The sequence below is a fragment of the Copadichromis virginalis genome, linkage group LG11 (genome assembly GCF_057382275.1).
Source record: "Copadichromis virginalis isolate Kocher_CV1m ecotype Utaka linkage group LG11, C_Virginalis_male_GT1.1, whole genome shotgun sequence".
Classification (NCBI taxonomy): Eukaryota; Metazoa; Chordata; class Actinopteri; order Cichliformes; family Cichlidae; genus Copadichromis; species Copadichromis virginalis.
In genome coordinates, this window is record NC_140628.1 from 29,280,667 (window position 1) to 29,423,238 (window position 142,572).

The window sequence follows — 142,572 nt, forward strand, 5'->3', positions numbered from 1 at the left end:
GTGAGCCAAACATTTTTATCATGTGTTTTACTTCTGCGAAAGATGATCAGGTTTTTTTGTACCTTTGTGAGAACAAAGACGAAACCCGTTGCATCACGCTCACAGCGCATCATTAATTCTCGGAAAAAACGTGGTTATAAAGTTCTTCTTAACAGCGGTTTTTTTAGCACAATTGAAAACTCAAACGCAGGTGTTAGTTGTTGTTTTTTTCTTTTCATTCAGTATCTAAGAAGAATGACAGTTTCAGTCTCTTTTTCACTAACACTGCCATCGATGTGACTAAGTGTGGCTGATCTTTGGCCCTGTGTGGTGTGAAACAGAAACATGTCCCTTTGTGTCCCTTTTTCCCCCCGTTTACATGAATCCTTTTACTGTGAGAGCGCTGACAACTCAGGGTCACTGTGGTACCGAGCGGTCACTGGTTTCACCTCCCCCTCTTTTTCTCTACACACTCTTTGCTCTCCAGGGTCCCAACAGCTGTTCTCACGTATCATGCAAATAAACTTTCTTGGAACCTTTTTCACACATTCCTACACTTAAAAAAGCATCTGCGTGTTCACATAAATGCAGGTACAAACAGAATTTGATAGTAAAGCAAAATCAAATTCACAGAGAGAGAGAGAGAGGATGGCTGAAAAATGACTGTCTCAATAACATTAAGTAAACTGACAGAAACCTGATGGAGGGAATTTAGTATTTTCAAACAAAACTCTGTCATTATTATGGAGAATAATAACTTTTATAGAGAAAATAATGTGACAAACCACATTTTAGTTCCAGATGTAATTTCAAATCTGGGAAAGTAGCTCAGTAATATATCAGTCACATGAAAATTCCCAGTGGAAAAAAACTAGTCGGTGTGGCTTCCTCTGATTCCTCCTGTGGCTGTGATGTTCCAGTGTCACAGCAACCAAACACAACACATTAGCAGGGTGAGGATATACTTCACAGTGACATTAGACACTGCAGGTGGTCTATCATGAAGAAGTCATCTATAAGGGTCCTACCTTAGTGAGCCAACACTAACACAGGCCAACAGCAGATCAGTTTTCTGCCTTAAACATATTTACATCCCTATGTTGTGCCTCATGAGCCACCGTATTAGCCTCTTTTTTTTTCTTTTTTCCAAAATGGAATGAAAAGAAAAGTGCCAAAGGCACATGCTCTGGCTGGTAGGGATTAACTCCCATTTATCAAATGAACTGAAAATAACCAACACTGCAAGCTAGCAGAACTGAAGCTCTGCGCGATGATTAGCAGGGAATGCTGTAAAACTATCAGCTTGAAAATGAAGAGATAACAGATCTTTGAAATCAAACCTGTGTGCCGTCTAAATGTGAAATCTCTGGGGTGTAATTTGTTACTGCCTTGTTCTAGCCTCTCACCACAGTAGTTGCCGAGCCCTGTAGGCTGACACTCTGTAGAGACATTTGTGGCCTCAAGAGGATGACGTTTGCTGGTAATGCTGGTAATCCCCTAAAGTTTCCCATAGTGTCACTGTGAGTTTTGCATTTTTGTGCCGGTTAGTGCAATGTTAAAAAAGTACACCTCATAATCCAGGAGCATGTAGAACCAGAATCGTAGAACCACTTTTAGCAGCAATAGCTTGTGTTCTGTGTGACTTTAAAAGTCTGTTGCATTGTTGTGGAGGAATTTTGATCAGCTCTTCTATAGAGCGTTGCTTCAGTTCATTGCACAGTTCTCTTAAGGTCCGGCAAAGCATTTTAATGAGGTTAAGTTCTGAACTTTCATTGCGCCATTGTAGTACCCTGAGTCATTTCCTTTTTAGCCATTCTGTTATAGATTGCTGCTTTTCTTGGGACCATTATCCTGTTGTATGACCAAATGTCAGCCAAGCTTTAGTTTTCTGATAGATCGTCTCACATTTGACTCTAGAATACTTTGGCCGACTCGGTGACAGCAATGTGCAAAACAAGCCCAAATAATCCCTCCTCGCCATCATTGCTTGACACTTAATATGAGGGGTGTTTGTGCTGATATGTTGTGTTTGCTTTTTGCCAAACATGGCTCTTCATTATGGCCAAACATCTCCATTATGGTATTGTCTGTCATTTGAGGACATTGGCCCTCATTTGTTAACAGTGCATATGCACAAACCTCTGTGTGAATAATCAGAAGTGTCTCTGACTATGTATATTAAGAAATGAAGACCTGGCTAATTAGATTTTATTTGCATAGCACATTTATGACGAAAGTGCAAAAGCTTGAAGGAAGCTTGTATTTTAAGCTTAGATTAGACCAGAGTTCTGGTGCAAGGACACATAAGGCTTTGACTGAAACATTATCAGCAGTAATTGAGAAGCAGGCGTTAATGATCTTGAGGGAGTATATGGGTGCAGCATATCTGCCACATATGCAGATGTGAGACGTAGATGTTGCAGATGTAGACTGCAACTACTACAAGTAGTAATAAAAAGATAAATATATTTTTTCCTTCTTTTTTTTTTGCCTTTCTTCAGTTGAACTTTCTCCTCATTTCTTGCCTTAGGGGTATTTTTAAATCTACACCGCATGTATGAGATCAAAACAAACTCCTCTGAACTCCTATGACGTAACCTACGCTATATTCATCACTTTCTCCGTTTCACCTGCAGGTAAACGAGTAAACGTGGCAGGTAGGATGCAGACTGCACAAGCCTGCTGGTTCAGAATGATTACAGTGTGGTAAGATCAAAATAGGCCGGTGCGTATGTTTCATAAATCCGAGTGTCATGTTGTGTACGCACTTGTGGGGGACAGGTTAAAAGCTTTCCACGCACATTATGGTAAATAAGTGCTTGTGGTTTGCTCACATGCATCTTTGCGAGCTTTAGTCGTGCTGCCATGTTGTTTTATGAGAGAAGAGGCTTTCTCTATGTAGCCCTTCCAGCCACTTCTTCAGTCTTTTTCTAATTGTACTATTGTGAGTTTTAATATTTAACATGCTAACCGCTTCCTGTAAAATCTGAAACGTAGCTCTTGGGGTTTGTATTTTTTAAGTTTCTCTGAGGTTTGACCTTTGGGGTGAATTTGCTGGGACATCCACTCCTAGGTCGTCTGTGGAGCACACAGCTGAATGCTCCAGAGCAGCAATCTTCCTTAACCTCTGCGTTTATAGAGGTGCTTACACTTGTTGATGATCAGTTAATCAAGTGTATTTGATTGGCAGCACCTGGCTGCTAGTCGTGACCTCATTTATATTGGAAGTAGTGTAGTTTTTCTTAGGACTGCATAAAGTCCTGTGGAAACTTCCCCTTTCACATAAATTCAAATAGTTAGCATCATCATATGTTCTCCCCTGGGCAATCATCTCAGAAGAAGCAAGCAGTTAGCTTGGCGGCTATTCGTTTTTCAGTTTTTATGTGGAAACTGGATATTCTCTCTGGTCAGTCTGAGAGGGCACGTAGTTGTACGTATACTAGGAGGAATGGAAGGAGTAAGCAACCTCATATTTTTACTGGTCGTAACACGGCAGCGTTTATTTTAAGTATTTGAAGTGCATCTTCACAATATGGGACCTTCATCAAGTCTGCAATTAGCAGAGTTTGCTACTTACAGTCTGCACAGTTTATTGTTAAGCATTTGTTCTGGCACAAATTCTTGACATTAAAAGCCAATAAAAGCCTTCTGTTAGCAAGTCAGTTATTCAAACCTTCATTTTGTTATTAGCTGTTAACAAAAGATTCTCAGTACAAGTTGACCACAAAGCAGATGCTTTATTAAAGTTAATGCCTACTTGTCCAGTAAATCTGTTCCCACTTTATCGGAGCATGCTTTTATTCAGGGGAAACATTGCATGCCCTCAGCTCAAAATAACACAAATGCAGAGTGCAACACAGAGGCCAGACTCTTTAAATACTTGAGGTTTGATGAAACGTCAGAATCTCATCAAAGAGCTTCCATCCGACAGTTTGTGACAATGATCCAACAGCTGTCCATGTAGGCTCAGCTGCTACTTGTCCTCAAAGTCTACCTCTGATGCGATCCAAGTCCCTGGGTCCTTTCTGCAACCTCAGAAAGTTCCATGTTATCAGTTCTCTAGGGGTGGGGGGAGTAGAAGGTCTAGAGCCTGGTTACCCTTAAAACTTGCCATCTCTAATCAGAATAGCTAAGAGGTTGCTCTGCTCCCACAGTTCTGCCAGGGATTGAGAAGCACGCTTACTGTGAGTGCTGGCCATTCTGTGGCCTTTCATTAATACTGCCTGCCATCTGAGAGCAGCTCAGAGAGAGCTTGTTGCTGAGCAGATAAAGATAGGGGTGAGTATAAACACTAAACAGAGGTTAGGCACATGAGCTTTGATGGTTGCGATTGGTGGTCTTATCTGGAGTGGGACGCCATCGTGTGATCCCCTCCCACCCCCCATATCTTATGCGAAATAGAGGTTGAGCAGGCACACTTGCCATTCAGAAACATTTGCAAGATTCCATACAGTCCTCAAGTGCAGAGATTTATGACAGGAAAACAGTCAATGTATGTCCAGTGTTTGGCTGGCTGCATTCTCTACATGGAGCACCTTTCATTAAACGTTTGACACCATGCTTATAAAGTCCTCAGGCGACTGAAGCTGGTTGTTTCCTTTTTGCCGTTGCTGTTAATATGAGCTTTAACAAGGCGTTATTCACGCAAGAGAGTAAAAATATCGTCAGAATTGTGACACCTCCACCTCCTGAGCACACTTGCAGAGGAGATAATACACCCATCATTCAAACAGGTTTGAACACCATATGTTGGTGGTGGATTTAACACGTGGCCTGGCTATTCCAGGACAATCTGACTACCTCAACTGGCACAAAGTTGCTTTATTCATTTACCACTCTTGGCTTTTGGATGACCCTTCCCATCCACACATTCAACTCCTTCAGTTCCTTTTTTTTTTTTTTTTTTTCACCCCTCATTCTGTGAGAATTTATTTTGAAACTTGGCACTAATCAACCTGTAACTGTCCACTGCTTTGCAACACCTCCCTAAAAATAGTCCCCACTAATCCTCAGGTCCCCTCTGAGAAGTACGGCACATTACCAGGGATTGACTGACAGATCAGCTGCACAAAATGGCAGAAATCTTATCATTATTATTAATGGAAAAAATATAGAGATTTTTAAAATGGGGACATTTCAGTTTGTGTCCTCTTTTGACACACTGCAGTAATAAAGTTTAAAGCCTGAAAACAGAGAAGTCAAATGTGCAGTCCATGCTGCGGTGCTGCACCCTCTTGTGGGGTCGATGAATACAGCTTTTAGCAGCAGACTCATTTGGACAACTTTAGGAACAACAAAGTGAACTAATGAGGAGATGTGGTTGAAGTTAACATCCTGCTCATGCAAGTCAACTGTCTTGCAGATTAAAGCTGTGTCATATACGAGCTAAAGATGTGTGTTATTTAACACGTTTAAAAAAAAGTTTGAAGCAGTGACGCAGCTGTAACTGCAAAAACTGTTGCTTTAAGAAAGTTTGCGAGCATTAGCTTGACTTAAGAGGCAATTTGTAGCAATAATGAAACCGTAAGAAAAGCAGTTCCCAAAAAAACGTCGGTGTTTTATCAAACAGTTTGAAAAAAAATAGATATTTTTTTACTTGCATTAAATCTTGATCAGCTACTCCTTAATCATGAATCAGAGAGTTTTCCGTCTTTGGCTTTCGGTTTCATTTTGGTGACAGTTTGGCTGTATTTACCATAGTGATTTCATCTTATGTAGCCCACTGGGGGTCTCTGTTACAGTTTCAAGTTGAAAATCTAATCCCTCATTCTACCAAGGTTAGAACATAGTCACATAATTTATATGATCAGCGTGGCATGTTTTCACGTGTGGTAGAAGGAGGCATAAATTGTGTTTGTGTGCACTTCAGCTGCCTACAGGGCTGCAAACACAGCGTGCCAGATCTCCCACAGGCCTGCAGAATATAGTGAAAGAGGGCCAGCAGATAGAGTGGCATGTACCCCCTGTTGAGATTTTGTAAAAGGAGACCCAAAGAGAAATGGACAGCTGAACCAACTTGCATGCCTAGCACATTAGCTGCACAGACTGTAAGGCTTGTGGTCCCGCTTAGATGTCGGTTTTCCTTTGCTTAGCATGTGCTCTCTTTTTACTTTCAGTAACAGTGGGCCACTGTTGAGCGTCTGAAGTAAACAAAGCAAATGAAAGTAGAAAACTATTCAACTGATAACAAATGAACTATTTCTTAAGTGTACTAATCTGAATCAGGCTAAGAATAATCTCACAATGCATCAAATCCTTAAACGGTTGGGACATAAGGACGATTAGAACAGAGACTGGACCACTTGTCTTTAATAAGACTTGAGATATTCCCACTGGCCTTACATCGCACATCAAAATATATCTATAGCATATACACGCGCCAGAATTTCAAATGAGAAAAAAAAAAGTCATGCTTGCACATGTGGGGGAGGGAAACGGCTTCAATTGTTAAATAGTGGAGGAGATCTCCGTTTACAGACATTTGACCTTTGATGACTTACAGTTTCTTAATTGTAAAGGTTGCAGATTTATTATTACATCCAGTTATGCATACAATCAATCATAGCTGAGGTTTAGACATGAACCAACAGTATGTTTACACAAAGTAACAAGCCATTCTTTGTGACGTTTAATTTCAGATCTTCTGATTTCTCAGTCTACCTTTTTCAAAAACCGGTACAGGTAGTTTTGTACAAACCAGGATGTACAGTATCTGGGTTTTATTCATATCTACTCATGATAGAGTAGCATGAAATGACTCCCTTTCAAACAGCTTTAATCCACTGATCCAACCTTCCTTTTCCCGATACGTAAAGTTCATTTACATTATACACAAAGTTGTACCCAGTCTTAATTTTTTTCTTTTAGTTAAATAACTAAAGAGCAAAGAAAACAGTTCTTTTTCCGTATACTGTAATCATTACTCAGCTGTACTATAATGTACAAAGGATGATACTGTTGAGTAGCAAGGTGCATGGAATCGGTGCTGCAAAGAGTTTGATGAACGATAGCAACGGTGCCGTATGCGGCAACACCTTTCATCCTGTTCTGTCAGTTGTTTTGTCGTCATCTTCTTCTGTGACCCACTTTATCTTCGGAGGGAAGTATGCTTGCTTTTTTTTGATTGGCACAGGTCACAGGGCTCGCAATGCGAGCTTTGGCAGGACTAGGAAAGGTCAGTGGCCTAAGGCAACAAGCACTTCAGCGCTGGAATATGTCACAGGACCTCTGTGAATGAGGCAGAGAGAAAAGTGTTAAAGGCCAGATGGAGCAGCAGTCATACAAGCTTAATGAACATGCTAACAGACAAATTAAACTATATATTCAACCTTGTTGAAGTGCGTAATGGCAAGGTCTGCAAACCTCCAACCTGGTGACAATGATAAATGCAAAAGGATGCAAAACATGTTGCAATTGGAAGGCCCATAAACCTTTATTGTCGTCTTTACATGCAGCAAACAGAAAGCTCGCATGACTCAAAGAAATGAGATGGGAATGTTACTGTTAACAGCGGCTACCATATAAAAACTCGATCTGACTGACAATGCCACATGTGGGACCGATGAGGGCCATATCCTCAACAAGTATGAACATTCAAATAAACCCTGGAAGCATGCCTCAAAATAAACCGGTCTCCTGAGAAACTGCTGTGTAAAATTAAATCAGTCTGACATACTAAAAGTCATCTCACATATCCAGATTTACAAGAGTGCATATAAGAAGTGAGAATGTTCCCTTTTTAATTACACACTTACCAGAAGTATGCAGTAGTTAAAAAAAAGGTAGTGAAATATTCATTAAAGTAGGGGCAAACAGAGGTAATCGTTCTTTTTGGTTTACATAGTATTTCTGATCGCTGGCTTGCTTTCAGGATAACAGGTGAAAGTTAGGATCTAGCAGCAATGGGGAGGACAGGGTGCTGCTGACGTTGCTGCTGGGAAGAGGATGAATGAGGAGTCATATGAAGCTTAATTACTCCAGAGTCCAGTTTCTAACCCCTGGCAGTGAAGCACTTGTGGATAGGGTCTCATCACCTCTGTCATTCTTGGAATTCCTCACTGGGTCCCGGTCCAAGTCAGTGAGACACTTTGAATAAAAGCTGTCAACAGTATAAAGATACCCTCCTTCTCAGCACCCTTCCCAACACTATTTCTTTTATATCCCGTCTCCACCCCCTTGTGAGTGTAGGTATTCTCTCCATGCCACACCTTCCTCTCCTCAGGGGGGACTCGCTTTCACCGGGGTGATGACTTGCACCTTATATTAAGTACACATTCAGGTTCTCTTGCTCCGTGCCAAGGACAATAACCCCATTTATGGTACCTTGTACAGCAGTTTTCAAATTGGGTGATGGGAACTAGGTCGATGCAGATGAATCATGCCTGAATCTGCATAATTTTCATTGGAGATATATTTAGATTTAGTTTTTACCTGTGTCAATAAAACCTCATCTTTTATTTTACAATCCTGAACTCTAGCCTGAACGAGGACTTAAAAAGTTAACTAGAAGGAGAGAAGTGGACTCTCATTACAAAGCACAGCCAGACCTTTTCAGCATGGGTCAGCCAGTTGTGGAAAACACTCCATCAATATCTCATTTCAACAGTGGTGGAACGATTGCTATTGTAGCTTTTTCCCCTGCATCATTTCATCTATTCTATTTATATTTTCATGAATCATTTCAGATTGTGTTAAGTAAATTGTCTTTTCCATGTTTGTGTTACAAATGTTTGCGCTGTTGTCACTTGTGTATATTAAAGCAGTTTGTAATTCTGTACCCGCAGCATGCTGAGGCTTCATTGGGCCTGCCTTTTTCATGAATGACTCCTCGCTTTCAAAAGAAAGGATGGGCTCTGTGGGCATGCTGGTCTCAGACTTGTCCAAGGCTCCGTTAGTGGAGTTGCCGTGATTTGTGAGATGGATGATGTCTTCCAAGTGGACAGTGTCTTCTTTTGTCGAAAGACCATTTTCAAGCTTCGTAGCCTGGACCCCATTAACTGCTTGGATTGAGAGGCTGTTGGAGAGGAAGACATAAATCATGGTATGGTTCTAGTCAGGATGGGTCCGAATGACTCATAAAACAAATGAGTCATCCCACCACAATAGGAGGATTCTTTTTTTTTTTTTAAATGGTCCCAAGAAGCATGATCAAATGCAAAGAGTAAACATTTTTAAATACCAAATCATTCTCCCACTGTTATAACTGTTTACTGTTGGCCAGAATCATGGGGCTTCTTGTGTTTTCTCTTGAGGTTTACAGCAACGTGAACCTCCTGCTGATTTGATTCGTTGTCAACTCCCAGCTTGGTCTCCTGGCACAAGTTTTGTGCTGTTCATGGTGGTCTTGCATCAATGTGCACACAAAGAAGAAACGAAAGAAGCTTTAGTTTTACCTTTCCTTGACATCGGCCTGTCCGTTTTCTGTTTTGTTGTTGGGAATGCCGACCTCAGGCGTTGGCTGGTAGTCAGCAGATGCTAGAGAGAACAAAGCAATACAGTCATTAAGTGTGACCACAGAGATAAAACATCCCACCCCACACCGTGTGTTAACCCTGAGATGTGTCAGGCTAACCTCAACACACACACGTGTGCATCCTCTTTTTACTCTCTTAAGGAGAATCAGCACTTTTGGTGCTTTTCAACTGTTGGTGATAGTACCCACATTTTTTCTGCGTCGCAGTAACAGGAGACTAGTGTATCTGTTAGTAGTTATTTTTTATCGTCTTATTAGCTCCTATTACTGAGCTGGTACTTTCCTGGTATAGGAGGATATTTGATTAACGTAGGTGTACTGCATTTGATTAAACACATGCATGCTGCAGCTGCAACCACCATTAAAATAAATAAACATTAGCACTGTCAAACTAACTGTTAGAACCAAACACAGAAAAAAGAACTAACATTGAAGACCAGGCTTTATCTAGCCTACATGACTCTCTACAGAATAATATATTTGCAAGCAATCCTGATCTTGCTGCTAAATATCCAAAACACTGTAAAGCAACATAGAGAAAATGATCAGGCTGGACCATAATGCTAAGTAAATAAAAGACATTTTTATTTTCTTTTGACATTGCACACTAGCTGCTAACTTCAGAGTCTTAATAGCTGTGGAGAAACACCTCCCGAGTGGGTACTCAACCCCCAAATCTGCATCCTTTTCAAAACGTTCACAATAAAATGCCAAACTCTAGTCATCATTTTCAAATGGTCATTTAAACATTTGGGTTCGAACATTGAGGTGCAGACGTCCAGTTTTCTGACCTCATGTATATCATAAAACGAAGACATTCACACTCACACATGACGAACTAAAAGGCATTTCTGCCAGGTCTCAATCCACTTAATGGCTCGCTAGTGTCTCCTTGCAATGTGAAATTTGTGAAATTTGACACAAACTGCATTTCCATCTTACTCATTTATAACGTGTGATGTTAAAATTTCGCTAGTATGGATATTGTTAAGTAGGGAGAGAGTAGTTTATGTCTGAAAACTTTGCAGCAACACATGTATCACTGTTTTATTCAAAGTCTCTCTAATGAATGTAGACTGCTGCAGGCTGTTGCCATAAGCTGACTCTTCCACTCAATTCTCCTCAGTCCGAGGGATTGGACAACAAACTAAGGCCACATGGGTCCTATTCTGCAAAGAGCAACTCCAGCTGTACAGGATATGAGGGGAAATGTATAATAGGCCTTTTAAAAGTGCATCCCTCTCTGAATCTTACTCACAGGGGAACTGATAACAAGCATATGACATATCTGTGCTTTGTTTTGTGCAAGCTATGGAAGAGGTAAAAGAGGTAGACTGATATTTATGTGTACATCAGTGGAAAGTATTTTATAGACGCCAGTAGAATCTACCAAAATTGAGTTCTTTTGAGTTTAATCGAAGCAGTAAAAGTCTAAGAGTATTCTGAACACCAGCTGGCCAGAAGACGTCCACTTTGTTTTAAATCCCTTCCTAGATAACACATTAATGGGAGATGAGTTAAGACAATTATCCTTTGTAATTCAAGCAGATTAAAGGCTAGTAGTGGGTAATGATTTCACTCAGGGATGTTTTGTAAAAGGCTGAGGGGAAGTCCAGACTGATGCTTGGCTTACCTTTGCTACTCTCTGCCTGTTTGTCATTGACATGTTCGACTGGGGAGGACTTTGTCTCTTTCTGTGAAAGTGGGAGAGAATTTCAGTCACTTTTACAGCAAAACTAAGTTTTATTTTTTCAATTTGTAAAAGAAGTTTTGGTTTTTTTAAATGTACCTTGTCACTTCCATCTGTCTTCCGTGTCCTCTTCATGATCTCCTCCAGTCGCTACAAAAGGAAGACAAAATGAATAAATAAAGGAATAAAACAGATAATACCCCACAAGGAACCAGATGCTAATAAGCAGACGTACATTTTCTGTGCACTGGTGGACAACAACGCAATGATACTGGCACTTGTGTTATATCATATTACCAGTAAAACATAGGCTTCATGCAACATCTATAAAAAATATTTGGTTTGACTTGATGAAAATTTGGCTACGCTTATTCGGCTGGACTAGACCACACACCTTGCCGAATTGTTTAGATAGAAGCTAAGGGTTCAACTTTCCCTTTTCATTAGTTCTTTAAAGCAGTCAGGTTATTATGCTCAAAATAAACTGAAGCACATCGGGTGGTGGGTTAGACTAATGAGGGTAAAAACGCTGTTGGTGTACTGAGCTGAAACAATAGTGAATACTGAACAACAGGAAACACAGAAAGGGTAAGCGTGTGCTACACTGTGATATAGAGAACGCTGCATGGGTAATTTGTATGCACAGAGGTTTGAACAACATGAAAATTTTATTTGAGGACACAGCTAGCCTGGGACAGCTAGATCATAACTGCAGCTGCCACTCATAAAAGTGAGACATTTTTAAGATCCAAGATCATATATGGAGCGCTCACACGCTCACAGCTTTGGTATCTAGTTTGGCATCAAAATGTCTGTTTCAGGAGTTGTTGTGCTGCTCGAGGTACCTATAAACACCTGTGCTGAGGTAATAAGACTGAGTCACTTAGGTTTGGTAGAGGACTGTAAAAGGAGTTTTGTGTAGTGCGACTGCGGTGCAAGTCTTTGGGGCAGAGGACATGCTGTTCTTGTGGGCTAATTCCTGCCAACAGCAAAACTTCAGCTGGCGGAGCTAGGCCTGACACGCCTAGATAACAGCCTTTCACACATGGAGAGAAGATTAGGAGAGGGAAAGAAAGGCTTAGATAGCCTGCAGAGGCACGATCTTATGTGTGTGATATACTTGAATATATGTTCACCAAAGGCCCAGGTATCAGTACACATGAGAAAGGATCCACACACAGATGACTGACACAGCTAGCTCGCTGTTATTAGTTTTATATATAGCTTAATGCTCATTCACATTGTAAGCCCTATTAAATCATGGCATGCAGACAGCTGATCCAGGATAAGCCAAAAAACATCATTCATCTTGTTTCAGGGATTCAACTTTCTGCGTTTGTCATGTAAAAAGGGCCGACCTCAGGATGAATGTATCTTGGAATATACCACCACCGGGGGAGGAGAGCTTTTGTAAACCGACTACAAAATTGATTTTGGCATTACTCTGTATCGTGCAAGAGAACATTTTCCTCTTTTAAATCAGCCACTGTTTGGAGATGCTGTATTTCGAAAGGAAAAGTTCAACTCCAAATCGAATGTACTTGCATGTAATGCTACTGATGCATTCAGATTGTTATGTCTTGTCATCAATATAAAGGAAAACGATGGCACATGCCTTGAGGTTTTCAAAGTGCCAACAAATGCGTTTTAAAAACTCAGTAGCAATGTCTCCTTCCAGAAATAATGACTTTTAAACATTGTTGTGAGCAATTTCAACTTCTTTTCATCGTCTGCATTTGGAAGGAAACCAAACATGCAGCACAGCTGAGTATGGACACCGTTAATGTTTTCATCTGGTCTTGCTGCCACTAGCATGAGACTGTTATCATAGGCACATGGACACTTTCTTCTGCAGAATGATATCTCAGTGGAGCTACGTGAAACTACTCACAAGTTGATTTATTTATTTATTAGCCACTTTGTCATGATTGCTGTAAAGAGACAATCACTTCTGAGTTTCTCACATGTACTACATATATTGAGCACCAAGCACGAGTGTTATTTAGTTCAGTTATATTCAAAAGAAGACAGACATTTTTACAATCTACTACACAATCCAGCTCCCACCAAAAATAGATAAACGGCACTACAGGACAGTTAGACAAAAAAACAACTTTGGACTTAAAAAAAAAAAATTATTCCAAAAAAATCCAAGCTGGGATATTTTTGCATTTATGATCCTTTACAACCCATAAATATCCATTTCCTTTTTGGAATTCAGTTACTTGGCTGAAAGAAACAACATTGGCAGGACAGATGTATAGCCCTACCTTTTTCCTCTCCAGCCTCTCCTGCTCCTCCTTCTGGAAGTGTTTCTCCCTCTCCAGGCGCTGCTTCTCCGCCTCCTCCCGAGCTCTAGCCTCAGCCTCCTCTTTCTGAAACACACACAAGCAAAAATCCAACCACAACTTTAATGGCAGCAGAAGAGGGAAAAAACATCAGCCAAAATAACATGCCTTTTACGTAACAAGGGTGTGGTTGCTCCCTGCAATTATTGTCTACGACCACAAAAGGGATATTTTTCTGTACCTTTGAGCCAAAAGGATCTATTTTCAACATTTACAGCTTCATGGGGGCGATTCAAAGTGAAAGACAACACTTAAGTCTTTGCATAATTCTACTGAAACGTGTTTGACCACAAATGCCACTTCTATGACAAACCACAAGGGGGAGACAAAGCGCCCTGATCTGATAGCAACTTACATACTGCAGTGACACAATTAATCACGACCCCAGAATAATCGATCACTCTGATGAATGGCCACATTCTGTTTTCTGCTTATCAAGCTTCATTGTCATCTGGTTCTCAACAACCACTTCCGCAAACACAAGAAGAATCAATACTGTTCGGGCGGATTATCTGGCAGACTGAAAGGTTAAAGGGGCCACATTCAGTGTCGCTCCATGTTCACCAGATCAGATTAATATTTACCTTTAAAAGACAACAACATCCCAAAATAGGTGACTGGGTTTGTAGGATGAACATGATATCAGACAAGGTCAATGTGAGCAGCACCTGAAAGGGTCTCATTGTTTTCCGTGTACGTTTTGGCATGGTGGGAAGAGTGGAATGATGTGGCAATACAGTGAGTTATCAGCTAGTTATGACTGTTGTCCTGTTTTATGCTCGTCTAACTAACCAGACCTGATGAGTGACTACAAGACTCCTTTAAATACACTTGATACTCTTCTGGAAACCAGGGGCAGGTTGACAGCATACCTGTTTCTGCAGCCGTAAATTCTCCTCCTGCTCAGCTTTGGCCCTTTCCTGAGCCTCCTTCTCCTCTTGCAGCCTCTTCGCTTCATCCCTCTTCCTCTGCTCCTCAGCCATGGCCCGTGCCTCCTCCTCCCTGCGTTGTCTCTCCTCTGCTTCCCTCGCTAAGCGTTCCTCTCTCAGGATCCTGAAGTGTTTGAATACAAGGTTGAGATAAGATTTTTTTTTTAGTTAACCATAAAGTCTCTTGAGATTAAAATCTCTTTTTCAAAGACATTTTATCTACAAAGTCGTCTGCCAAATGCTCCGAATGTCATAAACAATTTAAATTGATTTACTCGTAGTGTAAGCAGTGTGAACGAGAAAGGAAACAATTGGAATTAAGAGTGCCGAAAAAAGATCAAATCAGTTTCCAGGGAGTAAATAGTTACTTGCTGTGGTCAAAATCAAAAATGGTTACACATCTGGAGATAATGCAGAGTCATTCATCTTGAATATGCTTGGATAGTCCATCCAGCCCTTCATGATTTGCCTTACATGTAACCATTTACACAGAATTTGCCCAGAAAATAGCTAAATGTCCAGAGTGGGTTTATTCTGCTGCATAAACAACTACTACTCTATATCTACAGCTTCTTCCTCACAATGATATGCAAAATGTTGTTTTTGCCCAAGTATTTTTTAATATTTATTCCCACTTATAACCTTTTGTACAGGTTTTGGCATAGCTGACAAGAAAAGGAGAATATTACATAGTTCAAAAACTTCCCACAGCTTACAGGAGTTGCATAGTCACCGTTTTGTCTTTGCATGCATTTTAAAAACCAGCTGACCTCTCTTTCTCTTCCTGTTCGCGGCGTTCCTGCTCTTCCCTCTCCCTCTGCTCTCGGGCCTGTCGGCGTTTCTCTGCCAGAATACGAGCCGCCTCTTCTGGGTCATTCGTGCCTGCCATGGGCTTAGCGGATGGAGAGGGTGCAGGTGACACTGCACGCACAGAGGGAGAGGAATTGGCTGGCTCGGGCAAGGAGGAAATGGCGCTGGCTGTGACTGGTGTGCCTGATGCATTGGCAGTAGCTGAGGATACAACAATGGCAGGAGCCACAGGGGAACCTAAAAGAAATAACAGTATTGTAAGCGGAGAGTCACAGAAATGTATTTGCTTTCATAAAGAGATGCCTGTTAATTATTATTAAACTGTAAACAACCACAGCCATTCACCCTACAAATGCAGTAATTATATATTTAAGACTGATTAGCACAGCCTCTTAGCTTTGTGCGAGAGAAGACCCCGACCACGATCTCTGTGTGGCTCATTCAGTGTGCGCCCTTTATTTCCATGACTAATTATGCTTGACGGTAATCTTTGACCACTGTTTCAATTTCACTGCATGTGTTTTTCTGTTCAGTCACAGGCAGAGGGAATCTCTTTGGGAAGACAATAAAAATAGAGAGAAGCTGTTCATAATTGAACTATGTCACCAGTCTGCCACAGGGCTAACACAGAGAGACAGAGTCTACCATCCAAACTCACTTTGGACAAATCATTTCACTAACTGCTTGAATTGATTTGAAATTAATTATAGTCCTGTCTGAAGGACATGATTATCACTCCTTTTTGTACTCACTCTTTTTTTCTTCTGGGGTGGCTGGCCTATGGGGCTGTCTCACTCTCTCAAGAGGGGCAGGTGAAGAGGTCCGGTGGTCTATCCTGGCAGGGGTCCTGGCTCTTTTGGGCCGGGCCTTCGGGGTTGACGGGCTTCCGCGTGCTGACGGAGGCTTGGGGGAGGCAGCAGGGCTGGGAGAGGCAGTTCTGCCCTTGGGTGTGGCAGGGGACGCTGGCCGTTGTCTTGATAAAGGACTAGGACTGGAAAAAAGTAAAAACAAAAGCTGAAGGATGGAAAATTGTGTCAACAGTTCTCAGCGTTGTTCTCTCGTACCACATTATTTATTTAGACCTGGCCTGAAATGCTTAAAATGGCACATGTCCTTAAGAAACTCTGACATCGGCACAGGATCTCAGCAGTCAAAGCACTCAAACATTGCATCATGCCTTATAGTGCATTATCAGTTAGCATCCCAGCAATGCAGCACTTGGAGGAACAACATCCATTATGCTGAAGATTTTTTCCCCCCTTGAGCCTCTGGCGCTGACTGCTCTGCCAAGCTCTTTGCTGCCTTTTTGTTGAGTCAAAAGAAATTGATTTTTTTTTCTTCTTTTCTATCCCTTCTGCCATGGATGTCATTTATTCTGGGACCAGGGGATTAGAGGGTAAATTCTTGGGTATTCACTCAATGCATATGCTCAAGCAATGCATGAAATGTGAAGTCTTTGCAGCACAGACCCAAACCAACCCAGTCATTGACCAGAAACAGGCTGCAGGTCAGGTGCATCCAAGGCTAATCTGGTTTACAATGCAGTTTTTGTTTCTGCGTATTTAAAAGAGTAAAAAGGGTGCGTTATTATAACTTAGATTTCTTAACTGGTTCTAAGGTTATGGAATAATGTAAACTTTAAACTGAGATGGTAGCTTTGACATTTTGACTTTACATGGGGGTTGGAGCTTTTTGCCAGGTTTCCCAGAGGCCAGACATTTATTGAAAATGTTTAGCATTGAACTCAGGTTTCTGTGATTTATTTTTGTGTATATGTGCCAAATGTGGATGCTTCCACGCATGCACTACATGGTCCAGGGCCTGGATTAACTGGTTAGCAACATCTGAACTTTAGTAGTATATATGGTGAATATTTTAATCCACCGATAAAATAAATAAGAATAAGAATATATGAAATTGGCCACCAAATATGCTTAACTCGAGACTGTTGCTGATATGCTGACTATCCAAGAAAACTCTACTGTAAATAAGTTGCATGCTAGCATGCTATCCCCTCACTGATTTCTATATAGGTATGCTATACAGTCTGTTGAGTCTTTATTGTTAGCTTCATTTTGTCTTTCGTTTTTGTAATTTCACTGGATTATTCTTCATCATAAGTTATTGATAGAACCAGTTAGATGATTAGATGATTTACTAACAGAAGATTGATCTGTGAGCTGATATCTGACTAAAATGTGAAAAGCTTAAATTTCTCTGTTCGACTCAAAACTTGTTGATATTCTTTTGACATTTTGTAACTAAATGGAATAAAAATGTTGCACTGCAGCCATAAAATATATATAACTCACAGTACTGATAGTGGTGAAATATTCAAGCCAATATTAAATCTGTTAAGTGTTTTACCTTGGATCAGGTCTATGTCTCATACTAGGTAGAGACTGTCTCTTCTTCAGCACTTTTTCTTTAGTGATGGCACTTTTTTCCATTTCATTCTCCCTTTCTTTGTCTTTCTTTTCCTTCTTGTTTTTATCCATCTGTATAAAGATGGAAAATATCAACATGCAAAGCAAAAAGAAGCAGATTTGAAACGGCATATAGATTATATAATAATGTCATATAGGTAATTATGCAGACTTACAGGTGTGGAGCTCCGCCTGCGTTGACGCTGGGTGATATCTGGTGAGCTGGACGTCACCCTCCAGCGGTCAGAGCAGCGGTGGTGCGGCTGATGGCCACACAGGGTCAACGGACTTGCTGAGGCTGAACGAGGGCAGAGAGGAGAGTCTAAAGAACAGAGCAACAAATAATTAAGCCTTGCCAACATTTATATACTAATAGTATTCACTAAATTCACACTGACGGCAACAACTCATTTGAGGCTTTTAAAAAAAGAAGAAAACTTACGACCGTCTTTTCCATTTGTGAGGACACTAGCAGCACTGCGGCTCCGGGCGAGGAAAGAAAGAGTTGGTGTCATCAGCCGGTCGACTATGCTGCTCTCCCACGGACTCAACGCAAGGCTGCGCGCTGCAAGAAGGAAAAATAAAATAATTCAATTATCTCCAAAGATACATGATAATGGGATGCCGTGAACCAGAGGAAGCTTTGTTATATCTCAGCTCACATTCGTGGTTAAACGGGAAATGTTACTCCTCACCCAACACCAAATGTAAAGTGTAGAAGTGTAGTGTAGAACTGCATCTGCAATCCAGAAGAACCATACAATAAACCAATAAAACACCAGTACCACTTAAAGAAGAAAAATAGGCCAGTATATGTGTCCACTGTAACCTTGACCTGCATGGGTATGACCGAGGAGAAGAGGGGTTATTGGTAATTCTTTTGTAGACAGCCTTGTGCACAAACGGAGAAGAAGCAGAATCCTGCGTCTCATTTGGGTGGAAGATGTAGAATGAGTAAGGTTTGGGAGTTTTAACTGTGACGGGAAAAAAGACAAGTGAGGAAGTTACCCGTCGATTTTTTTTCTACCAGTACAGAGGAACAGTACCTGCTCCGAGGAGAATACATTAAGAAAATGCTGACTCACTGACTAACTTTCTTCTCTGACTGTGTAGAAGTATGCAGTGGCCTTGTTAACTGTAGAGCTATAAAAAGCTATACTCATCTTAAGCTTGGAGACACAAACTCGATTTAAAGAAATCAACAAAAACCAATTAAATCAATAAAAACATTTAAGACAAAAAGACGGCTGTGATTCAGTACGTTATGGTGACAAATGGACACAAAAGGACTGGGCACATCAGGAATGAAAAGGCCATCACCACACAATTAACCAACCAAAGGACAGTAAAACGCCACTAGGAATACTCCCATATCAAAATATGAGCATGCAGAGCATGTCAAACAAAACCACAACCCAAAGTTTGGAATGAAAAAAAAAAAACTTGTGATTTTTGGAAGATGGAAATGGGTCAAATATCAACCATCAAGCAAGAAGAGGATTGAAATCAAAGGGGAAGAAGTAACTGAAAAAAGACAATGATGGACGGGTTCGGTAGTGCTGGCAGTGTCAGAATGATGGACATTTAAAACAGGAGCGGGGCATTCCAGATGTAGCCTTACTTCTGTTGGGCGAGTTCCAGAGCGTGGCGGAGGACTTGGAGAGTCGCTTGTTTATAACAGAGTCCACGTGTTTGGGCAGGTTGACCGTTGAAACAGAGCATCTGCCTAAGAAGCCAAGAGAGCGCCACACAGATGTTCACACAGGTCACATGGTTTGAGAAGAAGATGTGGAGCTTGTGTGACGTCATGGGCTATGCTGAGGTGATGCCTTTACAAATTTATACCCACTCACTGTAAAGGCAACGACACCAAGTGTAATCCAACCCAATCCAGGGCTATTCTTGTGTGCTGACCGCACAATACCATCCATTGATTGTAAACATGCACACGGGAAGAGATCTGTTCACCTCTGCAAGCCTTCAAGTGTACAGACAGACCACCCGTGGCACAAAACATGCATTTAAAGAATGATATTTCTTTGTGGATACTCCTAACAAAGTGTCACATAACCAAACTCTAACTGTACTGTAGCACAGTATTATTACTCTTACAATCAGATATTGTTTCTGCGAGCTCAATGAAGTGGAAGTGAAAGAAATATTATTTTTGTTTTGCTTCTTCTTGTTTCTTTTCCAAATAACTCTGTACCACTTCCTCTGCACAGTTTCTATCAGCACAATTTTGTTGGTGAGCAAGTAACTCCAGTAAAACTACCACCAGTGATGTTTGTGGATTCTTCAACGTAACCTGGACATGACTTCAATTTAAAAAGTTATGTTAATTTTTAGGTGTTAAGAACACATACACTAAATTTGATACAACTTATAAGAACTCAGCCTCAATTTATATAATCTAGTGCAAACAACTCTCATAGCTACATTAACTAACTAAGGAAATATCTGCATTTATCTACTATTGCAAGTCAAATATAGAAGGAACCTTTAAAAGCCGCCTCTTCAGGCCACTAAAACAAACCCAGTGAAAAGAATGGCACATTAAATACAACCCTGACAAGGAAACATGTGATGGGAAGTGGCTACAGGGAAATGTAAACTAATTTCAAAGCTGCTGACGTAAACTGGCGCTTCAAAAGAGCAACCATCCATGTGCAATACTTGTATCTGTCCCAATTTCATATCCCTTAAACACAGTCCAATCGATGGATAACCTTCTCTTTCTCCAAATGACTTGGACAATTTAGTGGTCACGGAGGTGCAGCATTAAAGTCGGCTGAGCATGACTGTGGGTTTAAACACACAAATCCAGCACATGATGCAGTATGCTCTTTGATTGAGGCTAAGATGTATACATCTGAGCATTTCCAAAGGACAAAAACAAACATCTAGAGCTCTCAAATGTTCCACTGGCGCCTATTTACACTTGTTTACTCCCATCATCTGACCGACAGCAGGCTGGTGAGTGAGGGAGGAAAAGGAGATTGGTTTGAGTGTCCATAATTCCCCTGGCATATGGCTGAAGCGATTACATGGCATAAAATGGAACATGGGACACTTCATGTTCACAGGAGCTCACGGTACAGAAGCATTCATCAAAGCGTACCACCAAGGCTCTGATCTAATTGGCTGTTGGACTGTCAAGACACTTATTAGCCCCAAATTAAGCAACTGCATACAACAAATTGAATCTTGTTGCTAGTCAGCGGTGCCGTGCTACTTACTGCAACACACATACACTTTGTGCAATCAATACAGTCTGGTCACGATCAGTGGCTAAGAGCCGTGTAACAGTGTGTTCAAGAGACAAAACAGTGTGTACTGACAGAAATGCGTTCAAGGAGGAAAAGCGTGACTGATGTAGTAAAGACATATCCAGTTTAAAATATAACAGAGTACTGCTGGCATCATCTGCCTGTCATAACACTGCAAATGTCTAAGCTATTGATTACTGCTGGGAATAAGAAGCAGGCAATAAAATTTGTTTTGGTGTATCATCTGAACAAGGTGATAATGCACCAATTTCATACTGCAGCACATCTAAATGCTTTGGCGGTGTTACCGATATGGTTTCATACTATCAAATATTTGTTTGGTGTTAAATCCATCAAACAAATATTGATGTCTGCTCCATCAAGAGAATGTATGCCAATGTAAAATTGACCACCACACGAATTGGAAAACTATAACAGCTGTAATATTTTACAGGCCAAATGACCAACTTTAGCAGAAAAAAAGAGAAAGCGAAGGAGAATTTGATGTGCAATTATTTTAAACTGCATCATTAAAGCAGGTCTGTTATCTGTTTCTTTATTTTGTCATCTACATAATGTTGGCCAAAGTTTGAAATGGGATCAGCCAACAGCCCAGACTTCAGGCTGCTTTAAACTCTTAATTTCATACAGCTTTTCTGCTACTCTTTGCTATGAATGATGTCATTGACCACAGATATCTTTAATAAGGCCATCTCAGACACACGGTTCTGAGTGTGAGCGTAGATGACAAACACAGCTGCTTTTCCCATCTTCTGTCTATAAGAGGCAGCCAATCAGAACAAAGCTGACTAAAAAGGAAGAGAAAAAGACTTCAAATAGTTTGTTTCAAACAGCAAATGAAACAAACAAAGGTTAATAGGGACCATTTTGAACAATGATCATGCAAAGTTGCTATAGCTGAAACATGAAAGTCCCATTTTTAATGGGACTTTCATGTTTTTTTTAAAAACAGATCCAAGTATAACTGATATAAGTAATACTGAGGCAAAATAATTTTCTCCTCAGAAAAACTACATTATCTAGGAGGCACCAGTATACTCACCCTCTTTCTGGCTTGAGTTCTGGCTTAGTGCACCAGCCCACGACCATCTCTGCTGTCGGATTTCTGCCCACGTCTTCTTTGTTGACCTGTTGATGGCCGCCTGATACCGTTCCTGAAACAGATACCAGAACAGATATCAGTCTTTAGCATGTGAATTCATTTTAAGTCTATATGGAGGGATGGCATGTATGTCTGTGAACTGAGCAGCCTGAATCCTGTGTAGCTGATGAGTCCCTGACGAAAATCCTAAATCCCTAAATTGAAACTAGCAGCTGACCTAGTTCAGGTGCTCTCCCACAGACAGAGTGCATTGAAATTTCACCTTAAAATCTAGCAGTCATCACTTTCAAAGGTGCTGAAGCATCACATTACATGTATTGCTTTTCCAAACATACTTTGTTTTTCTCTAGTTTCTGTTTTTGTCTCTCCTCCAAGGCCGTTCGCCGCTTTTCCGCCTTGATCCGCTGCTCCTCGAGCTTCCTGCGTCGTTCCTCCAGCTGTTGCTCCCTGAGCTGCCGCGCCTTTTCCTCCTTCTCCAGCCACTGGGTCTTTTTGGCCGCTAAGAGAAGGCAGATAATATAGTCAGGAGAGAAGATATTTTCCAGTTGAGTGCTGAAAAAGTAAAGTCCTGTCTCCCTCCACTGTTCGATCAGAATAATATATAACACCCCAATTCTACTCTCTTTGAGAGTCACTACTTGGCATGTTGGGAGAAAAAAAAACAATAATCCCAACATTGAAGCAATCCCAAAATCAAGCAACTCTGATGTTTTAAATTACATAAAGCAGTTTTTGAAAAACAAATTTGGTCTTCGCATCAGACCTCTTTTTGAGTTTGGAAAAAATAAATTCAATACTGCATAAAACCAAATTAGATGGATGCAGGACTTCTGAACTGACATTTTTATGTCATCGTAATCGCATACAGCTTACACTTCAGCTTCAGTAAACCACACACTTTGATATGGAAATCTCCTCTTTGTCACAGAGCCATTCAAAAACAGCGTGAAGGAGGCTTTTGCAGCTGCCTCTGTGTACACAACTCTTCGTACTTCTTTAAACTACAAACCTCCACAAACAATCGGCTTTTCAAAGAAGTAAAGCTTTGCGCCCTGAAGCACTTGATGCACCAAAATCAACTGATAGTGGATTTCAGACTAGAGTGATGGATAATTGCAGAGGCACTGGAGGCTAGGGGATCTGAAATTTATAAAAGTTATACTGAGGCCCTGCATGTCAGCATCTTGCAGAAAACACTTCTAACTGCTGCAGTGCATATATCAGAGTTCGATGGCCCCGATTTGAGACGTACCTTAACTCTACCTTCCACGGACTTAAAGCTTTAGGGAACTTTAAGTAGAGCACAGTGGAAACTGTTTTATAATTCACCTATTGTGCAGTGATGAGACGAGTAGGGGGAGGAAATAGATCCCAGCGCCTACAAATGCAGTTTTCCACATCCAGTTTTTCCTCCCTTCTCAGAAGGGAAACCTTTAGGTCACACAAGTGTTTCCACTCTTTCCATGCAAGTCAGGTCTGTGACATTTGATGGTTACGTTTTTAAATTTGATTCTCTCACAGTTGCAATGGTTCTTCAGAATATAGGTGTGGGTTGCAGGAGGAAATGAGCTGGATACTGGCTGGGGTCTTGACGGTTACAGTGTACCAGAGTGACACTGACATTCCTCAACTCTCTCCTGACAGTGATCAGCGCTGACAAGCAGCATCTAGACCTGCTACAGTATGGCCATTAAATAGTCATTGCCAAAGGGCTGCGCTAACCCTGGTACATTAAGTATTTATACCTCCTCACCAAAGATGGACAGGGTATGAGAGTAGCATCTATCTATGCAACTATAACAGAACAAATCCAATAGCAGATGAGCTCGTATATGTAGATTTTTTTTCTACTTATACCTCTGCTACTAGAAATGGTTCTGGCGATATAAGATCCCTTAAGCTGATATTGTAAACACAAGCTTTAGCAGGATCGCATCTTTTATCCCAAGCTGGCTGAGAGTATTAGATCAGACCCCTACCATCTGGCGTACCACGGTGATCACCCAATTAGACTGATCCACAGTATGAAGTCTGCTGACCTCATCTTACTGCAATCCAACACAAATTTGGATTAGACAGCAAAGCTTTACAGAAAGTACGAGTGTGACAACAACTAGCTTTAAAAAAAGAACTGCGTTGTGTGACTTTCACGCAAGTATCGCGGTGCGTACAGGCTGGGTGATATACAACTCGGCTCAGTATCTGAACACTAATTTACATATTTTCCCTTTTAAGAACATTTTGAACTTTTTTTGTCCTGTTTGGCAACAAAGTTGTTTATATATAATTTCACAGCCAAGATAAATTCGGCAGCAAACCATCAATTCATCCAGTAAGATGATTATCATGGTGGTTTTGTGGCTTGGTGTTTGTACTTTTTTTTTTTTTTTTAATCCAAAGAGTTTTGTGGTGACTGCTGTTAGAACGTGGATAAACAACAGTCAGTGTAAGGGCGGGCTTCTCGTCACCCACAACTTCCTGTTAAGTAACAGGGTTTTCACACATAAATGATGATTTAGTGAGTACATGATTTTTGTTTAAGTCATATTTATGATGTTCAGAGAAAGGGAGGATGAAATTTTAAATTTTTGTCACAGGAAAAGAGGAGGATTAAAACAAGAAACATGGGGATTAAATAAATGAAAAGGCTCTAGGGCTGGGTTTTATTACCAAAAGTCAATATGCAAGTTTTGTCTTTGCAGCACTTAACTTGATTTTTTTTTTTTTTTAAGTGTAATTATGCTTTAAAATTTACAAAAAAGCTTTATTTTTGTTACACTATTACTGAAACAGTAGTCATTATTCTACATGCTGCTTCTCTTTATAGGCAGGATAATTGAGCTTTTGGTGCATTCCCCAGCTCTAGCTTTTACTACTGAACTTTATTAAGCTGAAACTGAATGATCAAAAGGGGTATTCATTGGCACCACCACCACCACCACCACCACCACCACCACAAAAACACAGGTGAGTGGCTTACCTTGCAACTTGCTGAGCTCTTCTGCAGGAGTAAAGGGTGAGAGAAAAGATAGAGGCAGCTGTCAATCATGCAAAGCAGTGCATGGCAAGTAGGCAAGTGATAATGTGAGAGCCACGTGTTAAACAAAAAGAGAGACAACTCATAGGTGCTGAGAGAGCTGTGACATTTCTTGAAAATGCATCAGTGTAAGTTGGGGCACTTTCTCGGCTTTCACAACTCGTCATAAGTTATAAAAGTTATAAAATATTCAGCCCCATCAACGTGTACGTTTTTGTCATTCGTGCAGCATTTTTGAACAATGTAATGTGTATCAGTTGAGCTAAAGCAATGATTTTGTTCATACAAAAACAATAAATAAGCGTCTTGATAGTGCTCAAGACTGTTTCAGCATGCATGCAGAAAACAGATGCTCACTTGTCTCTGGTAAAATGGTGGCTTGGCTTTTACTGATTTTGGCCCATTTTCTGTAGAAGTCCAAACTACCTTTTTATCCTCTCCAAGTGTCTGTGTGTATAATGTTGAGCATGCCTTTTGCAGCCTAAAGCCAACCCAGTAGCCAATCAACTGCTAACAACCTCCTCCACCCTAACACCAGGTGGAGCTCTCTATCCATTTAAAAGAAATGGCCTCCCACCCCTGGTTTTTACTTACCTAGATATTTCGCTTTCTCCTCTCGCCGCTCTTTTGCAAGCTTCTGCCTGTCTTCTGACTTCATGGCATCTAAGATTAGAATGAAGGCAGAAGAAAAGAGGATTAATGATAGGTATCACCTTGCATCATCCAAACTGATTAAATCATCTCCAGACACTTTATATATTGGAAATTGTGGTTATTATATAGCGTTTTTCTACTCTACTTGGGGACTCAAAATGCTTTATCCAGCATGTCTTATTCACCCATTCTCTCTCTCTCCCTCACACACACACACACACACACACACACACACACACACACACACACACACACACACACACACACACACACACACACACTGAATCATTCAGTATCTGCAGATTTCTAGCATTGCATCTCCCAGTACTTAAAATGATACCTATTTGAAACACACCTACTAAGATATCAGTTAAAGCCGACTAGTCAAGGGCACCTTTTGAAGATATAGAGAATACATCATTTAATCATAAGTTCTACAATCTTCTAAAAGCCCCACAGAAAACCACTCCATGTCAAACCATCCTCAGCTGCAAACTGACTTGAGGCATCAATGATGCATCTGACCTCATATAAATAGAAATGCAGTAAATGCCTTCTTCACTGCTATAAAGTCATTGCAGCGATGGCTTTTTAATCTCTAAATGGCTCCACAAGAAAATCCATGGCATAATGCATTGACAGGAAACTTACTGACTGACTGACTAATATCACAATTTCAACACTAATGCACAACCTAGGGCTACAGATAATGTGTATTCTATTATCTAGATTAAGATACAACAGGAAAAAATTAAGAAAATTCTGCCAGCAAGCCAATCCCATCAAAATAGAAGCAGTAGCATGTGGCAAATACCAGAAATCTCGTAGTGTGGGTGACTTGAATATGTTATAACTAAATTATATAAACATAGCTTTCTGACACAGTAATTTAAATTTTGGGCATGTCTAGTGAAAAATGCTCAAACAAGCCAAAGGCACACTTTGTCTTGGTATGTGAGCCTAAGAATATATCAATAAAGATCATTTACAACTAACAAAAACAGTCAGTGGAACAGTGTGTTGAGATGTGGTTGGTAACCCATATTAAATTAACACTTATAGTTGATGTTAAAACAGATTTTAATTGGGGAAAGGTTAATTATTTTTTTCTGTAATTGCATGTTTTTTTCTCAACAGTATGTATGCAACTCATTTCTGCAGACTTACTCCAAATGAATTACTGTGAAATACCATTTCTACCACAGCCAACATACCCTAGTACCACCCACTGAGAACAGTGACACGGAAGGCATTCTTGAGCCTTTAGTCTACATCATCCTCCTCGATCTTTACGGTCCAGATGTTCAGCATCAATCACAGCAACATCGAATAGGGGGAGGTGTGAATCATGAAGACGAAAACAATCTGCCATGCAGCCTCCCCTAAGAACAACTCCTGACCTACATTGATATTTATAGTATGTTGGAAATGCCATGTGCGTGCCCTTGGTAAGTGTTACTTGCTGATGTTCGCAACTCACCACCATGTTAATCATAAAGTCAAATGTACAAGGTGTCCAAGAGGAAAACAGACTGGCCTAGAAAATACTACGAGGTGCGGCATCTGAGTTTCAGACTGTTCACGCTTGCTCTTAAAATGTCAGTTCTGTTATTTCTTTGGCTCCGATCTTTACAAATGGAGCAGCACAGGATATACGGATTACTGGGGTAGTAGTCAGGATGCAAGAAAATGAGCATGCTTAAGAGACTTTCACTAAGATAACAATTTGGCCTTTGCCACCATTAACATCTGGCATAATCACAACACTGAAACAAACATTGCAAGAAGCGACGCAACCAGAATCTTTTGGACAGAAGTCAGACTGAACCGTCTAGCAAAACTGTTTAAACAGCAAAGGCAGTTTCCTTAAAGAGTCATTTGCATGATAGCTGTGTGTAAGGTGCACACCTTACATAAAGTTGGGAGACCCAGGACAGGGCAAACTTTGGCAAATAAACCAAGAACTCTCAATGAGGTATCCAGCTGTGCAGTATTTTCTAAGATTGGGAGACACCTGGAACTTGTGGGGGTGTAGTCCTGTCACTTTACTCTAAGAGAATAAAGATCATGACCACAGTAAAATGTTATTAGCTGAAAAATAAAAAGAAATAAGGTTGGGGTTTTTTTTTTTTTAAGAGAAAGGCACTTCTTGTACAGAGTCCTAGTGGAACAACTACAGTGCAAACGGCACGTAAACCTCAATGCCTTCTTGGAAAAACTCTTTGAAATGGAAATTTCAATATAGGTTCCATCTGCAGACCGTTCATTGGAGATTAGTGCATAGCAGTGATCACCAATAGCTATCCACTTACCAAAAGCTAATTTGTTCATATTCTGCAGGCTAAGCTGTTCTCACATAACATAACATCCTGTGCAGCGACTGTTCCAACACATAAAGATAACCTGCAGCAGCACTATTGGATTTTGCTTTGTGTCTGAAAGCCTGTGGTCACTGTGACTCCAATACTGGCCAAAGAGAGTTGAGTTCACTCCAACTTAATGCAAAAGTGTAATTATACCATTACCAGTCAGCCAAATTCAGCCTCCATTAATTTTAAGCAGCTAAATGCTATCTAAGGAACACCTCAAAAGATAAAATCTTTCATTTTTGCTCACCTCGTTTTGACTTGAGGGCTGGTGATGCTGGTGACGCAGGTGATCGAGAGATAATGTCAGATTTTGAAGGGGTCGTCCGTCTTCGGTCTGTATCTTTCTTAGCTGGAGAATCCATCCTCTCGGTGTTGTCCGTCTTCAAAGGACTGCTTTCCCCCTCTGGATCAGGTCTCACAGGGTTTGTGTTTAGAACTGGGCAGGGAGCTGGTGGAACAGAAAAATACAAAATAAATTTAAGTTAGTAAATGAAGAGCCAAAAGGTAACAGGAATCCGTAACTCAACCTGTTTATCTTCATTCCATGTACTACTGAGCCTACGAAGTAGTTCAGTGTGCATGATGTAAATTTCTTGAAGTGTGAGGTGGAGCCGACTGATGGGAGAGGATCTTTAAGAACAACATTCTCACCACCGAAAGAAAATAATCCAACTGAACACTGCAAAAGTAATGAGTGAGATGTCTCTGTTTCTGTACAAAATTCTTCCAAAGACTGAAAAATATTATCAATTGCAGAGATTGCACCATTTGTCAAGAAGCACGAGATGATAAGTCCAAAGCCTCCTTTTCTGTCTCTACACATAATAGCATTTCTACTGTGCTACCGATTTATTGACAGACTGGCCTGTACAAATAGCCTGAGTCTCTGGCAGAGCAAAACACTGTAATTGCTTTTTGGCATCCTGACGATTCTATTGAGTCACTGGAAAACAAAATCAGAGTAATCATCTATCCAAAAATGGTTAAACTTCCTGTTTTTAATGAAAACGACTCAGGAGCACACAGTTTAGGTTCAGCAGTCATCTGTAGATTTTTTTTTTTGGGGAAGGGGGCTGGGGTGGCCTTTTAGGGCGGCAGCTTCACTAATAGCACTATGACTCACATTTGGCAGGCTGCTGAACTTGAATCTCTAACTCAAACATTAGTTTGCCCAGGCTTTGACGGTCAAACAAAGATCCTCATGGCAGGGACACTTGGCTTTGTCCACTCAGCACTGTATCCCTGCACTCCCCGTGGAACCATGTTGGGGAACAGTGTTTTCTGTATAGTGTCTGAAGGTACACACTGGGGCAACATGCTGTAAATTATTCAGACTTATCCAAAAACAGCACAGACAGTTGGGGGCTGTCACACAAAGACAGTGAGTGCGCTGAAGATTTACTATAGAAATGCTGTGCTGTTCAACAGTTTGCACAGAAAAGGAACAATCAGCAGCGAGGCCAATTCTGTGCAGCTTCAAAGGGAATTGATCAATTTTTGTGTAAACTGTACAGTGTGCCTCTTAAGCCTTAAACGGACTGTGGAACTCAATGCGCGCACACACACACGTCTGTACGTCTGCTGCCTTGTCCATAAAAACCTGAAAACAGTCTGTATGGATGAGTGTCATCCAAGAGCGTTGGTCAACCTTCAACTACTGCAACTGCAGACACTTGGTAGAATTCAAAAAGTAATAAAGACATGGGGCAGAGGTTGTCTGAACTCTGCTTGGCACATAGGCTATGTAAGCAATCTGGGAAATGAAGCCTGTTGCTGATGAACCTGAACTGCACAAAGGCTGACAGGCAGTAAGAGTCTATGAAAGAGTTCAGCTGGGAGACAAGACAATGCAATTTCATTGTCAGAGCATGCCACTATTAAATAAGCATTCCTCGGGCAGTGATGTGCTGTGACAGAGAGGGGCCATTGTTGTGGTCTCTGCATAGCAACGGGACAGCAGCCAAAACACTGCAATGACAGTGAGAGCGGAAAGGAAGAGGGGGATGGTGGTGAGATAGGCGGAACGTAGACGATGAGCACTAAAATCTGTTCGGTGCAAGCCTGCGTAAAAAAGGAAATTACGCAATGTAATACAACAAGAAGGGATATTTTTACTGGATTTGGTCAGGTTAAATCATTCAGATTATGTCTTTGCACAGAAAACTATTCTTGTGATTTAGTAATCAAACCCTGCTACATTTTTTTGCTACACAGAACCTCAGGTGTTGCACCACTGTGAAGTCTCAGGTGATGACGTGAAGTCTCAGGTGATGACTCACACAAACCTTATCTTGGAATTTATCATCTGGCCCTTTTTTCTCACACATCCCAGAGGGCAGATATGACAGCTAGACTACCAAACGTGGCAGGAGCTGGTACAGCTCTAACATTATACTCTGTGAGCACTTTTCCATACACCTGGGAACTGGAACCACAAAGAACTAACTTGTAGGACTGTGTTTAGCTGGTGACAAGGTTACTGTACTGTACATTGGCAATGCTGAAGAGAGTGAGAACATAGAATACTCTGTTGTGTAGGTGGTAGTGACAACGAATAGGAATGAAACCTGAGGTAGAAAAACTGGATGGGAGTTGAGGGAGAGGACTGCTGCTGTGTATCAAGAGACTGAAACAAGGGTTGATTGATACAGCGCTCCTTCTGTACATAGTTTTTGTAGCCCTGCCATTTCTTCTTTGAACCCCATTTGTTCAGTTTTCTCAAATTTAAGGATACTGCACTCTCTGTCAAGATATGTGAAATTTGTGGCTAATAGCTCTTGGGAATCATCTTAATAGTGCAAAAATGCTATTTTATCCCCATCACACCATTTTTTGTACATTCAAATAAAGAAATGGAAACAAATTATGTGTTTTTGTCAAAGGGTGGTAGTTGTAATTGGTGTACACCCAACACTGCTTCATCCCTTGAGTTGGGTGCCTTTTTATGCTTGAATGATTGAGTCAGTAAAGCTAACTCACAAAGTAAAGCTGCATATTTGATTTGGTAGATTTTTATGCTGCATGTCCTCCCTTATGCAACCCCCAAGATATTCATCTCTCCGTCTGGGATCGAACCATGGGGTTTTTTGGGGTTTTTTTTGCAAGGACTGGCCTGAAAATTAGTAAAAATAAAAAAATAAAAAATAAAAAGCAGCCTATGTCCAAAGAAAACTTTAAAGGTTTTTCAGAAAGCTTGAGTAAGTATTGCTCAAGGGCACTGAACAGATAACAAGAAACCTTGGCTTCTTGGAAATAAAATATATAGAAATGAGGGTTAACAGAGTTTTGCACCGTACTGTATATGTCGATGGTTCTGCACTAATTCACTCTGTCAAAACTGCATATAAACACAGGGGACACAAAGCCAGGAACCAAGGATGCACACAATGAATTGTGAAGCGGTGCACAGAGTGTCGGCACAAGTTTGTTCACAAGTATCCTCCACTTATCACCTTCAACATAAAAATGTCAAAGACGTCTGCTAAGTTAGTAGTTACGTATTTGCTCTAATTTACGGACTATTGCATGTCTTTAGCTGACAGTAATGGGTGCCGGTGCATTTGGAAAGCTGTCCATGCAGTGACCCCTAAAAGCAAACACGACGGGGACACACTAATGTGGTGCTTTGAACAGGATGCTTGAGTAATATTTGCACAGATGAGCTAAATGCAATGACGAAACGCATGGCACTAATCTAATTCTGCGGTTTACGAATTCGGTGTTGTAAATGTTCTGAAACTGGCTTGAGCGAAGCTAATGAAATTATCTAGCTCTTGCACAATGAAATGTTCTCATTTGGAGCATTTATATGTGAAATCATTGCCAAAAGACAATTATCCACTTAATTCTATTACATTATGACTCACGTCATGGTGTCTTCAGAACTGTTATTTCGAAGAGGCGACATAGGTAAATGTGCCTTTTTTTTTTTTACTTTTCAACGGCAAATGTTGAGATAAGGATGTCTTAAAAAGAAAAATAAATAAAATACAAAGTTGTGTTTAATGGCCAAATCATTGCATTAGGGCTGCTCGATTATGGCAAAAATGATAATCACGATTATTTTCACTGAAATTGAGATCGCGATTATTTGACGATATTTATTTAACCCTTTAAGACCTACTATAGAACCAAGTCCGCCAGAGCTTATATTATTTTTTTTACATGTTGTAGTGCCATTTGTGGGAGCATTTCAAGTTGCTAAATAACTGTTATAGCCCATATTTTAATAATATGTATGCATTAAGTCCATAGTAACTACATTAATTGCAAAAAAGTGCAATAAACTACAAAAAAATTTATATCGTTTTTGTTTTTTGTTTTTTACATATATTTCTACTTGGAGAAATTTAAGAGGTTTATCCCTCAAAACTTTAAATACAAAAAAGTTGCAAAAAATAGTTTACAACAACAGGAAATTTATTTTGAGTGTCTTCATAGTTTTATTTTGGAGATACACCAATTTTTATATACTGCAGGAAAAACAAAAAAAACAATCCTATGATGCAAATTTGCAAAGAAAACAGCAGGTGCATCAAAATAAACTATTTCCAGCAGTGCAATTTGAGTTCTAAGCATCCCAGAAACTATTCAGAAAAGTCAAACATGACCAGTATAGGCTTTTAAGGCCTACAAGTAAAAAACTACATTTCCGCGAAAATGACGTCACTTCCGGTTTCGGCCAGGAAATGGCGGACATGCGACAGTTCGTGCTGACGTCTGTTTCACTGTGGGAAGTGTTACGAACAGCTGATCGGATCGGCAAAGCGTGTTTCTGGAGCAGAGGCGGAGCCAGACATTTGAAACACCCGGGGCTTAGCCCAAAGAGTAGTATGCATGTGGGATTTTTTTTTTTTTTTTTGGGGGGGGGGGGAGGGGGGGGGTGTAGAAATGACTAAAAGATTAATAGGCTCTGTTCAAAAAAGAATGACTTCATATAGGGAAAAATATATATCACATGTGCAGGACACCTTAAACTAGTTTTTTAATTAAGCAGCAAGGCAGAACAAGGTCAGGGCTGTATCAAGACACGAGGACTAAACCCCAATTCAACCAGACCCAGAACTGATCCAGAATTAAAACAGGACTACAACAGTTCAAAATCAGGACTACTGAGGACTTAACCAAGACAGAACCAGAATCAGAACTAGATGATAGCACTAAAAATCATCATAGACCTGCACTACACTTATTTTTTAATTCTACCAAAGTCCACTATTTAGATTGAGAAAAGTTTATATAATTATTTAGCCTTGTTGTGCAAACAAGCCTGCAGAACTTAATAAATACAGAATTTGAAAAATAACAAACCTAAAAAGAAACACTAGGTACGAGATACATGAGGACCTATGATACGGTGATACTTTTGGTAAACAACCATTTGACTAACATGTGTGTCTCACCTGCTCTTGTTCATCTGTTCTGTCCTCGTTCTCCTCTCTCTCCCTCTTTGTGCTGACAATCATCAAACATACAGTTGAAACCAGATATTTACTCTTCAGATAAAAACACTTTTTTAATTGTAACATCAAATCAGACTAAATGTTTATTTTTTTAGATTGATAAATATAAAAACATATTTGTTAACTTTAAGAGTAAAGAGAGAAACTATCTGTATTTCTTAATTGCAAATGGCACCAAATTGTATTCAAACTTGAGCCACATTTATGGAGCTCCACAGTTCTTTTCCTGGTGTTTTGGTTGATATCTCTTGATTTTCCCATGTCAAAGAAACAGGCTCTGTGTTTTGCCTTATATGCATCCACAGCTGTGCCACCAATTTACTCACATGGACTCTACTAACCTATCAGAAGCTTCTTCAGCTCAGAATGGAATCGTCTGGAGTTTTCTTATTAATTAACAATAAATTTAGTGTACATGTACTCCTAAATTTGATGAAAGTGATAAAAAGAGCTCTGTCTCTCTTTATTCTGAAATTTAACTAATTCAAAATATATTTCAATATTTATCTAAAACAAAAATTTACTCTAAATTGATGTTGTACAGTAAAAATGTTTTATGTTTTCTCCCTAAAGTGTATGTAAATATCTGGTTACAAATGTGAATATCCTGCTGTGTACTGAAATCCCTCTTGTTTTGCATAGAAATATACTGAACAACATACAAAGCATAATATATAAAATAACATTTACCTGAGTTTTTTCTTTGAAAGAACCCTCGAATGTCCATTCTTATGTTTCAGTACATAACTGAAACCGATTTAGTCGGGGAGGGTAAGAACTGAAAATATGAAATAAACACACGTAAGCTAAGACTCTCTAAAAAAAAATAGCATTTGTTCGGCTTTTCATTTTGCCATTTGTTGATTCACTTGAAGAGCAAGTAACGTAATATTGGTCAAGTGATCAGTTTCATATCAATCTTTCGTGATGCACCGTCATATTTACATTATTTGTACGGTACGAATGATTTGCTTTGGTACCTGGTCAAACTTAAGCTCTCCTTAGTATGGCTGGCTCCGTCTCTCCAACAGCGCACTCACGGGCAGCAGCTGCCCCGCCCCCTCGCTCAGTCGCTTAGTGCCTGAGCTTGGATCATACCAATATCAGGGGGGGATTCACGCACAGTCGTAAATTCCCACAGTGTGCACTATGTGCTTCGAATATTGTGTGTACTTTTTGTTTTATACAGTTGTCAGCCAGGCATCTAACTATGAAAAAATTACACTCCAAAATACCCCGGGCTTCTGACAAAACAACCCGGGCTTAAGCCCCGTAAGCCACCCCCACGCTCCGCCCCTGTTCTGGAGTATTATGTTTTTGTTCCTGCAAGCGCTTTTTATGCAATTTTTGCAAAGCTTTATGTGGAAGGAAACCGTGACCGAGGACAAGCTGATGGCATAAGATGTAAGTACAACTCCTCCGGTTTCATATGCAAAACAAATTATTGCGCTAGCTTACGCGGTTCAGGTTCTACAGGGATTTAAAAATAGTTACACAAAACGGAGCATGCTGCTCTGACCGGATTTAAAGGGTTAACAATGACTTTAGAAAATAATATAAAATAGTGTGCAACACCACTGAAGTTTTTTTTTTTTTTTACCTCTCTTTTCAACCAACAGCAGTCACTCTCCTCTCCAAATAACTTCTGCTTAGCTTTCCGAGCTTCCCTCGGGTCCTCTTAATCAGCGGTCTCCAACCTTTTTTGCGCCACGGACCGGTTTATGCCCGACAATATTTTCACGGACCGGCCTTTAAGGTGTCGCGGATAAATGAGGGAGGGGCTAATAATCGGCTCTGTCATTTTTAATGATCGTTGAAAGCCCATATCGTAATCGTGATTAAAATTCGATTAATTGAGCAGCCCTACATTGCATTTCATATTTACTTCCATTTTAAACATCTTCCCAACTTTTTGGGGGACAATAACAGAGAGACTCTACCACCTAAGGTTGTTCTTAATTAACCTATAACTACACCCTCTCTGTATTTACGTGGCAGTTTCCAACAACCGAAAGCCATTAGACCACCTACTTGTCACTTACATTATTCATAAATCAATGCACATCAGCTTCCTCTGAGAGGCTGGAGTCTCCACCAAGAACAAACATGGAAAAACACTTTGGTCCATCTTATTATTGGAAGCGCAGAGAAAAAAAATACACAATGCTTGGGTCATTATTTCACAAGCCTGATAAAATCTCACACAGGATGCTGACTGCGGTGTGTACCTCTAGCATCTGTCAATGATTCAGCTTTGTAGTATGAGCATTCAACCCCACATAATATTTATCTTTATTTGTCTGATAATCCAAAATCTCTCATTGATTTTATCTGACAAATCTGGGGCTACAAAGAAAATCATGTTTAAGAGCAACAAAAAGACATAATGTCCTGGTGTGGATGCTTTGTTTTGTTCCCCTGCATATTATATGGGCATGAGAAAACCAAGAGACTAAAGTAAAGTGGGTCAGAGGCCGTTCGGGAATCTGTAGCACGCCATGTATGATTCGGTTGAACATACAGCTCAACCACATCTCTGTTACCCCCATCAGGTCTCCTCTGTGGCCTCTCTAGCTGCAGGTGTTGAAAAAAGCCTACTGCACCAAGCTGAAGCACATTTACATTTAAAAGTGACAGAATGGCACAAAGTATCTATAAGAATTGGCAAAAATGGTAAAGAAATCCCTGCAGAAGTGCGTGTATGCACGGATGCATAAGCACAGTGTGGGAGCAAAATGACAGGTTGAGAATCAGCAGGTAATTAGCAGAAACTCAGTCCCATTTTTCAGTTGGAACCACAGCATGAAACTTCAAATGTTGAGTTGGGAAAGCACAGAGCACAGCATCTAATGACGTCCATTGTACATTCACCCCCAAAGCACAATTACAAAGGAATTTAGCGCTTTACAGTCTGACTGAAGATATTGTGGGTAAAGGGCCAAGTTAAAACTGGGGCAACTGGTTCTACTGCCACACCAAATGTGATTAAGCATAAATCCAATTTCACAGCATATTACTTTGTTAGAGCAGGTGTATAAATACCCACGCCACAGAGCCCTTTTTCCACCTCCTAAACAGCCACATCATAAACTGCAATGCAGAAAAATCCTTCCAGGTTAATTATTTCAGTAACAACAGACTAGAAATAATTTCTTTGTTCAAACAATAAAAAATAACTATTGAGAAATGAAGCAGAGGTGAGAAAGGCTTGTCCTTGGAACAGCCCTTTGTATTTCAATGAAAATTCTTTTTTCTTAGCACAAATATAAAAACCACAGATTCTGACAGGCAGACATGTGTGTACTCTCAAATAATATACCACACAGCTGTTTATTTCTACCTGTTCTAACCTCACAGGGGAACTATGATCCAGGATAACAAAAAATTCTATGTAGCAAAGCAAAACACATGACTCACTATATGACAGAGTCAGCAAACTGCACAAACAACAGCACATTCTTATGGCAGCGACTGCTCAAGGAGGAATACTTTCGGCCAGGAAGAGCTGTAAAACATATAAATATGAAACTCTGGCAGGCACTCCTTTGTGAGAAATGCATCAAAGTAGTGGAAAGCTTTAAACATTTTCTTGTCATCCCAGAGCTCTGCCAAAGTTTTTGGCAAGACACAAATCAGAGTAAGAATATAATGGAAAATTTATGAAGCCAAGAGCTTTAATCCTATGTACATCCCTATTGTGCCAAACAGATAAGAAGAAAAAATGGCCAGTGTTAACACCACCTATAAAATGGACTAAAATACAAATAAATAAAACAACCATAGATAAAGAGAGTGGAAATGCAGCACATTCCCAGGAAAATGTAAATGTAAATGGGCCTACCAAGAGCCTTGGAGTATAAAATCAAAAGACTGGAAAGGGAAAGGGGCGGTAACAAAGGGGGGAGGGAGGGTATGGAAACAAGGAGAATGGATCTGCATCTCATTTAGGATGGGCCTGGGGAGTAATGAACTACCTCATTGCTTACTGCCTAACCCATCACCCCTTCACCCCGTTGTGTCCCTCCTGCACCGAATAGGATGATGTAAGAGGGCAAGGGGCCCAGACACACAGGAAGCCTAGTGTAAACAACAAGCACAGGCTCAAAGCCAGACCAGGCCCTGTGTGTGTGAGAACAAAGGTTTAAGTAGATGCGACTGCACCTTAGACTTTACTTATTTATAACTGAGGAAAGGCTCATTAATTAGGGGAAATTCCTTAAACAGCTATAGGCAGAAATCTAGAAAAGTAAAAATATAAATGGGGAAAAAAAATAAAGACAGTAGTCAGCCTTCCCTCAACTCACCATTCAAAGCCTCTGCAACCAGTCGAGCATGTGCATATGTAGGTATTTTACATGCACTAAAAACAGGTCCCTGTTCTTCTAGATGTAGGTCCTTTGCTAAGTATAAGTTTCTATATGGACTCTTTCATTTCCAACATGAATTATGAATTTTGTGATTTTTAACAAGCCCAATGCGTGACTCAGCAACAAAGTGCTGGCAGAAGATAGTTTGGTACATTTTTACTGGCTGATAAAACATGTGAATTTGATGTAATGGACAGACGATATGTCAATCTCTATTTATAAATGTGTGATAATGTGTTTCCATAACAACAGAAGAAAGGAAATGAATGAGGGGGGTGTAAGAATCAACTGTTGTTCTCAAGTTATTAATTGGTTGGTGTATACAGTGTTTTAAAAGTCTGTCGCATTTGAGCTAAAATCTTCAAACATATTTTTGTTTGCCCTACAGTGTAAAATACAAAGACTTTCAATCACATGATAGAAAACATAATATAGTGACATAAGCTGCACACTGACTCATCAGGATTTAGCTAATGTCTGCCTTATAAAAACAAAAAGTGGCCGTGCACACCAAGCAACAAGGCTCAAGACCGTTCAGATCACAGCATTCCTTCCCTGCATAGTAACTGGCCAGTGAATACTAATGTCTCCATCAATGACTGCAGCAGCGTTCATCCCATCACCTGGACTGGACCAACAACAATGCCCGGCATTTAGTTGCTGCTCTCCCCTGCACCAGTGTATGTGCCAAAACTACCGCGCTGATGAAAGGCTCCGCTTATCTGAACCAGCAGCGGATCCCTAGGGATCCCGCATCTGCTGCTGCCACCAACATGCTCCAACATACACACAGGACTAACAAAAACGGTCCAACCAGAGGTGGGACAAAGTGTCAAGCATCTCTACACTAAACTAAACTGCTCTGAAGGACAGCAGAGGACACGGAGGTTGTGCAAAACGCTTTAATAACTGGAAGCAGTAAAGAATGCCAGTCAGGAGTGCCTGACTGGCATTCTTTACCAGCTTTACATCCCATTTGGGAGTTAGGAAATGGTTTCAATGACTGCGTTTTTCCTTGTTCCCTATCACACTCCAGGACCAGGTTTAGTCAGAAGAGGTTAGGAACAATTTGTCACAGTTTTAGCTTGATCTTTGGGGAATTTAATTATTCCTTGACCCCAATTACTCTAATATTATTATGCCAAAGCCTATTAACAAGAAGAACAATGCTTCACTGTGCCTTCAAGGGCAACAGAGTCAAAATTTATAATGGATTCTTATGACTGACTACATGTCGTTGGCATTTTTACTAGATAGAAACATACAGTAGATTTCAATAGCCTGTGGTTAGCCAGGTAGGATGTCATAAAGTTTATTTGACTCCTCAATGCCACCATGGAAGCTTCTGTAATATGCATTTCTCTAATTTTCTATTTCTGTCACAACCTAATTTCAGTTTCTTTGTACAAGACTCCAGAATTAACACTAATTTGGAAATATAATAAAGACCAAACTGGTTCTAGCTGTTTGAAGAAGTACTGGTGCTTTAGAAACATCCCTAGGAACAATAAATAGGTACAGACAATATAATTGGTGACAGCAGTGCTGTGGACATTTCATAATAGCCTTGACTATGTGTCCTTTAAAATGTAGCTCACAGAGCAGTTTGTCATTTTGTTGCAATATGCCTATTTTTGTAAACATTACCTAAAGTAAAAATCATCCCAAGCAGTAATCTTATGACCATCCAACACACAATTACATCCAAAAGTTGTCATTAACTGGATTTTTGTCTCCCCACATAAGACCCGCAACTTCTTTGCTGGCTACAAGGTCCACTCTTGGGTTTCATAATCACAGGTAACTTCTTAAGAAGAGGCAAACATCATTACAATACTTTCATCCCCAGAGGCCTGCATTGATCTTACAGTATTTTAAAATGTTGCATTTATTTAGAAAGTAAGCACTTTTCTTTTAATACAAATACAAAAAAAGTTCTGATTACATGAAATACGGTGAAAATCAGGAAACTGTAGGGAGACCAAGATGTGTTTACACTATACGAGGTATGCCCTTTAGCTGAAGAGAGACTGATCTAATATTAGCAGATAGGTCTGGTGACTGGACGAATAAAGGGCATGGAGCAGTCTTGTCTGGGATATTTTCAGAGCAGTAGAGTGGTATGAACAAGCAATACAATCCAAATCAAGACTTCCCTCTACTCGTCCTTCCTCTAGTGTACCAGAGAGAAGGGTGGTACAGCTCACTAATAATAAATTTAGGCTCCAGCACTGCCGCATCAGCTTCCTTCTAGAATCTTACAGTCAAGGCTAAAAGACAGGAGGTGGTTTGGGAATGCAGATGCATTCCAAGTAGCACTTTTTTGTGTTCCATTTTGTTTCTTAATGCATTGCATGAAGGTGCATTCAGTTTGTTGAATGTGCCTCGTCATTCTTAGGTCCAGTAATTTAAACAGCTTTTGCACATTTTATTTTTAAAAAATATATATATATTGACTATTAACAGTGATGCAGGTAAATCCCTCTAATCAAACTGGAAATGGGGCATCCTACCAACAGATCTAAAAATCTCACCAATATGCTTAACAAAATCCGTTGGACCTGGCTGGGAGAAAGGTTAAGTACAGTTGTCTTCATTTTTGTTCAACATACCTCGTAATCCCCAAATAATAATGAGCTCTGAGACTAGCTTTAACTCCAGCAGCTCAAAGTCATCACAGATGGTCCTGGACAAGTTGTATCTGTCTGGATAATCAGACGTATTACATATCAAAGGGTAGTGTTATATGGAAAAGACCAAAGGACCCAATGAGATAAATACAGGTTTTAGTAAAGCTAGTCTTCAAATTTATTTTCCAGAAGCAAATGGTGTTGGTGTCACAAGCATTTCATTTTAGAGGGAAGGGTATTAAAACTACAGCCTCAGGTCATTTTTATGTGTGACTAACAGCACATGTAATTGGACTGTGGAAATTAATAATAATAATAATAATGGATTGGATTTATATAGCGCTTTTCAAGGCACCCAAAGCGCTTTACAATGCCACTATTCATTCACTCTCGCATTCACACACTGGTGGAGGCAAGCTACGGTTGTAGCCACAGCTGCCCTGGGACAGACTGACAGAAGCGAGGCTGCCATATCGCGCCATCGGCCCCTCTGGCCATTGAGTGAATTGAGTGAATTAGTAGGGAATCAGGAATCAGCAGAGATATTTAAGTGACATTAATCAAAATGTAGGAACTACTATTTGCACACAAACCCTGGCGTTTGACATGCCATGCAATTTAATTTGTTATAGATGGTTCAAAGATAGACTGGTTTAACTCTAATCCTACCTTAATCCATATTTTCATGTTAAAGATACTATTTGTCTGTTTTTATAATTCAACTGTGAATTTCTGAAGCTCCGTCTATAGTTCTGAAGCTCCGTGTATCATGCAGGGTTGTGACACCGTTGACTCAGAAACATTTCCCAAAGTATTCAAAGCCACCTTTGTAGTTGTTGCTGCAACAGTTGGTATCTGCAGAACCACATTTTGCTGTGATGACACATGCAAACACACACAGGGACTCACAACGACAAAATAATCCTAGCTACACTTTGATGGCTGGCCATCACTGTATATATTTAGACAGCATGAAGATGATGATTATGATATATGGGAAGTTACAAATAAAAATAAACAAAAACACAAAAATATTGAACACCACACCCAACTTCTAACTCTTCCAACTCATTTTGATCATGGCTGTACACGTGTAAACTCACCTGACTGCATCTTTCAGGGTTTTAGTGTCATCACATTGACAAGTCTACCCACAGACAGACATAAAAATGCTGGCCCACGTGTCTCCAGAAACACACAGACAAACACACAGTTTCACAAGGTAATAACAACAAGCCAAATTGTTGCAGCTGGTAAATAATGGTGTCTGTATGCACTTACTGATCATTGCTATATCCTGGAAGACTACAACAAAAGTTTAATTCTTACATCTGTGCAGAATCTACGAAGAACCCACACAACCAATATAAGTGGCTGATGCTGTTGACCCTATACCTGTGCATGGTAAACCCCTGCTGGTCTGCAATTTCTCTCTTTAAGTCAATTTGAAAAATAGCAACAGAAGTAGTAGTAGCTGGAAGTGCACAGGAAGAAACACTAGGACCAAATGGCCTAGTTAAAGTCATTGCAAGCTGTGTCGACATGTAGTTACATTACAGATTACCACCCAAGTTACAGCACAGGGTTTGAGATCATTGTGTACCTATGGCATAGATTTAACGCACAAGCATAAATCCATGCAATGCTTGTTAATGGGGAGGGTTTTCCAGAGACTTCTCCCTTATAAGTTTTTTTTAATATAGATAAACATGTATATACAAAAACTTTTAAACATTAGATAAACCAATAAGGGCTTTTATTCCTAAAATAATTATCTTACTTTGATTGTTAGAAGGGTAAATTATTACAGATTATTCTGTGCACATCTTGAGTATTTGGAGAATTTGTCTCTGGATAAAATATTTGACTTGAAATTAAAGGTTAGCATAAAATGTTCTTTAACTTCTAAAATGAACTTGAGGATATTCGCACAGAGAAATAGCATACGAAATATTTATTGCTCTTGCTGCTTTATGTAAAAGCTATGACACTGATAATACTCAAATCATCTTGGTTTCTACAGTGTCAAACACCCTCAGAGCTGAGGCCCTTGTCACTGTCTCATTGCCAGTCCAGTGAGATTTTTGGCTCTTCTGTACTCAACTACAAATGCATCACTGTCAAAAGACTGCACTGTAGCTTTAAAAGCAGACCTCAGTGCCACAGTGTTGGCATGACTTCAGTCGGTTCTGTGTGACTCAGATGTTTCTGTTTTTCCCCTTTTCTCTCCCAACTTAAAACATGGCACGAGTCCCATTATAAAGTTCACTCAGTGTAGAGTTTGAAAATATCTGAACATGGCCACCCACAGTAGCCTTAGAAGAATAATCAATTAATCTTGATACCAAAAGAAAAGCATCATCTTCTCAAAGTGTGTGGTAAAGTGTTACAGTTCACTCCGTTTGCCAGTTTAATCCTTTCAAGCATGCATGAAGTTTGGCATTTCTTGTTAAAAAGCCAGATTAAAATGCCTGGAAAAATCCATTAAATAGACAATGTAATCAGTGATTGCAGCCACATATTCTGAATTAATTGGATTATGTAATATGGAGCCAGCTCACTGATTGGTCCTTTTGTACGCGCACCAAGTAATACAAAAATGAGATGGAAAAAAACAGTATAAAAAACTGCAGAATATCAGAATCAGGTTTTTAATGACACTACATGAACTGCAGAACATCTTGAGACAGATCACCATTCATTGCTCCCACCAACACCTATCACAGAGAACATTACACACTGATAAAACTGATGAAAATGCGTCATTAATGGAGTTAGAAATGCAAAAAAATGGAAATGACTGCACGACGTGGGCATAAAACGGGAATTCAGAGTCAGCAATCGAATGAATAAATCTGCTACAGCAGTGGAAATATTCTATTCAACTACTGAACATGCCAACATTTTTCACAGTAAATATATTTCTCTATTGATAGAGTGTTTTGGTCTCATCTGATCAGACTATATACTCTCAATAGTTCATTGGCTTGTCCAGATATTATGCATCAGAAGTTTAGATATACGTCTGTAACTGATGCTATCGGTATATTTTGCAACAATAAGCTTGCAACAGTTTTCAAAGAACTGTTTGCTTTTACTCATCATGAGATGTTTCTTGTGTGACACCTTGGAATTGAAACCATCGATTAGGACTGAACTACCTGATATTAATTTGATCGTAACAGAAATAGATTTCAACTTGTTCATTGGCTTCCCATCACTTTTTGCACCTCTGTGTTCAAAACGTATTCCCTGTGTCACTCCACTTTATAAAACGTACATATTTGTTTTATATGTGTGAATTACTTTGACTGTTACCGATATCAAGTGACTAGCGGCTAGTCACTTGATATCGGTAACAGTGACTAGCCCCATCAGAAATATATTTACAGAAAAACATGTTGAGTTGTTCAATACTTATTTGGCCTACTTTATTTGTTCATGGTCAAGACATGTACTAGTTCTGTTTCAGGCAATTTTTCAAATTTTTTTTTTGATTGTTTCCTTACACCAATTTAGTAATCTGTCTCCTTGAGAATCCAATAAGTAAATACTTAATTTGAAAAGTGCAAATGCTGAATGGCACCATAAGGTGATGTCTTCTTCTTTTTTATTTTACTAAGATAGTATTGGGAGTTCTGCCCATACACTAATGAATACTTCCATCACATGTGACTAGCAAATGTAGTGTCATGAGCACTGGTTACTGCTAAGTTAATAATAAGTACTGGTGAAGGAAGCACCAGTGTGAAAGTTTCCAATCCCGTGTCCCCCAAATTCCAGAGCTAACTAGGTACACTGGAGCCCATAGAGGGTAGGATATAAAGATATGTCTTGGTGGCTCTTGGTACAGGTTGCGCACTCGGAGTATTTAATAGCATCCTGTATCTTTGTATCTTTAGAGACTACAAGCCATTCTCCATCTAATTACTTTACTTAGATCATTTAGATTGTTAATTAGCTCCAGTTCACACTGATAGTTTCACTGGAAAATTTTAACATTGTCCAGCCCTAACAGGAAAATCAATGGGCCACTTGGCCCTTCTACTTCCAGCATCCTTCACTCCTTTCTCACCTGCATTTTTATTCCACCTATGTACGTGTAATGTTTTGTCGCTGAATGACGCAAAGTTGCAACATTAGCACAGACAGACATAGAAACACAGTCAAAGTACTCTAAACCGGCTTTGTGGTAGTTTCTGTACAGTCTGGGACCACATTCCTGATGACATGCACACAGAGTCAACCTGCTAAAACTGATAATGGCAAGTTGTTTTTTAAGTATACTGCCAATAAGCCACTGCTCAACATACAAAGTAAAATCCATATCTTTTTTGATGTATATTCACAAATGTTCTATCACAATCTTTGTTTTTTAACATGGTAACAGATATGAATCTTAATATACTCCCAGTTGGCCACGTTAAACATTAGTGCTTTCACATTTACTCCACATATCCTCAGAGACCCATGAAAACATCACCTTAAGACATCATGACATTGCAAACAACGACTCCCCTCTGATGTTAAAAGAACCCACATTAGTCAGTTAATTTAAAGGGGCGCATGTGACTCTGCCCTCTGTTAATTTGCAAACAAACCTAACAACCTAACAACCCCCCCAAATAAAAAAGTGCGGCACAGTTGATTGCATGTATTCCTTTGATTACATAATCACCCGTGCAAATGTGTAGCTGACAGATCTTGTTCACTACACGCTTGACAGGCAAAGCTGGTGGATTCTCCCTTATTACACAATTGACAACACTATGAGCCGTCTTCTATTGACTCCGCTTACGCTTTCAGTTGTCACTAGTTATAGTCTGCTGTCTGTGTGTTAGTTCAAACCCTCTGAGATGCCAGTAAATGTTCTAGAAATTGCAGGTAGACGTAGAACATAGAGCTTGTTTTTTATCTTAACTGGTCACAACCTTGTTGTTCAAGTTAAGAGGACAACAAAGCCCATCTGTTAAACTGTGAGGGAATGAAGAACTCAAGAAGATGAAAGCCTGAAAATAAAAGGGCCCAGACATCTGACAGCCTATTTTACTGTAATCCATGCTTTCGCTGCCTTCAGTTGTTGTGTCAATTATTTGCTGAGGAGCCAAGAATACGTGTTTTTTGGAGGACATGATGAAGCAAGACATTTTTAGCAACTAGTGTACCCTTTCTTCACTTTCATAACTGAGCTCATAAAGAGGTCAAATGTTTATTAAAGCAACATACTGGATTTAATGTAATATCATGCTTGAGTCGAATGTAGCAATGCACGATTGCGTTGCTCACAAGGAGCATTGGATCTCTGGTCATCAATGCATCAAAGAAACCTGGGGAAAGAACCTTTGATCATTTTTAATAAGCGTGGGAGCATAATAGTCTGGCTGACTTCATTACATGAAACATTAGAGTGGCCTGAAATCAGTCTTCTTCTTGTGAGAGTGTGCTAGCCTTCAATGCAAGCTTTATTCAGAACATTTTGAAGGCACCTACAATCAGAGTAAAGCATCTGTCCCCTCCTGCTTGAGACAGAGTCAAATCACACTGACCTCCCCCCACAGAGGAAAAGGAAGGAAGTTTTTTGTTATCAGACACATTGTATGTCCCCTTCTATTTCCAGAAACGGGCAACATGTCAATAATATACAGTAGTTTAACGTGGAAACCAAAATATTAGACCAGACTTGGTCGATCTGTCTTACATGAGAGATTTCACATTGGCAGACTTCCAGCATGGATATTCCATCTTGTCTCAGGCTCAGACATTTGTTACGACCGAATGGGAAAACTGTCTTTGAACTGTATGATTGTGGGATCACACCGTTTGTAACTGCACATATAAATCTGTAACTACGGCAAAGCTGGCCAGAGTGTGTTGCGGACTCTTCATCCTGCACTTTGGTCGGCAGCTGATCTCATTAAAATGTTCTAGATTTTAGGAGTTTGTTGATGCATCGCGGCACCAGCAGGGAGCATGACTGCACCTGTGCATAAACTATTCACTGAATTTGGAAAACATGCTCTGCTGGAGGAGAAGAGACGCAAAGAGGAGACCGCAAATGATACAAGACCGCCTGTGACTCCATCGTGTTAGTAGAGAGCTAAACATAACGTGAGGCGGGGGATGGGATGGGGTGAGACTAGTGAGATTACCTCATCTAGTGCAAATTGTGTTGTTATTATAACCCTTATAACCTGAGCTCTGTGCAAAAAAAATGGCAACAGACATTCTTTTCTTTTTTTTTAAGAGACAACAACGGTCAGCTGATCGCACCGGTGTTTGACTTTTTCTCTACATTAAGATCTGCAAATTGATAAATCACCTCACAACACAGATTCAAATCTGCTCTGGGACTGAGGTGTTAAACTAGGCTGCGTTATCTTTACGCTTTATGAACGGTCTGTCTCCCTCTCTGCTCCCATAATAGATCAACATTAATAATTGATCCCACATTCATTATTCTCCATCACACTGTCGAGCCCGCAAACATTAATGTTTCCTAACCTCTAAATCTGACTCGACAACTATGTTGCGTCTTAAAACATTTCGTTGCAGACTGACAAAGGACGTGGATGACAAAGCACTTGTGCATGCTTTTGAATTCCCAAATTCCTGTCTATACTATGACTTACATGTTGCTGCAGGCAGAATATTTCCCTCCATTCCGGGAGCGATAGCCTCGCTTTCTGTTCTTTTGTTCATTCAAACATGCGAGTTTCGGCTCTTCCTCTCCAGCAGTCCTCTCATTCCTCAGGCAGGGATTCGGAGGTGGGGTGGGGTGAGGGGGGAGTTGGTCGAGTCACTCCAGTTGCATGAACTGGAAAAGGAAATCCTCCGGAGAGCGTCCAGATAGGTCAGAAATAAAAAATAAATAAACAAACGAAACCCTCGCCTGTACAGCCAGCTGCTGTTCACCGGTCACTGCGTCTCTGAAAAGTTAGATGACAAGGTGTCCGAGGGAATATGAGAAGAAAGAGAGGCAACAAGGAGGAGGGAGAGAAGTTTCTCACTCCACGACACGCCACAGCTGATGCTCTGCTGGTGCGAACGATCCCTCACTGGCCTCCGGATCGGACTGTACCACTATCAACAAGGGGGACACTCTGGTATTATTTGTTAAGTTATCCTTAACGATACAGAAGACACGAATAATTACTGATACATTCGAATGTGCTTAGCGCAAGATTAGCACAGATTTCACTGACATCCCTGTATCTGTTTTCATGTTAAAAATATTTTTTCCCTAACCTCCCCCCGACGTTCTGATTGGTTCTCTCACCCACAAAAACTACAAGACTCGCAGCCGGTTCACAGTTCACATTCAAATAAACCTTTGACTTGTAAAGCGTACCTGTGTGCCTGGATGATATAGTTTAGTCTCTAGCTTGTCTAATTCATGAGTTGGTTAAAGCATTTTCCCCACATAAAAATGTACCTACATACTGAAACCCCACATAGGCGTGATCAGTACAACAGGTTTTCACGTGCTGCTGGGTAAATGCTAGTATATCATTTTTAACCTGCAGAATTCAAATGCCTTTCCGGGATTATAATCCAGCATGCGGCTTTACAGGTTTATCTAGGAATCAGAATAAAAGGAAAGGTGGCTTTTGTGTACTTTTAACCCCAGTTAAGTGCAGAAGGAAAACACCCCAAAGAAAAAAAAGCTGAGTAGTCCACGTGATGATTATTGCAGCCTCCCAAATACTTCTTCTCTTCCTATAATCTTTAGAGACACGTTAAAGAAGATTCATCTGAGATTTCAGAGTCTAAACGAAACCAGACATTCCCAAGCACACACTACAGCAGTGAAACAATAGTAGAAGATGAATTTCCATAAGACAGCTCAGTCAAAATACATACATAAGGTTTTATTTTGGAATCTACTTCAGCCTACTGCATTGAGATAATAAAATTGTGCAGACTTTGTGTGCAGCTTGTGTTTTTTAATTGTGGCAAAAACAAGTCCCTAAAAATGGATCTTGATTACACAGCATTTCTAAGAACTCCACTGTGTCTTCTCATCTACCACCTGTGGATCTCCTACAGCATCTGCCAAGGTGGGGGCTGGGCCAGGCGCCCATCGGCACGCTTGAGAGGGGACACCCTGTCAAAAGGACCCCATTGGGATTCTTTTGTGCAGCTGTTGAGTTGTATTCACCCAAACCCCCAAGAGCCACCTGTCACTGCAACTTGAAAGTGGGGGGTGCTCAAGAAAGTGGGGGTTGGGTATGCTGCTGGAGTGTGTTGGTTTTGCCAAATTGAAGCCAAAAAAGTGTGACCACGTGTGTCTTAAAGTCTCCATGTACTTGTAATCATATTATTCTTAATCATCCTTGATAAATTAATCATGACTTAAATAAGTGGATTTCTCCCAGTAACCCTAATGTCATTGAATTATGTTGATTCAAGAGCTATCTATAATTAAATCACAGATTAGCGTCTTTTTTTAATTTTAAGATAAAAGGAGCAGTTAAGAGTTCAGTTCTTATTTCCTTCAAGTCAAGAACACATGGAAAGCAAGCAGAAAACATATTTCTTTGCTTTTAATTAAAGATCAATGGCTCCATTAGTCAGCCAAAAGCTCAAGAATGCTCAAAAATGTCATGTTTGTTTACGGAAGATAGAAGCCATAAGTGTGTACCAGGAACCTTAGAAATGTGTAAGCCCTTATTAAACTCTTTCATGTCATAGGACAAGGAAGAATTCCCGTACTTAGTGTAAACATTAACATCCTTTAACTAAACATATATCTGAAGTCATGAACAATCTCTGATACTGATGTGCTCTCCACATTTTGTTTTGACTATGACATATTGACGCAAGGAGACTTAAAAAATGTAGATTTCCTGGGGAATAAAATATCTTAATCACTCATTTCATGCGAATGTCATTGAGGTCATTACCTGTTTTTGCAGGAAAGACATAAGAAATAAGAGTGTAATAATGTATTTTATATACAATCTATGCAATAAACAAAAATACTGAATGATATTTTTTTTACTTTTATACCGCAACAAAAACAAGGTACAGTAGAGCTAAACCCTACACACAACACACTGCACAAAAGACCTAGTATTGAAGGCAAGCAGTCTGATAGGGAAATTAAAGCATACCTCAGTATCAGGAGCCATGTGTCCATTTATCAAGCATTCTAAGTAATGAGCCATTCAAAGTGACATGGATGCAAATCAGAAACTAAAAAACATCACATTTGGCCACCGTTAAATTTGTATTACATGTGCTGAAATGTTGCACAAATTCAGGAGGTTCAGCAATTAATGGCTCTTAGATCCTTTATTCCGTTTCTGTTGTGAATTCGTACCACTGTTTCAGTAACCCGTGAAGCTGTATATAAGCTAAATGCATATCTCATTAAAACTAACCCTGATCACTGTAAGCAGTTTGTGCACTGAAAATAGGCAGAAGAGTGAGAATATGAGATTAAAGGGCATAATTGCATTAGTAAACACACTCCAGAAAAGCAGAAGAACAAAAGCTCAAAGTAATTTAAAGATATGGTTGAGAGCCTTAACATTCAAGGAACAACAGATAGTGCTGGAGAAAACAGGGCTGCTGAGGGGTTTCTGTGGAAACAGTAGTCTGCACTTAGATGTGCAGAATAACCCTAACCCTTTGTACCAGTTTGAATTTGGGTTGTTTGAACATGACCCAACAGGACCCCTGCTCTTGAAAGGGACAAGGTTGTTCAAAAAAATGATCAAAAGACTAATGTAAACCCAAACTGTTCAGGCATGACCGCAACATCCTGGTGAAGCTGATCTCTAATGCTTGCTTTTTTTGTTCCTTTGTATAATGGCTATATCCCTCTCAGGCACGCTATACATGTGTGTGTGTATATATATATATATATATATGTATATATATTTATATATATGCAAAGGTCTAGTAGTTCTTTGTAAAATAAGCATCCTAGCATTTTTATATTGAGATTGCTACACGTAGTTGACCAATAAATAGTAACCGTTTCTTACATAGAGTAAAAAGCAAGTAAAATGTGAAAGTGAAAGAGATGCATGAGAACTGAATCATCTAAACAGCTGTCCATCAATCACCTTTGCAAATGGAAGAACTCCAATCTCATATTTTTGATTCTAAGAAATGGGGACTGACGCAAAGTCTAGAGGTCAGCTGCTATGAATGGCAAGGGCAACCCTCATCCTAGTAATGAAATAACAATAGCAGGAATGTTCAGAATGTCCCCAGAGAGCACTGACCCATCTCTATTTTAAGAAAAGGATGCATTTTAAGCAGCAAGGGCAGGTAGAATAAGGAAAGGGTAGATATGATTTATTACTGGAAAATGTTTGTTTGCAAGAACATATACTGTTTTTGCACAACACTGTAGCGATGTCACTAAAGCTGGAGTAGCTGTTTCAGATTGCTTTCAGGTTTCAGAAAGCAACACTGTTGCTTTACTGCACCATTGTCTAGACTCAACAGGGTGAAAGGGCGAAGGCACCTGCAGGGAGCCTGTAGGTTCAAATAATTTACGACTATGTTGTCTTTTGTTTCATGTAGTGTGATTTAATCATGTCCTACATTACATGTCACATTGAAAATGTGTGTGTGAGCCCTTGCAGAGTTACAGGGCGAGACAGAGTGTGGGAGAGTTGCTTCTGTCTTTGTGTGTGTCTCTGGGGCGCTGGAAGAAAGATCACTGTTTGGTCTGAATCATCTGAATGTAGTCTGCCTCTTATTGTGGGCTGGAGTTTTAATTGCCTTGGGAGATCTTGATATATTATTAAGTTACATATCCAAGAATCTTGGAATATGTATGTTTAAGATACAGTGTGTGCAGACATCTATATTAAAATAAGATTAAAATAAACCTAATTTCAGGGTTTAAAACAAAAAAAAATGTCCCAGTTGATAACATATAAACATTGTCCTTGGTTTGAGTCTAGGTTGCTAGTCAGGTGGAGGGCTAACACAGAGAAACAGACAACCAGACAACATGTAAGGAGAATAGTTAGTAAGTATTTAGACTAAAATTTGTAGACTGAAGGAAATTCCCAGGAATTCCCCGGGTCTAAGGAATTCATTGTTTCTAAGATCAGCCAATAAATGACAGAGTCAGTCTTTAGATCTTTTTACACGAGTCTGTTGTTCAGTCACATTACTTTCATCTGTTATATGACATATGAGAAAATCAGCAATGCTCACTACTCTTTGAACAGTATCTTCCTACTATCCCAACAACAGGTGGCATTACCAAGAGTTCATTTTGCCATCTTCCATGAGGAATGAGATTCCGCAGCAGTGTGTCTCAAACAGCAGAGCCTCGCAGACCATGACGTAATGGCCTAAAACGTGCAATCAGTTAGAAAAAGGGCCAAAACACGTGGAGTTGGCTCGTCTCTCCGCTCACCCCCGGGGCCCCTCTCTATTCTCCTTTTCCTCGCCTCTCTCTCCCTCACCCCACCGCCCTTCTGCTCCAGCGCACTCTCTGTTTATGAGTGCATGAATCGCTTCATTTCACTATACCCAACTCCCTGCCCACTACCAAACCCACAACTGCTTCAATAATAGAAGCCCCCCCACCCCCCACCCCCACCCCAGCTTTCATTTCCATGACAACCCACCGAAGACAGGGAGAGAGAGGAAAATAACAGAGGCAGGAAAAAGAAAAACTTGAATTATAGGGGTGGGAGTGCCTTTCCTTGACCTCTAGTTCCATTTAAAGGGAGGGAGACCATCACTACAACAGCCTGAGTTTCAGTGAGGTTAAACTGACCAGCCAAGAGAACACCAGCAACATCACCGCAAAGTAATCAGGAAGTAAAGGAAATAAAGGAAGGGAAAGGAAAGCTAATTAACCTTTTTTTAATAACAGAATAAACAAAAGGGGAGAAAAGGTCAACAAAAGTATAGAACATTCTAAAATTATGCTGCACTGGCCAAAGCACATAATTAAAATCATTTTTATATTCATCACAGAATTATGTAGTAATTTTGAAGATACCTCTGATATATACTCATCAGCCACCACATTAGGCATGCCTGTTAACTTAAACTGAACACTGAAAGTTTCATTCTTTCCCACTGCATATTATACCCAATGATCACAATAATAAATGATATTAAGAGTCACATGAATGATTTGCCTTCACACTGACCCCCTCCCCAAACAACAGACACAAACAAAGAGTGATATGCTCTTCAGGTCAAGCTCCAACTGAGCTCTGTGACAAATACATTTACACACATGTTCTTACTCATGCTGATGCTCACAGGATTAGTTTTTTTAATGCAAGTCTCTAGATTAGACAGGATTAATCTATATTGATGAGAGAACATTTCTGTCCAGCTGTAACTATCACAGCTGTCTGTCTTTTGTGTCCATGTTATGTCTTTTCTGTAAATACTATAATAGCTTTAAATGCCTTACAGGCTGGCCCCTGAAGCAACAACACTTTGTCTTCCAGTAAAATTGCTTCTAATATTATTTCCTCTTCCTGAGGTTCAAGAAAAAAAAATCCAGAGAAATACAAATACTAATCAACAGTTGCAAGTTTACATGAAAAATATATATCTATGAATCACATTTACTCTATATAAACAAATTAATTATCGACAATTATCAAACCTCCCTAGGATAATATGAAGTAAATCATGCTATTTTTGTGCAGGTAAAAAATACACAGTAAAGTGTCATCATGAGTGTAACAGAAATGCAAAGAATGTGCTCATAACCTGTCCATGTGATCACATTGCACACATCTACTGCTCTTTGAAGGGAACGTGTGTTGAGGAGACGTGATCCTTTCATGCATCTAGTACTGTATACATAAGTGTGCGCGCACCTGCAGGCATGTAAGCAGTTGAGTGCGCACTTTAAACAGACTTCAGGGAAAATAACAGTAGTCAGCTTGTTAGCGAGCTCTGTTGTTAATATGTCATAAAAAAAAGTGATGAATTTTTAACTAACCTCCGCTTGAAGTGGTGCTACATTTAGAAACATTATTTATTCTTCAGTGCAAGCGCAAAATGTCTGACTCATGCTGCATTTTTAATCATATCTCACAAGAAATGGTCAAATTTAGCTCTTTACCACGCATGCATGCTGCTGTTCAGGACGGGGGGTGTGTGTGTGAGTGTGTGTGTGTGTGTGTGTGTGTGTGTGTGTGGGGGGGGGGGGGGGGGGGGGTGTTACCTGTCCTTTGGGGGATGGCAAACAGGGTGAGCTCGGTAATCCCTGGAGCTTCTGGGCCTCCCAGTGTGTCGTCCTCAATCCCCCCCCAAGAGCCTGCCAAAATCCCCCTAACAGTCCCTGTTATTTGCATATCAGTAGTTTAGCTCCACCTCCTGACAGAACAGAAATGAAGGGATTAAGAAAAGAGAAGAATGAACAGTGATAAGGCAGCACAAACATGATTCCTTTAGAAATGCAGGAAGCACAGACTAAAGGATATGCAGCAATTTATAAGACTCATTTGAGAAAAACAGAATTAGATTTATTTGCCAAATAGGGGTGTACAGATACAAGGAATTGAGCTTTATTCATTGCTCTTAATATACTTAACAGAATAGATAAACAGACAGTGCAGAAATAACAACACAAATAGTATATTTCAGATTTATATGACTGTCAGTGTGAATAATGAAAAACATAATGTAACCTCGACTTTACTCTCTCCACACACGGCATACTGGCTGATTAAAGCCAACAGTTTGCATGCTATTAGCTGTACAATCCTAATGCTACTGTGATTTAAAGCTTATTCAAACAAGCGAGACTCAGGGGGATACATTCACATTACATCCAATTATGTGTATCAGGAAATGAATCTAATATGGCCCCTGCTGCCTGTGTTGTTTCTTTAAGGCAATGTGACTCACTGTTAAGAATTCATGTGAGTGTTAGTGTGCCAGACATAACAGCAACCACCTTTTGTCATTTTACCTAAAAGAAATACATTTGAACACTCAAATCTCAAAAACAGATTTATTTAAAAGTCGAGGTGAATACAGAAGTTATAAATACATATATTTTAAATATCAACTATAAAGAGAATCCTTCTTTGTGTATCTTGCATGCTTTGATAAACAAATAATAGGTAGCAAGGATCTGGAGATAGGAGATGGTCAAATCTGTTAAAACTGGTTGATAATACTCGAGCAGGGCGATTACTTTTCTCTGAGGCAGCATCCAAGGACACAAGAGAAAGATGCCTTACTTGATTTACTGATACACCTTCCGATTTGCTGAGCCCATTAAATTAGTCCAAAGGTAAATCAGAGCTTTTGATCTTTACTGCCAGACAGACGTAATCAGTATTTTGGCCAAGCCTGTGAAGAGCTTTTCAGACCTTATGACAACGAATAAATGAAGCATATCATAAATCTGAACACAGGAAAGGGAAATGCCAGTTTTGAATTATAGTACGAGTGATATATGAGCTACAGTGGATTTTAATTAGTATCTCGGTAGTGTTTAATATTGCAAGTATACCATAGAAAATTGTAATTATAGTTAGATGTTCTGATAGTGGATTCATCCATTCACATTTTTTGCATTTTCTTTTTATTCTTTATTAAGGGATTTTCTCTTAAACTCTATGCAGGAGGTATCCACAGATCTCCAGAGAGGACTGCCTTTCCATTCTGACTTTGCAGACTGTAGGTCAAATACCACATTTGTTGTGTATTGCATATTAATGTACATCACTCTGTGGAAAATGCTTTTATGTTTGCTATAGAGGGTTGGACTTAAAAGCAAATACTAGCTATTATTTGGCAACATGTATTTTTGCATATCATTCGAATAGTACTCACAATAGTGAGTACTATGGCTAGCAGGAGCCAGCCCAATGCTTCCACTGAAGTCACATCCCTACTGAAAGAGAATGGAGTTAACAAGCATATGACATTAAACTGCCTTTCTGTCACTCCTATTAAAATAAAGAACATCCTCAGAATCTCCTCATTCTTCTCTAAAGATTGTTTGCCTAACTTATTCTGAAATGTTACACTCCTGATCTTTTTCTTCATTTTTTAAGTCTCGTCATTTTACTCGAGCCCAGTTTCTCATGTCTAGACTTAAAATTTAACTCTTTTTCATAAACTGAAGAACTAAGTACTAGACAGCATGAAACCACCCAGAACAGCAAAAAGTCATACAATAGACCTTCTCAGACACATGCATCACACATATCGACCAACACACACAAAGTTCACGTCACTGTCTCTAAGGAGACGTCAACACAGTGAAAACAGATGAGGAAACGCGTGTGGAATTTAAAGACTGTTCACCACTACATCACTTCTTCCATGCTACATCACACCCTGAAAAAAAAACCTTCTCCCTGTTAGAAACAAAGGACTGTGTGGAGATAACAAGCCAGTCTGAATGACTGTTAAAAAATGCTTCCTGTTTATTATTTGAATTAATTTATAAGGGCTTATAGTACAAATAACATTTGTTTTCCAAACCAGGAATACAGGTTAGTCTTATACATAGTCTCTAATAACTTCAAATCCTGCTTAGCTTTCTGTGAAACAGGAAAACAGCGTCACTAGATGAAATATCTTCTGAAGATACAATTAAAGCTCTACCTTCTGACACCCGGATAAAATGTAAAAACATAATATAACAAAATAAAATTTTGACATGACTTAGCTTTTCAGTAAAAAGCTTCTGATGCTCCTTTATAGTACATTCACAGTTTAAAAATGTTTTCAAAATTTAATCTGCTTTACATCAGCAACCTGAAATGCCTCTGTTCCTCCAGACCACACACAGGGCCAGCCTGTCTATGAACCTGCCCTTTGATGTGTAACATCAGCAGCCATTAAAGAAGGGTGTCCTCGCTGTCCTCATTGTGCGTGCTGAGCTGGGTCTTCCGGTAAGCTGTTACAGCTGCCCAGATTCGACACAGCATGCCGCCTCTGCAACAGCAACAGTGGACTCACATTCATGTGCAATGTCACTTTGCTTAAACTTATGATGAAACTTAAAATAACGGTGTAGACTTCGTGCTTTGAGGGGGTGATGCGTGGAGGCAGCTCACCTTATTCCACAGTACATCAAGTCATCCTTGGCGGCCATACGGAGGAGACAGTCCAAGGTGAACTCATGAGCGAGCAACTGGAAAACAGGATCACAGAGGTGTGGATTAATACTAGGTGGATGAGTAACACGAAGTAGCCTTAGGGGTGTAAAAAAAAAAAAAAAAAAAAAGGCAAAGTTGAGCTTTTGCTGAATTTACCTTGTTGATAGTGTCTTGATCTACGGGGACAGTCTTTAGCCAGCGCGCTAAGGCTTTCTTCTCTGGTCTGGAGCTTTTCTGTGAAGCCAACTCCACATCTATAATGCACAGAGTTACAACCATTAGGTTTTCTCAGACACTCATAAACACATGGTGTATTTAATGGTGTTAATGTTACACACAACAAAAGCGTCTTCGGCAGCCAGCCCGTATAATCATTATACAAACTAACAAGTCAAGTTTGAGCACATTAGCAGCTGATCTGGCAGCCAACGCCTCTGACAGCAACTAGCCAGGCAGAAATCCGCCATCAGCCTGTAGCTAAGGTGTGGTAGGGATTGCTTGGCGCAGATGTTAAGAAATAGTAATTAGAATCACTGAGTGTACTGATAATCCAAAGAAGGCTTGGTCCCTTCCTATGATACTGCTCATGTCGCAGCTTGTGTTGATGTTTGTCTGATAAAAGGCGAGAGAATAACTTCAGTGCTCCTCAAATAACTATTAAACATCTTTGTTTACTGTCTCATATCTAGTAGAAAAATTTTTTTGCAAAACTTGAATTAATTTTCTAGGGTTAGAGGTTTGATTGTGGTGTACAAACAGAATATTCAAATATTCAAGAAAATTTCATCTAAAGGAATGGTTCAGATTCAAGTCTAATTTAGTTCAGGATATAGCAAATCAGGAGAATACACTTCAGTGATATAGCCTTTTGTAAATATTTCAAATCAGGAAAATAAAGCAGGCTGCCTTTATTTTGCACAACTCAGCTTGCAGAAAAACGCACGATCACAGACACAATTCAGTTCAGTTCAAGCTTCTTTATAAACCACAAATCCACAATAACAGTCACCTCAATTCCCTGTGTACTGTAAGGTAAAACCCATAGTATTGGCAAAAACCCCAACAATCAAGCAGTCCCTCATGAGTAGGGATGGGTATCGAAAACCGGTTCTTGTTGAGAACCGGTTCCCACTGTTTCAATTCCTTGGAATCGTTTGCCATTTTAACAAACGATTCCCTTATCGATTCCAGTCGCCCCGAATGACGTCACCACGTTGCGGAGCGTCATTTACCTGGCAGGAAACACGGCGCCTAAGCGGCTCAAACGCTCAAAAGTTTGATTATACTTTATGAGAACCGATGACAACAGGGCAACTTGCAAAGTAGATATTTCATTTAAGGGAGGAAACACTACGAATATGCAAAAGCATTTGCTCACAAAACACGCGATGACACGCGTTTTTAATTCCGCTCCGGACTCGTGACTCTCAACCCAGCAGCAGCGCTAACGTTTGCACGTCCTCTCCCGTTAATGCGGCAGGTAAATAATCAACTAACAGTGCATATTATGTTAGCGCAATCTGCCTTATTACAAGACCTGCCATTACTGTACATGTACTCTGTCTCTCTCATCATGGTCACCTATAGGTGACCACGATGAGAGAGACAGACAGAGTCTGGCTCAGATGCTGGCAGTTCTCGCTGCAGTCTACCCGTAGCGTCTCCTTTCAGGCCAGGATAGACGAATGTCACCGAGCAGTGTCTAAGTTTGTGGTAAAAGGCTTGAACCCATTTGCCACAGCAGATGCCCTCGATTTTTGGTAAGTGAATGTGTTTAATTGTAGGCAGGGACATTACTGGATATTCTTGTGTAATTGCCACAGAACAATTTATGTTATACTTTGTTATTGCTACAGAAGAATATTTATTTTATTATTTTACATTTACAATTTTTTTTCCTGGGGACCCTGTGACACCCCATTGAAGAGCCATAGGCTGTGGATCTCTTAAGATGTCATTGTTGGGTTTGTAAGGCCATGTTACTCCTAAATTTCTATCTTGTTCAAAGAGAAGATATAAAACAAAGTTCTAAGCTAATCGACCTTAGTGTTCTCCTTTTTAAAAAAAAAAAAAAAAAAAAAAAGAATCGATAAAGAATCGAATCGTTAAACAGAATCGAAAATGGAATCGGAATCGTTAAAATCTTATCAATACCCATCCCTACTCATGAGTGGGCCCTTTACGACAGTGGGAAGGAAAAACTGCCTTTTAACAGGAAAAAACCTTCAGCAGAACCAGGCTCAGGGAGGGGCACCCATCTGCCATGACCAGCTGGAGGGTGAGGAGAAAGAGAAGGGAGCAGGGATAGACAGGAAAAAATACACATTATGAGAGAGAGATGACAAAAAAATGACATGCGGGAGAAGAGAGTGAAAAGAGGTGAGTGGGGAAAGAAGTGCTTACTGTAACACAGCAGTTACTGTGCTAGTATTGTAACAAGTTTTGGCATTAAAACAACATTACCCTCATTGACTGATTCTTTCCTCAGTGCGTCTATTTGCTGTTGTTTTCTCCAGAGAGAGTTCCTCAGTAGCTCCTGATACTCTGTCTCCTTCTCGCTTAGATGATTCAGCAGTCTGAAACACAACACAAATAGCCTTAACATGCAGCAGAAAGCCCTGCAACCCAAAATTAAATGAATCACTGTGTACACCTAATAGGAATGTTAGTCACGATTATTCTGTTTTACAGGAAATATGAGGGGGATATGAAAAGAAAGCTGAGAAAACAAAAAATAAAAATTTATTTTATGTATGTATGTATGTAGTTTGTTCAGAGAATCTAATAAACCTGTAGATTCTCTGAACGATAAAGGTGACAGGCGAAATAAACCTTCTGGTCTCCAGTCGCAGATCTCTCAGGTTCTCGCTGAGTGGCCAGTTGGTGTTAAGGTTGAAGTCTGCAGGTTTAGGGTTGGCTCTAGGCAGCACATCATTTGCTGGATCTGGCTGCTGTGTGTATGCTGGTGCCACCAGCTGGTCAGGGACTAGAGCTACAGGAGTGTCTGGATCGGCAAACAGCTCCTCAGAGGTGTTGTCCTCACTCTCGAATGAGGACTGCAGATGGAGTCTGAGTTCTGAAAGGCAAAGGGTAAATTAGTATCAGAAAAAACAGATAAGTAAGAAATATAAATGAATAAATTAAAAAAAATCAACAGGCAAGAAAATAAATAAATTTAAATGTAAATGAAATAAAAATACAATGAAATACAATGTTCCTCTGGCAAACACTCTTACCACTATGTTGTTGTTTCTTTCTACTCAACAAAAAATGTTAAACAGATTATGGAATGAAGCACATGCCTACTTTACCTGGCAGTAATACAGTTATGGCATCCTGTACTGCCTGTCTCAGCAGATTGTCCAGAGCAAACATCCAATGAGGTTTAACCTTTTGTTGCTTCAACACTTTTTTCACCTATGGTCAGAAGGCTTTGTATGAATATAAGGAGGCTTATTCTCAATTGTGATGTAATTGCTAAATAAAAAAATCTTGAAAGTGAAGTGCAATCACCAGCAAAATCTGGCTTTGGGCTCCGAAGTAACTTACTGCATCTTGGAAGTTAAATAGCACCACCTGTAGGCTGTTCAGAGGTACTGAGGCAGCTATGAGCGTAGCTCGAAGCTCCAGCAAGCCGCTGGTAAGCTGCTTCCTGTCCGGGGAATGGATGTTGTCACGCAAACAAATAACGAGTTTGGTGATGTGGTCTGGAGTGATCGAGGAGCCATCACCATACTTTTAACAGAGAAAGGCAGACTTTAAAATCAGGATACATTCTGCAGTTCTCGTTTTCAAAGTATATAAACCCATCTACTTCATCTCTCTGTAGTTCTTTTCAGCTGGAGAGTAATGGTCTTTTTCACTGTGATCTGTTATTGATAACAATGTTCCTATTAATGGTCATTTCTCCTTTAGTAATGACAAAAATTTCAGGATTATAAGAAAAAAAATGCTCTGCTCAAAACAAATTCTAACCTAAATGCATAAAACGAGATACACTAACATCTTTTATTAACTCTAATTGTAAAAGTATGGTTAAAAATTGTGATGCAAAGAAAAATCTGAAGGTTTTTATAGAGGAACAGTACATAACTGGAAAGAAGTAGATGGAAAGAAAGGAAAAAGAAACAGAAACTTTATTTATCCTCAAGAAACATCTTATCAAACATAAGATAATAATATAAGAGCATTTAAGGACCAAAACCCTTATGAGGGAAACTCCCACAGGTTTTAGCTAAACAGGTAACCTTAGCTTGTACATTCTTTGGCTTTACATTCCTATTTCTCTAGTTTGCAATGTCGGTGGCGCAATACGTGTAAGGCAATATGTTAATAGTAGATTACAAAGGAATCGGTTCATTTGGTATGGCCTATACACTCACCAGGTACTTTACTAAATATGTTTGCTACTGCTCATTTACTCAACTATCTAATCAGCCAAACACATGTCACCAATTCAATGAACTAAGGCACACAGAAATAATCAAGATGACCTGCTGAAGTTCAAACCGTGCACCAGAATGGAGAAGAAAGGTGATTTCATTGACTTTGAATGTTTTTAAATGTTGTTGCCAGACACGCTGGTGTGAGTATTTCAGAAACTGCTGATCTACTGGGATCTACCATTACACTACCATTTCTAGGGTTTCCAGAGAATGGTCAGATAAAAAGAAAATATGTGTAACACGAGACAGAAATTGGGCAGAAATTTTTTGGTGATGCCAGAAATTAGAGATTGACCAGATAGCCACAACAGCAAAAGACAGGTACCACTTCTGTCGGCTAAGAACAGGAAACTGAGGCTGCAGTTCACAGTAATTTTTCTGCTTTGATATTTGGATTTTAAGGTCAGAGTTTGATGGAAACAACATGAAAGAATGTGTCAGTGTCGGCCAGATATTAATCAAATAGAGCACCTTCGGAGGGGACTAGTATCACAGAGTCCCACAATCCCGTACTGTCAACGTGTACCTAATAGTTTAAACATGCAGATATTGATAAGCTTTCAAATACTCTATTATAAAGAGCTATTCATTATTAGAGAACTAAAATCCATCTCAGTCTCAGAATTGAAGAGCAATTCTATAACAGAATTTGACAGTGCGGTAACTTTTCTTTACCCACCTGAGGCACAGACTGTTGTATACTAGACACAACATGGCTTATGTAGTCAGTGAGAACTTTGTGCAGCGTGGCTCTCCTCTCACTGTCCTTTCTCAGCATAAAAAGGCCAGTACTCTCCTCTGTTGAGGATGGACTGCTCATGTCTGATGTGGAGTCATCTGGTATTCTGGAAAAATTGAATGCAAACAAACATAAATGGCACAGATAAGCCACGAACATGCTGCAATTGTCAGGGTCTGCGGAGGCAGACCGTGCGGAAACGTGTGTGGTGGACCCAGGTGCGAACACAGGCGAGGATGCAGGAGTGGATTTAAACAAAAGCGAGCCGTTTATTATGGCTGATGAAAAGGAACAGAACAGAGTGAAGGCAGCATAAGAGTAACCGTTCAAACGAAAACCTAAACTGGAAATAAACTAAGGAAAAGCTATGGCTTGGAATACGGAACACAGAGGTGGTAACACAGACGACGCGACACAGACTGTATGAAACACAGAGACTAAATACACATGAGGGATGATCAGGGGAAGTGGATGCACACGGGGAACACAGGTGACACTGATAATCATAACAAGACACGGCAGGAGTGAACGTAACACTGATGGGAGATGGGCAAAGTAAAACAGGAAGTACACAGAGGTTCAAACAGGAGGGGAGAGAGCACGGGGAGAACGCAGACATAACGGGCTGGGGAAAACATAGAATAAAACACAAAGAGAGACGAGGGCTCATAAATACACAGAGGGGCACACAGGGGGTGAGAGTCACGAAGGGAAAACACATAAGGAACAACGTAACAGATCAACCCAGGAAGCATGGCCTAAATAAAGAACAAAATACAAAAATACATGAAAACTAAGAATACTGGGCCCACATGGCCCAGGACCATGACAGCAATAACCATTGTATGATAGAAAAATGTAGATATGGCTATCAGTAACACATCAGATGTATTATTTAATAATGGCATGGGGAATTTTGCATTATAGCCTTTTTTCACAAGTTATAGGACTGTGAAGAACGAACCTCAGTGTGGTTTACCAGTAAAGTAAGATTCAATACAATCATAGTTTGCGCACAAATGAAAAGGTTTTGAGTTTCTTTTGAGGAATAATCTTACTCACAACAGGAAGCTGTTGGTGCTCGGTGGGCTCTCTGAGATTTCTTCTGCTCTGAGAGAGGACTGCGACCTCGTCAGGTCCAGAGAACAAGACAGGTCAATCAAGTCAGAGTAAGAATCAGTATCCTCCACAAGGATGGAGATAGGCACAGACATACTGCGCTGATAGTCAGCTGTAAGAAATAGGGTTTAGATACTCTGCATCATTGCTATAGAAAGCAAAAATGGGTAAGAGGTGAAATGTGTGTATTTTAAGTGTATTTCTCACTTATAGACAGGGATTCCTGAACAGCTTTAGCTTTTTTCTTCGTAGACGACTTTAGGAAATGGTCCTTAAGCAGTTCTGCTGCTGTGGCTCTTTCATCTGGATTTGGCACGAAACAGTTCATGATGAAACTCTTGGCCTCATCTGACATGCACTCTGGAACCTTGGGGTGGATCTTAAACATGCCAACCTAGTTGGGAATTTTTAAAGTTTCATTGAAACATTCTGCTTTGAGATTCTTGTGCTGTGCTAGCTCTTACGCTATGCTGATAGCTCTCTTTGTCTGGGTTCATATGTATTAGGAGGATGAGTTTTGAGAAAATTACACAATTTTTGTCATTCTGCTTCTGGACCATGTTATTGTGTGTCACTGACTGCAAATGATTTTCATCCAAGTGTTAAAAAGGAGTTTGTATACTTAAGTTATGTTATTTTGTGTAAGCACTTGGTCTGATAGTGGGGGGACTATATAAAAATGTGCACCACTGTCAGGCTGTACAGAGGCAAAATTACACAGAATTGTGTTGTGCAAATAATTATGCACCTAAAGTGTAACTGAATTTAAAACTTTGTATATCTAATCAATCTAATATCCACCTGGTACTTGTAAAAACTAAATAAACAATGATCATGAAATGTAAAAGTCTTCAAAGGAAAAGTCTCCCGAATGTTCCATGAAATATAATTCCAGGCATTCCACAATGCCGCAATCTGCCAAATTTCCTTATGTGTAAAGTCCACTGTGAGCATTTTTAACTTACGTAGAAAACACAACTCCTTTTTTTTTACCTTGAACATGGCTGCCTGGGGACTTCCCAGCTCATGAAAGGGTGTTTTGCCTGTTGCCATTTCTATGATAGTGCACCCTAGAGACCAGATATCTGCCGGCTTCCCATAACCCCGAAGTCCTTGGTCTATAATCTCAGGGGCCATGTACTGCAGAGTTCCTATTGAAAATCCACCAGAAAAGTGAAAGTTCGACTACTGTGAGGAGTTCACGTGTAAAAATGTTTTAATAATAACAATCTTTTAATAATGTCATAACTGTCAACTTACCAGTAAATGTTTCAGTACAGGGGTTAATCCCTGCTAACCGTTTGGAGGTTCCAAAATCAGATATCTTCAAAACTCCACTATAAGTGTTGATCAGTACATTGTCACCCTGCATAAGGAACAAAACCAGTGAATACCACAAAGCTAAACTTTAAGACACAGTAGACCAGAAAACTATTTGCCACGAAGCCAAAGGTGATCTGCTCACCTTGATGTCTCTGTGGACTATCTGATTCTCATGAAGGTACTTTAGACCCTCAAGTATCTGCTTGGTGTAGAAAATGATGGTGGGCTCATTGTCTTTCAGAGGACCCCATTTCGAGCGCAAAAGAGAAGACAAGCTACCTGTAAGAGGAAATGCATAATTTCACAAGGTGACCCACGCCACTGATTTCGAGCCACGTCCCACATGGTCACCCGCTCACGCACTGAACTAAACCAGCGCCTGACAAGGTTATTAGTTTTAAAAAAGATGCAATAAAGATGCACAACTAAAATAACTGTTTCTCCATTACATTTGGCACAATCAAACAAAGCAATGGATTAGGACTGTGCACGTTTCTAATCAGAGGTTCAAGATGTTTTTCACACAATCACACCATTTTCTGTAAACATTTTCCTCCACTGAACAGGATGTCTTCAGAACCACCCACTTCTTTAAAACTGGCTTCCAGTAGATGTTACATAATCACACATGCATTACAATTCTGGTCACATGATTTCCCTGAAGCCCACAACAAATAGCACACAGAAAGCAAGGAAACAGACTTATTGGGAACATCAAGGCTTGTGTGTGTTTAAGAATTTCTCAGGAACCTGTGCTTGACGCCATGTCTCTGATTTCCCAAACCACATCGCTCCACCCCGTGACCTAATTTCATTACGTCAGAGGATAATTAGCTTTCTTGGCTGCTGCCTCAAAGCACATTGTGCGCTGTCTATCTTGCGTGCCGCACAATATCGTTTATTATTTAGTATCTACTGATATCTACTGCTAGCTAGTTTATTGTGATGGTGCCATTTTTTTATTATGTTGCTCTTTGTTGTTTGCTTTCTCTTCTGTTTTTTTTTCTCCATACAAGTGACCCAGGTGGTTTTTTTTTTTGTTTGTTTGTTTGTTTTTTTCTTTCTTCTCCCCCTTCTCACAGTCTCTTCTCCCCTTTGGTTTTCTTTCTCTCCCTCTCTTTCTTTCATTCTTTCTCCCTGTCCTATCCCCCAGTCATGTCTGTCCCGTTTGTAGCAACTGAAAATAAAATAAATTCATAATTATAATAAAGGTCAATCAAATGGACCAATATGGCAAGGCCATGATGATCCACCTGGTAAAATAAATCCGCTTGGCATCTTTCTTGGCCTTAAGACAACAATTCTGATGGCTAAAGATCCAAACGGGACAAAAAAAAAAAAAAAAAAAAAAAAAGAGGATAATTATTTGCTTGTTGATTACATATGAGCAAACTGATTAATTACACATTTACATTTGTGATAACAGCTCTTTCCACAAACAGATGTGAAATTTAAAAAAATCAAACAAAAACTTTTTTGAAGCTTTGATTTATATTACAGTAACGATTTAGTAATGACAGGCACTCTTATTGCTAGGAGTGTTAGAAGATCAAATGTCATCTTTTTACCCCCAGGTACTTCTTCCATGAAGATCTTGATGAAACCATCCTGACTGACAGAGCCCAGGTACTGGACAATATTCCTGTGTTTAAGCCTCTTGTGCAGAGCAATCTCCTCATGCAGGGGCTGAGAATACCTAATCAACACAAAAAAATAAAGGTGCTGCTGTGAGATTGTTGTGTTTGTACAAGTGATTTGCATTGTCTAATTTAGGCCTCTTTTCATTTCCATTATTAAAAAGGAGTTATAAACAATATACCACAACTAGGTTTGGATTTTGGATGTATAAACAAACTATTTAAAGGGACTTAATCGCTTAAACCTTTGCCTTAAAAGTTTGCAAAAGCAATAAATATTTTGCTACATATAGAAGGTTTTTTTCCACGTCTGTCTAGAGTCGACAGTGTATTTTTCTTTTCATGTGGTTAACAAACACCACCTAAACGCTATCATATTATTACTGTAACTGAGCAGATTTTGTTGACTACAGCGTAATCTGAAAGTGTCAACATCAGAAGGGTAACATATGTGTTTTCTTACGTGCTGTCCTTCTCGGGGATCTCTTTGATGGCGATGCGTACTTGGTTGCTCAGGTCCCTTCCAGCATACACTACACCATAAGTTCCTTTACCAAGTATTACCTTGTCACCATTCTCATTGGTCTCATAGATATACTGTAGAATGAGAATCAGTAAGAATCAGTATAGAGTGAATGGAAACAGAATTTTAGGAACTTAAGGAGACCTTCATTCAGAGGTTTAAATAAGGCAAAATGCGACATCTGCTAAAGGTTTTACTATACTCATGAACTCACAAATACCTGATCAATATTTAATGCAAATATGTCATCTGTCAATAACATGGCAGCAGCTCATTGCATTTTATTACGCAAGCATGGTGAAAACGACATGATGTAGTAGGAAATGAACACCAGAATGTGGAGAAATTTAAGTGACTTTAAAAAGAGCATGGGCGTTGGTGCCAGAAAGGCTGGTCTGAGTTTTCCACAAACTGGTGACGCACTAAGATTTTCCTCTTTAAGGCTTACAAAGAAGGATCTGAAAAAAGAAAATATCCAGTGAGTGTCTGTTCTCTGGATAAAACGCCTTGTTGATGCCAGAGTTCAGCAGAGAATGGCGGGATTTGCAGAGATGGAAATGACTACCTGCTGAAATTCAAACCAAGCATCAGACTGGGGAATATATGTCATATAAGTGATTTTGAAGTCAGTATGATTCATATTTAGACCAGCCTTGTCTGAGTATTTCAGAAACTGCTGATCTATGGGGATTTTCCTGAACAACCATGTCTAGTTTGCACAAAATGGTCCAAAAAAGAGAAAATATTGAGTGAGCAGTAGTTCTCTGGACAGAAATGGCTTGTTAACGCCAGTTGTCAGAGGAGACTGTCCACACTGTTCTGAGCTGATACTAAGGCAACAGTAACTCAAATAAAAACTCACTAAAACAGGAAACTAAGAACCGGAAACTTAGACTACACTTTGCATGGGGTCCCCACCTTAAATGAATCAAAACAGCATTTTGAGCATTTCTTCCCACCAATGTTTTTCTAGTTTACCCAGTTACTCTCTCACTAGTACTACTTACTACAAGAAACATATGAGTTTCTTTTGAATGCAAAAGGCAAGGATGCATCTTGCCTTGCACCAGTGATTCAAGCTGGTGGAAGTGATTTAATATTTTTTTTTAACATATCTCAATGCACTAGAGCACCTTTGGGATGTGGTGAAATAGGATGTTTGCATTGTGGATTAGCCATGTGACACTATCATGTCAATATGGAGCAAAATATCAAATATATTTGCTTTGTCATGTAGAGTTAAGGCAGTTCTGACAGACATAGATTTGATATATTCTTTATAAATAACACTGGCTTTTCAAATTTTAACTTTAAACATGGTTTTATGAGAGTGAAACACACGTTAAAACCACGTCTGCAAGAGTAGCTCAGTTCTAACTAAAATGGCATTCACTTTTTTTAGCACAGACCTAAAATAGAACACATATTGCATCCGGATATAGAAGGAACTGTAACTGACCTCTAGTATTTCTCCGAGTGTATGTTCTATATCTTGAACATGGTTTTCAGCCTCCTGGAGAAGGGAGTTTACCAACTCACAGAAACTAGGTAGAGAAGAGACATACATAAAAATATTTCTCACTGCAGCATAAATTTAAATATACTTTCAGTAAACATCAGCTCAAGTGAAGAGGTCCCTGTAGATTTCTGCTGAGGGATTTACTTATAAACAGATTGATAGGTTTTTGGCTGTTAGCCACACTGGTTCACACACACCAAAATACACAACTGCAAGTAGCTACAATAAAATTCATATTTATTTTCAATGGCTGATCAAATTTGAATAGATGTGAATGAGAAGCCTGATATTGTCTCTGGTAATTAAAAAAAACAAGTGATAGAAAAGGTTGATGTGAGACTGAAATTAGAAAATGTGGATATTTTGCTTACAAGTAATCCCTCATTAGTTCTATTTATCACAGTTTGTTTCATTTTAACTTAATTTGTTTAAAAGAAAACATACCAGTGAAAACAGGAAAAGCAGGATGTTATATTTGGCAGTGTGTTAATAGGAAAAAAACAAACAAACTCTATTATATGCAGCTGTGGTCAGAAATTCATTTACACTCATAATGGGCATGGATGTTTGATCATATTGGGCTTTTATCGATTTCATTAAACTATTCTGTTTTCCAGGGTGGAATGATTGCACAGCATGCATAACTTTAAAAAGCAATAAGTGGGTGCAGAAGTTTTGAATTCATTTGGGATTTTTTCTCATCCAAACAGAGTGAAAATTAAACATACAGGCTACACATACTGTACACCCCCCACTGATATTTGGTTTACCAGACACTTTTGGCACAAGCTTCTGGCATAATTCTGGCTGGATATATGACCACTCTTCCTGGCAGGAGTGCTAGAGTTCATTTGAATTGGTTGGTTTCCTGGTATGAACCTGGCTTTTAAGCCATAACTTTTCATTACGGTTAAAGTCAGTACTTTGGGAAGGCCATTCAAAAGTTTTGTCAGCCTGCTTTATCCCTTCTAAAACCAGCTTTGTGTGTTTGGGATAATTGTCTTGCTGGGACACCCAAATATGGTGAAGTTAAGGAAGGATTCCATCCACTTTTTTCAATGTACTGGTACCACTGGTAGCAAAACAGCCTTAGAGCATGATGCTACCACTACCGTGACACTGTACCACGAGAGCTGGTACAGTGTCCCTCTCCTATACTCCTACAAACATACCTCTTGTCATTGTGGCCATCTAAGTGTAAAAATCCTTCTGCAGAAGGCATTTGGCTTGTCCATGTTTGCAGCTGCAAATTTCAGCAAATCTTGAAGGTATTTAGTCTGGGGAAGGGACTTTTTCTTGGTTGGAACCCACTGAGTTCATGGTGATGTAAAACTCCATTTATTTTGGAAAGTGTTTAGTAGTTCCTTAGCTGTTCCTAAACAGCCTAAATAATTTCCTCTCATTTGAGGGTGACAGCTTGAGTCTTCTTCGGGACCATCTAAATAAGCCTATGCAAATAAGCTTTACTTAGATACAATTGTCTGAATCTGCAGTTTTTTTGAAATGGCTCCAGAAGACCTCCTCAAATAGGTTAAATCTAAAACTCTCCTTATTAGGTCGTCACTGAGCTTCTAAGATTTTCCTGTTGTTCTGAGTATTGGTCAATCCAGTGAATGCTGTCAAATAAATTCTTACTACCAAAGAGAAACTACTAGTTATAGTCAATCATGATCACTGACAAGAAGTTAAGACCTTGTTCTTGTCAATTTAAAAGACCTTCGGCACAACGTGATAAAAGATTTAAGTGCGTGAATGTGTATATGAGCCTATATGTATATTTCCCACCTTGTGTGAATTACAGAATATCTAACATAAATTCAAATTTCTTCATTCAATTTGTGATTTTTAAAAGTCATTAGAGATGCATGTTCTACAGTCATTCCACCCTTGGAAAAAGAACAGGAGAAAGAAACCATTAAAAACTCTAAATTAACTTGACATTCATGCCAGTCATGAGTGAATAAAAATTCAAATTCAAATTTTATTTGTCACGTACACAGTCATACACAGTACGATATGTAGTGAAATGCTTGAATATAAGCTTCTGTCAAAAACTATAAAAATATGGCAGCAAACAGAAAACTGAAACTTGTGTGGTAGTGCAGTACTAGATGTTACTTCAGCTGGGATGGGTTTTTTTTTCTAAATTATGTCAAGAGGTTTCTGAAAAGCAAGTAAGGACAGTACAGGAAATATGACTCATACCAAGTAATAACATCCAGTCATTGACTACTTTCATTTGCATGCCGACTGTTTTTCTGCACCCTGTACACGCAACCTGTTAGATCTTATCTAGCAAATCAGTTGATCTGCGAGGATGTCATTCACATGATCTCACACAAGTGTTAATCACTCACCCCTTACAGTGAATCTCAGATGGGAAGCAGAGCTGGAAATCATCCGAGTTGTAGTGGACATACAGAAAGCAGCTCCGCTCATCAATCTTTGAAGCACTGCAATGAGAAAGACGTAAACAGGTTTTAATCATTCAAACAGGCAAACCTTTATGTTTGAATATGTTGAACATAAAACTGGCACAGACGACATCATGGCTGTATCTCTTAATCCTTATTTGTTCTATTGAAGGTGATAGCTATTGTTTCTAATTCAGTGGGAGCTATAGGTAAATAAAAGTAAATCAAATGTATTAAGTATTAGTGATAAAGAGCAAGGCCCCACTAGGCTCTAATAGAAAATGTGTTTTTCATCATCCCCCCTATGATACCACAGCCTGATAAAACGATTTATTGTTAAGTCACCCAGCAGATGACTTTTTCTGGAATATTTGTCTGGTAGACGGGACACAGCTGAAGTACACAGTAACACTGACCTGCAGACACAGAGGAATCAACAAAAAGGTCACATGCTCTGCTCTATTTTACCTCACTCCCCGAATTTCAGATGCTTGGAAAGTCCACTGGTTTAAGCCCTTCTGCAGAATTAAATACAAATTTAGACACAGGTTAAAAGAGTGTTTTACAGCTAATACAGAGTTTGTCACACACAGTAAACCATTTTTACATACTAATAAATACATATGCAAGAATAAAAGGAACAAATATTGATGTTTTAAATGCACAGTGGCTCTAAAAGAACATGCCTACTCACCCAGCCGACTGTACACTCAGACAGAAAACTTGTTTATTACATAATATGATATACATTCATACACACGTATGTATGACTTGTTCAAAGAGTCAAATGTATTCCAATCAGAGAGTGGCTCAAAGAGTGGGGGCCCAGACAGTTTACATACCTTTAAGCGTGTGGCGTGTTTTAGCTGGACAGTGCGACTTTGGTCCTCCTCGTTCACAGACACAATAGCTGGTTGGAAGAGTTTAGTGGGCTCCAGAATGAGCACCTGAAAAACACCAGTTCCAGTACTATCTATTTTAAATATCTACGTGGCTGTTTAATGCATTTCTAATGGCAGGGAATCTCCTGCTTTGTTACATGTTAACTTTACAATCCAAATGAGCAGAACTGAATCCTGATCAATAGTTACTCCGTGAGAAGATGAGTGTCCTGTTTATTATTTACAGCTACAGTAAGGTGTTTGGTCTTACTGGACAACAGTTTGATGAGGCAGTGGGTTTACAGGTCTGCAAAAGCAGCTCCATCCAGAAGTCCACTGTATCTTGTTTAGGAGATCTCACTTCAGGTAACTTGGCAAACCGGCGGTACAGGATGTATGTCTCCATAATAGATGCCACATACCTAACAGAAATTGAACTCGGCAGTTATTTGTTATTTGCTTTTCACACTTTTAATAAAAACAATCATATAACTGATTAAACACCTTGATACTGCTCATCAACAATGGATGATTAAGTCTCACCAAACAGGGGCCTTGAGTCTGTAGAGCTTCTCAGAGGCCTCAATGACTTTCCTGTATTCACCTGCAAGAATGTTTGCTCCAAGGTAGAAACCTACATCCCAGTAGTCCTTCATCTTCTCCAGACTACCCTTTCTACCCAGCAGGGTGCTTAAAGTCACACCTAGACATTGACATCATAAAACAAAACAAAAGAGGTTACTAACAAATCAACAGAGGACGACCCTGACCACAGTTACAATCTCATTTATGGACTAAGAACAAAATAAATAATTGAATACAATGTAATATGCCTTTATAATACTATGCACTGTCAAAACATGATTGGCCAACAACTGAAAACAACATGATATGATGTGTACAGCATAATGAAATGCATTTTCTCACAAATGGGTGAGAAATTACGGGAAAAAACAACTTAATTTTTACTCCCTGCAGTGATAGGATCTGGTGGCTCTGTGAGCTGTGGCATTTTACTGGGACAGTTTGGGGTATATTTGACAAGTTGGAGACAAGAATAAAAGCAAACATTTCTATCCTCTCTTCCAGGATGACAATCTCCCCATTCATAAAGGTGCAGTGTTCACTGACTGGGATTAATGAGTATTACAATTACGTGACTCATATCCTGTAGCTCAGTTGAACATTTATCGCACTAATGACATGGTCTACTTTTCAAAGTTTTTGTAACAGGAAATACGTTTTAAAACACAACTAATAACTGTTTAGTATTAATCTAATTTTGACTGAGCTTATGATGAATCCTAATAATATATTTTCTGGCACTGCACATCATCTCAGACATTTAAAACATCAAAAAAATGAATTTCAAGGATCAAATTCAATGCATGACACAATAAATGGTAAATGGCCTGTATTTATATAGCGCTTTACTAGTCCCTAAGGACCCCAAAGCGCTTTACATATCCAGTCATCCACCCATTCACACACACATTCACACACTGGTGATGGCAAGCTACATTGTAGCCACAGCCACCCTGGGGAGCACTGACAGAGGCGAGGCTGCCGGACACTGGCGCCACCGGGCCCTCTGACCAGCACCAGTAGGCAACGGGTGAAGTGTCTTGCCCAAGGGCACAACGACCGAGACTGTCCAAGCCGGGGCTCGAACTGGCAACCTTCCGATTACAAGGCGAACTCCCAACTCTTGAGCCACGATCGCCCCAATAAATCCACAGACATTAAGTTTTCTCTGATGGAAAGGTAAAAAACAGAAAGCACCTAGTTTGCGCAACTCTATAGACGTCTCAAATTCATGGCCAGCTGCTATTAGGAGGACCACATTGTTGATGCCTGAGTGAAGAGTTGGCTCTGTCTCAAAGGCTTTCCCATACCTGGCAAGTTATATAAAAGAAACAGTCTGGAAAACATGACATAAATGCCACTTTTCTCAAATGTGGAAAACTTTGTATGGCCAAACTTGGCGTACCAATAGCAGGCCTGGTCTCTGCTGGACTCATCAGTGAACGCTGAGCTCATGAACATGTCCTTGTAGATGCGTCCACACAGGCAGTAGACGTCTGATGCCACCTTGTTCCCTGACTCCACAATTGGCAGAATTTCTTTCAAAGCCTTTTCACGATCTCCGGGCTGATTCCTCCTAGGATGGGTATATGTCATAACAGACCACTGTGATGATAAAAAACTTCATATCTTGGGTGAATATGAATTTACTAAAAGATCTCTGCAAACTGACAATGACACAAAAGCACCTAGCGTGAACCAAAGATGTCAACAGAACTATACTGACAAGCTCAAGATACAATAGCAGTCAAGTTGGTACCTGTTTAGAGCAAATATATAGTGAAACTTGATATTCTGATGCTTCGCCACCTGACACATAGGCAGGTTGTCCAGAGTCTCCACCAGTTTTATCATGGCATCGTAATCCTGAGAAAAAGTGGAAGAGAGTGAAATATAATGATTATCATGCTTGAATCACACCTGACAATTTTAATAATTTACATTGAAGTTTATTATATAAAAAATATTACTATTTACAAACAATTGTGAATAATTTCACCCCCCATAGCTATTTTTGTTAATGCTCATATGTTCACTAAACACACAATCTGATCTTCTTTGTTGATACAAATACTTGTGAAGGCTCCCAGATTGAACAGTAGCTCTTTTATAATGAAATATGGCTAAACAGATATGCAATCATATGATCATAATAATGTTAAAACTGTTTGAGTTCTGACAACAATACGCTGTTTTGTTTAATTCAATAACATAAAATAATGTGTTAATAAATAATCACTAGTTTAGACACACAGATTTAGAAATGCATACCTGAACGTCCCTGTAGGACAACAATAGGTTCATTACAATATCTGGAGAAAGCAGATCTACACTATCCAGGCGTTGCTGGATGTGGTTTAACTCCTCGCTCAAGGCTCTGCCGCTGAACCGCTCCCGTGCCATGCGAATCTCATGCCTAATTGACTCCCGGAAGTACTCACTGTCAGCAGATAGTCCGGTGTTGGTATTACATTCCACAATTTCACAATCCTTTGTAAACACGCTAAGTGACATTGCATACGTGGGAAGCTCAAGAACATGCATTCACTGTATAATAATGTTTAAATAAGTAATAATGTTTAACCACACCCTGCTAAAGTTTATGTCTGACCTGGACTGAATGTGCACATTGTTCAGCAGGTGCACCAGTTTCTCAACCAGGGGGATGAGCAGCGGCTCCAGCTGGAAACTAGGTTGCATCAGGTCTTTGATACAAGTCATCATGGCAACGTCACAGGCAAACACTTTGCCCTGAGGTGACACTACATATGGGATGAAGGTGTCACTTCCACACTGCTCCTGCAGGACAACAATAGATGCATCAAATATCATGCTGGGACAGCTTGCATGACCACAATGGAACCGCAGCATCATTTGACACTAGACAAAGCAGTCACAAGTGTGTTGCACAAATGACTTCAAGGCTAAAGCTTTGTTATGAATGCACTGAAATTATTTTAACAAGGTAATATGTACACTTATTCAATAATGAAAACATGAATTAATGGCAGCCATAGCTTGCTTTACATTGCATAACAATTGCTATAGCTTTTTAATTTTGGCTCCATCTCTCTCACTCACATTAAGTACAATGCACAAATTAAAGTTTTAACCCTAACTGGTGTTTTGCTGTTAAATAAGCTCCATCTCTAAATCAAATGTAGATACAACAATATTTTAGCCCTTCAGGAAAATATCCCACCGTAGTTGCAGTAATAAAGCAAAGCCTGTTGAACTATTTTCCATTTCCAGCACATGAGACTGTATACAATAAACAATATGTAACAATAAATGGGAGCATGTGTTACCTTATGAGCTTGCAGATCACTATCTTGCTTAGAACAATACAGAATGATGTTATTAGTCATGCTGAAACTTTCCCTCACTCCAAGATGGTAGAAAAGGGAAGGCTGGCAAAAGGAGTCGCTCATTTCCACCACTGCAACATCTGTAAGGGGGGATTATAAAAGTAAACTTGCGTAATTTGGTATAATTCTGTGCTCATATATCCGCTACATTACCCTACAGTCTGCATGCCGTCACTTGCCTGCATTGTAGAAACTATCCAGAATGTCTGTCGTGCCTTGGGAAATTCTGTCAAATGAAATCGTTTTGAGAAGAGCGTGTGCGTCCGCGCAGGCTTCCTTCAGACACTTTAGTGATAAGTTTTCTTCGGTGTGCGGCACTGACGCGTCCTCGTTGACAATGTATGCCACTGACACTGCTCTGGTTCGACTCCGCGGAGAAACGATCTGTTTACCCGAGCCGTTGCTGGCGCTCAGCTCTAACGCCAAAGAGTCCTGCCACAAACTTCCAGCGGACACCCGTACTGGATCCTTCCTCTTTGAGTCTCGCAGGCTCATTCGCCTGCGCTCTGTCGTGTACATTATTTACTTCGCGTTTGTTCCGCAGCTAAAGCTCAAAGCGTGCCCTTTAGTAGGGACGACTTCCAATAGCAACATAACAGCGCCGCTGATCAAGGTAGATCCGATCTCTTACCACATACATTCCCAGAGCTCGTCTCCATTTGACCCGCCCACGTCGGCTCTGCCCTGCTCCGCCCGCTGGTGTTATGAGGATATTCACCTATACTCTCGCATGACCTCTGCAGTAGGACCCAGCAAGTCCTTCTTGTCCTCTATGAGGAGCACGAGTCTGAGACGTCTAAGTAAAACAAAATTCTCGCAGTCCCAATGTAGTGTCAACAGAGCACCCTTGGCGCTCCGGTGATGGCGCAGTTGTGGGTGTTTGACCAACAGACCACATGGACTTACTTTTCAGATGACGGAGTGTGCAGCTTTCAATTTGTATGGCGCACGTGAGTTTAGGTGGTATTTTTTATTATACAGATATTATGTATTATTAGCACAAAAAAGCACAGAACATAAAGTGATTCATGAGATTCTTTTATTTATTTTAGAAGGATTTCTGAAATCTACAGTCATTTTGGTAGCACTTTATAATACGGCACACTACCAAGGGCGTAATTTCCCCGTGATTAAATGGAATTTCAGCGTGTTTTATTTGAAATTAGAAAGTAATTATAAATAAATATTTAAAGATAGGTATAGCAGAATAAGGGAGCAACGAGTAATTTTTCCAGGAAACAAGGAAAAAAATATACTGTAATCTATGTAGAGCACAAGCAGTACAGTGTAATTTCCTGGTTATTTAGCGGAAAAATAAACAACATTTCGACATCTTACTTTGTAAGTACGCTGTACTTTTTAAAAAATGAATAGAATTGAATAGAACTCAACTTTATTGTCATTGCACATGTCACAAGTATACTTGTGACCCCCCCCCAAACTCATGGATCGGCCTCCCCAGAGCCAGATCCTCAATGTTGTCGAACAAAAGGCAGGCAACATACAAAGAAAAACTTAGGGAAGTCTTTCAAGAAGCCTAGAAAACTGCTTAAAGAAGTGTCAAGAGATTTTGCTGTGCTGGGGAATAAAGGCGGTTCTATCAAGTATCGACTTTTAATAGTACAGAACTGTACAAACTATTTTTGCCTTACTGTACTTTTTTTTGCATGTCTTTCAGTAAATTGTTGCACCCATTTTCCTAGCACAATATAAAGAAATGAAGGGATACTTCACATTTGGATTATTGCAATTCTCTTTTAATAGGGGTTGGACAGGGACAAGTTTATTTGTCTGATTTGTTGAGGCCTCGTGTCCCTATTCGTTTGCTTCGGTCAGCTGAGCAACTGTTGCTTTCAGTCCCAAAGTCACAGCTAAAGCTTAGAGGAGACCAAGCGTTCTCTGTTGCGGCGCCAATGCTTTGGAATAGCCTTCCTCTCCATATTAGAGAAGCTACATCAGTGCCAGTTTTTAAGTCCAGATTAAAAGCCTATTTTTATTCCCTGGCTTTTAAGTCTGTGGGTGACTGACATTTTTTTAAAATTAATTTTATTGCTATTTCTGGTTTTTGCTATTACTATATTTATATTGTACAACACTTTGGTCTACCAGGTGTGTTTTAAAAGTGCTATATAAATAAATGATGATGACTATTAGAGAGTACTGTAATTAAAAGGCTTAAATTATCATAAACAAATTGTATTACCCACTTGTTAAATAATTATGGTGCCTATTGTCCTCCTTAAAACGGGACATTTTATGAAACAAACGGACACCAGTTTGCTCCAATAAAACTCTTCAAAAATTTATTTACAGTACAAAAATGAAAATTTACTATGAACTTCTATGAATGGGCAAAAATAAGAATGGTGCATACAGATTCCAGTAGTGCGAGGGAACACAACAGCGTTAATAATTTTTCCTGCACTACAAGCAAAGACAAAAAAAGGAAAAGGAAATATCCTTACATCTTATACTGCAATGTTTACTCTGACAATAAAAATGCTTTTTAAACATGAATCTAGAGTTCACATTCCAATAATGTAATGTACACTGACACATATAGCATGGACATAGACAATTAGCTATGCTTTGCACTAAGTGCTGTGGTGCAAAAAAAATATAGAATATATAACTATAGATTGGTGAGATATCTTTATCTGTCACTGAGCACATCTTAATGTAATGCGAGCAATGTGAGATGTAAGATCCGTCACTTATCACATAGACATTATACAACCTGAGAAAAAGTCTTCTTTGAGACAGCTGTGGCAGGTTCAAGCAAGAGATCAGTAATTACACAATATACACCAACAAATCCTGTTCCATTACTTAAATCAGTTCCTGCATTTACCAGTTCAAACTTATTGCTCCATTCCCTGCAGAAACAGTTCTTTTTCTGTTGTTGTTTTTGATGATGATATTATCTAACCTGAATGAACTTCGGCAATCAAGTACTTTGGAACAATTTACTCATCAAGGCCCTCGTCTTCCTCTTCCTGCTTGGCGTCTACCTCGGTTGTGTCTGAGAACTCGTGAAGCAGCACGTATTCACGGCTGCTGAAGCCAAATTTTATGACATCTTTTTCTTTGAGTTCATAGTACCGCTGGGGCTCGATACGCTGGTTGTTCAGATAAGTGCCATTGCCAGAGCCAAGGTCAATAATGTAAGGCTTTACCCTCCGGCCCGTGGTGCCATCTGCCCGCGTAAACTCCACCAGTCTGTAGAAATGAAGACAGAATGGTGGACATGATCTATTTGCAAATGGGGATCACAACTAAAGAGTCATTCAACATATTGGACAACAACAATAGTAAATAGTAATCACCACAGATCGAGCATGCTTTTCAAACAAAAAGAAAACTAGAGTAAAAAAATAAATAAAAATGTGCTGATGACTGTTCTTCCTACCTGTACTGGAATACTGCATGTTGCTTGGAGCAGGATGGGTGATCAATCGGGATATCAGCAATTCTTCTCTGTCGCCCCAACAAATAGGCACTCTGTCTGTGAATGTACATGACTGGAAGAGCCTCATCATTCTTGAAAGGGTACAGTCGCCATCGGCGCTTCGGAATCCGAGCCTCAGGCGGCTCGTTGTACTTGATCACCACTCCCCGAAATGTGTTTGTGTCTTCTGTGAGTGCCCCTGAAAGTTCAAAGTTTGGCTTCTCTTTCACAGCAGGAGCAGCGCTTGCCTCATCACCCTCTTCTTCTGACCTCCCCAAGTCTCGCTCTTGGTTTTCTTCACGTCGCTGGCGATTTTCCCTGCGTCTCTCATCTTGCTGCTGTCGTTCAGCTTGTTGAGAGGCAAGAGCATTTCGCTCCCTATGCCTCTCCCCACCACGCTCTCTCTCCCGTGGCCTATCAGATTCCCACCTACTCCGTCTGTCCTCTGGTTGCTCATTTCTTCTTCTTCTCTCGTCGCCGCTAGCTCTATGCTCATCCCGTTCCTGTGACATATATTTACAGAATACTTACACAGTTACATTTTTGAGTAGTTAATTATGTTGTACTGCATTACCCTTCAGTATGGAATAGTGGGCTCTAGTTTGTTTGACATATATTGTCATTACTGCCAGATGCCTCTGAAAAACATTAAAAATGGGACAACTGTAGACCAATGTTGGGTCTCTACACAGAAAACAGACTGCCTCAGACTGTTAGTACTATCTGACTAGCACTTGGGTTACACAAGCTTCTGTGTGGTAAATTCCAGATGAGTACTTTATACCACCTAGATCACTTTATACTCCAGTGGTGCTGCTGAATTGCAAAATGTTTCCCAATAATTTGAAACTAATCACCCGCTTTACTCTGACATCCCCGTGGTGAGGACTACGGCTTCTCCTTTTTCTCGGAGATCTGCTGCTTCTTCTGGCGGGAGAGGTTCCCCTTCTACCTGGTGAACGGTCCCTCGTCCTTGCAGGTGACCTAAATGAAGAACACAAGAGAGTATTAAGCGACCGTTCACACGACATTTCCCACCGTTGAGATGCAACTAGTGGCTGTAGCTAGCCCAAGTAAGTACTACAGCGATATACTCAAAAAAACTGACTCTGTCACGGTTGTCAAGTTGATCAATATGACACATGTGGCAAAATTAAGGTGGTATGATAACTTTAGTGCACACACCGACTCGTTCCTCCTCTCTGTGGACTGGAGTTGCCGGGGGATCTCGACCTGGAGCGGCGTGATCTCTGTGGCCTAGCAGGGCTCAGTTTCTCCTGCTTTATCTTTACTTCGGCTTCACGCTCCGGACTTTCTCTTCTCCTGTGTCGCTTCTCTTTGGCCATGCTTAAAATAATTCTCTCAAATCGACCGTTGTATAACCTAAAAAGCATACATTTTCAACCACACCACTGTATGTACAAAAAAAACAAAAGCCTCGGCATGTAACAAACTTCGCCCGTTACGCCGAGATCACGCACTTCCGCTTCCCGAGGTTCACCGAGAATTAAGCTCCGCCAGTGTCCATGTCTCACGTTGGTTCCGACATGAGATGCCGGCCAGTTTATTTCCTGTACAGCCTAAATATTTAGTGTATTGAAAAAGCTGGCACATTCTTTCATTATTTACATATTCGTTTAACACACATTACTTTTACTTGATGCAGCCAGTAAACACAAAACAAACAAAAAAGGCATAGTAAAAGTAAAAGATACACAAGGTGGTAAAAGTAAAAAACAAACAAACATCCCACTTGGCTCTTTTAAATAGATTTTTTAAAATACTGATAAAAATGCATTTATCTCAAAAGAATTTTTGAAAAAAAAGTGTCACTAGCCTGTACTCCTGGAGCTAAGCGCTGATTCCGCTCGCACACATTAAAACGTAACGGACATTGTTGCCAAGACAACCCAAACAATGAGCGTGAACTTTATGTAACTAAACGCTAGACCAAGAAGTTTCAGGTTTTACTGTATAAGTTTATTCTATTCCTCTATTGTAAACGACAATGATTCCTCCAGCTGACACGCTGCTGAAATACGACAATCCAGTTCTGGTCAACAAAAGCACAGACAGAAAATCACCAAAGGTGAGTTTATCGAGCCAGCCGTGTTTATGGCACAAGTCTCAGGGATAGATTTGAGATTAATGTAAAAGTTATGCTATCCAAGATCCCGAGAGTCTGATTAAAGCTTAATGCAATTATACTTACATCCACTAATATATTTGCATGCATACAGTTACAAGGTGGTTCTGTAAGGTGTATTTTATAATAGATTTACGAAAATGTATCAGTCATTTAAAAAAATCAAATCAGGGTAATAATATGTTTGTCTGATAGTTTATGAAACATCTGTCACTACAGGGACGCCCTTTGAAAGTAAGCCCTCAGCAGCCCATTGACTCTACACCTGTTCCACCACCTCCTAAACCAAAATCAGCATCTACTGAGGCTACTAAGCAGGAAAATGAGGAGCTCCTCAATTCAATCCTCCCACCCAGGTAGAGTTTTTTCTATCCATAGCGTGTTCTTCAGCAAGTTCAGAACTTTACAAATTTTCCTCTTACAGGGAGTGGATGGAGGGAAACCAACTGTGGGTGCAGAAAGTATCCAGTACACCTTGTACGAGAGCAGATGTGTTGCACCTAGAAGAACTCCTAAACACAAAACTGCAGCAAAGACAGGCCAAAGAAACAGGAATCTGCCCTGTCCGCAGGGAGCTCTATTCCCAGTGTTTTGGTAAGGAAGAAGCTGAGATGTTGCTGATTATAGAAGGTAGAATCAATACACATAAATACAATAAATCACATAAGTTTTTTTGTCATTCTTTTTCTTTTGAGATGAATTACTCAGACAGGTAACCATCAACTGCGCTGAGAGGGGTATGCTATTGTGGCTGGTCAGAGATGAGATTCAGATGACCATTGCTGCCTACCAGACCGTGTATGAAAGCAGCATAGCTTACGGCATGAGAAAGGCACTGCAGGCTAAGAAGGGCGAAGCTGATATGAAAAACAGAGTAAGGATATCAGGTTCCTTATGAGTTACAAATACAGGGTCACAATATATATTTTTAATACTAAGCAATTTATAGATGCTGGGAAACTTACTTCGCCACTCATGTAGTTCAGCTGTCATTTAGCTAGGAGTCCAGCAGAGAGCACAATTTCTCTATTTTACAGTTACTGTACAATGACAGTGGCTGCAGTGCTTTTTACAGGATTGACCCTGCATCAATAACAAACTCACACGTATGCGTTGTTATACGGGCAGATTTTGGAGCTAGAGAACGAGAAACAAGAACTGAAGAAGGCGCTGAATGAAGAGAAGGCTAAATGTGAAACAGTTGAGAAGATAGAAGCTGAAAAGCGACAGCTAGAGGAAAAGAGGCACGATGACGAGATCCAGTTCCTAAAGAGAACCAACCAACAGCTTAAGGTGACTTTTTCAATTACATATCAGAGAATAATTCTTGTAGATTGTGTTGTCTAAAGATTTCTTAACCACCCCTTTTTTCTTTTCAGGCTCAACTGGAAGAGATAATTGCACCAAAGAAGTAAAAAAACAAAAACAAACAAACACTTAGCTGGCATTTCTCTGTACAAGATTGTGTTCACTTGTAATTCATCTTATTGCTTAATGATACATTAAAGTAAAAACTTAGTGTAATTTACAAATGTTTTATTGTTCTGGCATAACAAGTACACTTCAAACAACTACTGCACATTGCTCTTGAACGTCAAGAGAGCAGTACACTTGTATATGATGAATGAAATGTCATTCAAATACAGTTCTGCACTGAGGGGACAAAGTTACAACAGTCATGAAGATAAGGCATCAAGTTGATTAAGACCACCTTAGTGTTCCACCTTCTGCCAACCTTTTTTTATCCCAATAAAAATAGCTTCAGGCTAATTTAGATACAGATTTCTTACATGTGTGTTTTATTTTATTCAACTCCAGTCTAGTGCTTCGATTTCTTGGTATTTTGACCTTCTGTGCCTGATGCTGGGATTTTTTTGTTCTTGTTCTTCACATTGTGAGTTTCATAATAACGTACGCCAACTTTCTTCGTCCTCTGAGCACGATCCATTGCTCTTCTCTGTAGAGAAAGAAAAGAGAAACAGAAGAGGAAAAAAAGTGAAATCTTCTTCTAAAAAAGACCAGAGCTTTTCATTTCCAATGTTACATCAGTAAGAAGAACATTCACCAGAGAAATCTGGCCTGTTTGACATCAGAGAGAACAAACACCGCATACCTGTTTAGACGTGAGTCTGTTCGGCTGGGCCAGGTCCTCACCCTCCTCAGCTTTCCTCTTTTTACCCCTCTGGTTTGGAGCTGAATTCAAAGAAAGATGAACAGATCTGATGTCACTGCCTGAATGTTAACTTGACGTACCCATTCAAATCTAAAGTTTGTGCAAAATATCAAGTTGATAAATATCAGTAATTGATTATTCTGTTGGAACTGCAGAAGGTTTATTGGACCTTAACCACATCTGATAAAGCCTTTCCCAAATTATTTTTACATCCAGAACCATACAAAGTCATAACAAACAAGCTGACTGACTACCTTTCTTCTGTGCTTGCTTAGTCGCTGCTGACTGTTTAGTCTTGATGTCTGTGAACACTTTGTCAGAAAGCGCCTTAGGTATCCTGTCCAAAGAAATGGAAAAAAGTAAATCATTACAAAACAAGGCAAACAGTTTATCCCTGTTGGGGTCAGCTGAAATGAACAGTAATTAAATTAGGCTCAGATTAACTATACAGCGGTTACTTGACTTTGTTCTTCAGTGTGTGCTGAAATTCAACACAAGCATTAAAGAACACAAAAGACACAAACGTTATGGCATCAAAATGATCACTGCTAGTCATCAGCAGCTTCAAGGCTGGTTAGCACGGACCACCTAAAATGCGTGGCATCTCTATGTCTGACAACTTCACATTACGTTACTGGACGAAACACAATGGTGGCAGTACACAAGACAAAGAAAATATGCGAGTGAGGTTTGGGCTTGAGCAGACTGACCGGATTGCAGAGAAGCGATTGGATTTGGCTCGGTCCAGAAACTGCTTGTACTTGGCGATTTTCACATCCAGCTCACGTATGACCTCCCGTGAACTCTTGCTGCCGTTTGTCTTTTCAGTCTGAGAGGTTGTGGGCTCAGAGATGTCAGTCACTTCATCAGCTGGTTCAACGCTTGTCGCATCTTCCTCTTTGCCTTCGTTTTCCTCTGTGCCCTCATCTTCCTCACCATCAGAGCCAGAAAAATCTGACATGTCCAGATCAGGCATGTCCATGGGAACTAAGTCTTCCTCGCTGAACTCTGGAGCCACACTGATTTTGCCAAAGTTTTGTCTGACATTAGCCAGAATCTTCTGGACCTGTTCCTTCTGTCTCTGCTGTTCTTCCTCACGTTCCTCTGAGATGGCGTCCGGATTGTCTGGTTGTTCCTTCTGCACATGCTCTACTACCTCCGACGGTCCTGCAACTGGCAGTGGCTTCTCATCCTAGCGAAAACACAGCAATAAAAACAGGTTTACACTGAGGGCACAGTTTGGTGCGCTTAAAAAGCCCTAGAGAGAAATTCAGTGTAATCTTACCTCTTGATCTCCTTCAGGTCCAGGGGGTTTCACAAAGAAGGGGATACGTCCTCTCTGCCAGTCATTCAATACCATTTTAGAGACTGTGGCGAGATCTGGCTCACCGCCCTGTACAAAAACAAGAAGAGATTGCTAAGACATCTTAAGACTTAGTGATTTAAAGCTGAAGTAGGCAGCAATAAATAAATACATTTAAAAAATATATATATATCTAGTGTTTCAGAGGCAGCTGTAGCCCTGCAGCTCTTCTGGACTCTATTTTCAGACTTAAACATTTGGCAGTGAAAGGAGAGAGTCCAAGCAGAAAGAAAGTTTGGCGGTACAATCAGTTAAGCAGAGAGTTTCCATCTGGTAAATAAGAGCTCATCGTGTCCTATGTGGAGAATGAAGTGAATGTAACTTTTTTAAATGCATACACAGCACATACATAAGACCCAAGCTCTTCAGGGGGGGAGGGCTGTTTTTGTTTCAGTCCTGCCTTCTCTAGATTTCTGCCTACGCCATATTTCAGAGAAAATGTCAAGACAGTACAGCATTTTTAGAGAGACATAAGGCTCAAGGAGAGTCCTAAATTCAAATACATGGGAGAAATGTGCAACAATGAAGTTGGTAGGAACACAACTTTAAGGGGAAAAATGTTTGTAAAACCTGCTTTTGCAGCAAAGTCAGCAGTCATTAACTTCCCCACAAAACTACACAGAGGCATTAAAACACTTGTTTCTAGAAAAACAGCACAATAAATACCCAAGCTGAAAAATAAACCTTAACCATTACCTCTTACACATACAATGAGTTAAAATGCTCCATTGTAGCTATAAAATTATATATTTTTTATATCATCAGAACTTATAAAGCAAATGTTTGGAAAAAATATACAAAGCAGTTTTCAAGTATAGCCTCTAAATAAGAAAATGAACCTTCAAAAGTTTCCCTGTGCGAAACGCCAGTTTCTCAAGAAAGTCATCAGCACAGTTCCAAGTAGGGATGCGGTAGGTCTTCTGAATGTATTCTGGTTTGGCCCGCTCCAGTACTGCACCGATGTGCTCCTCTGGGTTCTTGATCTTTTCCACTTGAACCTTTGCAAAAAGGGGAAAGAAAAAGATGAGTACTTTAAGACGTGAACGTGCAACCTTTCAGTTACACTGACATTAAGGGTGAAATGCTGAACCTCGGATGCCCCACAAGGATCCCGAGGATCAGAAATAGAGCAGATAAAGACATTTTTAAAAACAGTTGGGTATTAGTATTATGAAGCCCAAACCACTTTAAAGTCTCAGTTCGTTATTCCCCGAATCCTCGAGACTGTTAAAAATACAACATTAACAGTTCGGTGAATTATACTAAGTTACCAGGACACCATTTCTCGGATCTGTGCTTAGATTTTCAGATGTTATTGTTTTTCCTAGTTTTATGGGAAGTCCAAATAAATTCACCCTTCTTATTATACTGCAGTGGCAGACATTAAAAAAACTCAAATTAATTAATAAAAAAAAAAAAATCAATTGGAATAAACTTTAAAAAACAGACTTACTACTCCTTTCAAAACAATATCAGATTCACTGTCTTCTGAGGGGTAGACAACACCAGGGCAGTCAATGAGGAAGATGCGCCTCATCAAAGTGATGTACTGCCACACCTTAAACAAAAGAGAGAGAAAGATTAACGCTGTATGTGTGGTCCATGAAATTCTGTTTCACAAACGATGAGAAACACATTTCACCTTGTTGGTATCATTTGATATAAAATCTTAAAACAAGGAAAAACTGCTGAAAGAATTATAAGTGGGAAAGCAAAATGTACGTGATCTATGAAAGTGCTACGGATCATAACCTTGTTTGGCTTTCGTAATTGCTGAGTATGTGCTGAGAATAAAACACAAGGTGGGAAATAAAGCACTGCTGGCCACAGGCCTATGAGAGTCACTGGATAGGTGTGCAGAAAAACTGCTCAGTTACAGTCCAAGCTTACAATTTTGGCTCTAAAGGTAAAGCCATTTTCCCCTGACTTTCCCCTTGACCGGTCTTTGTACGCCAAGGTTTCAACCCTTCATTTGTTTCCAAAAAGGATAAACAGATGAAGAGAGAGGAAATGAAGGATAAAAAATGGTTGTTTTTACTCTTTTACTCTCCACTTAGTTTTTCAGTTATATTTTTAAAAACAGAGGGTAGACTGCTTCTGTTATTGAAGCCATCAACATTAAGCAGCAACGGGACTTTGACTAAACCCAAAATATAATCATGTGAACCTAACTACTGTATAGTTAATACGATACATTGATTTTACCTTCGTTTCTCCAGCGAGGGGTGCAACATTGCAAACCTTCTTTGACCTCAGAGTGTTGATGATCGAGCTTTTTCCAACATTTGGATATCCGATGAAACCCACACTTATTTGTTTTTTGTCTGTGTGGAGCTGCGTGAGGGAAAAATAAAGTCAGGAAGTCTTTGTCTGTCCTCTTTGAAGGGATGTAATTCCTCTGTTGTCTCTTTCAAGCTTTTCTCAAGTATGCTGCCAGGGCAGTCAGGGCAATACATAATCTAATGTTATGGTTGTAACTGTGTGGAACACAGCACAGTTTTGGGACAATGAAGCATTCTTTGTAGTTTAGCCTCTGTAGACCACCACAGTGGATAAAAAAAAGTGCTTCATTTCAGCTTTAATTCAAGTGGTTTAACAAAAATGCACCGAGTTAAATGTTCAGGAATTACTGCCATTTTTATACACAGTTCCCCATTTTCAGAAGCTGAAAAGTAACCTCAGAAAGACAGCCTGAAGTCTAGAACTAATGGACATCACCAGATGCTGCATGTCCTTCTTTCACATGGTGTACCAGGCCTTTACTGCAGCTGTCTTCAGCTGCTGCCCTCTTTTGAAAAACAGCTTCAGTTTTGTCTTCTGTAACTCAAAAGCATGTTCATGTTGGGTTGAGATCAGGTGACTGTCTTGGCCAGTGAAGAATATTCCATTGATTTGCCTTGAGAATCTCTTGGGTTTCTTTTGCAGTATGTTTTGGATCATTATCCATTTGCGCAGTGAAGTGCAAATTCATTTTGCTACTTATATCAGCAGTCACATCATCAGTAAACACAAGTGGTCCATGTCCACTGGCAGCCATACATGTCTATGTTATGACATTGCTTCTACTATGTTTGAAATATAATGTGGGATTAATCAGCTCATGCGCTGTTTCTCTCCTTCTCTATACTTTTCTCTATCCATTACTCTGATAAACGTTCATCTCGGTTTTCAGTGATTTGTTTTCCAGAACTGCGGAGACTCTTTCACATGTCCTCTGATATGGTCTAACCTGCCCTTTTAATGTTTGTAACCAGTGGTTTGTACCTTGTTGTAAATGATCCGAATAAGTTATCTGTTTAATTTGTCATGGAATAACAAAGGAACGGGACTCACCTAACCATGAAACTACCTTTCAGTCAATTAGCCAATTACATTTGAGCCTCTGAAAATGGGGGACTGTATATGGATGTGATTTATAAAAAGTTAATGCAATACTTTTGGTAAACCCCTTGATTTAAAGCAGACAGCCTGTCAATCTTCAGTTACAGCTTGATTGAAACTCCACTGTGGTGGTTTACTGCAGCTAAATTAATATATTGTGTCAATGTAAACTACTTAAAGACCTAAAAGCATATTTTACAGTTTAGTAAAGTGTTTAAAAATCGAAAGGAAATATGATGCAAAACAATAATATCGCACAATTGACAAATCAATGTAGCTTGTCATCAAACAGATATGTTTATTCCAATGTTTGTGATTCTAACATTAACACATTAAATACTGCTCATTAAATGCCTACAGTGTCCCAGCTAACCTAATTAAGCATCAGATATTGTGTTCACAGCTATATACACATTAAGTTGTTACAAATTACTACCAGTTGACAAATCTATTATCTTGCACAACAACATGATGATAAATGTATTTTTTAAAACTCTATATAATAAAACAACTCAAATATTTTATTTGTGAAAGTTTTTGCATTTCGAACAAAAAGCATTTCTTACCTTGCCAAACTGCCTGAGCAGCTGGATGAGAGAGCCCTTACCAAATGAGTTTGTGAGGCTGGCGTGGAAAGCCAAAGTGGGATATTCTTGAGACAGAACAGCCACCCAACGTTTCTGGTTTAACAATGAGCAGAGACCAAGTTTAATACTAAGAAAAGCAACTACAACCAGTCATACAGGAAACCAGGGGGGTGTGCTGTAAATATCTTACCGTGACCCAGGTGGGCACAAGGTCACACTTGTTTAGAACAAAGATCAGATGTTTCCAGGATTTCTCTTTCTTTAGATACGTTTCAATGCTCTTAGACCGTGTTCCCATAGGATCTCGGGCATCCAGCACTTGGATGATGACATCAGATGAGTCAATCACCTGTAAAAATAAAAGAGGACTCGAGAATGACCACACAACACTTTACTGCACTAACATACTACACAAGGTGGAGACGATACCTTGTAAAGTTCTCCCCAGATTCTCTTGGACTGACCCTTTTTGAAAATCTCCTCACGTGCTTCCGCCCTTTAGTGAATAAAAAAGTAGCAGGGATTTAACGACACTTTAAATGCATTTAAAAATGCATTTAAAAACAAAAAAAACAAAGAAAGAAGAAACAAAAAGAAAATTCTTACCGGACCCCTGTGTCCTCGGTAACCAGGTCTTTGTCATTTTCTGCATTATAACTTAGGGCTGAGGCCTCAGCTTGCTCTACAAGGTCCTTGACATCGCCCACAACAAGACTGGGCCTCTTCCTTTGAGCCTTAGGTCCAAAAGTGTTCTCAAAACCCTCCGTGTCTAGAATGTGAACCTTAGAGTTCTGCAATTATAGAAAGATAGAACATTTTGTGATAAAAAAAAAAAAAAAGTTTTTATATTAACAGTGAATAGCTCTGCCAGCAATATACTTACAGCAGGACCTTATATCATTTATTTACAAAATCAGATAGAATTATGACTGTGGTTTTATTAAGTTTGGACTTTGTTCTTTCCAGCATGAACAACACACTTAAAGGATCCAGATGTTGAAGCTGGACTACAAAATCCATTTAAATTAAAATTATCATGCTGTATTTAAGCAGAGAGGAAACATAAAGCTCTTTTTTTTCCAATGTTAAAACACAGTTTGTGATACAGTCACAAACAGCTCTCCAACAGTTTCAGTCAGAAACACACAATAAATGAATATATTAAACAGAACACCCAAATATGCGACAAAGCCAGTGAAACAGCAAAGACTATGCCAGTGCTGATTAAGTGTTCCAGCGATCTTAAAACACACGCCATACCTCTATTGCAAAACTGCCACGAGGGGTGGAGGAGCAGGTTAGTCAGAAACAACACTGTTTACAGCCTCAGGTCACCTCAACTATCTGCCAAGAGGTCCTACAAAGCACTCTGGTTGTTTGAAAACACATTTTTCTGACTGAACCACTGGCTCTTGCTTAATTTGTCTGCCTTTTGGAGCAATATCATTCCACTGGTCATTCAGTGATCATACATTAAGATTACAGAGCACTTTCATACTTTACTAGCACTTCTGTGCCATTTAGTTACATAATTGTAATATTAATAAAAATAATAAAAGGTCATCTTCTGGTAACCCGGTCATGAATTAAGAGATTATTTTGAACTCTTTCACACTCTAAGAAATGCCTCAACTTCATAAGGGACTATAGCACATGGCACAAGAACAAGAACTGGATTTTATTTAGAACTGTGTTGGTTATGTTGAAGGGAAAAAAAATCCAAGTCTGGATGAAGGCAGCTCTCTCATGCCTAGCGTAAGCCAGTACATTCAGGTTCACAGTAGGGCAGAGGAAAAATTGTATGAGGATTAAAGTGAGTCCTCTTATTCGTCTCACCTCATGAAGCCTCAAGAAAGAGTTTACTCACACAGACGAAAATAGCTATGATCTTTATCTGCATTACTTACTTTAGTCATTATTAAACGCATTCCACTTACTGGTTATTTCCTACTCAAATTTTAAACATGCCACTTGTTAACCCCTTTAAAAGAATCACTCTCTTAATCCCACTGTCGTAAGCAAGTTTAGACCCATGTGCAAAGAGCTATTTATATTTAAGCTTACAGAACACTTTAAATCACATACTTTATTTATTAATAACATAATCTTTGATTTTATTTTTATTTATTTATTTCTTCTTTGGGGGGGGGGGGGGGGGGTGTTTAAATCCCGTTTTTACTATGCATCACTACGACTGCCCCAGTCAGCTACTGTATCAGAAGATACACCAGACCACAACATCTTATAAAGTAACGTGAAGAAGTGTGTTTGCTAGAGCAGTTTCGGTTGATTTCCCCCCCCCCCCCCCCCACATGTAGCCCTTTACCTTTGATGTCTGCCTGCTTCGCTGAAATAAAAATAGGATACCCCAAAATACCCTGCAGCTGATTTACTTCAAATCCATGGAAACTTATCCTTTTAGCCTCAGCACGAACCACATTATTAGTTTCTCTTTTATTGAGGGTGCGTTGCTTATTAATGTTTGAAATAATGCAATGTCTAAGTTATTTTTAGACTCCTTACATTCTCAGCTGACCAAACAGCCTTACTTGCAAAGACAGCTATCTAATATTAAGTTATTCCTTTCTTCTGCGGCCTTGTTCTTTAAACATTAATTTTGTCACAGGCTCTGTGCCGACTTTCAGGTACACTCCATCCACACGGAAATAGAAAGCAGTGTCAGATGAAGTACACTCCCTGGCATCTGCAGTTTCAGAATCAGAATCAGAAGACTTTATTCACCCCCAAGAGGCAATTAAGAAGTTGCCTGTAAAACTCTGAGAAAGCAAGCTTAATAAATGCTGCCATTATACTGTTATCAATGCAATGCACTTTATTTTGCCAGGCTATTAACACATACTTGGAAAAGTGATATATTACATCCATCCTTGCTGACCTTTATTAAAATTCTGAGGTAGCCGATAAAGACTCGCCTCCACACCACAGCTGGAACCACCTAACTCCCCATGTGCTGCTGTTAGAGATCCTGGAAGGCTTACTTGTGTTTTCTTACTGCAGTAGTTGGCCTTTGTTGTCTGGGTCCCTACGCCCAGTAATGCCATGGTTAGACATCTCAGGCAAGCAAACTGTGTGTCCTCTTTTAAATCTCTTGTTTTTGTTTTTTACCCTTGTTGGCACAATTTGTTGTTTTGCTATTATTTTGTTATCATGTTTAGATCCCAAGGTTTGCATTTTAATTATACAGTTAGGTCTATACCTGACAGCGTTTCACATCCAGTTATTATTATTTATTTTTTCTGAGCCTCTGAAAATGGAAGACTATGGATAAAAATACATGTAATTCCTAAACAACAAATTCAATATTTTTTGTTAAACTCCTTGAATTAAGATGTCACCTCTGCAATTCAAACACATCTCAACTGCTTCATTTTAATTTCAGTGTGTTGGTGGTGACTGTTCATAACAATACATACATATATAATAAAAATCTTACAAGAATAAGCTTTAAAGCCTTTATACTCACATGGGCTTTGACTCTATCGTGCAAAAGGGACATAGGCAATTTGCTTTGTCTCATCACCACACGATATGGATCCTTCTTTACTGCCTCCATCTCCTCCTGGAATTTCTGGAGGGATGACTGCTTGATCACACGGGTATTTGCTTAAATACAGAGTATAGAAATATGGGATAGTCATATAATAAGAATAAAAATGATATGGTATTATTGTAGTGAACATTTTATTTTTACAAATTCAACTGACAATATTTCAAACAAGAGCAACATATGAGCAAATGGTATTACCTCCAATTTAATTAATTTACAGTATACACTATAACATACACAACAGTAAAGACATTTCTCACCAAACCATTTGATGTTAGGTTCAACTCTGGCAACAGTTCCCGGAGCTACTGTGGACTGGTACTGTAAAGGTTTGACGACTTTTCCACGGCTATCACTGTGGACAAAAGATCTCTCTAATTCTTGACACATCACTTACGTTACATTGTAACAGTAAACTATATCAATAAAAAAGAAAAGAAAAATATTTGCTTACCATCTTTGTTTTTGTCTGTACATATTCAGGCGCTTGATAGTGGCTCGGTCCCTCATGTTGTTTCCACCAGCACCTTTGGCTCGATCTGTCGAATAAATTTATGTTTACTTTAACGGCTCATTAACGAAACCCACATGTTATTACAATGCACTTACTTGTTAGTCAATTTATTGCAAGGGAAATACCATATTTATAATCAACTAAGGCCTCTGATTTTTTTTTTAAGGACCGTGCAACAACATTCATGTTTTATTACCTTAAACAGTTTTAAATGTGCTGAACAAATGACTGGGTTTCAGTGTAAGGTGCCGGTATAGTGCTGTTAACAGCTTATACAAACACGTAACTTTATAATTCCTATCAAGATATACTGCATTGCTAGTTATGACTACTAACCAGACACACCGTACACGTTCATTTTTAAAGGAGCATCATTTTCCACCCCAAGATTGCAGCTCAGATTTTACCGTAAATATGTTTAACTTTCATAAAACAGGTGTTTGACACGACAAAACTTAAAAGGCTATATCTTCCTACAGTACGCAACAGTGTAAGTTAAGTTTTAGATTCATCACACCGCTGTGAAGTCTTATTTTGATACGCAACGCTATTATTATCTAAAATAACGCAAATATGACTTTCTCTGACAATGACTAGCAACAATTAGCATTAGCTGTAAACAAGCAGTTTGGCTAATGGGAGAGTTAGCTCACCGGGGTTGCTGCTGGATGTTGAGGGGTTTATTGAGCTTTTCCCCTTGTACCGTGTCTTCACCATGTTGCCCTCTTACTCGGTAAAGCCTTCCACAGAAAAAAAATACGAAGGTGTCTGAACGGCGATGTTTTGTTGCCGTTATTCCCCTCAGCTCGAAAATGTACACCCTACACGTGTTCTTAGGGTGAACAGGAAGGACATCATCAATAGAGCGACGGAGGTGAGAACCAATCAGAAAGCTCCTGCGTGCGTACTTAGGCTGTGTCCCAATTCAGGGTCTGCACGCTTGAAGTACGCGCACTACGCGTACTACGTACGGTGCGTACTATAAGTACGAGAAGTGCGGAAGTGAGAGTCTTGTGAAATGGGACGGTCTGGCCTTCGTCGCGCTGTTCAGGTTGCCTAGCAACCATGATACTAACCGCGAGAAACGCGAGATAGTATGACATAAATGAAGGAGAAAAATGTTTTGTTGGTCATTTGGTCATTCATTTTTGTCATGACATAACTTTGATTAGTTGAGTATCTGAGGCTGAGACTACGGGACTGTAAAACATGATTGTTGGGCTTCATTTCTGTACTGAACAGTCAGTTCAAGAGTAGTTAGTAAATAACAATTAGCTCTTGTTGTTCATGAGACTAAAGTCATCTCACTGTGGTAATGTAAATATAATATGGCCAATATTATAGTATTGTCAGATATATATATATATATATATATATATATAAAAAACACATTTCCCACGTGTGGGACTAATAAAGGTTATCTTATCTTATATATATATATATATATATATATATATATATATATATAAAAAACACCCAGCACGCCCCTGCGGGCGGTTTATCCTTCAAGCTCGGGTCCTCTACCAGAGGCCTGGGAGCTTGAGGGTCCTGCGCAGTATCTTAGCTGTTCCCAGGACTGCGCTCTTCTGGACAGAGATCTCCGATGTTGTTCCTGGGATCTGCTGGAGCCACTCGCCTAGCTTGGGAGTCACCGCACCTAGTGCTCCGATTACCACGGGGACCACCGTTACCTTCACCCTCCACATCCTCTCGAGCTCTTCTCTGAGCCCTTGGTATTTCTCCAGCTTCTCGTGTTCCTTCTTCCTGATATTGCTGTCATTCGGAACCGCTACATCGATCACTACGGCCATCTTCTTCTGTTTGTCTACCACCACTATGTCCGGTTGGTTAGCCACCACCATTTTGTCCGTCTGTATCTGGAAGTCCCACAGGATCTTAGCTCGGTCATTCTCCACCACCCTTGGGGGCATCTCCCATTTTGACCTCGGGACTTCCAGGTTATACTCGGCACAGATGTTCCTGTACACTATGCCGGCCACTTGGTTATGGCGTTCCATGTATGCCTTGCCTGCTAGCATCTTGCACCCTGCTGTTATGTGCTGGATTGTCTCTGGGGCATCTTTACACAGCCTGCACCTGGGGTCTTGCCTGGTGTGATAGACCCCAGCCTCTATGGATCTTGTGCTCAGAGCTTGTTCTTGTGCTGCCATGATTAGTGCCTCTGTGCTGTCTTTCAGTCCAGCTTTGTCCAGCCACTGGTAGGATTTCAGGCAGTGCACAGGTTGGTCAGTCTGGTCTTGCAGTCTCGGCTGATTGTTCTGTCTACCAGTAGCTGGTGTTTTGCGCCTCTGGTATTCTTGCCAATTCCTTTCTGTGTCCCGCTCATGTATTGACCCATGTGCCTGTTCATCTTAGCCGATATGATGCCTGACAGGAGCTTCCATGTAGTACTGAGGCAGGTTATTGGTCGGTAGTTGGAGGGGACCGGTCCCTTCTTGGGGTCCTTGGGGATCAGGACCGTCCGGCCTTCGGTTAGCCATTCCGGGTGTCTCTCGTTAACTAGCAGCTGGTTCATTTGTGCTGCCAGACGCTCGTGGAGTGCAGTCAGCTTCTTCAGCCAGTAGGCGTGAACCATGTCGGGCCCTGGTGCTGTCCAACTCTTCATACTGGAGACCCTTTCTTGGATATCTGCCACTGTGATGGTTACTGGACCCTGTTCAGGGAGGTCGCTGTGGTCAGCCCTCAGATCCTCTAGCCACTGAGCATTGCCGTTATGGGTTGCATCCTTCTCCCATATGCTCTTCCAGTATTGCTCCGTCTCCAGCCTTGGTGGTGCTGTTCTCTTATTGTTCCCTTGCCACTGAGAGTACACCTTTGCTGGTTCTGTGGAGAACAGCTGGTTTATTCTCCTGCCTTCTATCTCTCTGGTGTACCTCCTCAAGCGGCTGGCCAAGGCTGTGAGTCTTTGCTTGGCAGTTTCCAAGGCCTCAGGTATGGACAGCTTGCTGTATTTCTTAGGCACCTTATTTGTCGCACCTTTCTGCAACTCCGTTAGTTGGCTAACCTCCCTCCGTGCTACTTTGATCTTGCCCTCTAGCCTCCTTCTCCATGGAGGGTACTGCCCCTTGTCGCTGTTCAACTTGTAGCCAAGCATCTCACTGATCACTGTTGCCGTATTGTAGATCAGCTTGTTAGTGTCGGTAATCGTGGTTGTAGGTATTGCCCGTAGTGCTGCATTAACATCATCTAGCAGACCTTCTGAGGGAACTTCACGTAATCTTGGTAACCGGCTACGCGGGATCCAGGTTTCAAGCTTGGCCATGATCCTATTTTTCAGGTCAGTTCCTCTCGCACTCAACGATCCTTCTCCTATCGCACTTGGGGCTATGTACCCAATCTCGGGTGGGGGTGATGATATCTCCCCCCTGACCTGGCGTCCTGACTCCTCCTTGCCGTAGCATTTGTGTTGTACCTCGTCAATCTCTAGCTGTGAGAGCAGTCCCTTCTTTCGAATGTTGGAACACTGAGCTACTAGTTGTTTCGCCGTCATTGTGGATGTTGGGTATCGAAGAATCCATAGGTCCCTCATCCTATTCATGTAGCCCCTTCCGCCGGGGTTACTTGCATAGTAGCATTCCAACAACGCCCTGTTTTCGTCTCTTGCCCACCGATGCCTTCTTGTTCCAGTAGCCCACTTTTCGTCAGGGTGCCCTGGTTCCTCAACACCTGACGCGGACGCGGGAATAACATCGGAGATCTCTGTCCAGAAGAGCGCAGTCCTGGGAACAGCTAAGATACTGCGCAGGACCCTCAAGCTCCCAGGCCTCTGGTAGAGGACCCGAGCTTGAAGGATAAACCGCCCGCAGGGGCGTGCTGGGTGTTTTATATATATATATATTAGAGATGGCACGATACCACTTTTTTATGTCCGATACCGATACCGATATCATAAATTTGGATATCTGCCGATACCGATATGAATCCGATATAGTGTTTTTTAATCAACAAAACTGTTTTTTAAATATCTTGCTGCATTTTGTATAAGTTCATACTCAAGTTTAAAACAACAACTACACTAAAGCTATTCTGTTATACCTGTATACAAAAAAAATATTTCATAGTTCAGCAATACTGATCAATCTAATAAACTTAAACCTACACCATCCTCCCTATTCTGGTATTTTAAAGAGTACTTAGCGTAAATATTAAGCAACCTAACTAACAGGGTTCCAACTCCCAGCAACAACATAAATAAATAAAAAATAGAGAACCACCCCTCACGCGCCACCTCATGATGCTTAATCGACGTAATCAACCTTAATTTGATGCAGTGTGAAAAAAAATGCACAGAAATCAATTATTTTTCAAGAAATATTAAATAGATTCAACATCTTTCTTCAACAAAATTGCAGACTGCACAGATGGTACCTTCCCAAAGTAAAAAGTACTATAGCTTACTAGGGTATATATATTAGACTTAATAGTCACTATATACAGTAATTGACTTCTATTCATTTTACATCAAATTAAAACTTTGGGTGTCAGATAATTATTTATTAAAAGCTAGACATTTTAAATGAGAATAAGAAAGAAAAGTCTGTCTTTGTGCCCCCTTTTCATGTTAATGCCCTATCGGCCCCCCTGGCTAAACTTTGCTAGATCCGCCCCTGCACAGTTACCAGCGTCAGCTACGTAGAAAAAGATCCTGGTGTAGAAAGTAATATTAAATAAATTCTAACAACAGCTTATCAAGCTTAAACGTGCTGCTGTTGTTCAGCCGCTGGTTTCCTCTTTCTGGTGCAAAGTGGGCCAAAAACAAACAAGAGAGACGGAGTCGCGACAGAAAAGCCGATCAGCTGATCAGTTTCACGATTGAAGTAGCAGCCGGAGAGCGAGAGGCAGTCGCTTGTTAAGCTTAACGTGGGAATGCTTTACAAACATTCAGAGATGGACTTACACACTTGCTTTACTTCTCTCGGGGATAACTTTGTCGGAGATGAAATGCCAGGTTGCTAGTGAAGCTCCACATGCTATCCAGACCACCGACAGGTCCCGCATGCCACAGCTGCTCTATCACGTGATGCCTACTGCTCCGACTGCTAACGTTCTGAGGTGAGTTACGGCGTGTTGCAAGTTTTGTGAGGTGCTTTCGTGATATTTAATGGATCGGATTACATTTTTTATTTTTCTCCGATATCCGATCCAGTAATTTAGGTCAGTATCGGACCGATACCGATACGTAATATCGGATCGGTCCATCTCTAATATATATATATATATGTGTGTGTGTGTGTAGAGGCTGAAAGTACAAACATCACTAATGTCACATAACTTTGCCGACATGTGGCCAACAGCAATGTTTTAATGTTCTTCATTATTAAACATTCGCACATAAATAAGTGACGTCATATTGAGTACTTACAGTTCACTCTTCGGCCGCTCCCTTCTGCCGTATTTTGCGGCAAAATTATCCACACCCACCGCCGCGCTGTGAATTGTGGGATATATGGGACCACGAAGCGTGCACGGACCACGCTTGATATTTGGGGAAATCGACGGCGCATTTGGAGTATGCATTTGAAGTACACTTCGAATTGGGACAGCCGTCGTCGCGTGGCGGTGACGTAATCACACTTAAAATGCGTACTTGAAGCGTGCAGACCCTGAATTGGGACACAGCCATTGGCTGTAAGTAAAGCCTGGAGGGAAATTATGGTTCTGCGGTGGTAACGCGTTGTCAGTCCGTGGACAGCTACTAACTGTCTACCTGCAGAGGGCGTCTGTTGAAGTACAGGGTGGGCCATTTATATGGATACAGCGTAATAACATGGGAATGGTTGGTGATATTAAAGTCCTGTTTGTGGCACATTAGTATATGTGAGGGGGCAAACTCCTCAAGATGGGTGGTGACCATGGTGGCCATTTAGAAGTCGGCCATCTTGGATACAACTTTTGTTTTTTCAATAGGAAGAGGGCCATGTGACACATCAAACTTATTGGTAATGTCACAAGAAAAACAATGGTGTGCTTGGTTTCAACGTAACTTTATTCTTTCATGAGTTATTTACAAGTTTCTCTTTGTTCACAGCCATTGACATGTCGAAGAGGTTAACACGTGAGGAGCGGATCGAAATTGTGTTGATATCTGGTGAACGCAGTAACCGGGTCATTGCAGCAGATTTCAATGCAAGACACCCTACGAGACCACCCATCTCCAATGCTACAGTTAGCAAACTGCTTGCTAAGTTTCGTGAAACTGGTTCAGTGTTGGATTTGCCAAAATGTGGACGCAAGAAAACTGTCACTAATGAAGAAACATCAGTGGCTGTCCTAGCTTCATTCAGCAAGAGCCCACAGCGTAGCACTCGCCTCATGTCACTGGAGAGTGGCATTAAGTCAAACATGCCTTCAGCGGATATTAGCTACTCACAAATGGCACCCATACAAACTCCAGCTACTGCAGCATCTCAACGAGGATGACCCAGATCGGCACACAGAATTTGCAGAATGGGCAAAACAAAAACTGGAACAGGACCCTCAGTTCACGCAGAAGATTTTGTTCAGTGATGAGGCAAACTTTTATGTGAATGGTGAAGTTAACAAACAAAACCACCGCTATTGGTCTGACACTAACCCACATTGGATGGATCCCTCCAAGACTGTTGGAACAACAAAAGTGATGGTTTGGTGTGGTATATGGGGTACAACCATAGTGGGTCCATTCTTCATCAATGGAAACCTCAAGGCCACTGGATATTTGAAATTGCTATATGATGATGTGTTTCCCTCTTTATGCACTGAAGCTGGCACGTTCCCTGAGTTTTTCCAGCAAGATGGTGCGCCACCACATTATGGGTGCCAGGTCCGAGCATTCCTAGATGAACAGTTTCCTGGAAAGTGGATTGGTCATCGTGGGCCAGTTGAATGGCCCCCAAGGTCTCCCGATCTGACCCCCTTAGACTTTTATCTTTGGGGTCATCTGAAGGCAATTGTCTATGGTGTGAAGATACGAGATGTGCAGCACCTGAAACTACGGATACTGGATGCCTGTGCTGGCATTTCTCCTGCGGTGTTGCGATTAGTGTGTGAAGAGTGGGAGAAGAGGGTTGCATTGACAATCCAACACAATGGGCAGCACATTGAACACATTTTATAAGTGGTGAGAAACTTGTAAATAACTCATGAAAGAATAAAGTTACGTTGAAACTAGAGCTGGGCGATAGAACGATAACGATATGTATCGCGATATAACTTTTTCTCGATAGAAAAATTCAACTATCGCGATAGACCTCGCCGCTCTTGTCCTCTTAAAAAACAAAAAAACAAACAAAAAAAAAACCAGCCAATCCAAATTAAGTAGCGCAGAGCTGAACCAATCACAGCCGCAGCGTCACGTCACGTGACTTGTTACGTACAGCACAAGTGCCAAGCCGTTTGGGAAGCAGCCAGCCACCGTACCGCCCGGGTAATGGAGGAAATGAGTGTGCCGACTAGAAAAATCAACCGAGCGTTGAAGAAAATATAATCTGATCAAACATTATTCAGCTTTAAATATTGTTCAGCTTTAAAGTTACTGTGCAACTGTGTAATAAAAATGTGCTCACGACTTTGGCCTTGAGAGCGATAAGAAGCGATCGCCTCATCCTGCAGGTGAAAGATATCTGCAAGCGAAGAGACTAGAACACCCAAGGCCGATTTCCTTTTATGGAGTTGTTTTTCTGCTAATGCAGCACTTTCCTCACAACCCCCTCCTGTAAGTTTTAGAGAATATATACCCATCCTCACAGCAAATATTTGGAATCTTCTGATGTGAACTGTATTGAGAGGTTGTCTCTGTCTCAATAAAAGTTCACTGATTCCCCATCTGCTGCAGGTGTCCGGTTGTCTTCATTCTCCGCCAGCCTGGTTAAGTCAATTCCTCCTTAACATCTAAAAGAACCTATTTAATGAAGGAAGACGGGTTCACTTTGTGTTTAATATTATTCTATTGCTGTTGTTGTTTTTTTTATATCCTTCAATTGGCGTCACGAACAGGATCCGCTCCAGGTCAAACTGGAACGGGAGGGAGGACATCGGCCGTGGTCTGAGTGAACGGAGTTTGGACAAAAGCTGTGTACACACAAAAAACAAGGTAAGCAGACCTTTTATTTCTGCTATATTGAACATTATAAAAATACTTAGTGTCCAAACTCCTAGTAATTCATAACCAAAATTGTCTGGCTTACTTAAGGCTTGTTGAGAATCAGACAAGTGAATAAGAGATAAGTGAATAAGAAATAAGTGAATAAGTGAATAAAGATAAGAGTGAACTGAGGTCTGACCACGGTTGCAGCCGACGGGTTTGCTCTCCGGTGTCGGATACATACCTCAGCAGGTCTGGGACCTTGAAAGGGTTTATTAGTAACGCCTTTCTAAACAAATTAAAAGGTTAAAGGCCTTGAGAATATTTTTTAGTAATATTCTCTAAACTACAGAAGGGTTAGGAAGGCCCAGAGGACTTTATTAGAAAAGATCCTCTAAAACTTAAAAAAGAGAAGTACTGGTTGGAGTCCAAAGGACGGGTCCCTTTGATCAATAGGAGAAAACGGATCTCTTCTTAAAACCCCGATGATTTTAGTGTTTTAAATGTTTTGATGTTCTGTTTGATATTGGACACACATAAATACACGCTGAATGCTTGCTGTGGAACACTGGGCAGGACAGTTTGGTTCTCCGTTGTTCACAGATTACACAATTAAAGGAACTAGGTTCCTCTTTTGGTTAAAATAATACACCACACATAGAATTTTTTTACACATTTATTACATACATAAGGAGGGTAATGAGTGACTGCAGGTAATGTATGAAGTGTGAATGAGACGTGTGAACAAGGTGACAACCAACTAGCACCCCTATCAGGAAGCTCTAGGCAAGGTTACCCGCCAGACTCCGGTTTGGTAGAAGCCTGGTAACACCTGAAGGGATATTTCAGTGCTGACTCACCTTTAAAGCAGCGCCCCAGCTGATTAGTGCCTAACAGAGGCAGAAACCCAGCTGGCCCAAATTCTCCTTTAAGATCAATAAAAGAACACTCCTCCATTGACAGTAAAATGGATGGAGAATTAGATCGAGAAACTAATGATGATGGTTGGGGTCCCGGTGTTATTCTTAGCACATTGGGAGAACAATTAACATGTGTTGAGACAGTCATCAACTCCACACACCAGCCTAAAGAAGCAAAACAGCTGAAAGATGCTTTTAAATTAGTCAAAAAGTTAGGGGTAACCTCTTCTGGCATATGTCTATGCGGGCCCGTGTGTAAATAGAACATAAATTACCGGTGTGTGTAAATAAAGTGTAAAATAGTGGTATAAACTGTCTGTTGAATTTCTCCTGAGTGTTGAAAAAAAGGAAAAACTCTTTTCTGCTCTCTCTGAGAGAGGGGCTGTGTGTGTGAGACAGGAAGTGTGCATGCCCATAGAAGGAAAGAGATGAGGTAAACTCTGTGCAGATAGACCGAAGTAAAAAAAAAAAGGAAAAGGGTCTCTCTCTCTCTGTCTCTGTGAGAGAAAAAAGGTGGGGGCCGAGTGAGCCCGCGGGGCCGAGCGGGTCCGCGGGAGCGAGCGTGTATGCTGTATGAGGAAGAAGGGAGTGAGAGGGAGCGAGTGAAAAGAGTAATCGAGTATTTGGTGATTTTTTTTATTATTTCAGAGGCACTGGGTAAGAGTCTTGACTTTAGCTGTGAGAGTTGTGAAAAGAGCAGGTTTTTCTTTTGTTGTAGACTGTGAGTAATCGGTGTTTTTCTGCCTATTGTGCTGCGTGGAAGACACAGAAGTGTAGAAATGTTTGTGGTTTATCTTTGTTTGACGTTTTATATAGAGTTGGTTGATTCAGGGTGATTTCTCCCGTTTAAGGGAGGAGTTGCATTGTGGTTATGTTAAAGCTTTGCTGTAGGGGTATGTGTGTGATTTTGTGCTGGCTTCGCATGTTTAAATGGATGCATAGAAGTTTGTCAGTGAGAAATTGTTATGGTGGGGTTTTAAAGTTAGTAAAGAGTCAAACAACGCCCACTGTTTTAAAAAGGCCCAAAACATCATAAAAGACACCTCACATCCTGGCCACTCCCTGTTCGAACTGTTGCCCTAAGGCAGACGGTACAGGGCAATCAGAGCAAGGACTAATAGACTCAAACACAGCTGTTATCCAACTGCAATAACACATCTGAATACTACAAAAATGTCCACCATGCCACTCTTGTGTTAATCTATGCACGGTCTGAAGCATGACGGTGGGAATACTTAGTATTTTAAGTATTCTATCTATTTTATTGATTGAATTTTATTGTTTTTTTATATTTGATATTACTAGGGATGATGCAATGATCGGGGACCATTCTTAATGTCGTCGGTCTCATGACAATGACAATAAAGTTTTTGATTTTGATTCTGATTCTGAAATACACCCTCCTCAAGAGTTCAATGATTTAGGCAGTTATGTTTATACAAATACTAAATGTATGTTTAGTGTCTTCATACAGGTGTTTTTTCTTAACCTGGAAGCCTGAGTACGGCAGCAGAAGACAGGCCAAGCTTTGGCTAAAATTCACGGCTGGACACCAGAGTTGTCCTCACCCCTCCCGGTAAAACAAAAAAGAGAGAATGTAGTTTGAGGCGGGTTTTTCTCGCTGAACTGCTCTGGGTGCTGTGTCCCTGAATCTCACCAGTGTTAACCTCTGGCGGAAGACATGGAGAAAAGGAAAAGATGTTCCTGGTAAATCACTGAAACAAATAAAACCACACACAACCAGAGAAAGATATGAGAAGGGTGAGGAACAGACACATGTGCGTGTTAGAGAAATGCCTCGTTTGAGAAAAAGTTAAAGTAACCCATATACAGACGCACCCATACATGCAATGAAGAAACAGCTTACATACATGTGCACGTACATGCAAGGTTAAAGTAGCGACACTTAACATACACCTGTTTTTAAATGATATAGTTTATACATTACTGACAATTAAACGCTTTGGGTTGCAGGACAACAACGTAACGTCAAAAGACAAAGACACTGGTCTGAGGATTAAGTGAGGACACGACAAATTTAGTGGTTAAAAGGGTCGACTTGGGACATGTTTTTGTTGATTGTTTAAGACAAATGACTACTGAATGATAGGAAATTCCTTTTTAGGTTTCTAAACAGGATCTTAAGAATTTTAACACGTACCTGTGTTGTCCTGTCAACTTGAGGGGTTATGAGTTGATTATATGGTGAAAAAAAAAAAAAAAAAAAAAACAAAAAAGGGGGGAGACGAGATCTCGTTGTTTCTCCCCTCTCGGGATAACACAGCCAACACAGCACAGCCAACACAACATCATTTTCCTGTTCGCCTGTTTTGTTTTGTTTTTGTCTTTTCTGAGAGCCGAAGCTGACCTGGACTCCTACCCTCCCCTCTACCATCGTTGCCCTCTCCGCGACCATCTTTGACCCTTTGACCCCTGAAGGCCACAGCAGCTGGACTCACAACAACAACTTGAGGATGTCAACAGTGCTGCAAAAGAGTGATCTCATGCAGCAGAGACGGAGAGCACTAAACCTAAAGCCCGTTTCACTACACGGGGGAAATTCCCAGGCTGCGTCAGCTGACAGAGCTGTGACGAGACGCGCATTAAGCCCGGAGGAAAAGGGACGGTGAGCAGAAGGATGCTGACCTCTGAGAAGAGCCGAACAGCAGAGCTGCAGAAGGCCGTGGAGCAAAGTAAGCAAAAGGGTCAAGGTACAAGGAGAAGATGCAGGCAGCTGCAACAACGGATGAAAACAGACCCAAAGAGGAGGGGAGGACCCTAGGCCATGCGTCAGGCCGCTGGTTTACCTAAACTACAGAACAGGAAGGTGATGAACACAAACATATACCAACACACGAACACACACTTCTGCATGCGCCTACTTAGAATGAAGGGAAACACACACATGAACACTTATGCACTTGTTGAGGGAGTAAAAACTGATACATACCCATGCACTAAAATCAAAATGTTGATTTAATTTACTAAGAAGTGACACACAATGCTCCAGCTGCTGCAATGAAGAATGCTTTACTGACAAAGGCTCAATGCTGCACACAACAAAGTCAAATACAGAATTTGCTATAATAATAAGCCCAGAGGGCATTTGTGTGGTCTGGGGAGCAGAGTCCGGAGCGGTTTGGTTATGAAAATGATGCCCGTGCGAGATATCTGGGGCTTAAGGCCTCGACTTAATTGTTTACTCTACACTAAAAAGAAAAGAAAACACTCTGAGCAGTGGTGCAGAGTGAAAACGAGGAATTAACAGTGTGAGTTTTATTTCAGAGCGCCACGTCATTGTGATGGAGATTTAATAAAGGAGGAACACACGGACAAAGAAGAAGAGAAGGGGGGGCAGCCCTTGAACGCGATTGCCTGAGGCATTAAAGTTCTGTACTAAATTCTGGTTTCCAGTGTGAGAAAAGTCGCGCAGTGCCAGTAGTAGAGCTAGGTTGAGTGATGATTCTAAATTACTGTAAGTAAATCATCGTACACCGTTCAAGTTTCATGATAACGGGGATCTAGACTTTGTTGAACCCTAGGCAATTTGAACAGGTAAAAGTCGAGTGACCAAGTAGCAGTTGAATAAAAGTCATTGAATAAGTGTTGAAATAAACTGGCAGAATTAAGAGAATTAAAACATTTCAAGAGCTCAACTTACTTAATGGTTCAATTTTGTTTCACGAACGCAAAACATATAGGTTTATGAATATGAAAAGGTTGAGGTGGTGTTGATTTGACTCTGTGTAGGTTTAGGTTGGTATTTTTATTGATGGGAAGAATATTCAGTGACAAGTCCTAAGACCCGGCCGTCTGCATTTTGTTTTTGTTATTTTTCATTTTATTTTGTTTTATGTTTACTGATTTTTGTTTGTGAATCTTTTCTTTAAGCAGATCTGCACATCGGAAATTACAAGCATTACACGTCGGCGAGAAAATTGTTGTAAGTGAGTTTCTCCGCATTGAAATGGGTTCTGGAGGAAACACTTGTGGGGACAATTAGAAACGAGAGTCCCTGTTTAAAAAAGGATTCAGCGAGGTAATCCAAACTCAAGTTCTTGTTTCTTTTTGAGATGACGTCATTTTGCTGAGTGTGGAAACTAGATGCGACGACAGGTTTCACTATCAGCAAAGAACGGATGAATGGATGAAAGACCGGGAATAAAAACAAACGGACTGACTGGTAAAAGATGACAAGACTTGACCATGACTCAAGGTTAACCACCTCCACCTAGATAGGATAAAAGGGTGGATGAATTTATGTGGGTTTCTTTTACAGGAGTAGAAGGATGACAAAATATTCGAGGATGAGTGAACCTGTAAATGCCATTTTTGTGTCTTGTGTTGCTTACAGAGGTAACTGCGCAGCGTTACCATTTACATTTTCTTCCCTACAGGGTTACAGTTTTAATGTTTTTCTATTACAGGATTTCTGGGCGAATGTGTGAAGAAACGGTGTTTATGGGTTAGGAGTTGGGGATGCTATTACACTGTATTCTGGTGAGAGTGTTGGGGGAGACACACCCTGTCTTGAAGACTGTGATTCTTTTACAGGAAATGTTTTATAGCACCTATGGAATGAGGATGCCTGACTACGGTCAATGTGCTGCTAATGTTTGCTTTGCTTTGGTGAGAGGGGTGCAGTAGAAAACAGACAAGTGACATGAAAACAAGTAATAATAACAAAGAACAAATTTGGGGACAGTTTGACCTAGAGCCCACTAACTGGCCATTAGGGGCTCTCGCTCTCGCTCTCTCGCTCTCTCTCTCTCTCTCTCTCTCTCTCTCTCTCTCTCTCTCTCTCTCTCTCTCTCTCTCTCTCTCTCTCTCTCTCTTGGAATAACATTGCCCAAAGGGTGAATAAAGCAAATTGTGGCAATAATAGTGATTTAATGATTGGAGAAACCTGAACATGATACTTGTCTGTTGAGCTGAATCGTTTATTACTCTTATGATTTTCCGGTGGGACTATGAAGATTTTTTGGTACAGATTGCAGGTTGTTGCTCTTTAACTCCTAGAACACGCCCTTGGCGAGGTGGGGGGAACTGGACCACCTTTCTCTGCCCCATCATCCTCTATTAGAAGACATCCAAGCTAAGTAAACATGTCTTGGCCCTTTCCCCCTGAAATGACAGGCAGGCAAAGATGTTGCGTCTTTGTTTGCTTCCTGGCCTGATCGTGAGGGTGACGAAAATTATCGTCTTTCTCTTGTTTAAATGCTTCTAGAATGGTTGTTTCTCTGTGGTGTTTTATATTAGGCTTGTTATTAATTGTTTCCCTCACCCACTTCCTCTTGAAGGATATATCTGGTTGAACTGTGTCTGGTCGGGTTGTGAGGGTTAAGCGATGTTCTCAGGGTCTCCGGACTTAAGCCTGAGCGAATGTGTACTCCCACCACTGGATATAAATTGTTTTATTCCACACCCCTTCCTCACGTTTTACCATATTCACTTTTGAATGTCCTTAGCAGTTACCGTTCTGAGTTTATTTTACGGTTGATTTATTCTTTCACATTTTCACGTTTATATCTCTCATTATTATAGTATACTCTGTACTCTCCACATTTTTATCATTACTTATGCTTTTTGGTTGCTGGGTTACGGGAGCTGTACTGTTAATTTTGTGTCACTACCCTGGTTGCACTGACTCGTTGTATCCTTTTGTGCAGAACAGCTGTTACTGCTTTCATCGGGAACCGAGACTGCTTGCAGCCGACCCCTGGGCAGGGTGGTGCCTGGACTCTTTTCTCCTCATCTGCAATGACAGATAAAGACAAATGATAAGACCCGAGGAGTTTTTCGAGCCAGGCTTCGACACGTCTCTGTGTTCCTTTGATTGTTACTTATTTTTGTGTGTTGACCCATTTAAGATGGGTCAAAAGGGGGATTTGAAGAAAATATAATCTGATCAAACATTATTCAGCTTTAAATATTGTTCAGCTTTAAAGTTACTGTGCAACTGTGTAATAAAAATGTGCTCACGACTTTGGCCTTGAGAGCGATAAGAAGCGATCGCCTCATCCTGCAGGTGAAAGATATCTGCAAGCGAAGAGACTAGAACACCCAAGGCCGATTTCCTTTTATGGAGTTGTTTTTCTGCTAATGCAGCACTTTCCTCACAACCCCCTCCTGTAAGTTTTAGAGAATATATACCCATCCTCACAGCAAATATTTGGAATCTTCTGATGTGAACTGTATTGAGAGGTTGTCTCTGTCTCAATAAAAGTTCACTGATTCCCCATCTGCTGCAGGTGTCCGGTTGTCTTCATTCTCCGCCAGCCTGGTTAAGTCAATTCCTCCTTAACATCTAAAAGAACCTATTTAATGAAGGAAGACGGGTTCACTTTGTGTTTAATATTATTCTATTGCTGTTGTTGTTTTTTTTATATCCTTCAGCGTGACCGAAGGTTACCGAAGAGAAAACAGATGATGGTTCCAATGCCGGAGAGATTGTCGAACGGAAGAGCCATAGAAGTTCCGTAGTGTGAAGGTATTTCGGCTATTTCAAGTCTGACAAAAAACAGAGTAGCGTGCACTGTAAATTGTGCCGAAAGCAAGTCTGGAAATACAATAAACTGGTGCATGCTCAGGCTACGTCCACACGTACCCGGGTATTTTTGAAAACGCAGATCTTTCTATGCGTTTGCACCTTTCGTCCACACGTAAACGGCGTTTTTGGTCACTGAAAACGAAGATTTTTAAAAACTCAGTTTTTGCATTTACGTGTGGACTAGAACAATGGAGAAAACGCAGCGTCAAAGGTGTGTGCATTTTTTGACGTCTACAACACTATTACTGTTAATTCTACTCTCTGCAGTGTTTAAATGCTTACATATACACACAGTTACTGTCCGTCCACACATACGACTCGGTTCTGCTTCTATGCCTCAGCTTTGTTTACTTTTTCCCACCGAGGCTTCTAGACTTCTGATTGGCCAACATTTCTGCACGGTTAGGAATCTAGCTCCACCTGCTGCTTTGGCATGTTCATAGCAGCGTAGCTGCCTTTATGTGTGGACGGGATTATTTTTAAAAACGAAAACGGAAAATCTCCGTTTTCAAAAATACCCGTGTACGTGTGGACGTAGCCTCAGTCTCTGACTGGAAGCGCTAATTCGTCATTCGGCTTTTGTCAGACTAAAGTAACTGTTAAAACTGTTTGAAAAGCTAAGCTATACAACAAGGAGAGATTGAGAATTTCCTTTTAGTTCTCAGTTTATTTGATATTGACAAAAGTTAGTCAGTTTTGTCTGTTCTGTAAAACAAACTAAGATTTATTTTTAGAATTAATATTTTGTTTCTAAGTGGAATTGACAATTTAGTAGTCTGTTTCGTTTGTTCTATTTTGAAACTTAAATGCTTTAAGATAAGATAAGAGATAAGATAGAACTTTATTAATCCCTCGGGTGGGTCCTCTGGGAAATTCGATTTCCAAAAAAGCACAGCACCGACAGAAGTTACAGTTACAGAATGTTATATATATATATATATATACACACACACACACACACACACATATATATATAAATACAGAGACAAATATAAATAAAATATACAAAGGGGATAAATAGAATAAATAGGAATAAAAAATAAAAATACAAGTGAATTGCACTTTAGCGGCTGCCTTTTGTGTAGTTTGCAATATTTGCATTTATTTATCTGAAAAAGTCTCATGTTCCTTAAGTACATCTACCCTGTTGAACTTATTATGGGAAATAAATTTTTAAATAAAAACAAGCTGCTGATTATTTCACATTTTACTTGTGAGCAACGGCACATTTAAATCTTACAAATATAGTTATTTGGCTCATATCGTGATTGATATCGTTATCGCCTGAAATGAAAAAAACATATCGTGATATGAAAAAATCTTATATCGCCCAGCTCTAGTTGAAACCAAGCACACCATTGTTTTTCTTGTGACATTACCAATAAGTTTGATGTGTCACATGGCCCTCTTCCTATTGAAAAAACGAAAGTTGTATCCAAGATGGCCGACTTCTAATTGGCCACCATGGTCACCACCCATCTTGAGGAGTTTGCCCCCTCACATATACTAATGTGCCACAAACAGGACTTTAATATCACCAACCATTCCCATGTTATTACGCTGCCCACCCTGTACATTGAAGTTTCTTAAGTTATCTACAGGCTGGGTGGATAGAAAGAAAAAAGCCCCACATCAAACAAATGTGCTTTTTTTTTTTTTCTTTTTGCGCTCCTGTGCTACAATCAACTGATTTCAGTTCCTAGAGGAGGAAAAAAGGTTGAGAGATCTGCAGAGAGACATTTTGATATTACTTTTATTTTTACTGCACAAAATGACAAGAGCGCAATGGCAAAGCGCAAACTGCATCCAGGGCAGAAGCAGCCGCATTAAGCGGGATTTATTGTAGTTTGTTGGGAGAGTGCAGGTGTTCGACTGCCCAATGTTGATTGGTTGAGAACGATACACACACACACACACACACACAAAAGAAAAAAAATCTTCAAAGATCAAAAATTAAATAATGAAAAACACAGACAGTGGTCGCAGGGACACTTTTCAGTGTTTTCAATGCTCATGGACCAGTAGTAACACCAGCAAGATTGGCCCAAAGACTGGTCACATACTTTGTACACTGTCTCCATCTGACAACAGAGCTCACTGCATGTATACGGAAAGCGGACAGCGAATGCACTCTCTCTGCTCTACCATAAATTCTGCTTTTTATTGCTAGAAAAACTTCAGCTCTTTGCAAGCATCTGCACAGACAGGATGCTACAAAAAGCTACCACGGATCCCAGAGTAATGACAAAGCTCATTAATGGAGACCACAGTAGCCAGACCTTTAACTTCCAACAGGTAACGTAGGTTTTCTGTAGGGCAGGACATGCAAATGGGCATAATCCTGAGATGATTAACTAAGCATTTCGGTGTCCGCGAGCTTGCTAAGGTCCACTCTTTACAGATGTCCATTCGCCTTGTTCATGATAATACAAGCACTGACTATTAATGTTAAGCTAGCCAAAAACCCAGAGTGATAATAAAGCTTGAGTGAATGCCGACCTCAGCCCAGCAGCCAGACCCTGAACTTCAACAGGTAACAAATGGATAAACAGTCAGGCTGCGGCCTCTGTTCATCCATCCACCTGTTCATGTTTCTAAAGTAGAATCACTTTAAGGTTTTTAAGATCTCTTTGTGCTGGTTTTCATCTTTGCTTTGTGCTTTCAGCATTGGGTTCATACCTTAATACTAAGAGAAGCACCGTATGTGGGTCCTCATTGGAATCGGGATTTTCATTGGTGTGTGGGACTTTAGCCTATAGGTTAATATTGTTCAATGGTAATTATGAGACAATGAGTTCCAGGTCATTTTATGGAGAAAGTGATGTAACAAGTAGTGTACTATGTGTAACAATTACTTTTTTGAGTAATGGCTCCAACACCAATCACAACAAAAAGGGGAAATACCTCCAACGTGTGCAAACATTTGATCACACAACACATAATTAATTTGCACGAATGTGATGTCTTTTATATGCTGGTTAGCATTGGTGAAGACTCTCAAAATGGAACCAATGAGAACCAAATAAGAATCGATAAGATGATCGATAAGGAATCACATTGATAATGTCATCCAAATCGCTAAATCCTTATCAATTCGCATCCCTCCTGAGGTGTTATGTAAAGACTTCATTAGCAGTTTTTGTGGCTTGAAAGTGCTAAACCTATTACAATAAAAATAAAATTTGTTGTTAAAATTATTCATGGATAGTAATGAAGTAATGAAGAAGTGAAAACTATATGCCTCATGTCTATTCGTGTTAATGCTATGTTGCTATACCCGATTTAATCCAGAAGAGGGTGCAATGCAATTTGCATTAGGACATTGTCACCTGCCCTATCTATGGCCACATGCCAACTAGCCCTTTAAGTGACTACTGTCTGCAACATAAAATGACTAATAAAGCTCAAACCATGTATCAGTAGTCTGGTCCAACTTTACACAAGTCTTTTTGTTTTTAATTTTTATTACATCCATATCTTATTAGTTCAATTAAACGTGAAATCAGGTATTTTCTGAATTTTTTTTCATAAAGATCAAAATGTTGATTCAAAGCTTTCTTTACACTTCAAGAAATTCGATTCTAGTAGGCTAAAGTTTTCATACTTTGTGACCAGAGAAACTTATCTCAGTGGTGGCTGTGGACCTACTTGTTAAGTGCAAATATAGTCAGATTTCAAATACACACACATGCACACTCACACACCACACAAATTTTAATAATGTTCTATATCAATTTCAAATAGATCTGAAAGCAATGTGCATAAGAAAAAAAAAAAACCACAACGCTGGACTTTTTTTTACCAGCAGCAAACAGAACTGATGCCAGCTTTCGCAAGAACTATTTGATACTAGCATGTATGAAGGGCAAGTTTTACGTGGTTGTGATGATGGTGCCTTCACAGTGTTTATGGTACATTACACAAGTGTGGCTCAGTTCCAAGGTAGGGTATTTCATAGAGACTTTGGTCTGGAGAGGCGCCATTCAGTATTCAGTTTATACAGCCGGGAGACTGAGGAATGTTCTCTGTTCATTTTCATACACATGAAATTGGAACTGACTGAATGCTATAAATGATTTTTGGAAATTGGAATTTTCTTTCTTCTTTAAGTTTAAAATCTAAGCCAAAAATCGAAGGACAAAATAATCTTCTCCGTTTTACATAGTTTCTTCAAACTGGGAAGAACAGATATAGCTAAACTCTTCATTTAATTTAAATTCCAGCTGTTGCAGTTACAGACAGATATTTTGTCTGTAACTACAGATGTCTTAAACATTTTGGTCTTTTGACTAAATATAACCTTTTTATTTTGCAAACCTTTCAAAGCATTAAAGTGGTATTAACATTTGCTGTGCCTTGAAAGGCACTGTGTTAAAATATAAGACCATTTCTGGATGTATGGCAACAGTCTCTTTGCCTTTCTCTGCACCTTGTGCTCCTTTTCAATGATTGTGGGATATATTCTGTCTTTCTGTCCTCAGAATGACTGTAGGATATATTCAGTATGTCCTCACATTTGTCTACAGTGGCTGAAAACTTTATTGCTACATTTTATTGCTGCTAAACTAAGCTGAACTTGCTAACTTCTTTGTGTTATTTGCATGAAAAGTTTTGGTCAGACACAACCAGCACAAAGAATTGATTGGAAAAACATTATTCAGACTTTGCATTCAACCAGAAAAGCACTGATCATCCATTTACCATATATGATAGATGGACCACAATTTATGAGCAGCAGGAAAATCCACAGGCTTGGAAGGCTTACAAGCAATTTTAAACCAATAAACCCCCTGACAGGATACATGTGCAGCTTAAAACAGAAAAAAAATTGCTTACCAGAAAGTAGAACATCCAGTAATTTTATTAACGTTATATCAACCACTTATTACTTCTTTACCACCCATGTTTGTTACGTTAACAGTTACTTCCTTTGTTCTTTTCTCATGCAGGCACAAAATACATAAAAGTAGCTCTAAACGTTTTACTTAAGGGATTCTGATTCAGAGAGATGTTTATATTACAGCACACACACATTTTTATAGACCCATAAAAAATAAGAAATGTTGAAATGATGACGTGAGTATCTGGAGTGAGAACACTTGACACATAATTTGAAAATTTCTCTTATGTGACGCAACTTGTTGATCTTCTTGCTGTGTTTCGTGGCAGAGACGGTTTGCCTATTACATTGTAAAGATATTGAGAGCCAACCGTTAAAGTAACAGCATTTGTCTTTAAGGCAGATATTTAATCAGCTCATCCATCTCTGTAGTTTATAACCAAGAACAATGGAGTCGTGGGGAGATGGGCATCAGCGGATAGCATTAGAGCACCTGTGTTTAATAAGGTTAGCACCAAACTTTGCACAGAATGATATCTCAGTCCCAGCATGTGTTTTACAGATTTGATATTTTCATCAAAGTAAATGATGAGATGTCCACTGAAAAAAATGACCTATCCTTTCAAAGTGATTAATTGTGCAAAAAGCATCAAAAGAAGAGGAGATGATTTAAGTCCAAAACAGAGAATAGACCTGAGTAACAGCTGCCTGAATCTTTTTTGATTTATCAAATGATCTTCCTTAAGAGGGCACACATATTAAGAGGGCACACACATTACTCCTAAAAATATGTTGCGTTGATCATGTGCAGTTTAAATAAAAGCATACTAGTGAAAAAAGTTACATAAGAATCGGGAGCAGAGAATAAAATGCAAAAAAACACCCCTCAGTAAGCAGTAAACTTTGTTTTAAAGCGATGTTTTTGTTGGAAAACTGTGAAAAACTAACAAGCTCACAACAGTAACAAATTTACAGGTACTCGTAAATCAGTGCCACCCAAAAACTACCAGGTTGTTTTATCATAAACAGTACAATTAAGCTATTATTTCTTCAGTGTTTCTCACTGAGGCTGTAATGTGCGGTAATTTCCTTTAAATCCCTTTGCATCCCCACACCACTTGCTGAGAAACACCAGATGTACAAGATTCATAGTGGAGAAAGTCACTCAGGTTACTCTTTTTTTAAAGTAAAAATCTACACAGTAAGACAGGAATCAGTAAAATAGTGTTAGTGTGACAGATGCTGTTTCACAAATCAGCAGCAGTGCACTGAAGCGCTCCATAACTGTTCATGTGAATGCGTGCATTTGTGGATAATATTTCAGCCTGGCTCACTTTCTGAGTCCCTGCTCTGAGTCAAAATTTGGAACAGCAGTTAGATGACAGAGTACAGACTTTAGTGGGCCTAACTAAACAAAAAAGTGAAAAGGGAAGGCCTAAAGGGCACTTCTTCTTATAGTTTTGACGTTGAGAGTGTTTGGTATAGAAAGCTACCATATCTATTACTAAAGTTTGCTTGTGTATTGAACACAGGACCATTTAGTTGATGTTATTCCAGAATAATTTCCCGAATATTAATCTCTATCAAAATAGGGTAGATAAGACATTTTGAAATTTTGAGATTCAGGTAACCATTTCTGACTCTTATCAGCAATTTACTTTTGTTTTTAGATAATACTACTGAAGACTTACAAAGTCGCCAGTTTAAAAAGATTTCAATCAGAAACGAAACGTGAGAACCATGAATTAAAAGACAAATGAAAAGCTAGTGTTGGAAAATCCCAGCTGGTGATGAAGTGATGGAATATGCTGCTTTATAAAAGAATATGCTTCACTAATGCATAATAATCTCTCTCTGTTTATTTGCACCAAATCTAAATCTTCCACTTATTTTGTTAACAGCTTGTCATGGCCACATTTTCACAGTTGTTTCACACCAAATGAATCATCGCATAATCTGTTGGCAAAAGTCTTTGGGAGTCTCTTGCGGAGCCCTCTAATGAATAGTGTTTATGAGTGCTAATCTGTGGCATGTAAACTACCATTTTTGCTAGAGATAAGCCACAATAAGGTGAATACATTTTTTCAGTGTATTCCACGCAGGCTGTACGCTGTCAGTCTGACCTTCAGTTTGAGTTATAGTATAAATACAAGGAAATTTTTCTTTTTTGTTTGCTACAAGTTTAGTTTTTTTATGTTGAAGAAAATCCACATAATTAGAAAACATTTACAGGTTTTAACTGGCAGTTCATACATAATCACTTCATCATTGACACTCAACCCTGAATCATTTCTGATGCCTGTGAAAAAGGAAAAAGACCTTGACTACTTTACTGCCAGGCCTCCAGGTGAAGTTAGTAACTGAATGTGGTTTATGGAAAAATGAAGTTTTACAAGAAGTAATTTTGTTATTTAAAACTGCTACTTAATCACTTTTGGTTAGCATTTTGCCCTATGAGATTGATATCTCTTGCAACACATGTGGCAACTATTACAGGGAAAATGGCCTAAGAGGTCTAAATAACCACAATTTGAAAGGATTTTAATGGAACAAAACTAAGGGTAAACCATATCACATGACTGATCTAACAGAGACAGGATTGTGTCTTAACATATTACATGGAAACTGAGGATTAGAGAGGAGCTCTTGAAACAGTCTTAAGAAAGAAAAGATAAATCAAGCCTATCTGTCTTCCCTAGTGGCTAAATACAGTCTTGCATGACACATAAAGTGTGCCAAAAAAGCTAAGAATGCAAGTTATCCCATGCTGTTTAACGGAACAATAAAATTGTTACCTTGTGATAAGAAAAAACTGTGTCGAGAGTTTCTCAGAAATGTAACGCTAATCTTAAGTAAAGGCAAGAATGCTTCCCGTCCTGCAATCCTGATGAACCAAATCTCTCTGGTTGTTGCCTCAGCACTTGTTCATAGAAGCTGGCTATAAATCCATCACAAGTTTTTCCAAGTCAAACATGAATTTCTCACTCCAAAGAGCAAAGAAGAGCCGTCATGAAGCACTAAGACTTTACATCCGATTAGCAGAAACTTGATTATTCATGCAAACGCGGGTTTTACGTTTACTACACAGTTTCAGCAGTGAAACCAGGGGTTTTCTATGATATAAACTTGAAGGGTCAGTTCAAAATACATGTTGCTTGGCAAGGTTTGCATGGGTCCTATGCCATAATGCTACTTGCCAACAGTCTTCCCCACTTGAATTGAAATAGTGTTCACTGGAGGTGGGCACCACCAAGCCTCTCTCTTTTCACTGATTGTTTGTGTGTGGTTTACCCAGCAGCTTGTCTCTTGCGTTTATCTGCTGCCTTTTCAGTTAGATAGGGACAACAGAGGAGGCTATTTGGACTGAGGTCTGTGTCACCACATGGATATGGTTGCCACTGCTGAGGTCATGCTATGAAAGGAAAATGGAGCACTACTGTTTCCCCTAAGCACTTTGAAACACAAGTGATTACGCTGACTGATCTGTCCAAAGGACCCTGGATGGTGAAGATCAAAGGCAGGCTGCAGACCACCTTGAACTTCTTTTGGCAGTAGACCTGGTTTGTAGGGGAAGGAGACGCTCTGGGAAAAGGAGCAGAAGCACTGTGCCTCTCATTCCCATCCTGATCTTCGTGAGAACACTGGCTCTTTGAGTAAGGATCCTCCCTTACTTCCAATGTGTTTTCTCTAAGCTTTCAGTGTCACATTTAAATCTATGAAGATGAGTGATTGGGGAAAAGAGGCCTCAGTTCAAAGATAAATCGGAGAACTCAGCATGTAAATCCTTGCTTCACTAATTCACTGCCTTACTCTTGCACAACCTAAGTAGACTAGTAATAAATTAGGTGGGCCACCACAATTAAGCAGTTGATCTCTTTGGCCTTGGCATTGTGGTAAGTCTTCCTTCACCATGAAAGCTGAATGAAACTGTTAGAAAGGCATAGAAAGGCCACTGGGAATTTAAAGAAAATGCATAGCTAAATGTTATATGTTATATCCATGCTCTGCACTCACTGAATTAAAAAAAAAAAAGGTATATGTTATGCAGCAATAATTCTGTACCTATTACATATATGGTGGTTTCTTAATCTGTCTTCATTTCTTAACTGTTGTATATTGCAGTTTCCCTAAAGTTCATTTAATTCTCTGTAAAATAAGAAATATGGAACATCACAGAGGGATGTAACAAGAGTAAGTAAAATGCTGGAACAATTAACTCCTAAATTCCTATCTGTGGGCCAGTAATGTGGTTTGGCCAACACATTACCCCTCTTTCTACCCATGACAAACATATGCATGTGTCCTGCAAGACACATTTGGTGCTGAGTTGTAGGGTGGGTCTAAATGGCACAAACTCTTTACAAACCAGTTAAAAAGAAAAGAAGAAAAAATTAAATATTTATCTCACACTAAAAGAAAGAAAAAGGCAATCAGGCAGTTGCAACATTTAAATTACTCATCTAAATACAATTTAGTCTTGTGCTTTTCACATATTCTTGAAGCATGTTAAGTCTTTTAGAGTTAATCATGTCGAACTGAAAGAAAGTCATTATGCTTTCTCCAGAAGCTCCGCCCTCTGGAAAGGTGTTTTGGAGAGAAAAGGGCTGCATTAGCGCCATGCTAGCCAAAAATGCCATGATATGGAGCTAGTGAGACATCTTAAAGACCTGGCTTTCCTTTCATTTTGTTGAATAGTAAATAGTATTAGAGGCTATGTGTTGGTAACATTATTTCTCACATTCTCACCAAAGGAAATTGTTTACTTATTACACGACCGAACCTACATCTTCCAGAAGTTACACACAGTAACACTGGCGGATCTGTAACAGTTTAAAACAAAAACAAGTTCATTAAAATAAAAATACAGTGACTTTACTTATAGTCAGTTTTACCGTTGGTATTTAGTATAACTTGTTATTTCTTGTGTTTCTTTCTTATATAAGATTTCATATTTACCCTGGTGACAGGTCTTGAAGTCCATCTAGAAAGGCTTCTAGTTTGCTTTAGGTGCTATATAGTGGTTCTATGTAGTGGTTCTATACTGGGCTCTTGTATATTACATGTTTTATATTTTTCTGTGAATTTCTAGAGAGTTAAAAGCTATTTTAACAGAAATTGGTTTAAATGGGTTATGAATAATATTCTAAGCCTGATATATAGTTTATAGAACACCTTACTCTACCATTCACTTGCTAGTTGACTCTAGCTAGAGTCTTGATGCCATCATAGTTTTCATTTGGTGCACAGCTGAAACCTCTAATACATAGTTATGACATTTTACTATCTTCACATTCAAGGATCCACTTTTTTCACATTCAAGGATCCACTGTGAGATCCTTTCACACACAAAGAACTCACAGAATATTGTACATCCCACAAACAAATGCCTGTTACAAACCAGAGGACATTAGGATTGTCCTTTGGTCTTACAAGAGTCAGATAACTATGGGTGTAAGCTACTGCTGTGTTATTTAGACTGCTGCACACTTACTTTGTCCCTTAGAGTACTCTTCCAAGTTCAAGGATACCTTTGAGGGACTACAGCTGTTGTCCAGCTGGTCTTTGAGCTGCAACAAACTTTCAAAGGCAACAAATTTTCAAAGAAAACATTAAAGACTGAGCAGGCCAAGTCATGCTTTACTACTTCACTATGAGATATTTTACTAATTTCAAATCCTTTTGCCACAGCATAGTATCTTCACAATGGATATTAAAATCACAAAATCCTAAGCTGATTTTTGACATAAAGATACCTCAAGGATTTTGGTTGGCATTAGAAGTCCAGCAGTATGTACTTCAGTGCTGTGTTATATAACATTTCAAAGAAGTAAGTTCTTTGTCTCACCTGGTTTTTGTGTTAAATTAAAGTCCAGTTTTCTAACTATTGACAAATTACAGATAGAAGTATGCTTTTGTTTATGGCCTAACTGGTTTTAACAGGCTTAGAATTGATATTCTATTAGATTGTATTAGTTAAACAAGTACATGGTAACTAATGCATATCAAACAGTGGGTTAGCAAATATATAATATAATTATTAAGATAAAATAAAATAACTACATAACATATGGCAACTGAATATACATTTAAAATAAAAAGTTTAAAAAAATAAGAATTTTATGACTTGAATTTTATGAGATTTAACATTAATGGAAAACATAATAAGAGCATATAAAATCATATTCATTCAAAAAAATTGCAATTATAACACACACAAGTAAATGTAACTTCAGCACGTAATATACTAATACTACATTCATACTAGCAGTATTTGTTCATATGAAAATGGTATACAGAGTCTTTACATGTTCACAACATTTTGTGTTGTCTATTAAGGTCATATGACTGACAATAATATGTGGGCTACATTGTATTGTGGCTTGACATTCGTGCTAAACATTCTCTAAAATACTTGTGGCAAGTTCATCAATTTATGCTGTAGTAGATATTGAACTAGGTTTGTATCGCGGAACAGCAGTGGTAAGTAAATGCTTAATATCCTCATGAGTTACCATTGGAAAAAATAAAGTGAATGAAAGTTTCTACCATACCGTGCATTTTTAAAATCTGCGTTGTCTGTTTTTGTGAGATGGAATTGTTTCACAAAAAATATGACCTTTGCAGTGTTTCTGTGGTTCAAATCCTACCTTTAAAAAAGAAATCAGCCTAGACGGAACTAGGTTACGTTTTCGTTCTACATCTCCAACACAAATGCATCAACAAAACAGAACAAATAAAACAGGAAGGTTTCGATCATGTTATAAAGCTCTAAACCATGTTTAGGAAAGCTGTGTCATGGTCTTGTGTAGCTTTTTGTTGTTGAAACAGGGTCATTTTTCAGGCCTGGAACAATTTTTCCATCCATCCATCCATCTTCATCCGCTTTATCCGAGGCCGGGTCGCGGGGGCAGCAGCCTAAGCAAAGAGGCCCAGACCTCCCTCTCCCCAGCCACCTCCTCTAGCTTATCCGGGGGAACACCAAGGCGTTCCCAGGCCAGCCGAGAGATATAATCTCTCCAGCGTGTCCTGGGTCTGCCCCGGGGCCTCCTCCCGGTGGGACATGCCTGGAACACCTCACCCAGGAGGCGCCCAGGGGGCATCCTTGTCAGATGCCCGAACCACCTCAGCTGGCTCCTTTCGATGTGGAGCAGCAGCGGCTCTACTCTGAGCCCCTCCCGGATGGCCGAACTTCTCACCCTATCTCTAAGGGAGAGGCCAGCCACCCTTCGGAGGAAGCTCATTTCTGCCGCTTGTATCCGCGATCTCGTTCTTTCGGTCACTACCCACAGCTCGTAGCCATAGGTGAGGGTAGGGACGTAGATCGACCGGTAAATTGAGAGCTTCGCTTTTACACTCAGCTCCCTCTTCACCACGACGGACTGGTGCAGCGTCTGCATTACTGCAGCTGCAGCCCCAATCCGTCTGTCGATCTCCGGCTCCCTTCTCCCATCACTCGCGAACAAGACCCCGAGATACTTGAACTCCTCCACTTGGGGCAGGAACTCATCCCCGACCCGGAGTGGGCACTCCACCCTTTTCCGGCTGAGAACCATGGCCTCAGATTTGGAGGTGCTGATCCTCATTCCCGCTGCTTCACACTCGGCTGCGAACCGTTCCAGTGCGAGCTGGAGGCCCTCACCCGATGAAGCCAACAGAACCACATCATCCGCAAAAATCAGAGATGAGATTCTGAGGCCACCAAAGCGAAAGCCCTCCGCCACTTGGCTGCGCCTAGAAATCCTGTCCATAAAAATTATGAACAGAACCGGAGACAAAGGGCAGCCCTGGCGGAGCCCATCACCCACCGGGAACGAGTCCGACTTATTGCCGGCAATGCGAACTAAGCTCTTACAACGGTTGTATAGGGATCGAATGGCCCGTAGCAATGGGCCAGACACCTCCCACAGGACACCCCGAGGGACACGGTCGAATGCCTTCTCCAAGTCCACAAAACACATGTAGACTGGTTGGGCAAACTCCCATGCACCCTCAAGTATCCTCGAGAGGATAAAGAGCTGGTCCAGTGTTCCGCGACCAGGACGAAAACCTCCTGTATCCGAGGTTCGACTAGCGGACGAACTCTCCTTTCCAGCACCCTGGCATAGACTTTCCCAGGGAGGCTGAGGAGTGTGATCCCCCTGTAGTTGGAACACACCCTCCGGTCCCCCTTCTTAAAGATGGGGACCACCACCCCGGTCTGCCAGTCCACAGGTACTGCTCCTGATCTCCATGCAACATTGCAGAGGCGTGTCAACCAGGACAGCCCTACAACGTCCAGAGCCTTCAGGAACTCGGGGCGGACCTCATCAACACCAGGGGCTCTGCCACCAAGGAGTTGTTTAACTGCCTCAGTGACCTCGCCCCCGGAAATTGGCGGGTCATTCCCCTCATCCCCAGACTCTGCTTCCTCCTCGGAAGACGTGTCAGTGGGATTAAGGAGGTCCTCGAAGTATTCCTTCCACCGCCTGACAATTTTCTCAGTCGACGTCAGCAGCGCTCCGCCAGCACTATACACAGTGCAGGTAGAGCACCGCTTTCCCCTCCTGAGACGCCTGACGGTTTGCCAGAATCTCTTCGAGGCAGTCCGAAAGTCTTTTTCCATGGCCTCTCCAAACTCCTCCCACACCCGAGTTTTTGCTTCAGCCACTGCCCGAGCTGCATTCTGCTTGGCCTGTCGATACCTGTCGGCTCCGGATACCATTTATGGAGAAAAGGAACATAATTCCTTTTCTCCATAAATGTCACTCTAGTGACCCTTCTTTTCTTCCAGCTGATCAAATAATTAAGATTCATTTAAGAAGGATATATCTTCACTCCAGCATTGGCAAAGGTATTCTCATAAAATACACTTTCTGGCAAGCTTGACTACAAGCCAAGACTACATTTCAACAAGACAAAAATTCTAAAAGATACAAAGATGCTGTGTCATTCTCTAAGCTGTATACATTGTGCATGTACTCAAGGTAGTAGGTATTAAATGCATTTATACTCAGCAATTGAGTATAAATACATGGTGAGTGAATAAGGTCTGTGAAAAAGAAACACTCAGTGGGAATGCCCCAGCAGCCTAGACCTATTTCAGCATAACTAAGGGAGGATTCAGGGTCACCTGATCCAGCCCTAACAGCTTTATCAAAAAGGGAAGTTTTAAGCCTAATCTTAAAAGTAGAGAGGGTGCCTGTCTCCTAAATCCAAACTGGGAGCTGGTTCTATAGAAAAGGGGTGTGAAAACTGAAGGCTATATCCAGGAACGAACACAGTCCAAAGAAAGATTGGTGGAAGTTTTTAGTAACATGTTGCTAACCTTGATATTTTGTGTATAAGTGTTAAGTGGCATCAGATTTGCAGGCTTCTTTGAACTTTTTTATTTGGTATAATTGTCAGATGCCACAACTCATCTGTTTTTTAAGAGAATAAACCATGGCTGACATGCAATCTAAAAGATCATAAACAACATCTTGACATTCATGGCTGGAGCTCAGAGTGCTGTCCATAAATATTCAAAAACAATGACATCCAACCAATGCCCTCTGACACGAGGCCAAACACAACTTTTTATACCCTGGTGTGTAGATTTATTTTAACTCATACATGGGGATAAAGCTTTTCTTGAATTTTAATTGACCTTTTCATGCAGAAGTCCTTATAACAGCGGTCAAAAATTGCTCTGAAATGATAAGTCGGCCCCCTGCCATGTACTATATGAGACCTGAAATACTGGCTTTGACAGGGGAGTTAGAATAAAAGTCTCCAGGAGGAACTAAACCTGAGTCTGTAGGAATGTTCCAGACCACAGAGAGATTCTCTGGTGCAGATCAGAAACCAGTCTCGTAGACCATTGTAAAGGGATTATTTGTTCCTATGTAGTCCTTATGCCCTGTAGCCCACCCTCTTCCTTCTCCACACTCGTCTTTGTATTTGACTTTACTCCCTGGGTCCACTGAACTGGGAAAATTAGTTTTTGCTGTTTGAAGATTCATGTCCATTTATTACATGACTCAGACTCCCGTTTTTTGATGAATTGACGGATGCAAATGGTGTTTTTATCCTGGCAAAGAAAAACAGAAGATTTAGCATCATCCAGACTGTCTCACTGTGCAGGGTCCCATAAATATTGTGGCGTATTTTGGTGTAACTCAGGTCAATTTGCCTTTCCGCTCACTCAGTACATCTGGAGGATGAGGGGAGATGAAGACATTGCTTGCTGCTATGTTGTTTTGCACTGGAATAGTGTTGCATTGAACCCTTCCAAAGTCCTGAGCCTGGTAGCCTATTTATGGGCCCTTTCATGCCTCAGCTACTTTCAAAAACATTCCTTCATTTGTGCACCATTAAATCTGGTGTAAATGGATGTGAGATTCCTTGGATGATTCCAGGTCTTCTAATCTTGGATGCAATTTTGACACTTGGCATATCTCAGGCCTATATGTGCCATTTATGAGACAAATTCTTCTCTATCCATTCATTTTCTTCTGCTTATCCAATTCAAGGTCTAGCCCAGCAGTTACAGGAGGGGAAAAAAACAAGGTATACCGTGCGCAGCCCACCAGTCTATCACAGACCCCTACAGTAGCATGTGAGAGTGGTTAAGTTAATGTCTCTTGTCTAGATGAAGGCTCAAGAAGGATCAATAGCAAGGCGTAGAGATTCAGTATCTTCAGTCTTCAGTGGACACTCCATTTCTGGCGCAAAACACCTGTAAAAGATGGTTGATTTAGGAGGTGACCCGACAACTTCAGCCTGTCAAACATAGCAATTGAGCAGTATGTTAAAAAAAAACAAAAAACTAATTAAGCATGCACTCAGTACCCTAAGAATTATTATGGTAGTTAAACACAGTGATAGTCACATATCACTTCAAACAGAGGTGATCCAGTAATGCACTAATGAATTACACCAAGTATTCACTTTAGCTAAAGTTATTAAGTTAGCTAAAGAGTTGGGATGCTGTGTAAGACATAAATAAAGCTAAACTACAAAGTTTTGGACACTGTTTTGCATGTTTCCCTACTGTAGGGGTCTCTGCAAGCATACAGGGCACTGAGAGGGTACAAGATGACAACTTTGGAATTCTACTAGAAACAGTCGATCATATTTGTTTGTCAAAGCTGAATCCAACACAAACTACGCTAAATTAGCGTTTTTAGCTAACAGCTACAATAAGCATAAAAGCTATTGTACGGCTATCATTTGTTAACATGACGCTTGTTCTTATACATGTAATACATTTATTACCAACCTGACAGTTTATCTGCTGGTCATTCGGCATGACGAATGACTTCTGAAGTCTTTTTTTTTTTTTTTTTCTTTTGCCTGTCCCGTTTGGCTCTTTTGCCATCAGAATTGTTGTCTAAAGGCAAAGAAAGATGCCCAACGGATTTACTTTACCAAATTGACCATCCCAGCCTTGCCATAATGGTCCATTTGATTCACCTTTTATTGTTTATTTTATTTTCACTTACTGAATACGGGACAGACTTGACTGGGGGAAAGAAGGGGAGAAAGAAAGAGGGAAAGAGAAACAGCTGAGAAGAGGGACGGGGGAGAAGGGCAAAAACCAACAGAATGAGCAGAAAAAGAAAAAAAAGAAGAAAAAAAGAAAAAAAATGCATATATCAATCACCTGGGTCACCTGCTGAGAAAGAAAAAAGAAAACAAGCAGAAGAGAACAAGAGTAATAGAATAAACAACATCACAATGATATATGGGAATATGACAGTAAATACTAAATATTAAACATTATTGTGCAGCACATAAGATCAACAGAACACAGTGTCCTTTGAGGTAGGAGCCAAAAAGGGTGTAGTTTGTGGGTGTGATCACCCGTGTGTACACCTGTGAGCATGGACTTGTTTGTTTTTTAAAAGGTTCCTTCATGTAATGATCTGCTAGAGGGTGTGGGGGGGCCACAGCCCCGTCCTCCAGGGCATGAAGCAGGTATGGAGGAGATCAAAACTCCAGACATCCAGAGGCCCCCAGAACACAAGAGACCAAGGAAGACCAACAGAGGGGCAGCCGCGCCACTGTCCCAGAAAGAGCTGAGGAGAGTCCCAGATGAGGGCTCACTCAGCAGCCGCGGAGCAGAAGCCAGGGGGAGTTGCAGTGACGCGCCCGTGAGCTCCGCCGGCAGCCAGCCGTGCCTGAGTGACCGAGCCCCAGGCCGAGAGGCCGGGGGCACCCCACCTCCGAAGTGGCCCGAGCAAGCCCCAGGCTCCAGGCCCCGATAAGCGGCCGCCAAGGAGTGAGCCGGTGTGTACCTGGACGCTCACCCCCGGACACAAAGAACCACCAACGCCCCGATGTCTGAGGGAGTCCGCCACTGGCAGGGGAAGTGGTGGTAGCTTAAATCAGCTCAAGACGCTGTAGATTCCCGTCAGTAACACTTTCGGTCCACTACTAAAACGTAGTTCTATTAATCTGCGCTCGATTACTCTTGAACCGGATGTAAGTCCCAAAAAACTGAATTTTGGAACTGAAATTGAATTGTAGAACTGAAACTGAATGGTGAGAAGTGAATCTACAATTATTCGAGAGCTAAATTTTTAAAGGATAAAATACGGTTTCAAAGCAAATGGATTCATTTTCAAACTATGAAATTCAATTTCAATTTAGTGATGATCATTTTCAAACCAATAAATTGAATTTCAAATTAGGCTAATTTAGGGCTGTTCGATATAACGATATATATCGGATAACGATATAAAAATGTCTATCGTTTCATTTTACGCTATCGTTTGTTTCGTGGTGTCGCAAAATAAACTGTTTACGGCAATATTTTTTCATCGTTTTGATGGTCACTGTAGTGGCTATATTAATTTCTTAAAGTTCACTCTTTCTCTTATATTTAATTTAACCACACTATGGACGGACAAGCCACAGTTTTTATGCGTTATCGTTAGCAACAATGACGGTAAAACCATCGCGTGTCCTCTTGTTTATCTTCCACATAAACCTTTCACAATAAAGCTCAAGATCCTGTTGAGACTTTCCAAAACAAACTTAATCATGTAAAAGAGTATGCAGAGTACTTACGGATGAGAAGCAAAAAAGAGCCGCCAGGTGCTAAAAAAATAAACCTTAGACTCAAACGTTAGAACAGGCTTTTCCCCGCAGCACGCCGTGTAATAGATAGCGGAAAACGGCGGCCGTTACAACTTATATCTAAAAATGTATAGTTTCATGCTTCGGTTAAAACACCCGACTACAGAAAATGTAAAATTTTTGTGATTTATATCGTTATCGGACGATAGATGTCTTATATCGGGATATGAGATTTTGGTCATATCGCACAGCCCTAGGCTAATTCATATTCAGTTTTTAAAAGCATTTATTCAAGTTACAATTCAGATTCAATCCGAGCAATTCAAATTCAAATTTAACTTATTCAAATTCAGTTTCTGATGGCACAGATTTCTGCCCATACACGAATGCCTTTTGAACTGTGGGAGAAAGCCAGAGAGAGAGAGAGCTCTATTGAAAGGAGGGAGATTATTATAGTGATTGCTGGTTAAATAAATGTCTGAGTACAAACTTGGAATTTAGAAAATATCCCTAAGGAGATTAACAAGACTCCATTGTATTTTTTGTTTAAACTAATTAGCCAATAAATAATATTATTTGATTCATTCCAACCCTCTAAACAAACTCTGGTTTTAATTTGTGCAGTTGCAAAAACTTTGAAGCAGGGAAGTCAGTCTCAAATATTTGGCATAATTTCAAAATGTGACTGGCAAGTTTAAGAATAATGGTGTACACTTAACACGCTAGTCCATTAAGTGGTATTCATTTTGAAAAATATTATAGTAGACCTTATTAGTAGTGAAAATCATCAAAAACTTTTGCATGTGTGTCAGAACATTACGATTTGTGTTTGTTACTAAGTACTCATGAGCTCCTCTCTTCTATGTACTTTGGAGTTGATCACGCCAATAGTCAGTGGTTCCAGGTCATATTGAAACAAAATGTTTTTGAACCATGCAGCAACAAGGCCAAGAAGTTTTCTGTGATTGATCAAGATGTGGCATGTCTGCATTTGTCTTGACAGTGATTGGGCCAGCAGTAGAATTTAGTCATTTTCAGAGGGGATCATTTTTCAATTTTGTGATTTTTATTGTATTGGTTTTTTTTTTTCTTAACAAGTTAATCCATGATTCCCACAGAATTTTAGAAAAACACTGGACATGAAGCTCATATCTTTGCCCTTGTTTGTGTGCGACCCTTTGAATTCACTGCAAATCTTTTTGAATGAAAATCAGGAGACAGGGTGGAAGAAAGATATTTTTATGTAGTTTGAGTATAGAAAAGCACATTTTTGTTTGTGCGCATATAAGTATGTATATGCCTTGCTTGCTCACTCACCTTATGCTTAAACCATCTGGAATAGATCAGCTAACTGTATTGGAAACTGTGAAAAATTAAGAACTATTTAAAACAGAAACAAATTTAGACTGAGCAGGCAAAATATGTGAACTACCCTCCTCGCACTACAGGAATGTGGAACTGGAGAACCCATGGAAAAGTCATCCCTTGCCTCCTTTCTCTGCCCTGCTTGTCCTTCTTAATGTTCTTTTCTAATGCACACATTATTTTAAGGCTTTCCAAGTCCCTGGTTGGCTTACAATTTATATTACTGCAGTCAGTGAACAGAAAACATAACTAGGACATCTCTGCCAAATGGCTTGATTGGCTCGGGAGTAAGAGAACTAATGAAAATCAGGTAGATAACTACACAGATTTAGAATTGGGGGACAAGAAACTTTGCAAAAGTAGCCTAAACGGAAGGCAGATATGTGTAATCATTCAATATGTCAGCTCAGTGGCAGAACAGACAGGTGGTGCAGCCATCCCAAACACTGACTAGACTTACTGAACCACCTAGGTGGGTGGATGGCCTAAAGCCTGAACAGATAAGGGTACAGCTAAGGAGGATGGCCTAAATACTGGGAAAAACAGAAGGCTGGCTTTAGTGCAGGCCTTACAGGTAGAACCAGCAGTAAAATAAACCATCAATAAAGACAGAAAACTCTTACAATCCCTCTTTAAAAGTAGCAGTTTAAAAAGTAGGTGTGTTAAGGTCTCAGCCCCTCACACTACTCTGATACCAGGATGCGAGTGGCAAGAGACTGGAAACCAGGGCAGCTGCATACTTAGTAAGTGTCAGGAAATAGGACTGCTAAGATGCTTGGGTGATTCGTGATCTGGCAGGAGGTTAGCTAGAAGAGTTGACTTGGAAACAGGCCAATGTGTTGCGAGGTTGGCGCATTTACATTTGAGTATATGATGACAGCTAACTCATCTAACTCATCCAACTAACGAAGGACTAGAAGAGACAGCAAGCTCAAGAAAAGAGCTTCATCAGGAAGTGGACAGCTGTCACTCTCAGATAAAAGAGAACTCAGAAGATGTCAGTCAGTGCAGACTACGGAACAGAGTGTGGACCCGAGGAGTCTTTAGCTAACCCTGGGCAGGATGTTGGCTTGGGCACTGAGTAGTATTATGGCTCTGAGCAACAGAAACTCAGTGCTCCTGGGAAAGATAGACAAGCAGCTTGTGAACAGGAAACCACAATATCTTCTGAAACCACACTTTCTTGTTAGGGTTTATTTGTAGGTAAAAAGTATCCCAGAAAAGAGACTTCTGCAATGTAAAATGCTAACAGACCAAAGACTGTATGAAAAGTTGGTGTGAGGAAGTGGTGTGTAGGTGATTGGTTGAGTCTAACAGGTTGGAGCCAAGAAAGAAAAGGCTAATGCCTGAATGCTATAAACATCTAGCATTCAGCCTAACTACCTAGTCTTCCATTTGGCAGCTGTTTGGCTTAAAATCTTTTTTAGGCATTGAGCTCACTGAGACACAAGAACTACAGCTGGCTAGAGATGACAATAGTCGGGCTGGCTGGAGTAGGCATGATTAATGCTTGCAGGTCTCGCATTAGTCTTAACTTAAGGATCCCTTGCATAAGTGATCAAGGCTGAAAACTTCTTTTGAGAATTTACCATTTCTGGAAGCAATTCAACTATACATGTAATGCACAGAAGTATTGACTTATCTGTAGAAACTCAGCTGGTTGTCCATTTCCATGGTGTCCTCTGTGTGAAAATCAATCTTTTTTTATGCCAGCTCCTCAAACTCCTTCAAGTTGAATCAGTTATTCATTGACATGCTGCTCTGTGGCAGAGGATCACATCTAGTAACCCATATCAATTCAGATTTATTTTGGCTGTTGTCTTTAATTTTCTTGTAATCCTCTTTCAGCTTCATTAAAAAGCTGAAAAGCTGTATGGTCTGCTTTTGATATCCAGTAAACATCATATTATTTTTGTGTTGCATTGGCTCATTTGCGTTGGTCCGGTTCCTCTCGTAGTATGGGTGAGCTGTAGATGACCCACAATGTAAAATGACTTTGACATTCCTGATCTAGACTATAGAGCCATGCCATTCAAAGGTTGATCTTGTGACTACTTTTGTTAAAGTAGAAGCTAAAAAAGAGGGGTTCTGATTATTTTGATTTTGAGTTCAAAGTCCAAATGTTGAGTACACATAAAAAGAGGCACTTCCTCAAAAACTTTCCACATTTCACAGCTACGGTCCATAATTGGAGGTGTAGGCCCAAGACTTTTAACCAGGAGATGTGAGTTCACATACATGTGGGAGCTCTGTATTTAGATGTACTTCATCTATTATTCAGATCTCTCTCTTTTTTTTAAAATTTTGTTTTAATTTTTCTTTTTTGATTGTTCCTGGAATATTTCGTCTTGAAACCCTCTTTGATAAAGATGAATCCCTTTCAAAAATGTGTCCACTGTTGCGTTTGCAAAGTATGTTGCAGAGTTCAGTCTGCAAACAACTGTTAAAACCAAAACCAGATTCCATTGAAGGTATTATTATTCACTGGAAATTGTATCAATGCTAACGGTCAAATAACAGCTTGATTCTAGAAATGCAAATCAATACTTATATAAACAACAATTATATTATGACAATATTCCTGCTCACTTTCCCAAAACATTCATTTAAAGATTTGGGTAGCGTGTTTTGGGTTGTTTTTTTTTTGTTACACAAGCTGATATTTTAGTTCCTTAACAGAGCTTCGCTGGTATCCTCAATTTCTTTTCCCAAGTAATCAGTTATTTGATACTCCTTGGGGTCTCTCTTCTACAGCAACACTCACTGGGCTGTGAAGAAGTTTTTCAATTTACAAGGTTATATGTATCAGAGCATATTAAAAAATGTCTGGGTGATACAAGGTTCTAAAAAGAGGCAAATACAACTTCAGATGAACAACAGTGCATGATTACACAGTGTAATTATATATTTAACAAAAAACTAAGCCAAAATGCAGAATCACTGTGTCAAAAAACAAACTATTTGTATTGATTTCTTGTATCACTTCCTGTATAATTTCCTATATGGCCTGTATGACTAAGGTTGCTTCATTTATTGACATTGGTGGGCTTGGAGTCATTGTTCTATTTATGGCCAAGCTTTAGTCAGAGAGATGCTCTCACATATGACTCTGAATTATTTTGGCATACGGAGGATTTCATGGCCATCAGTGACTCAAAGGTGACCAGGTCCTGTTGCAGAAGTCTTCCAGAAGTCTTGTAGTTTGGTCAGATGCACGTTTTAAAGTTAAGCTGTGCTGCCAAGAGTCACATACAGTACTATAGACACCATTCCTAGTCATTTAAATAACTATCTCTTAATCTCATCTATATTTACTCTAAAGGATATATGTACAGGACATCAGAAATGCAAAAGCCGTGCATGTGGGTTGTTCCTTTAAAAGTGTGGAAAAGTATATTTGTTGAACTAAGGTTAAAAGAGTTGTTTCAGATGTTTTTGGTTCATCTGCCAGATTGGACATCTGTCTGGCCCAAAAGAGAGAAGAAATTCCAAAAATGTGTTTATTTTGGAGTGCATTTTCAGTGACCTCTCCAATCCTAACAAGATGTCAAGTATATAGCAGGTATGGAAATAGATAATGCTGGCTTTAGACCTGTTCAATGATGTGATCAGAATTTCAAGCAGGTTACACATTTTCGGTCAGATTGAAAACTCAAATAAAAGTACATCAAAAAAGCATTTTATGGTTGTTTTGCAGGAGATTTCTACTGCTTGGTAATAATAATAACTGCCTGTTTAAACAGTTATTAGGATGTTATTGGTGATTATCAGGAAAGGTAGAATGACTCAGCAATTTTCCAGCAATTTAATCCAAATTTAGCTTTACGTCTTCCGTCAGAGAAAAGCATTAGTGAGTCACAGCTTTCTTCATCAATGTGTAGAGCTTTTTTCTGCATGAGCAGTACCATTTCCACATCACTATTATTCATTCCTTATCACTACATTATCAACAAAGTGTGAATAGGGGAAGTGTTTCCTATGATTAATAGCTGAGTTCAGAGATAAATAAACATTATGCTATTATCCTTCAGTCCAAAACCTGTTTTAAGGGAAAGTTATGCTCTTTACGCAAATGCTTCCCTAGAGAGAGACAAAAAGATGCAATGACTTCACAGAAACACTAGCCTTTAGTTGTTTTATAATTGAGCGACTAACTTGATGAACTTGAAAGAATTCATTAACTTAAACCAGAAGTTTTAACCTAATTTTTCAACTGGAGGACAGTGACTGGATTTCTGAAACAGAATTGGCCTGAAAACTATAGAAATAAGTGGAAAAACTTGATGGACAAATATTGTTGCCCATTAAAAAAAACTGACCACAACAAAGAGTGGTCCCAGCATTGTATTTGCTTCCATTCCCTGGCACTGCATAAATACCACAATGCCACACAAGCATAACTGCCCATAACTGCCCGTAGGTAAGGTGGTAGGCTCTACAAAGCGTCCCTGCAGAAGTATCGATCACGCCTTAGGTTAATTTGTGATTCTCAAGTAGACGTAACTTGATGTGAATGCCAGTTTTCGTCCGTCTCTATTTGTTAGCCCTGCGACAGACTGGCAGCCTTTGGAGTACCCCACCTCTTATACTGTGGTAGCTGTAAGAGGGCCCAGCCTCCTCAAGATACTGAATTGTATAAGTGGAAGAAAATTGATGGGGTGGATGGATGGGATCAATAAAGTTAGTAGGAATTGTTTTCCTAGGCTCAAATATATCTGTAAAAAATATTATGGCAATTTATTCAATAATTGCACAACATTAGTTTTTGCTAAAGTGGTGGACTGACCAACAAGCAGACTAACAATGAAAGAAGAAAAGGAAAAAAAAACCTTGTGAATTTAACCAAAATGTGTCCTTTGTGTTGTATTACACCAAATAAGAATGGAACATATTTAGATCTGGCAAAAGCCACCTGCTTACTAATGATCTCGTGTCAGCTTCAATAAACAATTTAAAGGATGAAATGACCCATTTTTTAAAAATATGTTTTGGTTGACATTCTAAGTGACTTTATAGTGGGGTTTTTCTTTTCTTTCTTTCTTTTTTTCTGTTAAAAAAAAAACGGCCTGTGAAACTGTTTTAAACAGACTTTTTCATCGATTCCACTGAAGTTAAAAGAAGCAAAGCCATTATTCTGTAATGATCTTCTAATACAAAGACGATGAAGTCAGAATGATTAGGGTCATCCCAATAACCGATACAGTGTCTCTTGCCAAAGCTTAAATGAGCTCAAGACCACTAACACATGTGAATTAATATTAGGATGCTCTTCTATTTCCTTTTTTATGTGGGGTTAAAGCAAAATAAGGGATTCCCATATATAATAGGATTTTTCTTTGAAAGTCCATGGTAATTAGAATTCCATTGAAAAAGGCAGAGTTAGCAAACATCTATTGTCTTATGTAAAAAATAAAATACACGCATTGTAAGGTAAACTGATGGCTCTCTTAATAGGAACTGATAACAAGAAGATATTGGCTAAATGCAAAGCATGTGAAAAGCTGCATTTGTGTTTGCTACTTCTGGATATTATCCTTAAGAGTTGTTGAGAGTCAGTGGTTTATTTATTTTGAGAATGGCTGCAAATGTGCAAAGCATGTGCCATAACTGACTTCAAACATTTTCATAGTGTATGGATTTGTGAAATAAGTGATGCAATAAAATCTGTTCAACAGCACAATAGCTGTTTTCTTTGCAACATAAATGTTTATATTTATTGTTGATTATTGTTGACTTTTATATAGTGTATATCTAGTATAACTTGTACAGCACTTTGGTCAGTGGAGGTTATTTAAAACGAACTATATAATTAAACTTTCACTTGACTTATGAAAGTATGCCCTGATTCGGATTAGTTAATATATAAATACAGAGCAAAAATCTTTAATATGCATTGAAGAAAAAATTGGTGAAGAAAAAATATGTAAACATATTAATATGTCTGCTTTGATGTGAGGGTTAGTCTTTATATATATATATATATATCATCGCTCGAAAGTACTCCAATCAAAACCACTGATTTCTTCAGAAGTTTCATTCAAACTGCATGCCTCTACAGATCCATTTAGCCTGCTGCTGCTGCTGCTGCTTGTACATTTTGTGGTGGTCTGTCCACACTTACCACAGCCATGACAAGTCCTCAGTGTTCCCTGAATTTCTGATCAACCCTAATGAGAGCAGTTCACAGACATGTCTAACAGAACCCTGGTGACCATCAGACCTGTGGCTTTTAGTTGCTTTTCAAACTGGCAGAGGGTGGAGGTTACATATCTGAAGGCAATTTTGTAAAGTCACGCAAGGCAACTCAGTTTCTTAATGCTGACATCATCCAGCCGTGCTATAGAGATTTTCAGGAAACCCGGTCCAGTCTTTGGTGTGTTTGTGTGTGTTGCACTGTGAAACTGCACTTTTACTAAAATCTCACAGTTGCTCATGTTTTTCAGTTTACTAACTCTATAAACCAATTATCCAGCTCTAAACACTGAAATTAAGATTATTTATTTGGATTTTTTTTTGGTGAATGTTACAACTACAGCCCAAATGTGTTCATTTGGGGAGTGGCTTAGCAGTACTATATAACAGCTTGACATAGACATAGGAAATATTTGCATTATTTTACTTGTAATTACACAATTTCTTTATATTCTGTTATGTGGGAATCATCCATCCATCCATCCATGGCGGCAGTCTAAGCAGAAATGCCCAGATCTCCTTCTCCTTGGCTACATCATCCAGCTTTTCTGGGTGGGCACTAAGGCATTCCCAAGGCGTTCCCAAGGTGTTCTGGGTCCCTCCAGGCCCACTCCCAGTAGGACATGTCCTAAATATCCTGCCCTAAATATCCTGCTAAGGAGGCACCCAGAGGGCATTGTAAAAGGTCTGAATCACCTTGTTTGGCTACTTTTGATGTGGAAAAACACTCAGTCCCTCCTCAATGACGAGAGGCACTGTACCCAACTTCAATGTGAAGCTGCGGAGGCATGTCAACCAAGACAGCCCCACAGCATCCAGAGCCTTAAAAAACTCACATCCACATGCTGCCCAAAGTGATGGACAAGTCATCACCTTTGTCCCCAGACTGTGCTTCCACTATGGAAGGCGTGGCAGCAGGATTGAAGAGATCCTTGAAGTATGACTTCCAGTACCCCATAATACCCTCAGCTGAAATCAGTAGCACTCATCCCCACTGTATACAAGAAGCATCATTTCCCTCCCGAGTCCTCTGACAGTTTGCCAGAATTGCTTTTAATTCTCACAGAAACCCTTGACCTCATTAAAAATCCTCACACACCAATGTTCTTGTGTTAGCTCCTGCCAGAGCCACTTGTCCAATTATATCTACTCAGTACCTTTCAACCTTGTGTGCTCCTTCCCCTCCAAAGCGGTAACATCCCAAGTCCTGATGCCCAGTTTTAGAAACTAGGAATAAGACCTATGTCTGGCTGAGTAACTGTATTCCTCAATTCTTGTTTCTTTACACAGGTTTTTTAAATATTGCTTAGTATCACTCCTCATTTAGGACCAGTCTGTCTTGTGAGACTCAACCAGGGGAAAATTGCCCCCATCACCATTAATGTTTTGCATAAAAATGTTTTATAGTAATACAATACATAGTCTTTTATCTAGTAAGTTTAGTGCCTTTCAGAGGCCTCTTTGAGTTTGACGTGGTAATGAACTCATTAGCCTTTGGATGAGAAAAACACACCACCCTTATAGAAGAGTTTTGGGTTGAAATCACGCCAGGCTCCTTTACACCACGGAGGACGTTACTTGTGATTAACACCCTGGACAGTTCCAGAACATCTGTGGGAGGCGAATCGCGGTTGAGTGAAACATAAACAATATCGGTCAGAGAGAAAAAGCATGACTGGAGATGTGTAATCCATGCACCACGCGGTGAAAGTGACGAAGGAAGACAGCAGATAGAAAGAAGTAGCAGAAAAAAGAGAAGTAAAAATTCAATAAAAGGAGAGCAAAACTGGGATATAAAACTATTAACTTGTTATTTTTTCTCTAGTATCTCCATAGGAATAACATTTTTAATACATCAGATCAAAATGCAAGTTAGACATTTTGATTAAATAAAACACTGATGGTTGTCCTGGATGGCATCTGAATACTTATTCTAAAAGAAATTTTTTTTATTAAAAATTCTGAAATGCAAGGCTTGTAGTCACGGAGGCCATCATTCACTCTTGATTTTATCCATGTGTGAGAGAAATCAGCCAAGACACAGTGGGATTTGGAATTTTGTCTGGATATCGCAGTTATTTATTTAATTACTAGCTTATTTATCGGTTCACAGCTCAGTATATCTGTGTATATGATTTGGCATTGGTCTTAATCTTAATACAGGATAAAATGACAGTATAGATTTGTAAAATACACAAATAAAAGTGTATGGGTTATACTCTTGTCAGAAAAAGCCCATTCAATGAACAATGGGCTGTGAGGTCATTGTGCAAATGTACAGTTTCTAAGGTTGGACTTGGACAACTGACGAAACGTTTCTGTCACTGAAAACGCTACGTCCAGATGAACAGAATCAACCTTTTGGGATTTACTTACCTGCATGCAGACATTAAAAGTGCTGTGTATGTCAAAAAGCATGATATAAAACAAAGCACTGTTTGAAAATAGATTTTGTTATAACATGAGACTGTCACAAACTGGGACATGGGCAACTATTTAACTTCCCTGGCACATGGGATTGCAATGACAAAGAGAACAATGGGAACAAGTTTGCAAGACCACTTAAGCATAACATTCTTGAAATCCAAAAACACCAAATGCATCATTATCCTTGAATCTGATATATCAAACTGTCTTATGTTTTTAAACAGCTGAAACTGAAACCAATTTGTGGCTATGTCTGCAATCAAAAAGAAAATCAGTTTTCAGTCTAACAAACCGATGTCAAATTCCCAGTTTGATCCTTTGTAAAAAACTTGGATGAACACTGCACTAGCATTTTTGACACTGTTTAAACCCCATTCAGTATGACTTTTACAGAGCCATATTTCTTCTGTTATATTTGTTTTGTTGTTACATAAAAGTGATTATATGGTATATATCAAGTTTTTAGTTACTTACAGGACACATTCAGTTATTTTGACGATATTAAGGCAAACATCAGACAGAACTGTCGTAGCTACTTCAGGAACAGTGCACTGAATTTTGTAATTGATTTTAGATGAGTGGGTGAGAATGGATCACTAGAGACCAAAGGTTGACTATAAAGAGTTTGTATGATTACCAATCTCTTCATTTTAGAAACAATATATTAGACACTTACCTTATAGTGCACTTGGAAAATAGAAAATAAATATATTCATTAAAGGGTTCGTCGGGGGACTCCCTCAGACTAGCTTCTGGAGGGTATGAAAATGAAACAAAATTTACTGATATGAGACTGTGTGGAATCTCAGCCAGCAGCCAAGTTGTCTATTCGTGTGTTTCTTTTTATGATCAATGGAGTAATGTTCACTGTTCATTAGCTGTACCTTCATCAATTTTGCATAAAATCCCAGAGAGCTATTGTTTTATGTTCCACTGGCTAATGTAGATCATCTTCTTGCGCACCTGCCAGTGCACAACAGCAGGTTTATGGCACTAACCGCTATGACCATGCTCACCTTAAAATACCTTTGCCTTGGCTTTGGATGTGTCAGCCAAACACAAGTGCACCTTGTATGGGTTTCTCATACTACTCTTTTTAGTATTTCTCTGTTATAAAAGAAAACAGAAATTTACATTAAAGTTTTGACAAAATGTTTGCATGTACACATTCTGTACTTCTGTTTCAGAGCAACCTATCCTTACATTAAAAGTAATTTGTTTTGTCTAGTGGGAAAATGTATTTAGCTGCAATAATAGACACTGTGACCACGATAAATCTGCTTTGCCATTCTAATAGCTGCTAGCAACAATTTTTCCTGTTTGCGAATTCAAAAGACATATTAGCAATAATTTGGAGTAATATTTCTCCCTTTAGCTTTGTTTGGGTGTCCACCAAGCATGGGGAATAATAACTGTCTTTCCATAACACTTGGCTGGCCACTCACTATTCCAGGTACTCTAATTTCTCAGGCAGTCCAAAAACATGCCTGTTTCGTTATTCTAAATTGGCTGTAAATGTGGCTATGAGAATGTGTAGTTGTCTGCCTCTCTGTGTTAACACACAAACACACACAGTGTTGGGAAGGTTACTTTTAAAATGTATTCCACTACAGATTACAGAATACATGCCCCAAAATGTATTCTGTAACGTATTCCGTTACGTTACTCAATGAGAGTAACGTATTCTGAATACTTTGGATTACTTAATATATTATCATGCTGTTTACAACTACGTTAATATACTATTGCTGTGATATTTATTACTATTACTGAAGGTCCGCGGCTCCGAACCGTAGTAAAGGGACCTCTGGCTAATACATCGGGTTCCCTGTCGGGCTCGTAGCTGAAAACTAGCTTTACTTTGTTGTCTGGGTCAACTTTGCTAGCGAGAGACAGAGAGAGGCGTTGAAAGGCTGCTCCAACGGAACTTATTGTTTTCGGAGGAAAACACGAACACGGTGTACAGTCGAGTCTTAATCCGGTTGTTCAGTGATGATGCGACGAATCCTACTTCCGGGTCTAAAGTAGTCTGCGTTTAATATGGCTTTTGTGTTGTTAACATGTTTAATGTTATGTATTTTCTTCTATTTGATCTCAAAAAGCTCCTAAAACAGTCAGTGATCACTGTTGACCTCCCTCGGCTTTTATTACCGCTAATCATTTATTTAAGCTCAGTTTTTAAAACCTTAGGATGTAACTACAGCCCAGCCCATGCAGCAGTATATGAATGACTAACCTCGTATTGTGGATGGATTATCTCAGTTGTTCTCCTGGCTGAAGTTTGGTCCTTTTACAGCATCCTGCCATGCGATTACATTTGTTCCTGACCACCGAGAACACTCACGGTAACTTTTATCGAGTGGAAAAACAGTTAGCTTGTTTATATTATGATAACATAGCTGTGTCGCTAGCGGTCACGTAGCACATCATTATATACCAGCTAGCCCAACTTCAGTAACCCTACAAACGTCACTGCTGTTTAGTTTTCTGTCTTCATTTATGCTGGAAGTGATAGCAGAGCTGTACGTTTTAATTTGTTTCCAAAACCCCGCAGTCAGGACATGCTATATTGTATTTAGATAGAAGCTAGCGAGCTAACTCCCTGCTAACTTCTAACTCCGTTAAATGTCATAAATTCCGTTTTCATGGATGCCTGGGTGTTAAACTCAATTGTTACACCTGGTAGAGCAGAACGCTGATCATTTTATTAAAGATGAAAGACTTTAGACAGTTTTTCAACTCTCAGTAATGCCATAGTGATCGTTTGATATATGGACCTGCAGCGGAGTTTAGACCCAGACACGGCTAGTGACGTCAGACTGAACAACCGGATAGCATACTTACAACTGGGCTCGTCAGGCACTCTTCTTGGCTGCAGTGGTTATTATTATATTTACATGCTTCCAGCTCCCGTTTTTGCTCGATGACAGCTCGTACTTTTCCTTTTTCTCCCTCCTCTTGCTCACAGACACATAACGGGTATGGCAGTCCATTCTCCCTGCAGCACGGACTATACTGTCCATGAGGCTACGTTCTTTAGGGCTATGTCTGTAGCATTCTGCCTATTAGCTTAGCGCAACAACAACAACAAAAAGGCGCTCTCTCACCCAGGAAACACGCAGAGAGAGAGCGTCACCCTGTAACCATGGCAACCGTAGTGCTGCCGCCTGGAACAACAGAACATAGCTGTCAAACAAAACCCAAACAGTCCTGACCTGCGACAATATGAAACAGGAAAGTACCGCCGTGTAATCCATTTATTTCAACAAAGTAACTGTATTCTAAATACCACCTTTTTAAACGGTAACTGTAATACAGTTACTCATATTTTGTATTTTAAATACGTAACAGCGGTACATGTATTCCGTTACTCCCCAACACTGAACACACACACATATATGTGTAGCGAAAGACAGATAGAGAAAGAGGGACAGAGTTGTTTCCCACCAAGTACACACAACAGTGTATAGAAAATGCCATTTTGGTACTTACGCTTTCACATCTGGATCCTTCAAACATCTGTTGCTATTTGCCTCATGCATTTTGAGGCCTCTCTGACTCTCTTTCTCAGTTATACTATGCCTGAAATCTTCATGTTATGGGACCGCATCTTTGACCTAGACTTTCACATTAGCTAATTCCCTGAAAATAAAACTTAGCTTTACTTTAATTCGAATCGTATGGACCAAGGTCAGGTTACAGGTGGATATTTCAAATGCTTTGTAGTTAGTAAATTAGATTGAGACTTTTCTCATAGTTGAAATCTTAGAGCATGCAGTTCACCTGGTTTAAATTGTCTGAGTAGAACGCTAAATGTTTGTGTCATTCAGGCCTCCAAAAGGGGGGAATTTAAAATAAATGACTTTTGAAATATACTTCCTGTCTTATTTTCTCTGCCCTGTATAATTAATCTCTATTGAATTCACAGATTTTGCGTACACACTTTAAGAACTGAAATATGTTGATGTTGTTTACATTTGGATTGTAGATAGGGGGCAAGGTTTAATAAGAATATTTTCTTCTTCCTGCTCCTTTTCACACATGGTTGTAGTGCTTTATTGATAGAAAGTGTGGTTGGTTTGTTTGATCTGTTGTACCAAGTGTGAAATAAATAAATAAATGAAATGAAAATGAAATGAAATGAAATGAAATTTCATACATTGTTATGTTGATTACAATAACTTCAAACTCAAAAATATTAACGTATAGAAAACCGAAGAAGAAAAAATCTGAGGATAGTCACAGCAGCAACATACATTTGAAACTGACTCCTTTCTTTATAGTTTAAATCTTTAGTTATGTTAATAATTTAGGTGAAGCATGTATTTCTGTCAAATGTGCACCCAAAGAAAGAGTACATAAATTTCACTGGAGTTGTTAAAAGAAAGAAAAAGTTGGATTATTGATAAATTGATGAATCAAAGTATTACTTTTTCATTAATACACTTTAAAAAACAAAACAAAACACAGTATTCTGTGTGTTCTATGCATTTACGTCATAGCTGTTATTCACTTGCTTGATTGCTGCCTCCTAAACAGTCCATGTGTCAAAGTAGGATGGGAATCTATACTAAAAGTAGTATGTGTCTACTTAAATGAAGATTTTGACTGCATTCTTAACAAATACTTGGTAAGCTGCAACACTGTTTTTAAAGCACAGCCCCAAAACAAACCTGTCTGTGGATTGGTTATCCTGAAAATTGCGTAAGTCTTTGAGTAATGACAGAGTAGTGTTGTCACGCTTAAATGTCAATACTGATAGTACCCACCAAATCTTTCAAAGTTTTTCCTTAAACCAAACAGGATTAGAATTTAATTTCAAGATTAATGTTACTTATTTATATTTTGCATTATTTTTTGTGGTATCATTCTTGATTTATGACTGGTTAAGAACAGCTCCCCCCCCCTTTTTTTTTTTTTTTTTTTTTACATCTGCATTGTTTAATTTCAAATCTACTGCAGCATACAAAGCTAGAATTATAAAAATTGTGTTGTTGACCAAGTATATATGAAGCTATTTGTATTTCTTCACTATAAAAATATTTAGATAATACTTCACAGACCAATCCAGTGCCCAGTGATCTCCATTAGCTTTCTGTGAAGTCAGACAAAATTTACTAACAAAGAATGTGTTAAGTATTTTTCATATATTCTAATGTTTTTATTTTTCTTCATTTGGATTATGATAATAGTTTAACTACTTGTAATTTTATACCTGTTTAATACTTGTATTTGTACACATGGTAAAAGTAATATGCCATATAGTTTTGTTTAAAAATAATTTAAAAAAAAATTCCACTTAATGTAATATAGAATGAACAACTTGCTGGGCAATTTTATAAATCCGAGCAAGTTTAACCTTTTTAAGTTTAACCAGTGCAATGATGTTAAGCTAATGTAATGTAACTGTTTGCTTTAGCATTTCATTAACAATATAATTAAATCCATGTAAAACATATTACTACATTTAACTGTATATTACGTTTCCCAGTAAAATAGGCTGGCTGGATAACTGGATTAAGTAAATACAACATTTCATTTCTTAGCATGCAGGAATTGTGTTTGGCGATTAAATAATGACATGGAAATAATTCAAAAGACCTGTGACCCATGCCATTCTTATCTAAGAGTGCATACTATCAATCTGGCATTACTTAGGCAAGTTTATAATGATGGAATATGGTGTGTATGTCTTGTCTTTCAGATTGACTGACATGCTGTAATATGTTTACTGGTATTGCACATCCTCTCAAAATGCCTTGACCAATCTGGCAAACACATGCTAACCTTCTGGGCACATTGTTTCAGATGTCATTAATCTTTATTTTCAAGTATTGGGACTAGAGTCAAAGAAAACACTTCCCATTAACATATGAGCTTCTATTCACTTGACAAGAAGGGTTTTATTTAAGTTTACATACTCATAATGTTGATGTAGAATAAATTAATGTGATAAATTGTGCACATGATGTTTATGACTTCTCAGATTGTTATGAATGAATTGTATGTTCAAAAATGAAACGGTTCCCCTCTTTAGTAAACATAGCTTTGCTAGGGTTTCAGCGGAAATGTAGTCGCAGTAAAGGCTGAGGTTCAACAAGTTCTACGCAGTTAAAACAAAAAAATCACATGCGGTTATTTAGATGGCTTTAAAATACAACTAAGACCAAGAAAATATTGTGCCTCTGGACAGCCCTCACCCTATTATGGAAAGACTAGAATAGATGGCGAAAGTTTGTTTTCTTCCTCATTTTCATATTATTAGTTATGAATTTTTCTTTAATTTTACACACTCATTTGTTAGTTTGTATATATTTGTATAGATAGATAGATAGATAGATATCCAAGATGCTGATTTTGTGTTTGTCTCAGGTGTAGCTGAAACAGCTACCAGAGTACAATAAAACCAAATGACAACAAAAAACTCTAAAGTGTAAAATCACAAAAGTTTTTTTTTTTTAATCAGGAAGATCCAGGATTTTCTGAAGAAAGAGTCTACTCTCTTTAAAAAGGAGCAAAAATGAATTCTTTCTCCCTGTTTGAGTAAAAGGGAACTGAGGCACGTGGATGTCCATATATTTCTTTAGTGGAAAGCTGTAATCAGAATATGATAAACAGTGCTGTCTTTTTTTCAGTTTTTTTTTCTTTGTGCAGTGACGTGAAGTTGTTCCATACACAACAGTCTTCCTCACAAAAACATGACGTTAACACAGCAGTGTTCATCGATCTCTGGTTACAATATTTAACCATTCATCTATCAGCACCACTGCAGAAATGGTGTGT

The 142,572-nt window shown here is 39.8% G+C and overlaps 5 protein-coding genes and 1 long non-coding RNA gene across 13 annotated transcripts; 2 read left to right on the forward strand and 4 right to left on the reverse strand.

Moving 5' to 3' along the window:
- Nucleotides 1-6,270: 6,270 nt before the first annotated feature.
- On the reverse strand, nucleotides 6,271-47,610 carry map7d1a (MAP7 domain containing 1a). Of its 4 annotated transcripts, XM_085471885.1 has the most exons (19): nucleotides 47,195-47,610; nucleotides 28,354-28,554; nucleotides 25,678-25,746; nucleotides 25,027-25,047; nucleotides 22,382-22,545; nucleotides 21,987-22,098; nucleotides 19,276-19,380; nucleotides 18,097-18,219; nucleotides 17,831-17,976; nucleotides 17,596-17,726; nucleotides 15,981-16,219; nucleotides 15,189-15,465; nucleotides 14,362-14,542; nucleotides 13,412-13,516; nucleotides 11,241-11,291; nucleotides 11,085-11,145; nucleotides 9,372-9,453; nucleotides 8,757-8,992; nucleotides 6,271-7,206 (listed from the first exon to the last, which is right to left on the reverse strand). In XM_085471885.1, the coding sequence occupies exons 1-19, from the start codon at nucleotides 47,262-47,264 to the stop codon at nucleotides 7,196-7,198; spliced, it is 2,385 nt and encodes a 794-aa protein (XP_085328011.1). In that variant the 5' UTR covers nucleotides 47,265-47,610; the 3' UTR covers nucleotides 6,271-7,195. The 4 variants fall into 4 exon arrangements, with proteins under 4 accessions (XP_085328011.1, XP_085328012.1, XP_085328013.1 ...); XM_085471886.1 differs by lacking the exon at nucleotides 25,027-25,047; XM_085471887.1 differs by lacking the exon at nucleotides 19,276-19,380.
- Nucleotides 47,611-54,018: 6,408 nt separating this feature from the next.
- LOC146698986 (mitogen-activated protein kinase kinase kinase 5) lies at nucleotides 54,019-75,921 on the reverse strand. 2 transcript variants are annotated; one of them, XM_085471879.1, is made up of 28 exons: nucleotides 75,371-75,921; nucleotides 75,132-75,271; nucleotides 74,435-74,622; nucleotides 74,095-74,263; nucleotides 73,583-73,689; nucleotides 73,229-73,399; nucleotides 73,021-73,133; nucleotides 71,782-71,941; nucleotides 71,510-71,660; nucleotides 71,200-71,304; nucleotides 70,826-70,875; nucleotides 70,301-70,396; nucleotides 67,884-67,968; nucleotides 66,365-66,498; nucleotides 65,833-65,960; nucleotides 64,407-64,543; nucleotides 64,202-64,307; nucleotides 63,935-64,092; nucleotides 63,149-63,335; nucleotides 62,885-63,053; nucleotides 61,763-61,928; nucleotides 60,152-60,373; nucleotides 59,950-60,055; nucleotides 59,471-59,714; nucleotides 59,102-59,214; nucleotides 56,795-56,892; nucleotides 56,597-56,673; nucleotides 54,019-56,474 (listed from the first exon to the last, which is right to left on the reverse strand). In XM_085471879.1, exons 1-28 carry the CDS (start codon nucleotides 75,708-75,710, stop codon nucleotides 56,378-56,380), a joined length of 4,017 nt encoding a protein of 1,338 aa, XP_085328005.1. In that variant the 5' UTR covers nucleotides 75,711-75,921; the 3' UTR covers nucleotides 54,019-56,377. The 2 variants fall into 2 exon arrangements, with proteins under 2 accessions (XP_085328005.1, XP_085328006.1); XM_085471880.1 differs by having other exon boundaries at nucleotides 60,188-60,373; nucleotides 75,371-75,920.
- A 1,556-nt stretch (nucleotides 75,922-77,477) lies between these two features.
- Nucleotides 77,478-80,539, reverse strand: snip1 (Smad nuclear interacting protein). Of its 3 annotated transcripts, none has more exons than XM_085471906.1 (5): nucleotides 80,477-80,539; nucleotides 79,825-80,022; nucleotides 79,497-79,623; nucleotides 78,601-79,142; nucleotides 77,478-78,410 (listed from the first exon to the last, which is right to left on the reverse strand). In XM_085471906.1, the coding sequence occupies exons 2-5, from the start codon at nucleotides 79,983-79,985 to the stop codon at nucleotides 78,158-78,160; spliced, it is 1,083 nt and encodes a 360-aa protein (XP_085328032.1). In that variant the 5' UTR covers nucleotides 79,986-80,022; nucleotides 80,477-80,539; the 3' UTR covers nucleotides 77,478-78,157. The 3 variants fall into 3 exon arrangements, with proteins under 3 accessions (XP_085328032.1, XP_085328033.1, XP_085328030.1); XM_085471907.1 differs by lacking the exon at nucleotides 80,477-80,539 and adding an exon at nucleotides 80,121-80,466; XM_085471904.1 differs by lacking the exon at nucleotides 80,477-80,539 and having other exon boundaries at nucleotides 79,825-80,466.
- A 95-nt stretch (nucleotides 80,540-80,634) lies between these two features.
- On the forward strand, nucleotides 80,635-82,565 carry dnali1 (dynein, axonemal, light intermediate chain 1). The gene is made up of 6 exons (XM_085471908.1): nucleotides 80,635-80,728; nucleotides 81,005-81,141; nucleotides 81,210-81,379; nucleotides 81,481-81,659; nucleotides 81,914-82,078; nucleotides 82,165-82,565. Exons 1-6 carry the CDS (start codon nucleotides 80,648-80,650, stop codon nucleotides 82,198-82,200), a joined length of 768 nt encoding a protein of 255 aa, XP_085328034.1. The 5' UTR covers nucleotides 80,635-80,647; the 3' UTR covers nucleotides 82,201-82,565.
- Nucleotides 82,305-97,911, reverse strand: gnl2 (G protein nucleolar 2). Of its 2 annotated transcripts, none has more exons than XM_085471902.1 (16): nucleotides 97,755-97,911; nucleotides 92,312-92,396; nucleotides 92,118-92,212; nucleotides 91,774-91,913; nucleotides 88,896-89,080; nucleotides 88,719-88,785; nucleotides 88,480-88,638; nucleotides 88,269-88,382; nucleotides 86,527-86,655; nucleotides 85,775-85,879; nucleotides 85,161-85,319; nucleotides 84,244-84,351; nucleotides 83,669-84,150; nucleotides 83,213-83,295; nucleotides 82,899-82,978; nucleotides 82,305-82,742 (listed from the first exon to the last, which is right to left on the reverse strand). In XM_085471902.1, exons 1-16 carry the CDS (start codon nucleotides 97,894-97,896, stop codon nucleotides 82,605-82,607), a joined length of 2,271 nt encoding a protein of 756 aa, XP_085328028.1. In that variant the 5' UTR covers nucleotides 97,897-97,911; the 3' UTR covers nucleotides 82,305-82,604. The 2 variants fall into 2 exon arrangements, with proteins under 2 accessions (XP_085328028.1, XP_085328029.1); XM_085471903.1 differs by lacking the exon at nucleotides 97,755-97,911 and adding an exon at nucleotides 93,025-93,305.
- Nucleotides 97,912-99,845: 1,934 nt separating this feature from the next.
- Nucleotides 99,846-106,199, forward strand: LOC146698990 (uncharacterized). Its single transcript, XR_014922739.1, has 2 exons — nucleotides 99,846-100,237; nucleotides 100,367-106,199. It is a non-coding gene; the product is annotated as an uncharacterized LOC146698990 (long non-coding RNA).
- Nucleotides 106,200-142,572: the final 36,373 nt, after the last annotated feature.

Excerpts from the sequence above, each read along its gene's own strand:
- map7d1a (XM_085471885.1), bottom strand. The coding sequence starts at position 47,264 with ATGAACAAAAGAACAGAAAGCGAGGCTATCGCTCCCGGAATGGAGGGA. Across the intron at positions 19,381-21,986 it reads GAACTCAAGCCAGAAAGAGG|GCAGATGCTCTGTTTCAACG; the intron begins GTGAGTATACTG and ends TTGGCTTCTTAG. Across the intron at positions 9,454-11,084 it reads ACAGGCAGAGAGTAGCAAAG|CATCTGCTGACTACCAGCCA; the intron begins GTAAGCCAAGCA and ends TGTTCTCTCTAG.
- LOC146698986 (XM_085471879.1), bottom strand. The coding sequence starts at position 75,710 with ATGTACACGACAGAGCGCAGGCGAATGAGCCTGCGAGACTCAAAGAGG. Across the intron at positions 67,969-70,300 it reads TCTGAGATTCACTGTAAGGG|TTTCTGTGAGTTGGTAAACT; the intron begins GTGAGTGATTAA and ends TTCTCTACCTAG. Across the intron at positions 60,056-60,151 it reads CCCAAAGCCAGATTTTGCTG|GTGAAAAAAGTGTTGAAGCA; the intron begins GTGATTGCACTT and ends TTCTGACCATAG.
- snip1 (XM_085471904.1), bottom strand. The coding sequence starts at position 80,033 with ATGCTTTTTAGGTTATACAACGGTCGATTTGAGAGAATTATTTTAAGC. Across the intron at positions 79,624-79,824 it reads CAGAGAGGAGGAACGAGTCG|GTCACCTGCAAGGACGAGGG; the intron begins GTGTGTGCACTA and ends TTCTTCATTTAG. Across the intron at positions 79,143-79,496 it reads GGGATGTCAGAGTAAAGCGG|GAACGGGATGAGCATAGAGC; the intron begins GTGATTAGTTTC and ends TATATGTCACAG.
- dnali1 (XM_085471908.1), top strand. The coding sequence starts at position 80,648 with ATGATTCCTCCAGCTGACACGCTGCTGAAATACGACAATCCAGTTCTG. Across the intron at positions 81,142-81,209 it reads AATTCAATCCTCCCACCCAG|GGAGTGGATGGAGGGAAACC; the intron begins GTAGAGTTTTTT and ends TTCCTCTTACAG. Across the intron at positions 81,380-81,480 it reads GCTCTATTCCCAGTGTTTTG|ATGAATTACTCAGACAGGTA; the intron begins GTAAGGAAGAAG and ends TTTTCTTTTGAG.
- gnl2 (XM_085471902.1), bottom strand. The coding sequence starts at position 97,896 with ATGCGCCGTCGATTTCCCCAAATATCAAGCGTGGTCCGTGCACGCTTC. Across the intron at positions 88,383-88,479 it reads TTGTGCCCACCTGGGTCACG|AAACGTTGGGTGGCTGTTCT; the intron begins GTAAGATATTTA and ends TTGTTAAACCAG. Across the intron at positions 85,880-86,526 it reads CCCTCGCTGGAGAAACGAAG|GTGTGGCAGTACATCACTTT; the intron begins GTAAAATCAATG and ends CTTTTGTTTAAG.